The 139880-nt window shown below is 32.0% G+C and overlaps 19 protein-coding genes and 4 pseudogenes across 43 annotated transcripts in view; 13 read left to right on the top strand and 10 right to left on the bottom strand.

Annotated features, from left to right (window-relative positions):
- Positions 1 to 4637, top strand: part of LOC111308657 (UDP-Glycosyltransferase superfamily protein) — a 5462-nt gene extending 825 nt beyond the window's left edge. For 2 of the 11 annotated variants that reach the window (XM_022907161.2, XM_022907158.2), the window contains exons 5-16: positions 111 to 181; positions 593 to 674; positions 832 to 933; positions 1018 to 1073; positions 1490 to 1524; positions 1741 to 1954; positions 2234 to 2449; positions 2811 to 2870; positions 2989 to 3028; positions 3335 to 3556; positions 4105 to 4183; positions 4270 to 4637. In XM_022907161.2, the coding sequence (XP_022762896.2) occupies positions 111 to 181; positions 593 to 674; positions 832 to 933; positions 1018 to 1073; positions 1490 to 1524; positions 1741 to 1954; positions 2234 to 2449; positions 2811 to 2870; positions 2989 to 3028; positions 3335 to 3556; positions 4105 to 4161 (1155 nt within the window). In that variant the 3' untranslated portion in view covers positions 4162 to 4183; positions 4270 to 4637. Of the gene's footprint in view, positions 1 to 110; positions 182 to 592; positions 675 to 831; positions 934 to 1014; positions 1074 to 1489; positions 1525 to 1740; positions 1955 to 2233; positions 2450 to 2810; positions 2871 to 2988; positions 3029 to 3334; positions 3557 to 4104 lie in introns of all 11 variants that reach the window. The other 9 variants (XM_089744801.1, XM_022907159.2, XM_089744797.1 and 6 more) reach the window with 7 other exon arrangements.
- Positions 4638 to 5751: 1114 nt separating this feature from the next.
- On the top strand, positions 5752 to 6875 carry LOC111308191 (basic blue protein-like). The gene is made up of 2 exons (XM_022906510.2): positions 5752 to 5986; positions 6542 to 6875. The coding sequence occupies exons 1-2, from the start codon at positions 5815 to 5817 to the stop codon at positions 6739 to 6741; spliced, it is 372 nt and encodes a 123-aa protein (XP_022762245.1). The 5' UTR covers positions 5752 to 5814; the 3' UTR covers positions 6742 to 6875.
- Positions 6876 to 8198: 1323 nt separating this feature from the next.
- LOC111307989 (early nodulin-like protein 22) lies at positions 8199 to 8890 on the top strand. The gene is made up of 2 exons (XM_022906361.2): positions 8199 to 8473; positions 8673 to 8890. Exons 1-2 carry the CDS (start codon positions 8263 to 8265, stop codon positions 8888 to 8890), a joined length of 429 nt encoding a protein of 142 aa, XP_022762096.2. The 5' UTR covers positions 8199 to 8262.
- Positions 8891 to 12233: 3343 nt separating this feature from the next.
- Positions 12234 to 13670, bottom strand: LOC111307988 (uncharacterized). The gene has a single exon (XM_022906360.2). It carries the CDS (start codon positions 13668 to 13670, stop codon positions 12234 to 12236), a length of 1437 nt encoding a protein of 478 aa, XP_022762095.2.
- Positions 13671 to 14664: 994 nt separating this feature from the next.
- LOC111308190 (putative plastid-lipid-associated protein 4, chloroplastic) lies at positions 14665 to 17385 on the top strand. Its single transcript, XM_022906508.2, has 6 exons — positions 14665 to 15062; positions 15161 to 15274; positions 15395 to 15490; positions 15835 to 15909; positions 16700 to 16767; positions 17060 to 17385. Exons 1-6 carry the CDS (start codon positions 14742 to 14744, stop codon positions 17130 to 17132), a joined length of 747 nt encoding a protein of 248 aa, XP_022762243.2. The 5' UTR covers positions 14665 to 14741; the 3' UTR covers positions 17133 to 17385.
- Positions 17386 to 18302: 917 nt separating this feature from the next.
- LOC111308656 (uncharacterized) lies at positions 18303 to 24486 on the top strand (annotated as a pseudogene). The gene is made up of 11 exons (XR_016328302.1): positions 18303 to 18867; positions 19070 to 19298; positions 19448 to 19595; positions 20062 to 20169; positions 20380 to 20537; positions 20984 to 21149; positions 21592 to 21728; positions 22132 to 22819; positions 22978 to 23090; positions 23546 to 23801; positions 23941 to 24486. The product of XR_016328302.1 is annotated as an uncharacterized LOC111308656 (transcript).
- A 77-nt stretch (positions 24487 to 24563) lies between these two features.
- LOC111307987 (uncharacterized) lies at positions 24564 to 30053 on the bottom strand. The gene is made up of 10 exons (XM_089751071.1): positions 29987 to 30053; positions 29643 to 29782; positions 28658 to 28729; positions 27920 to 28003; positions 27511 to 27649; positions 27093 to 27136; positions 26801 to 26916; positions 26303 to 26483; positions 24886 to 25610; positions 24564 to 24770 (listed from the first exon to the last, which is right to left on the bottom strand). The coding sequence occupies exons 1-10, from the start codon at positions 30051 to 30053 to the stop codon at positions 24635 to 24637; spliced, it is 1704 nt and encodes a 567-aa protein (XP_089607197.1). The 3' UTR covers positions 24564 to 24634.
- Positions 29897 to 31168, bottom strand: LOC111308189 (uncharacterized). The gene has a single exon (XM_022906506.2). It carries the CDS (start codon positions 30953 to 30955, stop codon positions 30107 to 30109), a length of 849 nt encoding a protein of 282 aa, XP_022762241.2. The 5' UTR covers positions 30956 to 31168; the 3' UTR covers positions 29897 to 30106.
- A 4571-nt stretch (positions 31169 to 35739) lies between these two features.
- Positions 35740 to 40141, bottom strand: LOC111308655 (plant/protein, putative (DUF3411)). The gene is made up of 8 exons (XM_022907149.2): positions 39488 to 40141; positions 38063 to 38227; positions 37853 to 37945; positions 37651 to 37766; positions 37424 to 37522; positions 37027 to 37332; positions 36737 to 36901; positions 35740 to 36322 (listed from the first exon to the last, which is right to left on the bottom strand). Exons 1-8 carry the CDS (start codon positions 39836 to 39838, stop codon positions 36046 to 36048), a joined length of 1572 nt encoding a protein of 523 aa, XP_022762884.1. The 5' UTR covers positions 39839 to 40141; the 3' UTR covers positions 35740 to 36045.
- A 1791-nt stretch (positions 40142 to 41932) lies between these two features.
- On the top strand, positions 41933 to 44596 carry RBL10 (RHOMBOID-like protein 10). The gene is made up of 9 exons (XM_022907148.2): positions 41933 to 42237; positions 42352 to 42620; positions 42713 to 42767; positions 42877 to 42957; positions 43042 to 43138; positions 43224 to 43291; positions 43455 to 43553; positions 43862 to 43903; positions 44180 to 44596. Exons 1-9 carry the CDS (start codon positions 42055 to 42057, stop codon positions 44324 to 44326), a joined length of 1041 nt encoding a protein of 346 aa, XP_022762883.2. The 5' UTR covers positions 41933 to 42054; the 3' UTR covers positions 44327 to 44596.
- A 668-nt stretch (positions 44597 to 45264) lies between these two features.
- Positions 45265 to 49581, bottom strand: LOC111308653 (uncharacterized). Of its 3 annotated transcripts, XM_022907144.2 has the most exons (6): positions 49044 to 49581; positions 47879 to 47988; positions 47417 to 47788; positions 46182 to 46881; positions 46023 to 46076; positions 45265 to 45830 (listed from the first exon to the last, which is right to left on the bottom strand). In XM_022907144.2, exons 1-5 carry the CDS (start codon positions 49294 to 49296, stop codon positions 46039 to 46041), a joined length of 1473 nt encoding a protein of 490 aa, XP_022762879.2. In that variant the 5' UTR covers positions 49297 to 49581; the 3' UTR covers positions 45265 to 45830; positions 46023 to 46038. The 3 variants fall into 3 exon arrangements, with proteins under 3 accessions (XP_022762879.2, XP_022762877.2, XP_022762878.2); XM_022907142.2 differs by lacking the exon at positions 46023 to 46076 and having other exon boundaries at positions 49044 to 49575; XM_022907143.2 differs by lacking the exon at positions 46023 to 46076 and having other exon boundaries at positions 45265 to 45655; positions 49044 to 49571.
- An 8626-nt stretch (positions 49582 to 58207) lies between these two features.
- On the bottom strand, positions 58208 to 59118 carry LOC111307985 (histone-lysine N-methyltransferase, H3 lysine-9 specific SUVH5-like). The gene has a single exon (XM_089751067.1). It carries the CDS (start codon positions 59116 to 59118, stop codon positions 58432 to 58434), a length of 687 nt encoding a protein of 228 aa, XP_089607193.1. The 3' UTR covers positions 58208 to 58431.
- Positions 59119 to 71276: 12158 nt separating this feature from the next.
- Positions 71277 to 71795, top strand: LOC149519860 (F-box protein At1g10780 pseudogene; annotated as a pseudogene).
- Positions 71796 to 72628: 833 nt separating this feature from the next.
- LOC149519859 (histone-lysine N-methyltransferase, H3 lysine-9 specific SUVH5-like) lies at positions 72629 to 77815 on the bottom strand. The gene is made up of 3 exons (XM_089751063.1): positions 77552 to 77815; positions 76842 to 77001; positions 72629 to 73734 (listed from the first exon to the last, which is right to left on the bottom strand). The coding sequence occupies exons 1-3, from the start codon at positions 77813 to 77815 to the stop codon at positions 72779 to 72781; spliced, it is 1380 nt and encodes a 459-aa protein (XP_089607189.1). The 3' UTR covers positions 72629 to 72778.
- Positions 77816 to 81515: 3700 nt separating this feature from the next.
- On the top strand, positions 81516 to 82520 carry LOC111307984 (F-box protein At1g10780 pseudogene; annotated as a pseudogene).
- A 4519-nt stretch (positions 82521 to 87039) lies between these two features.
- LOC149519858 (zinc finger BED domain-containing protein RICESLEEPER 1-like) lies at positions 87040 to 91349 on the top strand. Its single transcript, XM_089751043.1, has 5 exons — positions 87040 to 87589; positions 87656 to 87820; positions 87874 to 87938; positions 88032 to 88101; positions 91249 to 91349. The coding sequence occupies exons 1-5, from the start codon at positions 87040 to 87042 to the stop codon at positions 91347 to 91349; spliced, it is 951 nt and encodes a 316-aa protein (XP_089607169.1).
- Positions 91350 to 110445: 19096 nt separating this feature from the next.
- Positions 110446 to 112285, bottom strand: LOC111308187 (YDG domain-containing protein At5g47160-like). Of its 3 annotated transcripts, none has more exons than XM_089744752.1 (2): positions 112149 to 112285; positions 110446 to 111746 (listed from the first exon to the last, which is right to left on the bottom strand). In XM_089744752.1, exons 1-2 carry the CDS (start codon positions 112177 to 112179, stop codon positions 110794 to 110796), a joined length of 984 nt encoding a protein of 327 aa, XP_089600878.1. In that variant the 5' UTR covers positions 112180 to 112285; the 3' UTR covers positions 110446 to 110793. The 3 variants fall into 3 exon arrangements, with proteins under 3 accessions (XP_089600878.1, XP_089600879.1, XP_089600881.1); XM_089744753.1 differs by having other exon boundaries at positions 110446 to 111760; positions 112149 to 112266; XM_089744755.1 differs by lacking the exon at positions 112149 to 112285 and adding an exon at positions 112048 to 112063.
- A 1038-nt stretch (positions 112286 to 113323) lies between these two features.
- Positions 113324 to 115137, top strand: LOC111308651 (F-box protein At1g10780-like; annotated as a pseudogene). The gene is made up of 3 exons (XR_016328288.1): positions 113324 to 114272; positions 114401 to 114680; positions 114780 to 115137. The product of XR_016328288.1 is annotated as an F-box protein At1g10780-like (transcript).
- A 297-nt stretch (positions 115138 to 115434) lies between these two features.
- LOC111308652 (transmembrane emp24 domain-containing protein p24delta3-like) lies at positions 115435 to 117619 on the bottom strand. The gene is made up of 4 exons (XM_022907139.2): positions 117233 to 117619; positions 116646 to 116858; positions 116028 to 116104; positions 115435 to 115935 (listed from the first exon to the last, which is right to left on the bottom strand). The coding sequence occupies exons 1-4, from the start codon at positions 117455 to 117457 to the stop codon at positions 115791 to 115793; spliced, it is 660 nt and encodes a 219-aa protein (XP_022762874.2). The 5' UTR covers positions 117458 to 117619; the 3' UTR covers positions 115435 to 115790.
- Positions 117620 to 118781: 1162 nt separating this feature from the next.
- On the top strand, positions 118782 to 119556 carry LOC111308186 (uncharacterized). Its single transcript, XM_022906504.2, has one exon. The coding sequence runs from the start codon at positions 118899 to 118901 to the stop codon at positions 119340 to 119342; it is 444 nt and encodes a 147-aa protein (XP_022762239.1). The 5' UTR covers positions 118782 to 118898; the 3' UTR covers positions 119343 to 119556.
- A 1534-nt stretch (positions 119557 to 121090) lies between these two features.
- Positions 121091 to 125036, top strand: LOC111308649 (uncharacterized protein At1g10890-like). 9 transcript variants are annotated; one of them, XM_089744738.1, is made up of 5 exons: positions 121091 to 121192; positions 121497 to 121679; positions 122654 to 122872; positions 123983 to 124202; positions 124672 to 125036. In XM_089744738.1, the coding sequence occupies exons 2-5, from the start codon at positions 121537 to 121539 to the stop codon at positions 124936 to 124938; spliced, it is 849 nt and encodes a 282-aa protein (XP_089600864.1). In that variant the 5' UTR covers positions 121091 to 121192; positions 121497 to 121536; the 3' UTR covers positions 124939 to 125036. The 9 variants fall into 9 exon arrangements, with proteins under 9 accessions (XP_089600864.1, XP_022762865.1, XP_022762870.1 ...); XM_022907130.2 differs by having other exon boundaries at positions 121091 to 121196; XM_022907135.2 differs by having other exon boundaries at positions 121091 to 121196; positions 121464 to 121679.
- An 8151-nt stretch (positions 125037 to 133187) lies between these two features.
- On the bottom strand, positions 133188 to 133972 carry LOC111308184 (uncharacterized). Its single transcript, XM_022906503.2, has 2 exons — positions 133814 to 133972; positions 133188 to 133657 (listed from the first exon to the last, which is right to left on the bottom strand). The coding sequence occupies exons 1-2, from the start codon at positions 133856 to 133858 to the stop codon at positions 133397 to 133399; spliced, it is 306 nt and encodes a 101-aa protein (XP_022762238.1). The 5' UTR covers positions 133859 to 133972; the 3' UTR covers positions 133188 to 133396.
- Positions 133973 to 137493: 3521 nt separating this feature from the next.
- Positions 137494 to 138968, top strand: LOC111308183 (BURP domain-containing protein BNM2A-like). The gene is made up of 3 exons (XM_022906502.2): positions 137494 to 137534; positions 137635 to 137730; positions 137840 to 138968. Exons 2-3 carry the CDS (start codon positions 137674 to 137676, stop codon positions 138641 to 138643), a joined length of 861 nt encoding a protein of 286 aa, XP_022762237.2. The 5' UTR covers positions 137494 to 137534; positions 137635 to 137673; the 3' UTR covers positions 138644 to 138968.
- The last annotated feature ends 912 nt before the right edge of the window (positions 138969 to 139880 follow it).

Here is a 139880-nt window from a genome sequence, read left to right as displayed (position 1 = left end):
AAATGAAATTTTGAAATTTACTGTTGAGATTTGATAGATTTATTGAAACTTAAGACTGTGAGTGTGATGATTCAATTTCTTTTTACGGTTGTCTTCTTGTGATTGTTCAGGAAGGGTGGAGCCTTGCAGAACTTTTTCGTGTGTGTTGTGTTGTTGTTGCTCCTTATGTTGTTCCATATAGGTAAAGGAATGAGTTTTACTAAGAACTGAGCTATGTTATCATTTCTCTGTTTTGAGGAAAAAGGCCAATCATATCTCACATGGAAATGTAGTTTACTTTGTGGGGTTTGTCCAATGTACTAGCAAAAGAAGAAGGGGAATCCTAGATGATTGTCAGGGTCTCAAAATTGAAGTTAATTGTATCTGTTTTTTCAGCAACTTATTTGACATACAAAGGTCTTAGTAGATAATTTAGTTGATGTTATGATTTGTCCAAATGCCTATTGGCTGGCCTGGGTATCTATCCATCTATCTGCAACAAATGTAATCTGTTTTATTTATTGCATAATGAAATAATGATGGTTCGATACTTTGAATGTATTTTAAAGTCATCTATTTATGATCTTAATTTTGTTTATTTGTTACCATATAGCGCACCTTCATATTTTGAGCGTCACTTCAGAAATGAACTTCCTCTTTTGTACAAATATCTCCAAGAAGCTCCTGCTGATAAGGTAGTTGAATCATATAAATTAACACTTCTGACAAATCAACTGATTTTCCCTTTGAAACTCTGATAGGATAATAATTTTTAGTTGTTATCATTTTTTATTTAAATAGGTTTTAAGCTTGCATCTTGCATATTAACTCCTTATTGTTTTATGAACACAGGCTTGTTGGAAAGATGTAATTCATTGGATGTGGCCACTTTTTAGTGAAAATTGGGAGTCATGGAGAAAAGAAGATTTGAATCTAAGTCCATATCCTTTTACAGTTAGTACTTCTCTCTTGGATTGACCTACTTATTGTGCAGTTTACAATTACCTAATTTATGATACTGTTTGATATTCTAAGCAGGACCCGGTAACAGGTCTTCCTACTTGGCATGATAGGCCACCATCTCCCTTACTATTGTAAGTCATGCCTTTTTCAAATAGGAAGTTTACAAATCAAATGACTTATTGTATGATTGAACAAATCAAGTGCAATAATGCATCCCTCTTTTTATCCAACCAAGTTGTGGTTAATGAGTTGTAGCACTGTATAGGGTTTAATCTTCCATTCTAAAGTTAGATAGAGAGTACTTTTTTAAAATCTTCGAATTTATGAAATAAGGTCCATAAGAGAACTCTTGTATCTGTGTAGCTACGAGAACTTGACATGATCTTAGAGGCTTTCTTATGATTTAATAGAAATTTTGAGACAAGTGGGAGGCTAACATGCAATCCATTCATCAATAATTTTTTGGGGGAATTTCGTCTTTGGAAAATGGTATTAAGATTAATATATGGGCATCCATCTCTGATTATTGAGTACTTTTATGTAACAGGTATGGGTTTAGCAAAGAAATTGTTGAGTGCCCTGGTAACTCCTAAGTTTCTGCACTTCTTGTTTCGGACTCCTTTTCTATGAAATATTTGACAATGTTTTATATGTGTTCAATTTTGTTGGAGTGGCTTTTGTGGTAAGGGTTTTTTGTAACTAGTTGGTTCTGCAAACCCATCAGTAACTGCACCCTCTTTTCTGTTTTGGTCCTTCTTCCTCATATTTGGATTGCTGATGGTATCAATGTGTTAACAGATTATTGGCCATCAAATGCTCGAGTTTGTGGCTTTTGGTTCCTCCCTATTGAATGGCAGTTTTCCTGCCAGGAATGTAGAGAAATTTCAACACTGCTTTCCTCAGGGCATCTAACCACAGATGAAATGTGTTCAGCTCATGCCGAGTTACAATATTTTCTAAAGACCCCTTTGTCAATGCCACCTATTTTTGTAGGGCTGAGTTCTATTGGAAGGTAGGTTCATAAGCTTTGTCTGATATCTTAGCTGTCTGTAGAGAGCCTTTTATCTTCCTCAACTATTGGGTTATCCCTGTATATTGGTGTTTGTGGACTTCATTTTTTAATCTAAAGGCACAACTTGGATTGATACAAATAAAATGTTGGAACCATGACGTGTATGATCCGATCATGAATCTGTGTGGATTATCTATTTTATGATTCATTGATGGATGATAGCTTTTGAGTGTCTTTTCTGTTTCTTTCCTGAACTAGGTGTTCTTTTTCTGTTTGCAGCATGGGGTTTATGAGGAATCCTCAAGCATTTGTACAGGTTCTCCAAAGTGTTCTAGGGATTACATGTTACAGATTTATCCTTTTTACAGCTGGCTATGAACCATTAGATGCAGCAATCCAGGAAATTGCCAATGAAGCATCTTCTATTTCCAACCAAAGACAGTTAATTCAAAATGGGATAACTCTTTCTGATGGCCGGCTCTTTTGCTTTTCAGGGTGAGTATTTCTAGTTTCATCTGGATACTAGAAAAAGATGAAGATTGCACATGAAGACTTGTTTGTTTGGAAAGTAATAAGAAGCTAATTGTGAGATTCATTAATCATAATTTCTTCAAGATCTTAATGATATAGATCTGAGTGTTTCTAGAAAGGTGTGAGAAATAAGCCTTTTGGATGTTTTTGAAACCTAACATGTTCCATAACTAATTTATGGAAAAAGACATCTTATAATATGACATTTTTGTAGTGTTCTCAACTTTGCCTCTTTTTTTTTTTTTTTTATGGAAAATGGAACATAATATAAATGCATTCTACATTTTATGTGGAAATTTACTTGTCTTCCTATCATGTAAATTAGTATGATACCATACACTTGGCTGTTCCCGAGATGTGCCGCCGCAATTCATCATGGAGGGAGGTGAGAGTTTTACCTCATATTTTATTTTCTTAACGAGGATATTTCATTTCAGTTAAAAGCATAGCAAAAATTAGTTTTGATTTATTAGTTGTGTTACGTTTCTTCAATGGAAAACCAGTGGATCCACTGCTGCGGCACTATATGCAGGTATCCCTCAGGTCAGTTGTATGGTAAACCCTTGTCGACTATATTCATCATTGCAGATCTCCATTATTGTTAGAATGGATTTTGTTTAGCATTTGATTTGTTACTTGTGATGTACATTAACATAAAAGATACTGGGCATCTAATATGGGATGCAACAGCAGATTCCATAACCTGAACATAGTTCATTGGAGTGTGCATGCATTCTTGTTATATAATTCTAGTTTTATATTTATATCTCTATGTGTGTGGTCTTGGTGTTTGTCATCATCTTGTTTCCCGATTGCTCTCTCTCAAAGTTAACACTCATTGCATGGCAGATTCTATGTCCGTTTATGCTAGATCAATTCTACTGGGCAGAGAAAATGTTTTGGCTTGGAGTTGCTCCAGAACCACTGAGAAGAAATCACCTGGTTCCAGAAAATACTATTGGCACAAGTATCAGGGTAGCTGCAAATGTACTATCACAAGCAATACATGATGCATTATCTCCTCGAGTTAGAGCACGAGCTTTAGAAATTTGTAAAAGGATTTCTCTTGAGGTAATGGCTGCCTATTGTGATACATTTTTACTGTCATCTTCTAATCAAAGCTCATAAATATTAGTAGATCAGTAATAATTATGAAGAACTATATGGTAAAAGAGTAGTGGCGCTAATCTCCATAAATGAATGCTAGCAGATTTATAGTTTAGTGATGCATCTCTCTCTTTTGAGATCAACTCTCTATGTAATCCACGGTTATCGTTGCCGTTGGTGCATTATGCATGTACATAGGTCTATCCCGCATATGCCTTAGCAGTGATAACTGTTGGTAGATAATGTTACACCATTTTCATAAAATTCCATTCGTTGCTAATCATTCCTGGTTGGATGGCAGATCAACATTTCAAAGAACTTTTATAACTTCATTTTGTAGGACTTGTTTGAGAGACATCAACTGCCCAATCCCCCAGTCCCCACCCATTCCAACCCCATTGTGGGGCAACTTCCTGCAGATTTACTCTCTTTTAATTTTTGGTTTAAAGTTTGTTAGCTGAGCATCATGTTAGGGTACGGAGATTAACAGAAACTTATTTCTTCATGTTCAGGATGGAGTTTCAGAGGCTGTGAAGATCCTCAAGGAAGAGATTGGCCGTACAATTTAAGATGAACTGAAGAGGATGGATGGTTAGTGGTTGTACTTCGACTTTAGACCCGTCGTTTAATGTCATGTTGCCCTTGGTAGATGGGATAATAAATTTCGAATGACGCAGGAAGAAAAGAGCCAAAGAGCAAATAGCAAAGTGAGAAAAGGCCTGAGACTTAAGAGTCAAGAGGAGAAAGCAATCCCGTACGGTGAAGTTAATGAACCACCAAATATCTCAAGCGGATAGAATCCTACCGGATCTAATGTGTCCTTGGACCGACATTCATTCTTACAGCATCCGCTAAAATTGTTTGTACCAAAGGTTATACCCTGAAGTGCTTTGCTTGAACGTAGGCTTTTGAACCGTTTTTGTAGGATAAATTTTAGGACAATAATTTTCACTAAAGCAAATACCATAATGTACACTTCAAAAACATTCGCAGTTGGGTTTTTTTTTTTTTTTTTGGGTTTATTAATGTATAGATTTATTTTATACATTGTGAATCAGGATGCCACCTTAATGAATAAAAATAATATTTTCTCTTAAAAATAATAATGCTAATACTCTATTAGGTTTTTGATAGACAATATTCCGAGGTGATATATGTTAGAACTTATTTAAAATTTGAATTATTATTAATCGGTGATTTTAAAATTTAATATAAATTTAGTTTTAATATCATTCATGGAAGATTAAATAATTTAATAGTAATTATTTATATATTGGTTTTGCACGTATTATTGGATCAATATTATTTGATAATTATGTAGATTTTTATCAAATAAGTTTTTTATAAAAATTATAAAAGATTTAGGGTTTCAATATAAATATTTGGTTGGTCATACCCAAGCTCTAACTTCTAACAAAGGGCACGGTAATAATGGAACCATAGAAGTTTACCTTTGTTGGTAGACTATTGACTTTGCAAGTTAAAATTTCATTTTTAAAGGAAAAACGAGAGCCGTGTGAGGCAAATGTAATGAGCTAGCTGACCTAAAAATACTTTATTTGGTCATATGCCTCTTTCTCCCAACTTTAAATAGGACAAGATTAATGCAAGGGCCATTTTTCAACCAGTAACTACCTAGAATTATGATCCCTGGGTTTTTTCCTAGCAGAAAATCTGCTTAGATTGTTGACTGGGTCTTGAAAGTTATCAACATTTGTTGTGGCGTTGGGTTGTTAGCTGACTCTAATTTATAATAATGGAGTTGAAATTTATATAGTAACGCTGGAACCATCCTTCAATTATCAGCTCTTCACCTTTATGGATGGATCAATTGAATCAGAACCAACCATCTGGCAAACGCTATCATCTGTTTCTATCACTATGAATAATTAGCACTGAGGACCGAGGTCTGAGGATGCTAATAACAGCTAGGAACAGGGAAAATTGAAAAAGAAAGGAGCACTCAAACAAATCTTTCCCCAAAGTCTCATTATGCATCAAGCCGAACCCACACAATGTTATCTTTATTACTAATTCAAACCGATTTTTATGGCACTGACATGACCCATTTATTTCGATTGACATGTTTAAAGAAAAATGGGTCCAACCCGCCAACTCCCCCATCCAACAACCCATTATAAAGGCCAACTTCCCTTAGCTAGCTCTTCACTCAATCTTCTAAAACTCACTGTAAACCCTACTTTCTTAGCTCTAGACAAATAATGGTTCAGGGAAGAGGCAGTGCAATGGCAGCCACAGTGCTGGTCTGCTTTTTGTTGCTCCACTTTGAGTTGGCTCAAGCAGCAACTTACACTGTTGGAGGAACCAGTGGCTGGACCTTCAACACTGCTGGTTGGCCTAAAGGCAAGAGCTTTAAGGCTGGTGACACACTTGGTAAGCATGTTCACTGTTTCAATCTTGCTTTCCTTAGTAGATTCAGAAGTATATATATAAATTGTTTAGCATCAATCATGTTGGACTCCAAGAACGTTAGTCGGTGTTGGCTACCAAAATGGTTGTCACCTTGGTGGATAATCATGCCTAGCTAGCCTCAAAATTATGTTGTGCCTGAAATTTTCCAAGGTAATAATGTTTGTGAACTCTCTCTTCCCACAAAATAACTACTTTGACTAGTAGATTTTACGTTCGGGGAATCGATTGTAGTGTCAATTTGTGGTTGAAATGAGAAAAATTGAAACTAAAAAAGTGTAAAAAAAGTTTCCTTTTTTAGATCATATGAGTACATGAATGTACTGCCATTAATGAATTAGTCATTAAAATTTAAGACCTGTCAACGACTTTCTGGAGACATTTAATATATTGAAATGAGTGAATGACACACATAAAAAAAGTAAAGACCTTGGCAGCACCTAAAATAGTAGGTAATTGCTGCATGATCATTTACTGGGGACTGACAATTTTAGCCCAATCTTGTGTTTGTTATTGCAGTATTCAATTACAACCCTTCAATCCACAATGTTGTAGTCGTCAACAGGGCCGGATATAATTCATGCTCGGCACCAAAAGGTGCTAAAGTTTACCAGTCAGGCAAGGATCAGATCAAGCTTGCAAAGGGCCAAAACTTTTTCATCTGCAATTATATTGGCCACTGTGAAGCTGGAATGAAAATAGCAGTCACTGCTGCCTAATCTGAGATCTAGCAAGGGCCAGGATAATCAGTTTGCTTTGTCAAACTTTAAGTATTAGTGTTGGATTTGGTGTCAAAAAGTTTGTGTCAAGACTCAAGGGTCATTGCATGTTAGCTTTGCTTTGTTTGAGTGGGTAGTTGGTGGTCCAAATATGAACTATAATGATAGTTACATGAAAATCTTGAGTAATACTTTGTGTCTAAAGGTTTACTTGTACTGTCTTTTCAATAAATACATAGTGCTATTTCTTTAGGAAAAGTTTCACCAAGCATATATTCCAACTCCCAAGGCATTTGAATGAGGGCATTTCATGGAACATGATCAGATCCATCCTTAAAATTTCATTTCCTCCTATACAGTTGAAGGTGCTAAAGGTGTTCCTTCAATCTTGAAAAACTGGACTCAAGGGAAGAATTTTTTGCCCGATGATGTTCTCAGTAAGTGTGAAACCATACCTATACAAGCTGTTTGCGAATTTTGACTGGAAGCACCAAGAGAAATTAAATCAAAATGATTAAATAAACCCATCAAATGGGAAACAAAAGAAAAAGAAAGAGACTGGTCTGTCTTCTAATCAATGTGAGCTTAGTAACCACTACCTGCACTGCATTTTTGGCAGATTTCAACAATGATCCAGCACTCCACAATGTGATATTTCAGTAGACCAAGTCCGCTATGATACATGCATGGTTGAATCTAATTTTAAGGCATACATATCTTTAAGCGCACGATCAGATTGTGCTTGCAAAAGGATGGATTTACTTCATTAGCAATATCATTACTGGAGTTGTAACAACAAAATCAAGATTCAAGTCAGTGTATGGCCTCTGTTAGAGTGATCTTAACTATTCATGGCTCTGAGTACCCAGGAAGTTCTCAAGCAAAATCTTGTCACCACCATTTCTAAAGGAACAAGCAATCACATTGATGAACACAGTGACAATTAATTTAGGAAATTTGTTTCAATTACTGGAAATTGGCCTAAAAGATAACCAATTTTGATAATCAATTAGTGATAATAAATTGGCTTAAATTGGCTTTTCTTGCTTTACTTTTTTATTTTCAGGGTTTAATTTCTTTCATTTTATTACTCTCCCTCTATATATATATGCATAAAAAAAAAATCAACAATTTAGTGTTAACATTATGTTTTCTGGGCATCAATCATCGAGACTTTTATTAATCATGAAGCAAAGGCACATTTACAAACTGAATATTTGTAGCATAGATTTCTTTTTTCTTTTTTGAACCAAGGCTAGCATTTATTTAAACAAAGTCAAATTCTGGATTCCATTTTGTAATTATCCAACATTTTATTATAATTAAGAATAGTGTTTATTGCCTCAAATATTTTTTGGGAATAAAGACTGGACAAATTATTTCTTCTTTTCTTTCCATTTGAGGCACAACCTTGTACACTATAAATATATGGTTTTTCCAAAAGAATGGCTATCAAATTTCATTGTTTTTTAATTCTTATTATTATATTATTTCATATATCGTAAAATTTTGTGTAGGAAAATGATGAGAAAGGCAATTAGACGCAGTTTAATGGTAGTCCCAGCAGCAATATTGCTATCTTTGATGCTGCTTCAATTTGAGGCCGTTCATTCCAGAATTATTGATTCAAAGCCAACCACCTACATGGTTGGAGATGACTCTGGCTGGGACTTGGTCATTGACATGCAAAGCTGGACTCGAGGGAAAAACTTCCATGCCGGTGATATTCTTGGTACACAATATTAATTGATTCTATTTTCACTATTTCATATTAATTTTGTGGTTACTATTTCATACACTAAAATATCATCACATATATTTTTTTTAAATAGATCGTAATGGGATATGTGATATTATTTTAATTTCATTGGTGAAATTTATAAATTTCATTGTAGATGTATGAAATAAAAATTTTATAATTGTTGGTATAGTTTTCAAGTACGACGAACAGTTCAATGTGGCGGTCGTAAATCAGACAGGGTATGATTCATGCACCGTGAACGACGGTGCCAAAGTGTATGATTCAGGGAATACGGAAATCCAACTTGCCTTCGGAGCTAATTATTTCATCGATAGTGCTGCTGATGTATGTGCTGCTGGAATGAAGATGTTCATCAACGCCACCGCACCACCCCCATCTATTTACTAGCTATCAAGTTTAATTTCTTATTTTATTGTTCAAAGAAATGACAGAGTTTAGTATTAATTTATATTTTGTTTATTATTAATATCTGTTTTACTATTAATCCCATACAAATAAGTTAATACAGTATTAATATATATTATTTTTTGTATTAAAAGTAGAAATTTTTATTACAATGAAATAACTTTATATATCACATAATATATGAGTAAAGAAATCAATTAAATAATCAACTAAATAAAAAATTATAAAAATTAGACTAAACTCTCCATGCAATGGGATTTTAACAAAAAAATCTAAAGATTTTAAGATTATCCTTGCCTCGTTGGCTAAGGCTTGCAATATTTGATCGTACCTTTTCTTTAAAAATTTTGGGCTTTTTGGATTGTTGGCCGGAATGACGGCCCAATATGAATTTTCAAAAATTTTCCTTTGTTTGTGGACTGTTCATTTGTAAATATTTGATATAAAAACTTTCTCAATTTTGTAAAGAATCGGAATTGGGAAGAAGAAATATTGTTGGTTTGGATTATCCAAGTAAAAATATAATTTGGTGAAGAAACATTGGTTTATGTACCAAATATGAAAGGCTCAAAAAAAATAAAAATTATCCATTGATCAAAACTTCAATATCAGTTTTGAATCATATAGATGTTCGACTCTGATTTGAAACTCAAGATTGTGAGACTGATTTTTTTTTCTTGGACTGGGAGAGAAAGGTTAAGTATATGAAGATGATTAAAGGTGTTGATAAGAGTGCCACTTTTGGCCTAGAGGGAACACAAGACAACAAGCTGGGCTTTCGATGTTCTTGTTCCTCAAAACATTTTTTTACTTTCTTATGTTTTTTCCCTTTTCTTTCTGCTTCTCCTTCTTCCAACCAAATCATAAGTATTAAATTCGATGTCGTCTGGTAATCATGTGCTATATGTTCGTGCTGAAAAAAAGGAGCTTTATTAGTCAAATTGGTAATTGAAATGCTTAAAATTACACAAATTCAACATTTGTTACTCATTAACCCGCGATGGAATGACTCTCACCACAATGCCTCGTGCTAGTTAATTTAATAAAAGTTTAATTTTATATATATATATATATATATCATGATCATTTTAACGAAATTGTTGAACAACTTTAATATTCATGATTTTTAAATCTTCAATGAGTAACAAGTGCAAAAAAAAAAAAAAAAAAGGGTACCGTGTAGAAAAGAAAAGAATTTCAAAGTTTCTACTGTGCTGTGTAGTAATAATTTTGATGATGGTGCAACCTCCACTAACAAAACACTACTTTCAGCATTAGTGGAAGTCAATGATTTATAACATTTCCAAGCATTTTGCCTCTGGGAATCCAAAGCCTCAGCAAAAATCCCAAAAAAATAAAAAAAAATACATACTGATAACCATTGACAGTGGACTGGAGCAAGTCTTCACTACAATCATGAACGATGCTTTAAACATGTGAAAGTCACCATCTCTTGCGGATGGTTGACTTGTAATAGCTAGGCAAAGGGCAGCTAAAAAAATTAGAGCAAATCGACAAAATTGAGTTAGATATTGTCAAAACTCAGAACTTCTCATCACGGGTTAGAAAATTCCAACCTCCAATCCTCACCAAAAATTGACAGGAAAAATTTTCCAGGTCTAAAGGAATAATAATCAATCTTGATAATGTTACGTTAGTTGTCCACATGAAAAAAAAAGGTTAAAATTATAAAGGAAATTAGAAACGGATATGAAGGATGGTGAATAGATGGCCATTGCCAATGACCAGCCAAAGCAAGTGATAAGCATTGCCTGCAAACTGGATTGCACAGAAAGCCATATAAATTGTAGAAATTAGTTTCTTATTGAAACAGTTTCTAGAGTTCCAGTGTTTAATGTCCTTAACTCAATTATATACGTATGCAAGACAAGCTAGATATTACCTTGTAGGAATTGTTCCATTTACAACATATATACTCATAAAGTATAGCCCTATCTGAAGAGCTTCGATACATGTCTTTCAAGGTGTTGCAGCAGCAAGAAAAGTTCAACTGATCAGAATTGAAAAAGATTAATCCTGGCCTTAGCCAACATCGAATAGTGAAGGGTATTTCATTAATTCCTCTTAGGTTTTCTCAGAGAGAAATTTACAGAACCTGTTTGACATACTGGCCGCCTCCACTCCAAGGAGCAATCAGTTAATAAGCTGGTTGGGAGAAGCATTAATGGAGGTGGACAGAATGCCAAATTGGCTCTGCAGCAAGGCCTCTGAGAACCCGCATAGATAAGACAAAAAAAGAAAGTGAAAGAGCGGTTAAGTTGGAACTTGAAGGGTAAAAGATAGGTTCCTCGTACTTAAAAGAAATTGAGGATTGGGAAATTGTTGGTCATTGGCCTTCGGAATAAGAATCGGATTTATATGTAGAAAGAGGGTGCATGAGAGAGCATGGTGCTGTACGACCTGATGTATACGGCGGGCGTTCCCCTCCCCAGCCCTTTTTTTAATGTTCTCTGATTTCTTTGTTGTATCTTGGAAACAAGGATGAACTTTTTTCTTTGACTATGGGGTTTCATGCGTCTCTTTTGGGCTTTCAAAATGCTTTTTGACTTGCTGCAAAAGGAGGATGCAGAATGGATTGCGTTTGTCTTCCACTCAGCCTGTAATCACATTGTCAACTCATTTATGAGTTCAAATTAACTTTCAAGTCTATGATTAGGATTTATAATTTTTCTTGATTGTGTATTTTGCAAATGATTAGTGTTTTTCTCAACAAATTAAGATATAGTCCTTTCCAAGATACTATTTAGTTGATCCTTCAAAGCCAGATTATTTATTCCTTTCCCATTTTCCTTTTGACAGGTTCTTTTTTCAGCAGATCATATTAAGAGCAATCAATTACAAATATGATGAAAAAAGTTTGAGAATTGTGAGTATTATTGGTATTATTCTTAATTAGCCTGGGCTGACCCTGTAGGAGGAACATATTTTTCTTCTTGAATGTGATAGTGTACTGTAGCAATTGCTATTATACAAAGAAACCTTGAATTATTTGGTTAAATAAGAAAGAGATTTGAAATTGAGGAATCAACATTATGCAGCTCTAGTTCAAGCATACTCGGGAAAATGGGCTTTATTTTTTAACAACTCCAAGCATTTACAAAATCAATGATCAAATATAGAAGGAAAAAAATTAAAAGGCAGAATTTCTAAACAGTGTAAAAAACTGAAAAACTATCAGTATGATGAAATTTAGCATAATGTATCTATAGATTATGACATAATTTCTTAAATATCCTAGGTAGTTCAAAAGAACCGAAGTTGAAAATTGAACCAAACAATGTAACTCACTTACCATTGCTAATTCCTAAAAAAAGGCTCCAGTCTTGATATTTGGTGAAAACCAATTCATGTAACTCCCCCTATCAGTTTTAATGCTAGGAAAAGAACGTTTAATGCTTCCATCATCAAGGTAGAAAATACCAGATTCACGAGAAAGCGGATAAACATCCTCAAGGCTATTAATATCATTTTCTTCTAAAAAGTAAATGCAATTCTTATCAAATTCATTGAAATTTCCTGCTAGCGAAACCCCGTCTCCAACGAATAATGATTGATCAGAGAGATTACTTAACCTGGTAGCCGTAAACGTCGTATCAGTGATTTGAATCTTCGATACTTCAAACCTAGCAGTTTGATGATAGGTTAATAGACGTTCGTTATCCTCATCCTCGTCCTCTTCATTTATGTCGTCATAATCCGAAGTCTCTATGATATCACAGATTTTAGTAACCATGAATAGCTGACCATTTGATTCCACCAATCTTACCATGATTGCACAGTCCTTGTAATACCAGCTTAACTCATCAACATCTGCTGCATAAGATGATGGATAAATTGGTGGACATATGAAAGGGATCAGCTTCAGATTCACATCGTGGCCTCCTAAAGTTACGGAATGGGTTGGAAAAGGACCCAGATTTGCCTGATCTTGTAAATTATTTGTCTTCGCAAAACAGGCATATAGTTCTCCGTTAAAAAAAAATATATCTAGATAACAATGGCCATCAGCTAATAGCCCGTCAACGATGGTCCACCTCTCATCCTGTGGTCTACAAAGGGCAAGAAAGTTATCATCATTAGCACAGAATGTTGCGGCAAGTATGCATTGGGATGCATCCGATGAAGATACTACAACTTGAGTAATTATGCAAGCAGCAGGATTCCATTTAGATTGCCGGATGGTGAAAGTTTTTCCAAATTCTGGTATGGTCGACAAGGGTGGAAGTGGAATTTGAACCCTTGAAATCGGATCAAACAGGAAAAATTGCAGATTATGAAATTCAGAGCCCTTGGCGAGGAAAAGCCAACCTTTGGAACATCCGCAAAACCACCCTCCTTGTGCCGATTTAGGGAGATTTAACTTATGAACTTTGCCCTCGGACATGTCAAAGAAGCTCAAATGTTGGGAATTTTCGTGGTAAGGGAGCATCAGCCACAGGAGTTGAGGAGTTTCGGTTGTATTTGTTCTCCACTGCTTACAAACCAGGTTGAAGCGAATACGATCCTTTAAATGTAAACGGTCAAAGATTAATTTCAGTATGTCCACGGGAAGTTTGTCCCAAGGAACTGGATCGACATCATCATCATCGTGCTTCTTCCCTGATATCTTGTTTATGGACTGCTCCGAGAGATGAGAAGGACAACACCTCTCCAGCCAAGGCTTGGAGAAAGAAGAGCAGCCTCTAAATAGATTAAACCCCACACTTTTATACGCAAGAAACAGATATGTTATCATCCTCATCGTGTACCAGATGAGCAAAACAAATAAAAAAAAAAAAAAAAAGGATGAAGCAGAAGTGCATTTGTGGCTAGTTATGTTTATTTGCTTGATATAAATATATATAAGATTGATTTGCCTACGAGTCGAAGTAGGACTCGTCTTTCCTAATTCTAAAGGAATTCGTTCTACTTGTACAAGGATTCCTAGTCTGTGTAGAAGTTTGGCAGATGTACCGCCTCCACGCGTCAGCCCATTTTTTTTTAATATTATATAATTTATTTTAAAATTATAAATATATATTTTAAAAATTTTTTATTTTTTATGGAAATTTACTTATATCAAATCTTTTTTTTTTCTTTTTATCATTTTTTACTGCTCTTAAATATATTTAATAACTATTTTTTAATTTTTTTGTGAGACTTGTTTGATATAAAAAATATGTCACCTATTTATTTAATTTTTTAGTTATATATTTAATAAATAATTTTTTATATTTTATTTTTTTTTTGTAAAACTCACTTAATATCAAAACTATGCCACATATCAAGTTATATAATTCTTTTCTTCACTTTTTTTTAAAAAATGTTTAATAAATATTTTTAAAAATTAAAAAACTTCATATATATGAAATTCATTGATATTTTTATTTAAAAAAAATATATATTTTTTAATTATTTTTTACTTTAATAATTTTTAAAGAAAATATTAGCAGGTGTTGATATCAAATGCAAGTTTTATTTTTTTTTCTTTTTTTGATCTTTTCTTTATTTAATCTTTTCTTAGTTTTTTAAAATCCATTATATAAATTTTTTTAAAAAGTTTATTATTATTAATAACGCTAGTTAAACCTTATCACTTAATGGCAAAACGTTATACCAACCCGGCAAAATTTCAAAACTGCCCAAACGAGTAACAAATCAAACTGAAGTAATAAGCCCAAAAATGGAACTGAAGCCCATAAAAAACAGTCGAAAGAAGACCCAAACGAGCAAAAATGCCCATGAAGCAGGACATCACCAATGCACGTGTCATGGAAAGCGTTAAGTTTCAACACTGTCTGAAGTCTCTGAAGCTTCTGTAGACTAGACAACCATGGCCTTATCTCCAAACTTCCATAAAATTTTTGCCACCTCTCAATCGTCTTCAAACTCTGCTGCATCTCCCAAGCTTCCCGCTTCTCACTCTTCTCTTAGCAGCTTTCACTTCCCAACCAAACCTGTCAAAAGCAACAGCTACAAGCTGTCAGGAACATCAGCGCCTGATGAAAAATGGAGGGTCAATATTTCTTTCTTCCCTGCTTTCTTAAACAAAGGCAAGGATGCTAAGGTCCTGAAGGAAGAGCTCCTTGTCGCCATTGCACCACTTGATCGAGGAGCTGATGCCACCCCTGAGGACCAGCAGAGGGTTGATCAGGTTGGGTTTTTTTCTCTTTTCTTATTCCCATGATTTTGTTCTTGAATTCGATGCCTAATGTCTCCATATTCATAACAGTTAGCTCTTGTTCTGAACAGTTAGCACGCAAACTTGAAGCAGTTAATCCCATAAAGGGGCCTTTGAAATCTGATTTATTAAATGGAAAATGGGAGCTTATTTACACCACGTCCGAATCTATTTTGCAGACTCAGGTGGAATTCGGCTACTTGTAGCCATATTCTATAATATATCAAATGTTAAACTCACTCTGGTTAATTCCATTTTCCATTGCTTATACAAGTTGAATTGTTTTAAAACTAATGCTTTGACAGAGACCTAAATTCCTAAGATCAACTACAAACTGCCAAGCAATTAATGTGGACACACTTAGGGCCCAAAATATGGAATCTTGGCCTTTCTTCAACCAGGTAAAACTATTCAAGTTTCTAGTTCCACCATTGGGTTTTCTTTTATCAATTTCTGCTTTCAAATTTTAGTCTTAGTAACAGCATTGAAACTTGGTTTTTAGGCTATTTATTTGCCTTTGCCAATCTTGAGTCAAGCTCAAGCCCCCTGTTCCAAATTTTGTGATTAATTTCAATTTCCTGTCTTTTCCTTTTGGCTACTCATATGTCACATATACCTTTTTTCTTTATTAAAATCAGTGTGTTTGTATATATATATATATATATATATATATATATATATATTAACTTTATTCTTGATTGTGTCTAATTGATCAAACTGTCAAATTGACTTTTATGTTTTATAGGTTACAGCAGATCTAACACCTCTGAATGCAAAAAAGGTGGCTGTAAAATTTGATACTTTCAAAATTGGAGGTCTGGTAAGTTGAAATGTTGAATCAACTGATAGTTTGATATCTAAGAATCTTCATGCTCTTTATAGTATAGTATCAACTTTTTCTTCTACTCCTGCAATTTTAACGTATAATATTTTTATTTGAAGTATGAATTCCTACACTGCAGTCCCAATTAAGAGTTCCCATGTCTACCATAACAAGATGGACTCTTGGGAATGGTCATGGACCCGCACATAAATGAAAAAGCTCCTCTTATGCATTGCAAACAATGTATAGAGTAAATAAATTGTAGGCAGTGGATTGTTATTGAAGGGATGTATGAAATTAAAATCTATATATACAGTTGATCTGTATAGGGAGTCATATGAAGGGGATGATTTTAGATCTAAGCAATTTGATGAATTACTGCTAAAAGTTCATATGAAAATAGTACTAGTTGATGTTTGTTTTCACATTAAAAGCCTCAAAAAGTATTTTTAAAATTGAAAATCAATAATTGGGATAGAGAATAATTCAAAAATTTCCCAAAGTTTTACACTTTGTTAGAAAGTCTCCATGACCTATTAAGAACCCCCTTTAACATGTAGTTTTAGTACCAGTAGTACCTTTTTAGGTTTCTTTCCTAGACAAAGCTATAGATAATGTAACTATTGAAGGCAGAATGAACAAGGATGCAAAGAGGGCATCTTCTTGCCTTAATTAGTTGGCCATTTGTTTCTTCATAAGGAATAAAGATAGAAAAGGTACTTGAGGTTGATACTATGAGTTATCTACATAATTCACTTGGATTTTTTATATTTTTCTTGATTTGCAGATACCTATTAAGGCACCTGGAAGAGCTCGTGGGGAACTAGAGATTACATATTTGGATGAAGAACTGAGGTGAGTTAAATTTCATTGCAACTGCTTTCCTTTCAAAAAGAAATTTGAGTAGGGAGGACTTGGGGTTGAAAGAACCCTGTCCTTGAGCCAACATAAATTTCAATGAAAAGGCAATGAAGATGATAAATCAATCTAAACAAAAGCTTTTCACAAATTTAGAACTTGCTTTTATTTTGCTTGTAATCTTAAATCTTTCAATGGCAGACAAAGCTCACAGAAATGAGTAACACATGGCATATGTGAAATTGGAAATTTCTTTCTTTAAAAGAGTTATTTGTTGGTATTTCTACAGGATATCTAGAGGTGATAAAGGAAACTTGTTCATCTTGAAAATGGTTGATCCATCTTACCGCATCCCTGTTTAATTGAACAGCAGCATCAGCACTTTTCTGCCATTAAGCGTTTACAAGGATGGATTGGCTCCTAATCTCCCACAAGCTTTACCGGCTACATTTTATCGTAGTACATGGTTTGTCATTTGTAAAAAAAAATTTCCTTGGTGAAATAGTTTCTCAAGGCAGCAGGCAAGTTTTGTTGTGAGGCATGTTGTTACTTGGCTTTTTTGGATAATTACCTTCTACCTCGTTGACAATTAGTACAAGAATCGATAATTTTGGATACGATACGATTACGTGATAAAGTGGTTAAAAAATATAAAAAAAGTATAATTTAAAATTTTAATTAAAAAAATAATAAATTTTGTTTAAAATAAAAAGTATATTTCATGTGTTTAGAAATGATAATTCATCAAGGTAAGATCAGTTTTAGCTTGTCCAAATTTCAAAACAACTCTCAAAAAAATTTATCCAAAATTGAATTATTATTTTTGATATACGGTTTCGATCCTTTATATATATATATATATATATATATATATATATATATATATATATTATAAAATGAATTGGATTTGAAATTAATTTAATGATTGTAATTTAATATTATATTTATAAAAATATATTTTTTTAATATAAATTATGTTTTAATTATATATAAATATAATATTCTTATTAAATTATTATTTTAAATTAAAAATATTAAATAATAATTTTGTTAATATATATAAATATAAAATTAAATAAATAATAAAATATGTTTTTATATATATCTGCTCGAGGTGAACTTTGATTCTCATTTGCCTGTGTTTCCAACTCTCAATGCGATTTTTTTTTTTTTATCTCTTTTGTCAAAATCTAATATTTATATATTAACATTAAAACATAAGATTGTAACTCAGAAGTCACCCCCAGATCTTCATTGGGGTAAAAAAAAAAGACAGATTTAAGATAAGTCGGTGAACCCAATGGTAAAGGACAAAAAGGTGGGATGACATTGGACGTTTCCAGTTAGGCTGTGACTTACTTTGATGGAAATAAATGATGAATATTTTGAGGAAAAATAAAAGGCAGGTGCTAAATGCTAGTAATGTAAGTGGTGGTCGTGTTTCCAAACGAAATTTTGGGTGTTTGATGGGTTTGGTCTCGTCGGCTAGCAAATGCAAAAATAAATCTTCCAGGTTTTTAGCACACCCCTTTGTTCGCAATTTGCCTAACGGAAAGCCATTCCAACACGTCACTCCTCTCTCTCTCTCTCTCTTCTTCGACTTCTTCTTCTCCTCCGTTTAATTCCCTGTTACCTTTCATTTCCCTCGTCTTTCCTTAGAAACCAGTCTCAAAGCTTGAATCTTGAACAAGAATCCTTGAAACCCAAACATACAAAGAAACTTGTTTGTTCACTAAATAGCTTAAATTTTAAAGTACTTCTCAATAAAAGAAACACCCTTTGACCTTATATTTATTATATTCTTTTGAAATTGTTTTTATCGACTTGCTTGATTAAGTCTACTCATGGACTCAATTCTTGAATCTTAAACCCCCACCCAAAAAAAAAAAAAAAGCAAAGAAAACAAAAAAATGGTTACAAAATTTGCGGTTACCCAGTTAAAAGCATCGAGTTTTGGGTTGAATTATTTGATTTCTGGCAATAAAGATGTTTCCAAGTTTGGTTATTTCTCGAGAAACCCTGCTTCACATCACAAGTTAAGGTTCAAGCTTGTGGCAGCTCAGAGGGATAGATGGAAGCTCAATTACATTGATACCAGTATGTTTACATTAATTTTTCTACTTTTTTTAGCAGCAGTTGACAGTTAATAGGATGATTCTCAATCCATTGAATTGAAAGTAATTTTAGCAAGTGTCGTTAGCAGAATCCCAAAATGCTTTTTATACTGTAACCGTGTAACAAGTGATTTTCCATTTTTGTTGATTCTTAGTTCTATAGTTGCACCTTTTTGTCTTGACAGATGCTGTGCAAGAAAGAATAAATTCATGGCTGTCAAAGACCCAGCATTTTTTTACTGAGGTAACTTTGCCACTAGTAAAAACTGGTCAGAGTGGAAAGCCTGATCCTGGAAATGAGGTTGGCACTCAAGGAATGGAGGACATTTTTTTGGGAGAACAAACTATTCGTAGTAGTATGCCTAATGGAAATCTATCATTAGCTGCTATTGTGTCTATTGAGCAGTTTAGCAGGTGAAATTATCCTTTACATGTTTCAAGAATTATGTGAATTATGGATTTTGTTGCATTATTATGTAATAATCTATCCAGATTTCTGCATAGAAAACGGAAGTGGTTTCCATATTGGATTGTGATTTGACTCTTGGAAGTTAAGTTTTCAGGATGAATGGATTGACTGGACAAAAGATGCAGAAGATATTTAAAGCTCTCGTTCCTAAACCTCTGTATGATGATGCTCGTAATCTGGTGGAGTATTGCTGTTTTAGGTTCTTGTCAAGGGATGCCTCTGATCTTCATCCCTGCCTCAAGGTCTGTAGAACAATTATTTTATGAACAATTTATATTTTTTTATTACTATTATTTTCATTTTCTTCATAAGATTGTATGGGCAGCTCAATGAAGGATCTAAGTGGATATGAGCTTATGACCCTTTTCTGTAATTTGTCACTTATTTCCTTGTGTTTCTTACTGGTTGCATGTGTGTCATCAGTGTATGACTTTAGCAACATTCACTTCCAGTTCTACACCTAAAATGAAAAAAAAAAAAAATTGTTTTGCTAATTAATATTTTCAATTTTTTTAAATAATGTATGATTGGCATTTCTATTACGTCTACCACTAATTTCATGAGTCTCATGATCAGTAGTTTCCCCCTCAGTTCCATTGGCTTGTATGCTTAAACCTCTCTCCCTGATTCAATGAAGATTTGTATATCTTGGGAATCATGAATTTCCTAATAAGCTGTTCCTTGGAACAAATTTTGTTATGTTTACAGGAGCTTGCATTCCAGAGACTAATTTTCATCACAATGCTTGCTTGGGAGAATCCTTACTGTGATATAAATGATTTGCATGCTCATGCATCGAGAAAAGCTTCTTTTGAGGTTCTTTTCTTTTATTACCTTTTGAAGCATTCTGAAATTATATTACCTTAGATTATGTTGTTATGTGAACTTTTGATCAAATCCAATTAAATTTGGGCAAAGCCCCCAAAGAAAAAAAAAGAGAGAGAAAGTGCCCTTGCATTTTGCATTCAACAGGGAGTTGCTAGATTATTAGCCATGAAATTAATTCTTTTTATGGTTGTATTGAAGGGAAAGCTTGTGGGAGAAGAGGCTTTCATCCGAATCACTCCTGCAATTTCTGGTGTGGCTGATCACCCTACAGTGCATCACCTTTTCAAAGCTCTTGCTGGTGATGAACAGGGCATCTCATTCAGAGTGTGGCTAACTTATATTGATGAACTTCTCAAGTATGCTTCTGATTCATACTACTACTAGTTTACATCAAAATTTCATGGTCATAAGGTGAATTGACCAGTAATCTTCTGATTCATGCTACTACTAGTTTACATAGGTTATAGGGTCATAGATAAACAATCAGAAATACCTCAACCTTCCCATGCTAAAAATATTACTGAAGAAGAGAGAAACCCTGCATGACTAACATGACTGTCTAGTCATTTCTAAGCATCTAAATGATATCTTTTTGTTTCTCTTTCATATTTCTTTTATATTTTTTCATTATTCAAAAACCTGCATATTTCATGAAATAGTGTTTAAAATTGGTATAGTGCTGGATGATTCCTTCCTTTTCCCTCCTTTTTAACGTGTCTTTTGTTAGTTAGTGCCCATTTCTGTTAACTAATTCTTTTTGAATTCATTCTGGTAAGCTGGATTCCTTATGGTTTTAGTGTAGAGTGCATGAAGGAAGGAGATCATATCAAATCCGCGAATATCCACGGCTCTCAGAGGAAAGAATCTTGTGCATTGGTTCTAGCAGGAAACGACCTGTTCTAAAATGGGAGAATAACATGGCATGGCCTGGAAAACTTACTCTAACAGATAAAGCGCTGTATTTTGAGGTTCTTATTTTCCATAATAACTTGTTTATCAATTTCATGTTATAGTCTATGATACCTTTTGCATTAGTGAGTTGACTGATGGCACTAACCGATAAGTGCATAGACATTGTCCTCTTTTAAAATTTTTTCTATTTTCCCTTTCCTGCAAATAACTGGTGGATCTTTAACATTCAAAGCACAATGGTGTGCGAGAATACTGTTGCTGATTTGGAAATTTAATTAATTGATGAGTGCATCCAAATATTGGCTTTAGTCATGAAAATGAGTAGAAAAGTTTGAAAATTTTTACAGGTTTGTGAGGAAATATAGAATGAACATATGATCTGTTGGACTGGTCCTTATATTTGATTTGCGGGTGGAACAGCTGAATCTTAGTATGGCACTGTTCCAATTCTTGGGCATAAAATTGCATTTGAGATTGCTGACTGTCATATTGTTGCAGGGAGTTAGATTTCAAGGGCAGAAAGATGCTATAAGACTTGATCTTACAGGGCATGGAGTGCAAGTGAAGAAAGTAAAAGTTGGACCTTTCAATTCAGGGCTTTTTGACTCTGGAGTAGCTGTTTCATCTGGTCTGGGGTAAGCTTCTCCGATCATGTTTTGGTTTCTACTTCTTTTATGTATTATATTTGAAGTTATGAGCCGAAAGTACTAAACTGATACAAACCACAAGTTTCCGGTATTATACATACATGGGTACCGGGTAAAAGTAGATGTCTGAACTTTGGAATTTGAAGCATTAGAGCCTTTACTCGTGCGGTTCTTTGTTGATAAGCTTACATCTGTCAATAATCTTTTCGGTGCCAGATGTTCTTGTAAACAATTAGGAGTAAGGGATCAAGAAATTTTCTGCATTCTAGCCATCCCACTGACGTGCTTCTGAGTTTTTTTTTTTTTTTTTTTCAGTCATGTAGTTGAATATCCTTTTTTTTACTGTTAGAGTTCCTGTTATATAAGTAAATAATTGAACTTCGCTATTCAGATCACAAACATGGGTGCTGGAGTTTGTTGACTTGGGAGGTGAATTGAGACGAGATGTTTGGCATGCATTTATCAATGAAATTATTACCCTACACAAGTTTCTTAGTGAGTATGGACCAGCTGATGATGATCAATCTCTATTTCAAGTATTCGGTTCTCACAAAGGGAAAGAAAAGGCTACAACAGGTGCCATTAATGGCATTGCTAGACTTCAAGCACTCCAGTTTATGCGAAAGTTGTTGGATGATCCAATAAAACTTGTTCAATTCTCTTTTTTGCAAAATGCACCCCATGGTGATGTTGTTTTCCAAACTCTAGCTGTAAATTATTGGGGTGGACCATTAGTTGCAAAAGTTACAGATGCAGGGTATCCACAAGCTTATGGAGTGAGCCCTTCTGAAGAGGTATTTGAATTCAGTGATCATGTATTTGACATAGATGGAAGTGTTTACTTGCGAAAGTGGATGAGATCTCCATCTTGGGGTTCTAGTGCTTCCATTAGTTTTTGGAAGCATTCTTCAATTAGACAAGCAGTAGTGTTAAATAAAAATCTTGTTGTGGCTGATGAGACCCTAGTAGAAAGGGCAGCAGCAATCTGCAAACAAAAATACCAGGCGGTAGAAAAAACTCAAGCCACAATTGACGCAGCGAAACTTCAAGGGATACCAAGTAATATTGACCTTTTCAAGGTTTGGCATCTATTTCTCTATGTTTTTTGTTTTTCCTCATATGCGTGGTTCTTGTTTCAGCAAGATTCTGATCACACCATCAGTGACTTGTTATCTTTGGAATATACATATAACCTTATGTCAATTGATTGAACTGATTTGACATTCTCTTTATGCAGGAACTTATTCTTCCTTTCATAATAACTGCTAGGAATTTTGAAAAGCTTAGACGCTGGGAGGAGCCACACCTGACTCTTTCTTTTCTTGCATTTGTATATACAATTATTTTCAGGTAGACACTTTGCATAAATTATTCTTATGCAAACAATGCTTGGTTTTACTCCTTACAAGCAATACTAACATTCTAAATGGCTAAAAAAATAAAATATAATCATTTGGAGCAAGGTGATGGTTAATTTGTGCATTAAGAACATAGATGTTTTAAAATTTCAACTTGTTAGTCTAACTTTTTCAATATGAATTCGTGAGTTGCCACATAAGCCATGCTTTATATTTAGGTCTTAACATTTAAAATTTGATAAACACTTACAAAATTGTTCCTCACTTTCAAGCTTTAGCTCTTGGGGAAAGGAATGGAAGATTTAAGACTTTTTTTTGTGATTGAAGATGTTTTTTTACCTAATAGCTCTTTGGCTTTTATTTAAATGACTTTTTGTTGCTTTTACTCTTATTACTCAATGTTAGCACTTAGCAACTAAGGTAATGTTTTGAACATTTATTTCCTAGAAATCTGCTGCAATATGTGTTTCCCATGGCATTGATTGTCTTAGCCACCGGCATGCTAACACTTAAAGGGCTCAAGGAGCAAGGTCGTCTTGGTAGATCTTTCGGAAAAGTCACTATCCGTGATCAGCCACCTTCAAATACAATTCAAAAGATTATAGCTGTAAAAGATGCCATGCGTGATGTGGAACACTATCTCCAGAATCTGAATGTTACTCTCCTCAAATTACGTACAATTCTCCTTGCAGGTCAGCCTCAGGTATGATGTCATGAGTTATGAAGGGACTAGAAATAGAGCAAATATAATAAGAACATTTTATTTTATAGTGCTTTGGAAATTTTAAATACTGTTTGGTGCTAATTTGAATTAAATTATACTTGTTTAAATGTTTGTACAGATAACAACTGAGGTTGCACTCATGTTACTATCATCTGCAACCATTCTTCTCATTGTCCCTTTCAAGTATGTTCTTGCCTTTTTTCTATGCGATATCTTCACTCGAGAGCTTGAATTCAGGAAGGAAATGGTTCAGAGATTCTTAAGTTTCCTGAAGGAACGGTGGCTCACTGTGCCCGCAGCCCCTGTGATTGTATTACCATTTGAGGACGAGGAGTCCAGATCTGTGAATCAAAGAAGCCAAACGGATAAAAAAGCAATCAGAAAGAAGGAAGAGCAGTCAGAGGCCTAGGTAGTTTGACATCCACATACACGGTAATTTTGTTGTGAAAAATCAGTTCCTGTAAGGTATACACGAAGGCAAAGTTACTTGAATCTCTTCAGTTTTGTATAGGTATTGCTGCACTGATATATGTGGCAATTTAATTTTTGCTGTTGCCATATAATTTACAGTAAGATGATTGTTTGAGTTTGTTGATGGGCAAACTCTTCTGCTCTAGCACGTTATTTGAATTTGACGGGATGGAAAAATTACATCATGTTTTGACACTGAAAATCACCATTTTTAACACTTTTCTTCCTCTTCGAGGTTTCCAGGGGTGGAAAAGAATCCAGACAAGAAAAGAAGAAAAACAAAGCTTAACATCCCTTTAGATTTCAAATTGATACAAATCGAAGCAGCTGTGCAGAGTTTGCTACAACAAAATTTCTAAAATGGAAGCCAATGGTAATGCCAGCATCAAACTCCAGCTTTGAAAGAATGCTTTGAATCCCTCTGATGTGCTAATGCAAACAAGCTTCTCATCATGATAGGTGCAAATTGTATTGTTCCTGGAATCAGCACCAACTCATAACTTCAGTGAGCAAAACAATAAAACCATGGCAAATACCCTTTTATCAATACTGTAGATTTATTTGTGCATTTTTTAAGGTTAGCTAGCTTTACCTTGTTGCACAAAATGCCACCATGTAATCTGATGCAGAGCAAGTTATAATACTAACACGATCATCGTAAGCATAGCTAGATGCTGCGGGGCATACTTGTTTGAAACTCTTGGAATAATTTGTTGGCAAACATGCAGCAGGATCTTCATACGCCCCACGACAACAATACTCATCGGTGTTGAAGGCATCACAAGCACTCCTGCAACCAACAACCGTCCCATTGCTCTGAACAGCTAGATTTGATGAGCAATTTTGCCTCAAGTCTCCATCACAACCCGCAGTGCTGCAATTTCCTTTACCATCACCAGGTTTAATCACAATAGGCAAATTAAAGCCATCTACAACACTAACATCATAGAAGTCGATATTATCACCAAGGGTGAATTGAGCTAAGGAAACAGGCAGGCTACCGGGGCTTGTACAATTTAAGGAAGTGCCACAGCTTCCTGTTTGGCATGTGCCATTGCCATTTTGATCGAAACTGCAACCTGTCCGACCCCATATGCGGCCACTCCACCCATCGGGGGCATTGTAGAAGGCAGTTTGGCTTGATTCCAATTTAAAGCCTTCACCATGGAAGTTGCCTCCACCTGTGATTATTGCAGGCCATATTGTTTCTTTGCACTGATTGACAAGGGTTAAATTTTTTGCATTTGCACACCTTGTTATACCTGCCCTAATATAAACGTAAGTGAATTTATATTCACGTTTACCACTATAAGTAGTTTACGTGTATAAACAGGTTGATTAGATATCAGCCATTAAACTTAAAAAGGAAATATTATGTCTGATTGTTTTATTCAACTACTAACAAACCAGACAAGAAAAAATTATCTTGAATTTGAAATTTAATTCAATTTAGTTGGTTTATACCATCACTCTTAAAAGGTAATATTTAATAAATTTAAAATTTATCACTTATAATTTTTTTATACTAAATTTGAGAGCTTATCTTTTACAATGATTGTAATATAATTAATCAATTACAATTCAAAATTACGATGATCAATCAAAATTTTATATAAAATACATATTTACAAGTGGTGAATCTTTACATAAATATTTATTTTATTTGGACAATTATAGCGTTATAATAAAAAAAATTGTAAGTGATATGATTTCTTTGAACTGCAGTTTTTTTTTTTTTTTAAATAATCTTTGAAATTGATACAATATAATTAAGATGTGTTTGTTGCATAAATTATATCAAGATAAGATAAGTTAACATTTTGAATAAAATTAAATTAAATCTAATCATAATCCTATCCACATGATGGGATACAAATATAGATATTTAAAAAAACCTGCAGTGAGTGAATATCCAATTAACCGTGTCCTCGGGTAAAAAAAAACTTGGAATTGGACAGACCCAAATGTAGAAATTTGATTACTTGGCTGTTTATGTAATTAAAATTTACCTGATGCAAGGATAACGAAGAAGCAGAAAAGTAGTAAACTAGAATTGTGAGGCAATGCCATCCTACAATCTGACAGACGCAGTCGGAGACAGCCATGGAAGACTGAGGATCCTTGTTTTTAAATGAGCATAACTTGGTAGATAAAGTGAAACTGGGAGAATACGTGTTGAAGTTAGTGAATCTACAAGCCCAAAAAGACTTCCTTGCTTACTTCCCTAACCAAATTGATTTATACCTTTGCCTCAATCGCATTACTTTGCACTGAAATTTCTGTATATTTTTTTGGCACTTTTTATTTTTCAATACTCTTGGATATATTCTCTCATTAAAAAAATAATAATAAAAGACAATCCAGCTTTTTAATGAAGGTATTCCGTAGCCAACTCCAGCCTGGATTATATATCCCCAGTATGTTTAGTTGCTAATGATGAGATAAGATTGCAAATTCCTTGATTCATCTGTGTGATTCTCTAGGCTCAGATTTAACAGAAAACTTACTTTAGACGACCATCCCTGAGATTGAGAAGCAAGATTTGCATCAGTTTCCTATAAGATATTACTTCAAACTTGATTTGGTGACTTAGAATATGATACATGATCTCAGTGTTTAAAACCTAAATATTAGTACCAGAACATTTGATTCAGTAGTGCAAAAGTTACTGCAAATTGAGTTCAAATTCCCCTTTTTCAAATCTAAAAAATAAAAGCCAGATACTAAGACATGGACACTGGGTGCAGCACATGTTTGGGTTTGGACGGTAGGGTACATTCTTCAATAAGTTATTTAAACCTTTTCATGGCTTTGGGTTTTTCTTTTTTTGGTCATTTTGAAGCCTATATCCATAAGTGAACCCAGTAAACATTATTACTAACTTTACCAGTAATAAATCTAGCTACTGTGGACTGTGGTCCCTAATTTCTAATTCTGACAGAAAGCAAACTCCATTTCTCCATTGAAGAAAAAAGCAAAAGACAGAAGCTGATCATTTTTAGTGGATCGACATTATTCCTAGATTGAATTGAATATATGTTCCCAAAAGATAAATAGACTGAACAATGAGTATGATCTTTACTTAATTTGTCAAACCATATAATCTAAGGATAAAGATATATATGGAATGTTTTTCAGTGTGTCCTTTGTCAGTAGAAAGCATTAGCTTCTGTGCTTCTAAAGTTTCCTAGTTAGCAAAATTCAATTCTATTCCCACATATATCAAGAATGATATTGATATTGCTAATTAGTTGTCTCCTCAATAATTGGTAGGGACATTCAATATCCAAATCCAGATAAAAGCCTTCAAAGTTAGGTGGTGGGCAAATAATAGTATTTAATAGGTGATAGTCATTCTTAAAAGATAATATTTAATAGATTTAAAATTCAAATATTAACATTTGTAATTCTCTTCTTGTCTTCAAATTAATTACTTGCTGCCGTTTTTTTTTTTTATATTAAAAAACCAATAAAATAGTTAGAGAATGGGAAAGTCAAACATTTCTCCATTGGTTTAAAGCAAAACTAATGAATCGCCATTACTGCTCGCAGTTGGCTACTAAAATTGAAACCGCTAGAAAAAAAAATCAACAAATCGAATCCACAACCGAAAGAATCTAATTAACAGCCAACAAATTGCTAAATACACCTGCAAAAAATGGTGTAGCAATTATTGAAACCACCCTCCTCTGCTCGGTGTAGCTATCAGGCTTTAATTCATAGTGTCGTTAATTAATTACAAAGGGTAGTTAGAGCATCGAGCCAGCGGAGTGGCTAATATTTAGCTAGCCAGGGAATTTCAACTTCAAGGGTTAAAATTTAAGTTTCCAAGTAATTAACATTTATCCAACTTATCCAATACCCATATATAGTTTTAATATCATATTTCAAATATATATAATTTAAAATTTAATTCAACTGATTTATATTATCATTTTTAAAAAATAATATTCAATAAATTTAAGATTCAAATCAAATAATAAAAATAAACCTCGATCAATTGAAATGGAGGGTAGTGTTAATAATCCAACTAATCATCTCTTGTTCTCAACATTTACTTAGGGTAAGAGCAGTTGTACTATTTATATTCACCAATCTGACTCTGAAATGTTAATAATTTGCGGTAAATGTATATAAAATGTATGTAAGTACTTCTTAAGTTATGCTTGGTTTGTCCCCTTTTCTTTTTCTTTTTCTTTCTCTTTCTTTTCATTTTCTTTTTCAATTAACACAACAAGAATGTGGTTCCATGAAAAAAAAGCCAAAAAATAATTTAATCCATTTAAAACATTTAAAATTTATATATATTGTTCACATTTATTAGAATTTAACACAAAATATTGCATATAGTTGTACGTCCATACCAAAACAATTGAAGAATGTGATAAACTTGGAAATTGAAGCATCAATGTTCCTTTGGACCTTGCAGTATAATTCTGGTGAAGCATGCTAGGGTGTATTTATGGAAATGAAGCACTAGCTGGTGGAAGTGTTGAAGATATTGACACTCAACTACCCATAGTTAAATTAGGAAAAAAAAAAAAAAAAAGCCAATTTTGTAATGAACAATTGAAGTTTTGATTTTATGGCTTTGCCAGGCATAAAGATGAAAAAAACTGTTTATCCAATTGTTAAATTTCAAAGTAGGAAATTGATTATGGAACTTAATTATTGAATTAAGAGTTTTTTTTTCATCTTTATCCAATTCCATTCCTTTTATAAATTTATAAAGAAAAAAATTATTTCATTAATGTTTGTCTGCTTTTTAATTTAATAAATTATTTAAGCACAATAGTAAATTCATAAGTCCTTTTTATACAACTCAAATTTCAACAAACTTTAATTTTAAGGTAAAATTAAAAACCAAAATGAATTTCATCTGTTAATTATATTAGACTACATATATATATATATATATATTATATTGACTAGAAAAAAATGAAATGAAATTTTAGTAGTTACTTATAAAAAAAAATGAAATTAAGATTATATGCACCTAAACATATCCGTATAATTGAATTTCTCACATCAACTTTTTTAGTCTAATGAAAAAATCATCTTATTCTTTTATTTTTTAAAAATATCATCACAATCCATAAAAAATGAAGTGTGATATGAATTCGCTAGTTAGGTAGCCGAAGATCAAGCTATTATTATATGTAAATGTCAATATATATATATATATATATATATATCAAAATTACTACTACTAAATATTGAGGAATCCTTGGGAAGTAAAATTCTATGACAATGACAAAAAAATACCTTAAATATGATACAATGATTTAAGGGGCAACTTTTTTCTTGAGGAAACGTGTACCTGACAAACTTATTTACTCACCTGCTTACCATATTTAATGTTGAGTGCAACACCAACGAAATTTCCAGCTTTTCTCGTCGGGTGGAGTATCTTGACAAATATCGATTTTCATTTTGCAATATTTTTTGGTTTCCTTTCATACATGAGCGTTGAATATGCATTTGCAGTACTGTTTAATCACATATATGGCTAAAACAAGAATAGCTTGTGATAATGAAAATGAACATGAACATGCAATGTTTAATCATGACTTAAAGCATATGATCTAATAATATTTCCCAAGTTTAATTAGTAATAATTAATAATATTCGAACACTTGAATTGAAATTAAGATACATCGTACCGAACAATTATTCAAAAGAAAGGAAGATACATGGTGAAGAATTAGGACAGTGCACCTTTGGCAATGTGCATATTTGTTTTATCTTGAACTGAATCATCACCCTCAAAGATTAAGTATAAAAATGGAAAAGAAATGGACACCCAAATTAATTTAGTTACCCTTGACCTTGGGAGAGTAACTCTTAGCGTGGAAGTCTGAGAACAAAAACAAAAGAGAAACGATGAAGACAGCATTGAAGCACCAACTCAAAATCCCAGAGCACCCAGACCCAGTGAAATGGTAGAAGACAAGCATAGCCATGATCAAAAAGCTTGCCCAGAACTGCAAAAGTTGGAAATCTGTAACCATTTTCTTCCATTTTGGGCGTATCCCCAGGGTGCACATCAAGTAGTAAGTATACATTACAACATGCACTATGCAGTTGGTAATCAGCACCACCGAGAAGGCAGATTGAACACTGTCTAAGCACAAGTAACACATGATCACGACCATAGAGTGATGGTATACGTGAAGAAACGATAGCCTTTTCATGGAGTTACCGAGGATGATCAAAAGGGTATCCATGAATTCAACAATCTTTGACAGGTAGAATATATAGGCCCAGAAAAAGAGAGGTCCCGATGGTGATGTGCGCTTAGGGAAGCAAACGAGGGTGTTGAAGTTAGGCACCTGTGAAAAGATTGAAACGAGGCATCCAAGGGCCATGGTGAAAGATAGGGTGAGGAGGAATATGTTGTGGACGGCTGAGATAGATTTCAGAACTGGACGTGCAAGGGAAGGTCGAGATACTTGGGAGAGAATGAACGTGAAGGATATGTAAGCGAATATAGTGAGGGTAACGAAGCGTTGCGAGGCGCCTGGAGTTTGGCCATTAATCCATGAAAACTCTAGGATTTTCGGATGATTCACTAGCCAATCCTCCAAGGTTGGGAAAAAGGGTTGTTTCACAACCAAGCTTTTAACAGTTGAGTAAAGGGCAGGGAAAAAGGGAAGTTCCATTTCTTTCCCTTGCAACTCTTCGAGGTGGTGGTGTCTGCCAAGCTTCAAGAGGGTGAGAGAATGGGGGGTTGGGAGAGAAATGGTGTGAGACAAACGCTAATGGCATTGGTTTTTTAAGCACTGAAAAGTTACTTAATGATTTGACGGATTTTTTTTTTATCTGGTTGTACGTGATCATATCTAGATGGAACATTGATCAATCAATTCCAATTGCATTATATTCCTGCACTAATAAATTCACCACCCCGACAATAATAGTTACTCTCTGTTTTCCTTTTATATATAAATTGGGTGTTACTTATGATTTTAGCACCTCCCTATCAGTCATAGGATTGCTATAACAGCAATATCACTATTTCATCTGTTATATCTCTTCCACATTAAATTGATTTCTATTCTTTTTTTTTTCTTGATCATTTCATATTTCATATCAAAGGAAAGAGATGTCAAATTAAAATCTCAATTGCCAAGAAAATTTAAATGATGTTTCTTAGTTCTAACGATGAATTCAATATCTAAATGGCTTTAAGCATCATAAGTAATGTGTGCATTTCGTTTCCTCTTGAAATCCTGCTAAAAACATGAAGATAACTTCAATTATCATAAATAATGTGTGCATTTCGTTTTCTCTTAAAATCTTGCTAAAAATATGGAATTAATTAGGTATATATGGATCAATAGAGAATGTATTTTGGTAGTATAAAACTAAATAATATCTTTGAAAAATTAAAATCTACAAAATTTCCTAATGAAAAAATGTATGATTTTACTTTTCACTGTATGAAAAAATAATCTTTATACTTTTAAGATAAATGTATGAAAAATGATGCAAACAGTAAGATAAAAACTATATTATAATTATTCGGACCATATGTAGTTGGCAATCCTTATCATTTTCCTAGAACCCAACAATAATCAAGCCAATCATCATACCTAACCGAAACCGACCTATCAATTTGATAAGCATTTCATAAATACATATATATATATATTTATATATAATATATTTTATCGATATGTTGTACCATATGATATAAATGGAAATGAATTTGTTTCGTATTTTTATAATATGTTTTATAATTTTTATATATTTAAAACGAGTATTAATCTATCTAAATAAAAACTTTAGATTCAAAGAAAAAAAAAGTTTAAGAGAAATGTTATATACACCTTTTGTCCCAATTAAAAGGTTACATTTTGATTTTTTTTATCAAATTTTTTAAACTTTGACCTCTTATTATTTTATATAATTTATTACTAATAAAAATATAAAAGTATATTTTGAAATTTTAAACGAAGTATTTCTAAATATATGCTTTTATAATATTTAATTGATTAAAATATTTAAAATAATAACAGACAAAGTTAAAGAAATTGATTAAAAAAAGTTATAAGAATAAACAAATTATTTACTAATATTTTATTCACTAATTGAAAGAGGAACAATCTTTCTAATAAGCATATTGTTAAGATTATCCTTTAATGTATTTGTAATTTAGAAATGTTATACTAAATTTTGTTAACGAATATATTAAAATATTTTTTAAATTATTATACTAAATAATATTTTCAATTAATAATTAAAAGTCATAATTAACTATAAATTATATATTTTGGTTAATACAAAAATATTATTAATAAAATCTTTTAAAATTTTTATTAAAAGTAATGAGTGTAAAAGCAATAAAAGCGGCATAGCGGCAGTGGATCAGGCGCGGTGAGAAAAATGGGTTGTCCTACTCACAATAAAATCATACCTAAATAAAGAGGACAGTTGCGGCAATAACTGTCACTGAATACGAAAGAGAGAAGTTACCACGTGTCCTGTCTGGAACTCCATGTGTGTCGGCTGTAATTCTATCTTCTGTCTCTTCCAGTTGCCTATATTATTTTAATTTTCATTTCCTCGTATTGTGATTTGGTTAACTATTTTTTTATATAAAAATGGTTTTGTTAATTAATGCTCTAAAAACATTCTTATGAAATAGTACTTATTCAATAATTACATTATAAAAAGTTAATTATTTATTATATATAACATGTATAAATTTATTAAAATAAATATTTATCATTTAATTTCATATGTGACGTGTAATTTATTATTGATGTTCAACATAGCATTTAATAAAATAATACTAATAATTTTAAAAAGAGTAAAATCCAATATAACCACCATATGCTCACTATTTGAGATTAATTATATTATTATTTATAATAGACGCTTTTAAACTTTATTAATGGAATTGAAGAGTTGAAATGTACTCTTTATGAAATATTTAAAAAAAAAATTAATTAATATAATAAAAAAAAAGACATAGATAATCTCTAGATATTACTTGTAAAATTTAAATTTTTCATTAATTAGTGTATGAAACAATTGATCATCAAAGAAATATGGATTGGATTTTGGAAAAACTCTCTCACTCTCATCTCATGCATGCATGCACTTTCTTTTTCATTTTCTACATATAAATATACAATTGATCATCAAGTCGGTTTCCCTTTTCTTACTTTATTTGCTAATTGCCAATATTTTAAATCAACCAAAAAAAAAATTAAGAGTCGAAAGTTGGAAGTTAATTGCAAGATAAACGTTTGTAGCATAATGAGTACATATTCTTAAAAAAGATTTTACACTTTAAAGTTCTTTCTTTTAGATAAAAGAAGATGTTTTAAATTAATGTACCAAAAAAAAAAAAAAGGATGTTTATACAACTTTATGAATCAAGTTAAAGGTGGAGTTAGAGTCGTAGTACTTTTTTCATGGATCATCATCATATGAATGGAATAATATTATGATAGCAATTATATTTATCTACGACTTATGGATATGAAAGAGGACAGAAGCAGTTAGCCAGGCAATGACTGAGCAGTGACCCATGGAGGAACTAAAACTGTAGGAAAAAACAGGAGAAACAGCAAAACAGCTAGCTGAGTTCTCCAACGATCAACATGAAGTTTATCATGGCCCCCTCAGTCAGATCCTACATGCTGATAAGCTCTGCTGAGTGCTGATCACAGATCTAGCTGGCTAGGATCCATCTTCTTTCAGTGGGCCAATTTTCTCCATGTTAAATCACTTCCTTAATTACTAATTATCTTTCTTGTAGATAAAGATACAAGCCCAGGTGTTGAAAATTTCAAGCATTTAAGATTCATTCACAAACTAAGTATTAAAATTCAAATCATTATTACTAGAAAAAATTTTAAGGAAAGTTTTGTTTAGTGACAATGCTAGCTGGATTTTGAAACCAAGTTCTCCTCTCAGAAACCAACCGGTCTTTTGAGGAGAACCAGAAATTCAGGTTACTTGGGCCAAAAGCCCGCAATTCCCTGATGATTTGGACTAACGGTATTTCTCAATGAGACTTGAAATGGATATCGGAAGTGTTAAGAACACTAATTTTTCATGGGATATTAGCAAGGTAGTGGTACTTCTATTTCGGCAATATCTCAATTGATTTTTGTTCATCTAGCTATGGGCAGCAGAGTAAGTTGAAGTAACAATAATGGACAAATCGAAATCATTAAAAACAAGTAAAAGATGTTACATTGTTACTAGGATAGTAGGATGAAAATGATCAATCAATTTGCCAAATCGTACAGAATCATGAGCCTTTATACTTACCAACAACCTTTTTGTTGGCATAACTCTTGCCATCAAAGTCAAGAAAGAGTGCCAAAAGAGAGGCATTGAAAACAGCATTGAAACACCGACCCCAGATTCCAGAACAACCTAATCTTGTAAACTGATGGTGAAGTATCAAAACAGAAACTAGAAAGCTGAACACGAGCTGCACAATCTGGCAGACCGGTCCCTTCCAACATCCCAATTGCGCATAATAAATAGCAAAAGTAACGAATAAGTGGTTGGTTCAATAGATTAAATTCGTCTTCATCGATGAAAATGTCTTAGATTCAAGTCTTGTCGGTAATCATTTATTAAAGTTATCTTGAATGCACGACTTACAGTTATTTATCTTAAATTGTTAAGTACGACACATCTTACTATAATATTAAGAATTAAACAATTTATCTACCTCAAATTTTTCTAAAAAAAAAAAAAAAGCAAAAGTACATTCTTACCTGTACGGTTAAATTGGAGACAAGTTCTTCGATTTGCCTAAGATAATCAAAAGGGTATCTATGAATTCAAGAATCTTGGAAAAATTGATGATGTTGGCCCAGAAAAAAGAGGGGCCGGGGAGGTGTGTTAGGAGGGAAGCAAATGATATGGTGCAATGGAGATGGATGAGATACGATGGAAAGGGTGCAGCCAATGGCCTTGATGAGCAAAAGAAGGAAGAGAGTGAGGGAGTGGAGGGCTGTGATGGGTTTGAGGATGTGGGTTCCACCGGAAGGGAGAGGGGCTCGGGAGAGGTAGGTGAAGATTGTCAGAGTGAGGAAGAGTGGAGTGGAGCCATAGCTTTGACCTTCAGTCCATCGAAAATGGAGGATTTTGGTGAACAAAAACACAGTGAGGTTCACGCATGAATTTCAAAGTGTAAAGTATTGAAACTGGGGATGACTGAAAAAGCTTAAGATAAATAAATTTGATCTAATTGGCATAAAAGTTAACAGTATCAACGCTCTTCAGGAGAACAAATTTTCATGGGGGACAAACTATATGGTTATAGCACCTGCCAAATGATTCAATTCAAATTAAGTTGGCAATACTTGAGAGGAAACAGTATATTTATGCCTTATATAACTTCATGTATAGAAACTAATTGAACAATTAACTGCACAACCCTCTATTGTAGTTCGTCTAAAGAACAAGTATCTGCCAAAAACATACCTTCCAATTTATTTCGGGTGCAAAAGAAATCAAACGACTCAACTTGCAGTGTAACACTTCATTGAATATAACAAATATTTAACAGCAAATCGAAATGAGAAGCAGTCAAGAACTCTTCACCAAAATAATCTTCATTTTACAGTTAGTGCTGGTGCCATGTGGATTTTCTTTAGACAGTAATCAGCACTTGACAGGAACCATAACAAATCCACACCTTGTTGTGGTTCTTTTGTATTGAATAATCTCTCAGTCAAGCAGCAAAATTGGACAGCAAAGGTCATTTGTCAACTATCTATGCAGATCTTGCAGTTACCTTCTTCCGGACAATCCTCTTTCTCCTGGCCTTTGGCCCATCTGCGGCAGATTCGACGTTTCCTTGTTTGATGCCAAGAAGTCCAAGACCAGAAACGATGGCATTCTTGGATATAAGCCACTTAGAAGATGACCTACTCCCACCCTCAGAAGGTGTGTTGTAAGCCTTCAAGAGGTTATCTGACTGAACCAGTGGATCCACCTCAACACCTAGCCAAGCCAGCCTTGATCTCTCTCCTAATTGAACATTCAAAACCCTGCATAGAACCAATCAGGTGAGGTACAGAATAACACAAACTCCACGGAAGTGACCAACAATGAGTTCACAGTGCAAAAAAAAAAAAAAAAAGAAATCAATTTAGTCATCTTCCAAATGATATAATGCTAGTGCCCGATGTTTTTGTTGATCTAGATAGTGAGATGAGTAACCATGACACAAGCAAGAGAGATGGGAAAGGAATTAGAGATCCCTTGATTAAGTAGGAAAATTTAGAGAAAAATATTAGAAAATAGAGATGCTAGGACTCTATTTTAGCAGTAAATATAGAGAAAAGGCATTGGGAAGATGACCGGAATTCCCAAGCAAAATTATCAGAAGTACTTAGCACAACAAAACGAGAGAAATAAAGAAGGGATTATGGTGAGGGGGTGAGCAAGAGAGAGATAAAGACCTTAAAGCTGTGCTGAAGAACAATGCTACACCAATGACATCAAAATGGTTGACCATTGCTTGATCAAACCCACACAAAAGCTGATATCTAAGGTTTGCATAGAGTCCGAGGAAAGCACCATAACCAAGTGCATTGGTACTCACGGATGGAATTGTCACAGAAAACCTGCCAATAGTACAAAAAGCCTACCATTAATATAGAAGTAAAGAAGCTTGCAAACAACAAGACAATTTTCTTTTTCAAAATAAATGGACTAAAAAGGTAATTGAAACATAGTGAAATCTACTTACTTTTCCTTCTTTTTGCTGGCCAAAAAATTTGACAAAGAACCTTGCACTGCCCCAGCAGTTAATCCAACAATACACAACTCTGCAGCCTTGTAGAAAAGAGAATGGATTCTCTTTTGCAAGTCAAATTCTCTCAGTGGGTAACTCCGTTCAAATATATTGTTCGGAAGCTTCTGCAACGTGTTTTGCAAGTCAAACCGGAAGGTGTTGCCATATGAACGACATGGAGCAAGAGACCAAACTACAAGAGCATTGCATGCTGCTACTGTAAGCACATTCATAAGTGCCAGATCCCATTCTTGCTTAATCCTGTAGATACAGTGAAGCAAGTCTTTATTAGTTTGATTTACTGAAATGGATCAACAAGCAAGCATATATCTTATCATTTAAGAAAAACCACCTATCCTTTCGATTCTTCAACTCCCACCAAACAGAAGAGCCAATAGCAGCAACCTCCTCTAAAAGAAGTCTGTATAAAAAGGCAGGATCTGCAAGCATCCTGAAGATAAAAATATTATACATAAGTATCGAGCAACAGATTCAACCATATGCTGTGATCAAATATTCATTTCATTCAGATTGCTGGAGACATCCTCAAAAGGTGCACAGGAGTATATCTTGGCTTACCTGCCAATAAATGCCCGTGACATTCCTTGAGGAAGTGTTCGAGAAATAAGTCTACTAGCAGTTGGTCTGGCATTAATTGCTAAGAATTTTACCATTTGCGCCGAACTGACCAATCCCTGAATGCAAAAAGTTTTAGTCAGCATCTGACCACAAAGCACAAAGTCCCAATGATGTGATAAAGTGATAAGAAAAGATACTATACCATTTCATAAGCTTGCCGGAAGCCAGCAGGCAGGTCCATCATCGTCTTGTGCCACTCATTCAATACGGCATCAACAAATTTTCGATCAAAAAGCTGGAAAAGAAAATGATGGAAAATCAATAATTCGAGTGAAAATTTATTCCTTACAAGTTTGACCAATATAAGTTGTTAAAACATGCATGATGTATCTGCTGGACCTTGATCTCTTACCTCTTCAAGAAACATCCGCCTTCTAAATAGTCCGCCCTCTTCTCCCTCCCCATCTTCATCAAAGTCATCAAAATAATCATCATCATCTCCATCATCATCACCTCCATCCCCACCTCCATGATTAATTTTCTTTCCAATATCTCCACCACCTCCCCCAGTTGCAAGCTGTAATTTCAAATGTATTAGCCGATCCTTCCCAAATTTTGGAAAACTTTTAAAGGAAAAAATGGTATAAACAACTCAAAGAAATAGCATCTGGTTTACAATAAAAACATTGAATCTCATGCTTCAACCACTAATAGCAAATTATTGTGGTTAATAGTACAGGAGCATTCAAAACCAAACCCTCACACCCAACCAACAGAAAATAGCATAAACATAAAGATATCCAAACAATAAGTCAGCATAAACCTGATGTATAAACAACTCCTAGACCCAGCCATACATTCATAACTTGTTACATAACCACCATTTTAACAAACCGACTACTGTATCCAAAACCATTTTAATAGTACAGGAGCATTCAAAACCAAACCCTCACACCCAACTAACAGAAAATAGCATAAACATAAAGATATCCAAACAATAAGTCAGCATAAACCTGATGTATAAACAACTCCTAGACCCAGCCATACATTCATAACTTGTTACATAACCACCATTTTAACAAACCGACTACTGTATTCAATTTTCGATATGTAAATCATGCATGCCAAATTACAAGGAGGTAGGGTATCTTAAAAAAAAAAATCCGAACAAAAAGAATAATGTTCCTCATTTAACACTGAAAACGTTTAAGTTTAAGAATTATACAGGAGGAATACTGAAACACATTTAATCATCATCATCATCATTGTAAGGTTTTGTTCCAATCTTCCACCAATGGAGAATATGATCATTGCAAGGATGGGATAGAAACAGTGATCTATAAAGCTAGTTTAACTCAAAAATCAATTAAGCTTCAGTATGGTATATGCCATGCTATGTTAGATAGAACCTCTAGTTAGAACATATCAGCAATCAGCGGTTCTAGAAGTCCTACAACTGATATTTAAAACCTCAGTTTCAAAATATACATTTAATCTTGCTCGATATTATGAAATAGAAACCTTTAAATTTTCACAAAAAGACAAGACTTTTCAGTAGGAAGTAACTCTTTTTTTTCCTTTAAGCTTAGAAATAAGCTAAATTTTCCGTTTGAATTCATTCACTACATAAAAATTCAACAAATTTCATGAAAGTATTTTCTATTGTTAATTAAATTCAAGAGAACCCCTTTTCTCCACATATTTAATCAAAATATAAAGTATTCATTAACTAAACCATTCCTTGCTCTAATTTCAAGAAAAAATGAAAAAAGAAAACTACTTGATACCTATTTCTCAAATTAAGCTTAGGCCAAAACTAAAAATTTTGGAAACTAACCTCAGGGCTAGACGGCGTGGACTGTTTCTGAGACAAATCAAGCTTCGCTTTCTCCAAGGTAACCGCACCAAACGCACCGTATTTTGCTCCTTTCCCGGGTCCCACTTTCATAACCGGTCCCACCTCAACCGAACCTGAAGAACCAGACTCCACTGGCGCCGGTGGTGCCGAGAAACAGCGCTCGAGAGCAGCAACGGAGGAATCTCCACCGTCGATTAAAGAAGAAGACGAACATCTCACTGTCAGAGTCTTCCTAAGCTTACAGGACAAAGAATGAGTCGGAGGCGGCAGACTCGGTTTTAAGAACAATGTTTTGGGAAGTGGAGAGATTTGGAACATTATATGAGACATTTTCTTGTTATGGTTTGTGTTTGGACTGAGAGAAAGCTTATGGTTTTATTTTCCTTCCGGAGAAAATTTTTTATAAAGGAAGTTCTTGTTTTATATTTTCTTTCTCTCAAGAGGAACAGAAAGCTAAGAGAAATGAGAAAGAAGGGATTGGGGGAATTTGATGGATAGCTTAGCCAACTACAAACAACACAACCGTCCAGTCCGATTCGCAAGAAGAAATTGAGTCGACTCAGGTGGGCATATCGTGAGTGGCATTAGCTGGCTCGGTGAGTTTGGGTCTTGTCATTTTCGAGTCGTGGGCTCATTTTCTTGGGCCAAACGAACAAAAGTTGAAACACTTTGTGGCCACCAAATTATATTGGGAGTGAATTGACAATTAAATCCTCTTTTTATTATTAATTGCAATTAATTTTTTTTTTTTAGTAATAACAGGGAAATGATGAAAATTCTTCAAAGAGAATTTTCCAAATAGGAAAATGTTTTCTCTTCTTGGATCCCCTGCTAAAGACAGGTTGGAATTCAACGTTGATTTTGATGTCATGCTCTCAAAAATGGAGTCAAAGGAAACTAATATTCTGGGAAAATGATCCTGGAAACTACTACGGGCTATGGCAGAGAGAAACGGGGCCTCAGACGAAGACTGCTAAATTACTAGCAGTAATGGCTGAACTCTCAAGAAACAAAAACCAGTACAACCGAGTTAACATCATTTCTCAATCATCCTTTGCTTTTCCTATATGATTAGACAAACTCAGAAAATTACAAACTGAAATCCAAGAGAAAAGGAATCCCTTGCTGTATATCCAGAAGGTATCCTTTTCTCTCTTTTTGTTCACAGAACTTTACTTATATAAGAAGCTTTGAATTCTTCTTCCTCAAATCTCCAATACGTTTTCTAAAAATAAAATCAATCCCATAGAAAAAACAGGTATGTATATATAGGTGTCTAAATCTATATACAATACTAAATTTCAAGATATACAGCATTGATGGAAAAATAAAAAGATGTTCAAGCCTTAACAGGTATTTTTCTTTTCTTTTATCTTCCATATCTGTTGCAAAAAACCCCAATTCATTTTAGCAAAAAATACATAAAATTTCATTAGAAGTTAAGTTGTTGTAAGATTTTGTTGTTATTGGTAATAAATTTTTTTTTTATTGAGTTCTTATGTATTTGCAGCTTCTTATCAGGTGAAGATAATATTATATGCTTTGAATTCAATGTTTAGTCACATAAATGGATGTTTATCTGCTAATTCCCTTCTTCCAGCTCTATGTAAATGTTTATGAAATTCCATCTTCCTGGTTCATTATGGTAAAGTCACATATTAAGATTCCAAGTGATGAAATTGATTACAATAAGATTAAAAATAATAATAAAATTTATTATCACTATAATTAAAAAAAAATCACTGTAATTATGATTAAAAAAAAATTATAAAAAATTTATATTAACATAATCTCATTGAAATTGATTTTTTAATTCAATTAAAGGTATGATAAACTTAATCGTATTGCACTAAAATGGGATCCAAACAACTACTAAATCTCTCATTAAAAGATTAAAACAAAAAAAAAAAATCAAATTCACTTTTATTGTTGTTGTTTCATTCATCCAAAATTTAAAAAAAAAAAAAAACAAATTCACTATTGTACAGAATATTTTCTTTGTTCTTTTCTTCATTATCACATTAAAAAAAATTAGCTTGGCTTGGTTTGTTACCCTTTTCTTATTGAAAAAAGTATTAAAGAATAAATTGCTTTTTTAAAGGCTGTCCAATAATGTTCATGTTGTTCCAAAATGCCAAAATTCAGAACTTTGTCTTCACGCATAAATTTTTTGTGAAAGTTCAACTTACTATATTATCCACATAAATTAAATCACATAATCTTTATTACTTCATTTTTTTTTTTCAAATAAAGAGCATTGTGTTTTGTACTTTATAGCCTATATTTATTTATTTTTCTATTTCAAATTTTCAATATTTATGGTTATATTATTAAAAAAAAAAATCAATGAAAACTGAAAAACAAAAAGATAAGAGAAAACGTTTCATTGGACAGCGCCACGTCAGTTGTAGAAGTACAGGATTTTGTACCTCCAAAATTACAAATGACAGGAGGCCAGGGCTTTTAGATTTCAGAACAGCAGTTCAGTTTCGGTAAGACACTGGTCTGGTCTGGTCTGGTCTTGGTCTGGGCGAGGAATTGGATTGATGGGATCAGCTGTGCCTCAGCCATTCCACTTCCAGTGGGATTTATGGGACCCATTACCATCATCATCATTCAGAGTTGGACCCACACCTATCCACGTCCTCGCCACAGCAACTTCTCTCCGCCTCGGCCACCTTCTCCGCCACCAGCTCCGCCTAGGGTTCCTCCTCCGCTCCTCCTTCAAGGTAAACCCTAAATTACTCCCTCTCTTTCCATTTCCCATCTGGGAAAATCCCATCAAACTAATCAGGAAAAAGAAGAGATAGAAAGATTGATTTTTAACTCTCTTGTTGAAACAGAAACTCTCTCATCTATGTAATGTGCCTAGACTGAAAGACGTCTGGTCTGAAACAACTTCCAACTTCACGGAAATTGACATTTTTCAGTTTACAAATGATGCTTTCACATCTTCATGTTCATCTTACTTATGTTTCTTCAATGGGGAAGAGAAAAGAAAGGAGCTTGGAAATGAGGGTAGTGATAATAGATCATCCAAAATGGAAACTTCCTGGAGAAATTCATTTAACAGAAGGAAATGGACTAACATCCTTATAGCAATTAATGTCTTGTAAGTCTTCCCTTGTCAAAACAATTACATGTTCATTCAACAAAATTGACTTGTCTGTATAAAACAAGATTTAATTGTACTGGTTTATGCAGAATTTATCTTGCACAACTGGCAACACAAGGGAAGCTGTTGCTTTGGGGAGCTAAGGTGAGATTGGGGGTCGATTCGTGAAGAAAAAAATGGAGTCTTTATCTGTTTTTTTCATTGTATTTTTGGAAACTGTGGGTTGGTATTTGATTATATGTTATGTATGCAGATCAATAGTCTTATTGACAAAGGACAGATTTGGAGGCTTGCCACATCTTCTCTTTTGCATGCAAATATAGGGCACCTTATGGTTTGGTTTGAATCAGATGGTTTCAAATTTCTCAATTAGGAATGTTTGTTTCTCTATTTGAATGGGAGGATTTGTTGTTTTCAGGTCAATTGTTATTCTTTGAATTCTATTGGCCCTACTGTGGAGCATATAAGTGGACCAAGGAGATTTCTTGCAGTTTACACTGCATCAGCTATTTCAAGTAACAACTCATAAACTCGTTATAGTAGGTTATAAATTTCTTACCTGCTAGTACTGTTTTGACTCAATCACTTGAAGAAAACTAGGTGCAGCTACGAGTTACTGGTTTTGCAAAGCACCTGCAGTTGGTGCATCAGGAGCAATCTTTGGATTAGTAAGTCATTTTGAACTTGTTCTTAAAATAAGATTAGATGTTCATAAGAACCTGTTCCAACTAACGGTGGTCTGCCTTGGAAAAACTTTTAAGTATTTTCAAGCTAATTGTTTGCTTTTTTATGTTCCTTCCTTATCTCATTGACATTCTTTTGTTTGTCTAGGTTGGTTCTGTTGCTGTGTTCGTCATGAGGCATAGAGGCATGATCAGAGATGCCAAAGATGATCTACAACACATAGCACAAGTTATTTTCATAAACATGGTATGATTCGAAGCTTTTGCAGCTCATTGTTTGAGAACACGGGGAACCATATAACGACCTATTGAAAAATCTGTCTCACACATACCAAATTAAGTTCCTTGACATGCCAGATTTTTCTCTGCGAGAGTTAGATGCCTGATTGAGTTTTGATTTATTCAAAGTTTTTGCTATGTTATTGGTGTGATACTATGACTGCCTTGAAAAGAATGTAGTATCCAGCGTGCTCCAGCCAACTATATATATAAACTCTTCACTCTTTTTTGCTCCCACTTTCATGAGCTCATTGGTAAAGAATGTTGATCATGCAGGTTATTGGGCTAATCTCCAAAGGCATCGATAATTGGGGACATGTAAGTCTAACTACCATGCCTTCTTACACAAGTGTGTACCATGCCTTCTTGCACAAGTGTGGTGGTTGGTTTAGGCATTGTTTAAATTCTGAGTATGGGTTTTGTATCCCAAGCAGCTGCTTGTGCTTTATCTTATCCAAAACGGTGCTTTATCATTAATTTTAAACTTTTTGAGATTTTCAAAATCTAATTGAACAAAGAAATCTAATATCAAGTGCTATTTGCCTTTATTTTGCTATCTCTTGTTTTATTTCCTGTGGTAATTTACAATTTCAGCTGGGAGGCTTTCTTGGTGGAGCAGCAATGTCCTGGCTTCTTGGACCTGCCTGGAAGTATGAATCTATGGCCAGTGATGGAAGAAGAATATTCTCAGACCGAGCACCTATTTTTTACCTTATTGACAGAAAACGAAAACCTCGATAGACCAGTTGAAGTATTGAAAATCGTCAATGTATTCTCATAAATTTTGCCGCTTAATTGCGAGGGCTCCGGTTTAAGTTAATTGTAGACGTACAGATGTTTGCATAGTTCTTTCCGTAAATTTGTATTCCCCACACCACCAACCCTTTTGTTTTCCGATTCAATATCATTTCTTTCTACCAGTTCCCTGAAAATGTTTCTTTTTGAGGTTTTCCATTTCTTGGCGGAAGGACTGTTAATAGAATGCAATCAAGAGTTACCTGTTGCCACTCAGTTTTTCTTTTAAGTTATTTTACAATACTTCGTCAATGCTGGGGAAGTAGATCGCCCAACTATGATGCATATCATCCAATCATGTTTGCTTAATATGCGGTTTGATTGGTAGAGCTTACAGGCATCGAGCTTTGGCCTTTTATGGTGGATTGAACAGAAGCTAGCATATCGTGGTGATTATCTGGTTATCGGTTATCCATTAAACAAGTAATAAATGACGATCTCGAAATGATAATGCTAACTCAGCATGCAATCTCAAGGGTGGGTCAAAAACAAAAACCTGCCGTTAGACCGGTTGGACTGCAAATCTAAATTGGCTCACGAAATGGGGACTGCAACCCACCGCACAACAACCATCATTCTTATTGGACATGAAGTTTCTTTTGTTTTTTCCAAAATTTTCTTCTTTATTCTTTCCTTTCGTTATCCCATCCAGTTGTCGGGTGCACCAAACACACCCAAAAAGAGCACGACACATCAGCAGAAATCCAGATGCCTACTTCATAGCAAAGTTGGATGAAATATGACAGAGACTAGCAGAAATTGCCTTCTCGTCGATGTGACATCACCATGAAACTAAGAATCAAACACCATCTTTTTACAAGAAGCCAGTCCTGATAACCTTCTTTCTGCCTATGATTCCATTCATTAGAGAAAGCTATTCAACATGCTGAAATCATAAAAATATATATGTACTCTTTTTTTATTTTTCCTTCAGTATCATAAGACACTAGTTTTTACATATTTCCACATGACGTTTTAGTTGCTCAAAAAGAACCAGCATATTCTTTACACTTGAATCAATATAAGAGAAGGTTCTTCTTGATACTAACGAGGTGATGCCTGCTTCTTAAGTAGTCACCCCATCTCTAGGAGTTCCCTTTGGAAAAACATCCTCTGTTTTTTGTCATAACATGGTAAACATTCGGAGTAAGATGAGTGGCCTGCCGACTTTCTGGCTTTGACCATCAGTTCATCTTCTATCTCAATTACATGTACATTGCTTGCCTGAAGGAAAAGGAAAAACCTGGAAACTTTTCACAGGTGCTTCTACCATCCCTGCCATATCAAAATTTGGAAATGAACATCATCTACCATAGTCGTTTGGATGTCTTGGAACTTTGGATGGTATGGCACAAAATGAATCAAGTCAATCATAAAAGGAGATGGCAGATCAAGACTCCTAAAAATCCCAATAACCAGAATTCCTTGGGAAGAACACTTACTGCTTTAGCTGCAAATGTACACAACAATCACACAAACAATCATTGCAATTAGCTATAATCTAAATAATGCAAAGAAAACTATAAATAAATGCATGTCCAACTACCATTTCTATTGTCTAAACCACCATTAAAAAAATATAGATAGATGGCAACCGGATGAATCTTAACAATACTTAAAAAGCATGATACAGCAATACTACCTTTGCACTTGAACATCTAGGTAAGAGAGCATTTTTTTGAATGAAGCTCTAATGCTATATAAAATGGAAAAAAAAAAAAGATAAGTAGAATCGTATAATTCTCTTTTTCTTTTTTGGGATAATGAGATTTGTATAATTCACTTAGCGTTAGATGCTTACATGATGGAGGTTGTGCTGATGGAGACTGAGCAAGTGGTGCAGAAACTGGGTCTTTCGTACTGTCCATACCCTGGCCTGGACGAGACCCATAAGACACTGAAGGTAATGGTGGTTGATCAGGGGACAACTGTGACTGGGGACTCATTACGGGTGGGTAGTTAGGAATTAGGTTAGAATGAGATCTTGGTGAAGAGCTTGGTGGAACTGCAGGACGAGAGTATGGACAGGGGAGAGGGGCTGCACTAGATGGTGCAGGAGAAATTGGAGGAGGAAAAGAAGGGTAGTGACCAATTCCAGGACCTGGTGAATGAAGGGGACTATGATCAGATGGAGAAGGAGCTTTGCACTTAGGGCAAGGTGGAAGATGAAAACTCTTGGGTGATGATGCTGGAGAGTGAGTTGGTGAAAAAGTAGGATATGGGGATATTGATGGCCCTGGAGATGGAGCCGGCGATGGAGTGGGAGGGGCAGCATGAAGTGTACCCTTCAGATAAGATGATAAGCTAATGCTTTTAACTTTACCAAAGACTGAGTTATTAAGACCAAGATTCTTTGCTGGAGACTCTGTGATGGTTTGAGCCAACTGCTTTAATCTCTGAGGCAGAAGGTCACCAAAATCAGATGACGTCACTGAGGCCTGAACTATGACTGGGGAGGATATTGTGGACCCATTTTCATTTGTTAATTGCAAAAACAAATTCTGCAATAAACAAATACAACATAATTATAAACAAGTAATACCAAAGAATAGGACTCAAACATTAGGGCATCAAAGGGTACAAAAATAAAAGGCAAATAAGCTCCTCTCTGCTCTTCCCCCAACCCCCAATGTCTGTTCCATTCCGATGAAGAAACCTCAAGGTTTTAATTTCCTAAACTTGGGTTAGGATGCAGTAACTAATACATGATTTGGGCATCTATAACCATATCCTAGGAGCTAATCAAGAGCCACAGATTCTTCAACAGTTGAAAATGCTAAAACAGTTAGTTAACACAGAACACTAAAGATGTAGTGTGTTTCTTCATCCTTTATGAGAATCAAGTTATTAATATTCACGAATTCAATTGATTTCGAATAATTTGAAAGCAAGAATTTTTCCTATTTCCACATCCAAACACTATTTGGTCAGATCTGGGGTCATAAGAATGGTAGTGTGAGGCTACCATAGATTAACCCAAAAACCAAACATTGGTGAAATTAAAATGTGTAACCGTTGCTTGAAACAGATTCATACCTCATAAGAGGTCAGAAGCAATCCATATTTCAGCTGATCCTTTAACTCAATGAAGTTTTCCTGTATTTCAGCTATTGAATTATTCAGAGTAAAATTAAATAGAATCTGGGTTATCTGCCAGATGAAAGCAGGTTGTGTAGGGATTACAGTGATGCCCCCAGGAAACTTCAAAATCTCAAAATCAGAAGGCTGCCCAAAAATTGAAGTAGTCAAAGTCAGATTGGATTGCTGAAGGAACAGCTCAATTAAAGATGATCTCAGCACGCTAAGGGATACTGGGTTTATTGGACTATTTATGGGATCAGAAAGAACACCAAACACCACATAAGTAGAGTTAGATGCACCCAACCGGTGCATGGATAAGATGGCCACCTGTTGAAAATGAGCAGCTTTTAGATCAACTTTTCACATAATATAGCAGTAAATATATGTAAAATATAATGGCAGAAGTTGAGCGTAAACCTTAGTGGCCGGCACACCTATTTCATCATAGATATCATATCTTAACTTTTCCATATGTTGAACGAGCTCTGAAACTGGTTTCTGAAGTGTAAAGTACGCATGAACTGAGGCTGCAAAGAATAAATTAATATATATATATATAAGCAACAAACAAGAAAAATTACTTATGGAACTACATCACTTGACTCAAAAGGTCATTAAGTGTGATGGAAATACAACCAACGAAAGGCCTTATTTCAATATGCATTTAAACGAAACCAGGAAAGGTCAATTCTAAATAAGAAACTGAATCCATTTATCTTAGTTCAATAGCTCACTTCAAGAAAGTCATAACATGTCAAGGAAGACCATTGTGTTTAATAGAGAATTGACTACTTATATAATGGCACATGATCTTGCAAAAGATCACAGGTTTCCGCATGATCAACTGATTATCAATTTAAGGTATGAAAAAAAATAAAACACAGCCCTTGTCTCATAAATTTGATACTTTTGTTTAAAAGAAAAAGAGGAGGAGAGCATTGAAACAAACCATTAATTGCTTGCCCCTATCGCTAAAAGGAGATATACTCTAAATATAGCAAAACAATCCCTTCCTATGATACAATTTTAATTGGAGCCACACTTTGATGAATTGATCATAAAACAGAAAAAAACATATTTCCCATTTGGAAATCAAAAAAGAACCTGCCCTCACAGAAATTCTAGAAGAAGCTGAAGTAAATGCAAGCACATTTCTCCAAAACATAAACAGAAACTAATGAAACAACAAGGTCAAATAACTACCATCCGCAAACCTGAAACATCAGTAACCTATGAGAGAACAACAAGGGAAAAACCACATCTTAGAATACCAAAATTCCAGATTTAAAATTCCAAATTAAAAGTCTATAAAAAGAAATACTATCAAGTAGCAATTTACAACAGGAGCCAGCCAAGAACCCTAATTGCAACACAGTTACAAGGTGAATGAGAAATCAATCAGGGAAATACCCATTAGCCCTCAACAATTGCGGATCCAAACTAAACAACAAAAATGCAATGAAAATCAACATACCACATTATCATAAAACCCTAATGAAACAGAAATACAAAATACCCACTTCAAAAATTAAACCCTAATCACACGAAGAATATGAGAAACTAAAATTAAAAGAAAAGTTACCACTGAGCTTAACAGCTTGCTTAGCATCAAACCCATAGTTTATAGAGCGAAAAGGAAGGATCCAGAAAATCCCAGGCAACGCAATCGACAAACTGAGAAACAAAACAAAAACACATCTGAAACTGAACTCATTCGAAAGCCTTGACAAAACCATCCAACATCTCCCACACAAGAATCCCGGATGCCCTTGATTGTTCCCTGATTCAAGACTCTGCTCCCTTTGCTGCAGATTTGGGTCCTCATTTTTCCCCATTGAAAGTGCATCTGGAAGAAAACAAATAAAATTCTCTCTTTCTCTCTCTACCTTCCTTGGCCTTGGGTCCTTTACTTCTTTTCACTTTCTCTGTCTAGAAAACTCACTCACTCTTACCACCACCACCACCACCACCACCAACAACAACAACAAAGAAGAGCTTTGCGAAGGGTTGTGAAAGAAGGGTGTAGATTGAGAGACAAGTGTTAATGGTGGGCATATGTCTCTCTCTCTCTCTGTCTCTCTCTCTGTATTAACTACTAAAATTTGACAACACCCGTTTTCTTTTTCTTCTTCTTTTTATTTCATATTCATAATTTAATTTTTCAATATTTTTATTTTTTTCCTTTAATTTTAATCTTGTTTTACTCTTTTTTTTTTTTAATTGCAACGTTTTTTGGAGTTTTTTTTATTATTATTTTATCTTCTATCTAAATTTCCAGTAAATTTGACGCACTGACTTTAGACATTGGACTCTTCTGAGTCAATTTTAAATTACTTTGTTATGGACTTAATTATGGGCTACCGAACGTTGTGGAGAAGCATAGGGTAAAGGGGAAAGGCAAAGTGAATGCGGGAGGGTATTTTTGGGATAAAATAAATTATGGGAAATTCAATTGTTTTTTAATAGTCATTGATGAGAATGGGATCTGATCTCATAATTTCTTTTTTTTTTTGTTTTTATTGTTTGTATTTTTTTTTGTTAATTTAAAAAATATATATTTATTTATAATTTTCTTTTATTATAATTTTATAATTAATCAATTACAACAAATAACATAAGGAACACTACTTTTAAATCTAGATTCAATATAAATTTTGGATAAATCTTATATAATTTTAAATTATAATTAACTAATTATAATATTATTTCAATGGAATTATAGGAGGATATGTTATTATTATCATTTAATTAATTTTCCATCCACTTATATCATCCTTTAAAAAGCCTTTGTGTTAATATACTAATCCAAAAAAAATATAAAATTTTATTAAATGTCTATAAAAGTGGAATTAATTGATGATAAACATCTTTGTTCCCTCATTAAGAAAAAGCAAGATAAAGTTTTTTTTTTTTCTTTTATCTTTGGTATATGTCTCTTTTGCCTTTTATCTTATTCTTATCCCACCTCCCAAACTTTCTTAATCTACTTCTAAAAAAACAAGGGTTTGGTGCCATTAGGAATTGAAATTCAAATTGTGGGTAAAGTGGCATAGACAAATAGGGGAAAAAATTGGTCACTTGCTTGAAAGAGAGACTGCATTTCTTTTTCTTTTTTTTTTTATGTAATTTGGGTTTCACTCAAAGGTAATGGGGGAGGGAACAAGTTGACCAATATGGGTCATGCACGTGGACCAATGATATGTCAAGGATCTCCTTTCTAATCAATTGGTTACCAACATTCGTTTAATCTTACTGGACAAGCCTTCCCTTCCTTTCTCTTCATATCTGATTTCCATTTTTTTTTTATGTTTTCTTTATCATCAAGTTGGAATATTGTAGGTGGAGACTTTTTCACAGCTTGAACCTGTTTTTCTTTTTTTCTTTTTTTGCAGGTAGGAAATTGGGATAATGAAGAGAAAATTATACTACAAATAGATAACTTTTTTAATAAAATACTCTTTTTTTTTAAATGAGAAATAAAGTTTAAACTGAATATTTTACTTAAGGTGATAGATCAATTTTTATAATTTTTATATTTTTGAACGAGCACAATTTTTTATTATCATACTTTTAATTTCATTCAAAAATAATTATATAAAATAATTTTTTAATTTTTCACAAAAAATTAAAATAGTAAAATAATAAATTTGTATCTATTTAAAGATACATTATAAAATTTGATTTATAATTTTAAATAGAATACTAGTAACAAATTTGGGTGTTACGTCATTTAATTTTCAGCAATGAAAAAGAAACTTGAACCTTAAATGTTGAACATTTCACATTCTCGTATAATCCTATCTAGATGGTGGCAGAAGCATCCTAATCAATCTTACTTTCTTTCATCTAGATTAGAAGAAATGTGCTTTTTTTTTTTTTTTTTTTTTGCTTTTGTTTATTATTCTTTGAGTATAAAGTTAGTTTGAAAAGCAAGGGATAGTAGCCCCAAATCAAGAATATTATTATATTAACACACGTCTATTCAAAATAGTGCTATAATTACGTACTCAAAGATTTCTTATCTAATTTTTTTTATCATATATGAAAGAGACGAGCATCCTAAATTTCAATATTAACTCAATTTAAAAAAAATTAACATTTTCTTTGAATAACGAAAAAAATATTTTTATTATGTTATTACATTATTTTATTATTTATAAAAATAATATATAAAAAATACAAATAAAAATTAAAACCGTAGGACGATAAAAAACTCTCGTCACATTAGATCCTTCTAATAAATAATTAAAAAAATTTTAAAAATGCTTTCTTTCAGATCCCTAGTAAATCGACTATTGCACGAGTAAATGGAAGGGGTTAATCAGGTTTCATCACTCAAAAATTCTATTGGTGAAAAGTTAATCAGGGTAATTATTTTTCGAATTTGCATGAGCATTTTTCCTAACCTTCTTTTCGTCATGTTTCTTTGGAGTCTCCAATTACAAGAGAGATGGCTTTCGATTTGGTTTGACTTTTTGTAACCTTCTTACTTTGCCAAAAGAAAAATAATATACAAGTAAAGAAATGTTTAAATTCCACATTCATTCGCAAGCAACGGCCGTTGCCCTCCATTTAAAATGAAAAATTTGAGAGCATCCAACCAAAAGCATGGAGAAACCCTCAAGCAATCAAGTTATTCTCTCAAGGCTGGTTGGTTTGAATCCGATGACCTACTTTTGACCCTAATTTGCTTGTACAAGTTTGGACCATTTTTGTCAAAGGAAAACCCCAATTGGGCCTTTCAACCCACAACATTTTTTTTGGAGTTTATTATCCAAAAATTTCACAAAAAATTGTCATTATCTTTGGTTCCGCCTATGTTATCTCATTAGACTATGGCAGAGGAAAGCAAAGGACCCACTGTTAGCAGCTTGGTCGCAATTGAAACAATCAATCCCTTGCTTTAAAAGCCCAACATCAAAGGCAAAACTTGTCTGGAAGTAAATCCAATTTTCTTTTCAATTAAAATTTTAATTTTAACTTTTTTTTTTCATTTTAAAAAAATAATTATTTTTGTTGTATTTTCTCTTTAAATAAATTTCTTAATTTTTATTTTTTTATTTCTAAAAATCAGCATTTTCCATGTATGATTACTCTTTAGCATCATGGTGCCATGCCCCATTAACATCTGTCGAGCTTGAGTTTCTATAAAAAAAATATCTTAATAAAAAATAAAATATTAATTTATAATAAATAGTAGATTTGGTTCAAATAAATTATATATTTAACTTTAAATTGAGTATTTAGCTTATAAATTTTGTACACAATCAATGAATTAATATTGTTAGTAAATTTAGAAAAAAAATTAAATTTTTATATATTTTTATTAAAAGTTTATACAAAAGTTATTTATAATCATTAATGAAATAATATTGGCTGATTCATTAATAATATGTAAAATTTATAAATTAATATTGTTGACATTGCATCAAATAAAATTTCATTATTATTTGTTGCCTTTTTTTTTTATGGAGGAAAGACTTGGTTAATTGTGTTCGTTTAGAGGGAAATGTTTATGTTCCTTAGTTCATGATATTATAAATTCTCATATTTTCTTTATTATTTTTCAATGGAAAATAGTCTAATGAAAAAGAATAATCTAATTTAAGTCATTCAAAAATTTTATTAGCATTGGGGTTAATTGACTGCCACTGTATATCATGAAACAAAGCATAAAGTAATTTCAAATGTTAATTCGTTCAAAAATTTTAATATTTTAATATTAAATACATTAAAATCAAATTTTTTAAAATTCCTATTAAAATTAATACCGTCTATATTTTCCTTTCAAGTACTTGGTTTAATAATTAATGTTGCGGAAGGTTTTTTTTTTTTTTTTTTTTGATGACCAAAGGAGAAAATTTTTTATAATAAACTAATAAATAAATAAAATTTTTTATAATTAAATATTTAATTAAAATAAATAACTACATAAATAATAAAATAAATAAACATGCAATTTTTTTTTCATATAAATTTTTTTTTTCACTATAATTTATCTCATAGTATTACTATTTTTACATCAAATCATATATTCTATAACTAATTTTAATTTTACTGTTACAACATCTAATTTTATTTATACCGTTGTTTTCAATTTTGCACTCCATCCATATAGACATTTTATCTATCAAACATGCTTTTGATTGTTAAAAAGAATCCGTAACCGAAGAAAAGAAGGATCAGCCGCAGTATCTACCTACACCTCCACAAGGACATTCCTCTTTATTGGAACCCATCATTCTTCAAACTCTATAGTTCAACTGTTCAATTATTTTGGTCTAAGATTTGCTAAAACTTGTACCCTTGAGATTTACTAGGAACCAAATTAAGGCAATGATCGGGCAAAAAATTACAATCACTTTCAAGTACATATAAAAAATTAATTAATCAAAAAATTACAAACCAACTAAACTGGATAATTCAACATCAAATTAAAACAAACTCACATATAATAAGATATAAACTTGAGATCTCAAAATTTCAAAATCTTTTCTTTGTTGATAAATCAAGCTTTCATTGGCAACAATCCCCAAATACTTAAATCTCAATGTGTTGTCAATCTTATTATTTTCTCCTTTCAACTTTCCTGTTTCTCATCATAAAATTGAGAAATTTTAATCAGAAAATCCAAAATATAGTGCCCGCCCAGCATCCAAAAGGATTGTAAGCACATTCATTTGATAAAGTTTCATAGTCTACTATAGTTCATAGAAATTGCAAAATTGTCAAGAAAAGAACCATTTTGCTCAACACTATACTGTTGTCAAATGTCAAACATAAAATCTAGAGCCAACCCATCTATTACTTTCAACTAGTGTACTCGAGTCTAGAGCCATTATGCTCAACAAATGATTCCAAACTATTAGTAGTCGCAGCGGTTATCCTTTGGTTCCCGACTTTGGATTTAAAATCGGAGCAAGGAAAACTACAGAATGCAACAGAAACAACATTCACTCTCAACTCTCAACCCATCAGGCAAGTATGCACAATCGAAAAGATACAATTTTCATTTAGACCACAGCATACACCAGAGAACCTGTACCTAAACAATAAAGACAAGAAACACCAAATTATTTTCACTGTTCTATTGTTTTATTTGCATGAATTAGAGCGTACATATATCAGGGAATTCTTTAGCTATTCAGTGGCTGCGTGCAAAAGCTTCCGACCATCTGCTAGCTCGTAGATCACAACTTGCAAAACCTGGGCTAAACTATTTATTGGCCACATTTTCACGCGGCTGACTGATTTGGTGCAACCATCCTGGGTTACATTGTTAGCAGTTCCTTCTAAGTTGGGCATTATAATTTGATTGCAGGAACATTGATACATCTGGTTGGTAAGGACAGTTATGACAAAACCTTCTTCCTTTTTTTTTTTTTTTCCTGTTAAAGCTTTCTGGGTTTTCAATTTGAAGAGGGTGGAAGGTGCCTGTTTTTCCTCCCAGACTCGGAACAGAGATTGGGATGGAAATATGAAGAAAATAGAACTCTCCAGTTTCTTCAATCAAATTTGCCTCAACTTTTGGGCCTTGTCTACAATTTTTATTTGGGATTAAAAATTGATGGAAATTGAAATTTTGGGCTGAACTTCATGATTTTTAATCCATATAGTAATTTGGGCTTTATTCCATGGTTTGGAATTTTGGGTTTAAAAGTGTAATTTATGTACATGCATACATTTTAGTTTATCAGTACCTATATTTAATTAGTTGTTTAGTACATAAAAATTTAGATGAGGGAAGGTTACTTTATTCCAAGATCAGGACATGTCATAGGCCTAAGTGATGGTGCATATTAAACTTACAGATTATCTATAAAAAAGAACTGCTAATAGAATCAAACCTACATCTTATAAACTAAGTATTATATCATTATTAATTCAATCAAATTCCGTTGGCATATTTAATTAGTTTTAACTTTAATTGATTAAATAATATGAAGTGTATATATATATATATATATGTTTCATCGCCAAATTCAAGCTTAATAATTAAATATTAATTCTATTAAAACTAAATTCAATTGAGTTGAAAATAATATTAATTGTTTGTTTGTTAAAAACAAATGATATAGTACATATAACTAAAAAAAATAGTTTGTGTTCGCTAAATTATTAAGAATTTTAATTTGATATTTTCAATATGTTTGATAATTTATTTTTACAAATCACTTAATAAAAGATTTTCATTATAAAATTTTAATTAAAATTTTACATCTTTTTTACCGAAAATTCAATAAAAAAATAAACACAACATTTAATTCTAATTAATAGAGACCAAATAATCATAAATTAACACTTATATTTTTCAAAAATAAAAATTCTATATTTAAATTTTTTAATATAAAAATTTTTTGTCAGTTTTATCAAACAGTACTTTTTTTTGAAAGAATCAGTGGGGAATCGATTGGGAATAGGTTAAGTTTTGTCATTTTCATGAGGTCTCAGGTTTATAGCTCAATGAAAGCAATTAGGTTTATAGCATATGAATAGATTATACATAGAATTTCAATAACTAGGTCAATAAACAAATTTTTTTAATGAAAGAAGTTATAATTTTAAATAAAAAATATAAATATTTAAATTTATTAAATATTATATCTTAAAATTAATTAAATTAAATTTAAAAAAAATTTTGATAAAAATTTTAATTTAAATTTCAAGATAATTATAAAAGTGAAGTTCTCTTTCTAAAAGGTGAAAAGACTACCTTACTTTATTAAAACTTCTTATTTCAGAAGGTGAATCTATCAAATTTGATCAATCATTAACAAGTAATTTTAATTTGGGTGGATTAGTTTCGTTTGGTTGCTGTTACGTTTTAAGATTTATTGATTGAAATTAATCCTATTTAGATTTCACTTATTTCGATTTAATTTCGATATAATACTAATTTGTACAATAATAGCATAAATATCTATTTATACTATTACATTTATATTATTACATAGATATTTATACTATTACTATATAGTATAGTAGAATACTATACAAATCCAAAGCAAGTAAAACTTTTTTGTTTTCACTAATCACACAATATTCACAATTTTTTTTATCTCTTTTGTTCGATTCAGGATATAATAACCGATTCCATAGATCTATGTAGTTCCAAAAAATAATTTATTTATCTTATTATTAATCAATAGTTTTGTATATAGCTAGAATGACCCTCACAAATTACGACTACTAATTTATTAAGAATTAATCGAATTGAAGCTATAGCATCATCATTTGCTAGAATCGAAAGATCTGCGAGATCGAGATCACAATTTGTGTCGATTAAACAAATTGTTGGAATTCCCAAAGTTTTTAAGGATCAATTTTTCTACAGATTTAATGACTTCCGTTCCTACAGCGAAATCTTACCAATAATTTTTCTTTTGGGCACAAAATCTTTCATATACTTGAAATCGGAGAAAAGTGTATTTTCATTTGAAAAGAAATTTTTTTAATTTAATTTAAAATCATGGTTGGAGATGGAACAACCACTAATTGCTTTCATTTTCAATATAACTCTTTATTATTAAAAAAAAAAAAAAGAAACCCTAGCAGTTTAAAAAGTAAGATTCAAACTCTTTTCGGAATTTAAAAAAAAAAATTAACATTGGGATTTATGATATCATGTAAAAATGAATTATATTCGAATCATTAATTTATAAAAAAAATCAATAAACGGTGATAATTTTTTAAATTATTTTTTAATAAATCATTCACTGTTTAGAGTTCATCATTTTTTTCTTTGTTGAAAAGAGATTTAACTTGCATTTATCATAATATCCTAATATCCTATCTATGTCTATTTTGTGAAAGCGTTACCAGTGAAGACGGATTTTTGAATAAAAATTCATTAAATCTTGATCGTCTGATGATTTTATTTTTAATTCTATCCATCCAAACAAAGGAAAGTCAATTAATGCTTACATTTATAATTAAAAATAATCCGCATAAGCATATCTATCACCCTGGATTCTGTTGAGATTCACGTGTTTGATATTAGTTTTATTAAGTAAAACGGAAATATTGTAAAGTGACAGCTTGCTTTCATAACTATTATATCTGATTAAGCTTGATTCACTCTTAAAATATAACAAAATATTAAAATTTTCCAATAACGTTTTTCTTAGTTCTCTTATTACCATCCACCCCAATATGATTGATCATCAACAAAAGGTTGTCTAGCATCAACAAAAGCTTCAGCTTTCTCCTTCTTTTTTTTTTTTTTCTTTTTTTAAGAAATTTTTAACTTTTTAAATTTCTTTTTTAATTTTGAAGAGTAAAAGAGCAGACAAGTGCCAACCGCCACCAAAATCTCTTGACCAATTTAAAATTTTCAGAAGAATTATTATGCAATGCTCAAACCGGTGCTCCCCGCAACCCTGAATTTTTCCCATTTTTCCTTACCAATGACCACATCCATCCACATTCAATTTAAGCATTAGAAAGAGGAGTCCGACCAATTTATCTCGTGCTTTGTGCTAACAGTATATATTTTCTCAAGAGCAGTCCAAATTTCACGAGCACAGTGCTTTGATGAAAGTAGCACCATTGAATGGCCATTTAAAGGCATTGCTTCGCTTTGGAATCTCGATAAATCCATGGTTTACTCTACGTGCGTGCCTGAACTCAATTGCTCAAAGATTAGATATGGCTATCGTTGGTACTGAGTAGATAAAATTGCTAAGGTAACTCATGACACGTTAAAATGATGAATTATATACAATGAAACACCTTAAAAGACAAGTTCAAAGGGGATTTAACTTAACCAAAATAGAATGATAAAAAAAAGAGCATAATTAACTTTCTTTTGATGATCAATTCCTATATTACAAAAATTAACAAAATTCTCCTGCATGAGCATATATGCTTTCTTCTCCTCTCAATTTTATGTTGCAATGTCCATTAGACCGTTGCGAACTTCACAAAAACTATTGCCTGCAGTAACAAGGTCTGTCTTTCTCCTTCCATTGCTAGACGCTGCCAACAGAAACATTAATTCTCCGCTTTGTTCTATTTCCCCAAGTCAAGTTCAGGCTTGGCTGCCCCTCAATTTTTCTAAGTGAGAACTTGTAAACGTATTTACCAAATTTCCCTTTTTCTTTCCAAAACTCAGTCACACGGTACAATCCGTCATAAACAAATATGTAGCCACAGTAATTATTGTTAAACCTACGAATCACCCTGACAGGCATTTTATCATCCATACTGTTCTTCAATGCAAGGTTTCCACCTACAAGCTTTTGATCATTTGGTTTCTTACGTCCACCAATGTCAGGATTTTCACCTTCGCCACAGTAAATCAACTTGTCAGAAGTAATCCCCACAGCATTCTCATATCGACCAGAATCAACAATGCTGGTAGCCATGATTTTATCGTTAATCAATTTCATACAGTCAATCCCTCTCTGAAAACCATGGTGAAGCCCAACAATACTCAACTCACCCCTCCAAAGGAATTCATCACCAACTTCAATTCCTGAAACATGTCCTATTTGCTTGCTGGTGTTAACCGATTTCCCTAAACTCTCAAGAACCCTGGCTGCTCTCATATGAACACTTAAGCCCCAATATTGCTGTATTTGTGGGCTCTTTTTTTGTTCTTGGGTGAACTTGGCTAATAACTTCCTGTTGGCGATTAAGTCTCTGTAAAAACTCATAGCTTCCCTGATTTTTTGACGATTCCCATACCATTCTGCACTGAAAGGCTTCTCTTTGCAATCAAGAACAATTGCTTGTGAAAGACCCTTATCAGACAGGACTTTTTTCCAACTTTTTTTGCTCGCTTAGACTTTGATAAAGACCCAGTACTATTTCTTGGTTTTGGCCGCACTGCAACCATGAATAATCCTGGTATACACCAAAAAAAAATTTATGTAAAACAAACTTATAGAGTTGAGACAAACGAAACATATGAAATTGAAGATTGCAAGAGCAAGACAGAAGAAAAACAGCCAGAAAAGAAAATCTCACATACACATTAAGAAAAGAAACAAGAAAAAACAAACTTTGAACTTTTCTTTTTGTTGAATACCCAGAAAAGAAAATAGAAGGACGGGAGTTCACACAGAAGCAATCAAAAGATAAAAAAAAATTTTAGGGTTTTGTTAACAACTGTCTTAAATATTGTTTGAGGTTAGTAAATTTATTATTTATAGTAATAATTTTATATTAAATATATTAAATAATTTTATAATTAAACATATAATAATTCGTAATTTTATTAATGTTTTTTTATTTAACAAATTTAGATATAATAACACACCAAAATGATAAAAAATATATATGAAAGTAATTCAATTTAAAATTTTGATAAAAATTAGATATAAATTTGATAAAAAATAAAAATATATTTTATATTAAAAGTGTTAATATAAATTATGATACAATAATTTTTAGATCATATCATATAATTATTATATTACAACACAAATAGACATTTGATAATATTTAACACATGTAACATTTATGTGAACAACTTTATATGACAAGTAAGATAGTTTGTTTAAAGAGTATAGCTTCTTTTAATTACAAATTAGATAATCTTGAATTTATTTAAATATAAAAATTTTTCAAATTCTAATTACAAATCAAATTAATTTAGAGATATATTTTTTTAAATTAAAAATTAAAAATATGAATTTTATTTGAATGATTTTAATTTTTTACTAGATATCCTATTTTATGTTAGAGATTTTCTAAATAAAATATAGGAAATAATCCCACATTGAAAAATAGAAAATGAAGATAGACAGTTAAGTTTGTACAAAATAGATAGATAAATTTGTTCAAAATGAATAATTTTAACTATTCAAAAATAGATAATTTCTGTTTATTTAAAATAGACAGTTATGTCTGTAGGAAGGAACATTTATCTGTTTATAAAAGAGTCATATAGTTTTTTAAAAAATATATAAAAATAATTCTTGAAACTCTTTTTCTTTATTCAAACTTCAGATTTTTTTATAAAAGTTTTGTTGCAAAAAACTTTTATAAAAGTTCAGTGATTTATAATATGTTGATGAATATTCGGTGGACTGATTTCATCAAAGCAAAATGTAGTTAGTCACTAGACTTCATTGTATTTTCAAGATTTATTGCCTACAATCTTTTTACACACTTACTAAGTAAATAATACGGTGGAGGTAAATAAAACTTTAAGAAAAGTAGCACTATTATACGCCTTAGAGTCTTTTTTTAAAATTTCAAATTTATCAGAACTAGTAATTTCCAATTTTTTATGTTTGTACTAAAAATCTTAAGATTTTATTTGATTCAACAATGGTTATTGAAACAACGCTTGAGGAATTGGCTTCTAGTTTTGTCAAATTGGATCGTTTTGATGGTGACAATTTTTGAATATAGTAGAAGAAGATATATTTCTTGCTTTCAATCTTAAAGATTGCATATGTTTTGACTATTCTCAGACGAGAAGAAACTGAAGTAGAAGAATCTATTACTGCAACAAAAAAAGACAAAAATGCAATAATATAGACTACATGTGTACATGTTATATTCTAAACGGTCTATCTGATAACCTATTTGATATGTACCAAAATAAGACGACTGCAAAGGAGTTATAAGATAAATTAAATATCAATTATATGATCGAGGATGCAACAAGTAAGAAATTTCTTGTTAGTTGTTTCAATAATTATAATATGGTTGATGGGCGTTTTGTGTTTGAACAACTGTGTGAAATTGAAAGAATAATTAATTAGTTTAAACAATATAATATGAGTATGGATGAAATAATTGTTGTATCTTCTGTAATAGACAAACTTCTTCCATCATGGAATAATTTTAAAAAAAGTTTGCAACATAAAAAAGAGAAAATCACTCTTAAGGCTTTAGCTATTCATCTTCGAATTAAACAAGAATACAAAAAGTAAAAACAGAATTTTAGTTTTGGTGATGTCATAGTTAATGTTTTGGAGGAAAGACAAACTATAGAGCTTGACAAAAAGAAGTTTAAATTCAAACAGATTGCTAATGGGCCTAAATTAAAAAAAAAATTAAAAAAGACAAAAAGGCTCATGTTACTATTGTGGTAAGCCAAGACATTTTAAGAAAAAATATCAGTTGTTACAGAAGAAAAATGATTCCTTAAAGGTTGATACTTCTAAAAATTTTGTTGCCATGATTTTCAACATCAACATGCTTGAAAATGATGAATTTTGGTGGGTTGATTCTAGAGCCATAAAACATATGTGCAAGGACAAAAGCATGTTCACAACATTCAAACCAAGTGAATCTGGTAGTGTCATTTATATAGAAAATTCTTTTACGGCAATAACAAAAAGCAAAAGGACTATTGACCTTTAATTCACTTTTAGAAAAAAACTCTAACTTTGAATTATGTTTATTATGTACCAAAAGTTAGGAAGAATTTAATGTTTGGAAATATGTTGAACAAGTGATTTTAAACTTGTATTTAAGGTAGATAAATTTATTCTGTCTAAAGAAATAATTTTTGTTGAAAAAGATATATATATATATATATATATATATAGGAATGTTCAAACTCAATATTATTAATAAGAATAAGAATATTGTTTATGCTTACATAATTGAATCTTTATATTTATGGCATTATAGATTAAGTAATTTAAATTACAAAAATTGCATGATATGAGTAAACTTCTATTAATTCCTTAATTTAATAAATATATTAATAAATGTAATACATACACGTTAACTAAGATTACTAGAAAAAAATTTTCTAAGGTTAAAATAAATATAAAGTTACTTGAATTAATTAATGGTGATGTTTGTAATGTTCATAGCACTCCCATATTAACTGAAAAGAAATATTTTGTCACATTTATAGAAGATTGTATTAGATATTGTTATGTCTATTTGTTATATTCTAAAAATGAATTACTTGATAAGTTTAAATATATAAATCCGAAGTTAAACTTCAGTGTGAATCTTTTATTAAGTATTTGAGGTCAGATAAGGTGAAGAATATTATAGTCAAAGTTACTTTGAATCCACCAGAATAATCCACCAAGTTACAGCTCTTTAGACACCACAACAGAATAGTGTAATTGAAAAGAATAACATGGTCTTAACAAAGATGGTAAATGCAATGTTATCATATTCTGGTCTTGGACAAGGATTTTGTAGTGAAGGTTTATTAACAGCTTCTCATATTCTAAATAGAACTCTTAACAAAAAAATACTAATAATCCCATATGAGCAATGAAAGAAAATAAAATAAAATCTTAATTATTTAAAGGTTTTGGGATGTAAAGCTGTAGTTAAAATTTTAAAACTCAAAATAAAAAATTGGTGAAAGAAGAATAGAATGCACATTTATGGGATATGCATAAAACAATAAAGCATATAGTTTCATAGTTATTGAACTGAATGATTCAATTTTAGTTAACACTATTATTGAATCAAAAGATGCAATTTTTTATAAATAGATTTAAATCTATTTCGAAACAACTACAACCATTATAAGCAATTTATCTTACAAGTGAAAAAAAATTCCAAATCCATTAGAACAAATTGAAATTAATGATGAATCTTGTCAAGAAATAAGGACAAGCAAAAAAGTTAAAAAGGCAAAAGATTTTGGATCAGATTTTTTATGTTCATTGTAGAAAGGATTGGTGAAAGCAAAACAATAAAATTCCTTATTATTTAATACAGAGTCCTATCTTGTTACATGTAAAGAGGCAATGAAGTCTCAAGGTTTTGCTGTTTTGAGAGAAGTAATAAATGATGAAATAGATTCAATAATGGAAAATAACATTTAAATTTTGGTTACCTTCCACCATATTCTAATCCAATAGGTTGTAAATGGATTTTCAAAAAGAAAATAAAGGTGGATGAAATGTAGATAAATTTAAAGTAAGATTGGTAGCTAAGAGCTTTACACAAAAGTAGGGAATAAAATAATTTGATACTTATACTCTAGTAGCTTGAATTATTACAATTAGGATTCTAATTTCACTTCACTTGATTTATAATTTAATGTTTATAATTTGATTATACATCAATGGATGTAAAAACAACATTTTTAAATGGTGAATTAGAAAATGAAGTATATATGGAATAATTAGAAGGATTTATCATTCCAGGTAAAAAACATAAGATTTGTAAGCTTATAAAGTCCTTGTATGGACTTAAGCAAGCACCAAAATAATTTCACCAAAAGTTTGATGAAATCGTTCTTGCTAATGGTTTTAGAATTAATAAGTCAGATAAGTGTATGTATAGCAAATTTGAAAATGGTAAAGGAGTCAAAATTTGTTTATATGTGGATGATATGCTAATATTTGACACTGATTCAGAATAAGTTAAGGAAACAAAGAAATTTTTATTAAATAACTTTTCAATAAAAGATATTGGTGTAGCGAATATTATTCTTGGAATTAGAATAATTTGGAATGATAGTGGCATAACATTGTCACAATCGAAAAAGTTTTTAAAAAGTTTGATCCTTTTTGTTGTATTTCAATATTTATAACCATGGATTCTCAACTAAAATTAGTATTTAATACTGGTAGAATAATTGATCAATTGTAATATGTAAGAGTAATTGGTTGTCTGATGTATGCAATGACTTGTACAAGATCAGACATAGCATTTGCTATTAGAAAGTTGAGTAAGTACACAAATAATCCAACTAACTTACATTGGCAAGCAATTAAAAGAGTGTTTTGATATTGAGTCAGATAAGTGTATGTATAGCAAATTTGAAAATGGTAAAGGAGTCAAATTTTGTTTATATGTGGATGATATGCTAATATTTGACACTGATTCAGAATAAGTTAAGGAAAAAAAAATTTTTATTAAATAACTTTTCAATAAAAGATATTGGTGTAGCGGATATTATTCTTGGAATTAGAATAATTTGGAATGATAGTGGCATAACATTGTCACAATCGAAAAAGTTCTTAAAAAGTTTGATCCTTTTTGTTGTATTTCAATATTTATAACCATGGATTCTCAACTAAAATTAGTATTTAATACTGGTAAAATAATTGATCAATTGTAATATGTAAGAGTAATTCGTTGTCTGATGTATGCAATGACTTGTACAAGATCAGACATAGCATTTGCTATTAGAAAGTTGAGTAAGTACACAAGTAATCTAAGTAACTTACATTGGCAAGCAATTAAAAGAGTGTTTTGATATTTGAAGAAAATAATCAATTATAGATTGTGTTATAATAGATATCCTTAAGTATAAAAGGATATTCTGATGTTAGTTGGATTATTAATATAGAAGATTATGCTTCTACAAGCGAATGGATATTTTGTACTTGTAATATGCATAACAGATTCCACCATTGCAACTAAGTTTATTGCATTAACCACAACAGTTAAAGAAGTTGAATGGCTAAGAAATTTATTACATAAAGTACCTTTATAGCTTAAACCAATTTCTCTAATTTTTATCTGATGTGATAATGAAGCAACTCTAACAAAGGCATATAACCAAGTATATAATGGAAAGTATAGATATATTGGATTAAGATAAAGCTATGTTAAATAATTAATTTCAGATGGAATGATCATTATAAATTATGTAAGGTCAAGTGAAAACCTAGGGGATCATTTAACCAAAAGTCTTGTTAAAGACTTGGTAAAAAAAACCTAAATAGGGACAGAACTCAAGTTCATGAAATAAAGTTACCTATGATGGAAACTTGACTCAACATTTGGTATAACATCAAGTCTTGAGTTTAATGAGACAAAATACATCATCTGTATGTGACTGCTAACATTATAGTAATATTTAATACCATTTCAAGTAAAGTGTTAAGTACCCGTAATAGTAAAGGAATGATGAGCATTATACTTTGAATAGATCCATAGCATAAATATGTTAGAGTGTTATAGTTACAAAAAATACTCTTGATAAGGGCTGTCTATGTGAGTGTAAAGTGTGGCCGCTTCAAGGGTTTAAGAGCTCGGCTCTAATAGTATTCATGAAAAAAAAGATGTAGACAAATGGCCATAAATGTGTCACCGGATACTAAGCATTCATTGGATGTTGAAATCATTGAGTGAGACAAATTTAGTGAACCAAATAGAATAGTTAGTTCAAAGCATAGTTTACCATGCAAATTCAGTTAACTTTAATTTATTTCAGTAAATGAAGGTTCAAATCAGATGATACCTCATTTATGCAATTGATTTCCAATGTCATTATAAAACTGGATAATTTTTAAAATGATGAGGGATTGTTGAAGATTTTCAAAATAAAATATAAAAAATAATCCTATATTAAAAAAAAAATTACAGTTAAAGAAAGTTGTACCATTACACACCTTAAAGCCTTTCCTCAAATTTTTAAATTTATCAAAAGTAGTAATTTCAAATTTTTAGTATTTGTTCTAACATTTTATAAATTATTTAATTATGAAAATCTTTCAGCATATTTTAAAATTATAAAGATTAAATTGGTCCAAATATTTCAAAAACTCATTATCTTCTTTTATTTTAATTTGTATGAAACAAAAATTATCTTTTCAAAAATTTAAATAAAACATTAAAAATTCAAATAGTATTTTGATATTAAATATCTAAATAATATGATTTATATCCATCTCAACTCTAACTATCAATTTTATATTTTAAAATAAGCAAAAATTTTGATTTAATTTTTATCAATTGTTATAACCTTTTAATTTTGTTTAAATATCAATTTGAAAATTATCTATTCAATCTTAAATGTCAACCACTAGTTATTCTACAAATTAAAAACTATAAATGTAATGTGTTATATCTTTTTTTATTTTCTAGTTTGTAGTTTTTTGAAATTCTATTGTTATGACAATTTTTTTTTGTTTGCATCTTTCTTTTTTCAAGTATATTCTCTTATTATTGCAAGTTTGTTATTTTAAAATTAATTTTTTTAATTTATTTTTTTCATACATCTTATAAAAATTTTCATATTTTGTATAGTAATTTAAATAAAATTACAAAAGTGAAAGTATAACTATACTTTTTATTATTATTTAATTCCTCATTTAATAATATATATATTTGTTTTTTAAGAAAGACATGTAATTTTTTTTATTTGATATAAATTTTAAGTGTATAAATATTATTGCAAATAAATATGGTGTAAAGTAAAGACATATAATTTTTTTCTTACTTTTTTAAAAAAATTATTTTTTTATGATAAATTAATCAAATAAATATGCTGTAAAGTGAAGACATATAATTTTTGTCTTACTTTTTTTTAAAAAAATTACTTTTTTATGATAAGTTAATCAAATATAAAATTTTATATATGTTATAAATTTTAAAATTTTGAATATAATTTAAAAAAGAACACTAATTTATATATATACACGTAAAATAAATAAAATTATTTTATGTATTACACATATCACAATCTAATCATATATATTTAATATAAAACAAATATAATACAAATATATAAATGATCAAACCTATAATTTCATAAACGAAGTAATTTTAATTTGAAAAAAATGTATTTAAGGCACTGATTAAAGAATCCAAAAATAATAATAATAATAAAGAATGAAAACAGAATAATAAGAAAAAAAATTTCCTGTACAACTTTTTGCAAGAGAATCGTTTTTTTTTTGTGATTTTAAAAATTGGTTATACTCGACCAAGGAAAAATTAATGTGGGATTTAGTTCATCTCTTATCACCAACGTTGAGGTATCAGATCCAAGTGGTTTTACCTTTAATTTAAAAAATGAACGGTGATGATTTGTTCAAATACATTGACTATTGTCTGGATAAAAATGTAGACAATAGTTTCTGTTTGACACCTGATGGGATGTCCACCGACAGTAACGTTTTGTGTTGGTCGGCGCCTGCGGTGTGATGCTGTCAACTTTAAGATGGAAAAATATTAATGTATATTTTATTAAATTTGAGAGATTAAATTATTAACATAATTTATTTAGAAGTAATTTACAAAAAAAAAAAACAATTTACATGAAAATTATATTAAAATAATATCACAAAAATAATTTTTTTAAGATCATAAAATCAAATTATAAATAATGACTAATCAAATACCGATTAATATATATTCTTAAAGTCTAAATTAAATATTAAAATTATATCATTAAAACAAAACGAATGAGAGTGCACTTGTCAAAGCTGTACTGCATTAGTTTCTAGCGTAATTTACAGACCAAAACAGTACCCAAAAAAAATGAAGGCAACTAGAATCTTACAGAACGAAATTCTGTAACATGAGTATATAGTCTGTCATAAACAAATTACTTGTAGTCATAGTGAGAGATTCGACAAACAAATTACTTTTGTAGTTTAGACTCTCACATAGTACAAGACCTAATAGTTAGGTGGCCTGAATTTTTCATTTTGAAGGCTATGGACTGGGCAGATGTATTTGTGGGCTCCTATTCAAACCCATATTTGTGGGCTCCTATTCAAACTCGTGGTTTTCAACTCAGCCGACTACATTGGTTCACCACGTGCAAGGTACAAGAAATAACTTGGACTATAAACCTCGAAAAATTAGCAAATTGATTCGCCAATTAGAAGGTTAGTGATTAAGCTTTGACGACGCATTAGCCGATTGACCAAACTTGCATTCCTTACCTTTTACAAAAACACAATTCTCAGCTTTGACAATAAGTTCACAACTCTATATGCAGCTGTAAACAAATGTTTTAATAAAGAAAGTTGAGAAAATCATCAAGAACAGAACTTTCTATTCCGACACCACATCAGCAGCTACAGTGTTTGGACGATCAATCCGACCGCTCAAAATCGAAAACTATGAGTACTCTATCTGCTGTCAAAAAATCAATCTGATCAGACCATGCATGGATGATCTCCTGTCGACGACTTCCCATTTGAAATGCCTAGCCTTGGAAGTTGGAACGAACGAATATGAAACATGGATCAAAATAGGCAATAGATTGCACAGGAAAAAAAGAGCCCTGGGGAACCCCTGGGTTGAAGGGAATAATGAAAGAGAACATTGCTATATCTTTTATTGACAAAACCAAATGAACTTTATCAAAAACTAGTAATTAAACAATATTATTACTGAAAAAAATGCAAAACGCATTTTCTCAAAACTTAAATACAGAAAAAAAAAAAAAAGCAGAGAGATAATCGTATATATACAGAAGTCCTTAATTTCTACACGTTTTATTAAGCTTTCTCCCGTCTCACTGTAATTCGGTAATCGCCGTCTTGTCCGGAAAAAGTGACTGTAGCCCCGATATTGAGTCTAACAAAACGTTCCCACTCTAAACCTCTGAAGCAGAACCAATCACCTTCTCTCCTGCACTCAAAGTTCCACGAGTCAGAGCCGTGCGTAAACGGCAAAACATCTGGGAGTGTGCCACCATAACGAAACCTCAATCTTGCTACGTGGTGTCGTTCAAGAATCTCTTCTACGATGTTGGCCATTTGTGCTGCTCCCTAGATAGAACGTTTCACAAAATTTTCATGCATATCTGGTGCTGTTCCCAAACTGCATGATAAGGACGTCAAACGGAAGCCACGTCATCCAATTTGTTGTTTTTATTACTAGATGTATGCTTCTGTCGTATTCCCCTACCATCTAACGTTCTCGTCCAAGCGTAATTTTCATGCAAGCTTTTGTCTTAAAAACCTGATTGCGATACTAAAAAGTAGTCTTATTTTTAGACGGAACTTAGGCTGGGTTAAGTTCCGTCTAAAAAATTTCATAAAAACTAAAACGCCATTCACTTTAGAGATTTCAAAGCGTAAAAATGTTGTCATTATTTTGTCTAATAGTTTTGAATTAAGTAAAATAATCATTTTTTATCAATTTTATCCCAATTAATTTATTTAATCTTTATAATTGTAAGAAAAATTAAATATAATAATTTTCCTTTTTCTTTTTCTCTCAAAATATTTTTGTAATTTTGCTCTAGGTTATATAAAATATTCACCATTTAATTCAATAATTAATGCATGATCTTTCTTTCCAAAGAATTAGATTCAAATTCATTTTTTTAAATAAAAAATAATAACATATAATAAATACTATTAGTACTTTTTGTAATTAACTTTTAAAAATAAAACACCAAGTGATTCAATCAACTATATTATATTTTATAATAATTTCAACCAAACTGTGATTTTTCTTTTTGAAAATTACGATTAAATTTTGTTACTTGCTATATATTTAGTCTTAATCCTATCAGTGGTAAATTTAATCACAATTGAGAAAAAAAAAATTGATACCATTAAGGGTAGCACAATTTTATTGGATGTATAGTTTAATCATATAACATTGTAAGGAGATACACAATTTTACCATTTTTTTTTAACTTTGTAACTTACATAAACACAATGTATAAATGTAAAGAAAGATAGAAAATCTTGATTAAGTAAAATATATAATATATGTAAATAATTTAAAAAATACTACTATTATTTTCTTATTTTAATGCTTGAGTTTAGCATTACATTTTTTTCACCAACCACCCTATTAAAATCATATTTACTTTATTCGTTGCCTGAGGGAGTGTGGGTCTTGTGGGACCATAAATTTAAAAAGTTATGAAAGATGTTTTATTTTTATTTATTACCATCTGTCACGTGGTATCGTTACGAAAAATGTCTAGATTCATTGCATGATATATATGTTAACCAAAAGAAAAAAAAAAGGCGTCAATTAATTTAGATATTGGGTTAAACAAAAATGAGTTTGATTGTTATTATTTTCTATTTTTTAAAATTAAAAGTAAAATTTTTGAAAATTTTGAAAATGATTGAAAAGAAAAAAAAAATAGTGTTTTCAAAACTTTTGAAACAATTTCGATATAGTCCCAATCAAACCTCTCCCTTTTAAGATTTCAAAACTTTATCTCTTACGTATTCAAAAGATATTATCCATATTTTATTTAAATCTATTATAACTAATAAATTTATTATCTAAATTCATTAATTATTAATTTATAACTATCTATATTTAACAGAAATTATTAGAATAATAACCAACATCCATTTGCTTACCATCTATTTGCCATCCCTAATAAAAAGATGATAGTTTCTATTCACCCTCGTATCTCTACATCACCACGTCACGACTTTCATCCCTGAAAAAAAGTCGTGTATCCACCTCAACAACTCCACCAGTAACTTCAAAATTTTCACAAACAAATGTACGGTTTCCTCATTCAAATTGAACATTCGGATTCATAGAAAAAAAGAGTTGAATTTTATGTCGTTCGCCAACGATGGTTGTTAGAAACAGTTACAATACGTCAGTTTGCAATAGATTTAGCGATTTAAAATCGATGCAGTGATATTACATAAGAATAATATTAAAAAATATAAAAAATTATTTTTATACTTTATTTTTTAAAATTTAATAATATAAAAAATAAAAAATGAAACCGACTTTACAATTTAATTTGGGTTTAGAATTGACTTGAATTTTTTTTTTGGGTCTTGAAGCTCACATAATCTAACTTGAATTGGGCTTTTAGGTGCAAGGAATTGGATTGAGCTTTAATTTTCGTAATGATCCAAAAATGATTAAAAAGTTTGAACTAATTTAATCTAGTTAAAACGTTTAAGTGGACTTTGTTCAAATTGAGCATAAAAATAGAACAAACTTAAATTGTTTCGAATAAAATTAAGTATTTATATATTCATGAATTGTTCAAATTTGATTGTAAATTTGAATCTTTTTTCTGTCCTAATTTGTGAATTTCATAATGGGTTTCAATCATTTGCATGGTTACTTCAAGTTCAGTTTCTTGAAGATTTTATTTTTAGTATTGTCTATTCAATCTCGGTATCTGTCATGAATTTTGATTTAGCTGTTAGCAAAACTTAAAAATTATTCTCAGAGAATGGATTCTCTTCCAGATGCCATTGTTCAGTACATTTTGTCACACTTGAACAATGCTCGCGATGTTTTAGTTTGTAGTTGTGTATCCAAGAGATGGAACGACTCCTTGCCTACCTCTGAAGTCTCTACTTTCATCGCAACTCCTTTGATAGCCACTCTGGCAGTGATAGCCCGGACAATATTGTCTGGAAAATGCTTTGGACAATTGCATGTTTAGAGGAGCTTGTTGTTTAATACTACTGATTATCAGGCATGTGTTGATAGCCCTTCCAATTTGGACTATATGAGTGCAGCTAAGAATTTGGAGTGTTTGAAGCTCAGGGATGTGCTAATGGCTAATCCCCCAAAGTGGGGTATTTCTAAAAACCTCCAAAGCCTTGAAATGGTTGGAGCAAGATTGGAGGATCCTGCATTGTCTGCTGCACTTAGGGCATGCCCTAATTTGACTAACTTGGTGTTGCTTTGTTGTGAAGGGGTTAGATCGGTTTCAATTGAGTTGCCGTACTTAGCGCAGTGTTAGCTGGACTTCTATGGATTGGGGAATTTTTCACATTCTCTCACTTGTCCGAAAATTGAACTCCTTGAGGTGCAAGGTTGTAGTTGGATTAAATTTTAATAAAAAATATTAAAATAATATAAAAAATATAAAAATGATATGAATTAAAATTTTAATAAAAATTATTTATGAATTTAATAAAAATAAAAAAATATATTTTATATTTTCATATTAACACAAATTATAATACATAATTTTTATTTAAAATATGATATAAATATATAAATTATTAATATTTTATATTATATAAATACATAAATTACAATATTATCTAATTTGCTACGTTATAAGGCCTAGGACTATCACATTGGGGCCGAAGACATTAGTCTTCGGTTAAGGGATGAGCCTAATAGATTGGTTTGAATTTGGTTTGATTGTTTAGAGGCCATAGATTGGGCAGTTATATCATTACCCATCTGACCCATATTTTGTGAGCTGATATTTTGGGCTAATATGTTATTACTCATCAAACGAGGTCCCAACCGTGCCGTGCTCCCCATTTGGGTGGTCAGAGGTGTTGGTGAGATTACGTTAATATCTTCATTATCAAAATGCGTATAAAACACCGTCGTATTTGTCTTCATTACCCATAAACAGAGTTGGGGTAAAAGAAGCAGCAAGTACCATCTTTAGAAATTGCAAAACAAAATTCTCCTCCATGAGCATTTGAGTGAAAGCATTTTCAACTCTATACAGCATTACTTTCTAGTTTTACTTACAGACCAAAACATTCAAAACAAAGAAGGCAACTAGCATCTTACAAATACAAAATTCTCCCCTATGACCATTTCAGTAAGCATTCTCAACGCTGTGCTGCAATTACTTTCTACTTTCTTGGTAAATTTTTTTACAGAACAAAGCAATAAAAAAAGGGCAAAAAAAGAAGGCGCCTAGCTTCTTACATGAACAAAATTCTCCAGTATGAGCATCTGAACTTGCTTCTCCTCTCAGTTTGATGATCCAATACCAATTTGTCCACTGCGAGCTTCACCAAAACGACTCCCTCCAGTAATAATGTCTTTCTCTTTCAACTCATAGACGCTGCCAACAGAAATATTCACCACTTTGTTTCGTTTCCCCAAGTCAAGTTCAGGCTGCCCCACAATTTTTCTAAGCAAGAACTTGTAAACGTATTTATCAAATTTCCCTCTTTCTTTCCAAAATTCAGTCACACGGTACAATCCCTCATAAACAAACTTGTAGCCACGGTCATTGTTGTTAAACCTACGAATCACCCTGACAGGCATTTTATCATCCATACTGTTCTTCAATGCAAGGTTTCCACCTACAAGCTTTTGATCTTTTGGTTTCGTACGTCCACCAATGTCAGGATTTTCACCTTCGCAACAGTAAATCAACTTGTCAGAAGTAATCCCCACAGCATTCTCATATCGACCAGAATCAACAATGCTGGTAGCCATGATTTTATCGTTAATCAATTTCATACAATCTATCCCTCTCTGAAAATCATGGTGAATCCCAACAATACTCAACTCACCACTCCAAAGGAATTCATCACCAACTTTAATTCCTGAAACATGTCCTATTGGCTTGCTGGTGTTAACCGATTTCCCTAAACTCTCAAGAACCCTGTCTGCTCTCATATGAACACTTAAGCCCCAATATTGCTGTACTTGTGGGCTTTTTTCACGTTCTTGTGTGAACTTGGCTAATAACTTCCTGTTGGCGATTATGTCCCTGCAAAAACTCAGAGCTTCCCTGATTTTTCGACGACTCCCATGCCATTCTGGACCGAAAGGCTTCTCTTTGTAATCAAGAACAATTGCTTGTGAAACACCCTTATCAGACAGGACTTTTTTTCCAACTTTTTTTGCTTGCTTAGACTTTGATAAAGACCCAGTACTATTTCTTGGTTTTGGACGCACTACAACCATGAATAATCCTGGTATACAGCAAAATAAATTATGTAAAACAAATTTATAGAGTTGAGACAAACGAAACGTATGAAATTGAAGATTGCAAGAGCAAGACAGAAGAAAAAAAGCCAGAAAAGAAAATCCCACGTACACAGTAAGAACAGAAACAAGAAAAAACAAACGTTGAACTTTTCTTTTGGTTGAATACGCAGAAAAGAATATAGAAGGACGGGTGTTTACACAGAAGCAATCAAAAGATAAACAAAAATTTAGGGTTTTGTTAACCACTGTCTTAAATATTATTTGAGGTTAGTAAATTTATTTTTTGTAGCAATAATTTTATATTAAATATATAATTAATTTAAAAAAAAAATATAAAAGCAATTCAATTTAAAATTTTGATAAAAATCAAATATAAAATTGATAAAAAATAAAAATATATTATATTTAACGTATTAATATAAATTATTATATAATAATTTTCAGATCATATCATATAATTATTATATTACAACAAATATAGACATTTAAAAAGATTTAACATATGAGCATTTATAAGAACAACTTCTTTAGAAGACATGTAGGATAGTTTATTTAAAGAGTATAGCTTATTTTAATTACAAATTAGATAATTTTAAATTTATTCAAATATCAAAATTATTCAAATTATAATTGCAAATCAAATTAATTTAGATATATATTTTTTTAAAATTAAAAATTAAAAATATGAATTTTATTTGAATAATTTTAATTTTTTACCAAATAACCTATTTTATAAATTATTTAATTATGAAAATATTTCAACATGTTTTAAAACTATAAAAATTAAGTTTATATAAATATTTCAAAAAATAATTATATTCTTTTATTTTAATTTGTATCAAACAAAAATTATTTTTACAAAAATTTACATAAAGCATTAAAAATTCAAATAGTCTTTTCATTTTAAATCTCTAAATAATATGATTTATATTCATCTCAACTCTAACTATCAATTTTATATTAAAAAATAAGCAAAAAATTTGATTTAATTTTTATCAATTGTTATATCTTTTTAATTTTGTTTAAATATTAATTTAAAAAATATCTATTCAATCCTAAATGTTAACAAGAATGATTCTACAAATTAAAACTATAAATATAATGTGTTATACCATTTTTTTTTATTTTTTGGTTTGAAGTTTTTTGAAACTCTATTGCTATTGCAATTTATTTTTTGGTTTGCATCTTTCTTTTTCCACGTATTTTTTTTACTATTGCAAGTTTGATATTATAAAATTAATATTTTTTTCAATTTCTTTTTTCACAGATCTTATAAATTTTTTCTATATTTTATAAAATAATTTGAATAAGATTACAAAAGTGAAAATATGTCTATAATTTTTTTATTATTTAATTCATTATTTGATAATATATATACACGTAATTTATTTTTACTTAATATAAAATTTAAGTGTATAAATATTATTACAAATAAATATGGTGTAAAGTGAAGACATATAAATTTCTTTTTAAAACATTTTATCTTTTTATAATAAGTCAATCAAATATAAAATTTTATATATGTTATAAATTTTAAATTTTTGAATATAATTAAAAAACTAATTTTTATATATACACACAAAGAATAAATAAAATTATTTTATGTATTGCATATGTCATAGTCTAATTATATATATTTAATATAAAATAAATAAAATACAAATACATAAATTATCAAACCTACAATTTTATACACAATGTAATTTTAATTTGGAAAAATGTATTTAAGGTACTCATTAAAGCATCCAAAAAAATAAATGAAGAAGGAAACAGAATAATAAGAAAAAAAAATTACCTGCAGAACTTTTTCCAAGAGAATAGTTTTTTTGTGATAGTAAAGATTGGTTATACTCGACCAAGGAAAAATTAATGTTGGATTTACTTCATCTCTTACCACCAACGTTGATGTTTTATATCGAAATGCTTTTACTTTTAATTTAAAATGGACTGTGACGATTTGTTCAAATGCATTGATTACTGTTTTAATAAAAATGTAGAGAGTAGTTTCCGTTTGACACTTGGCGGGATGTCCATGACATTAACTTTTCTGCGTTAAGGTCTTAAATCTCCACAAGGCCCTGATAACTCTCATTGACAGACCAAAACCGGGGAAAGAAGAGGGGACATTGGCCCCCAAATTTTTTATAATTTTTTAATATTTATGTTATGATAAAATTAAATGATTCCTTCAAAAAAATAATTAATTTATTTATTTTTATATAATTTCGTAATTTTGTTTTATTGATTAAAAGTAAGATGCATTAAAATTACATTATTATTTATCTATTTATTTATCAACAAATCATTATTTATAAAATTTTAAAACTAAGAAATTTATCCCATAAATTAAATCACAATAATATAAATTTAATAAAATTCAAATTAATTTTTTATTTTCTCAAATAAGATTAAAGGTCTCCAAGTATCAATATATTTTTTTATGCTTTTTAATTGATTACAATTTCACTTTTTCATATAATTCTTCACTTTTTAATTCTATGTTATATTCATTTTTCTCTATCATGCAATTTTTTTTAACACAAAAGTCAAACCTAAACCACTTTATTTATATGAGCATTTGAAATTGCTTCTCTGAAATTGACAGTGCATCTCCTATCCCTTGAGAGACTGGTTTTGAAGAGTGCATTTGGAATGCTTTGGTAAAAAAGACCGAAAAAAAAAAAAGGGGGTGGAGAGAGGGAAAAAGAGGGTTTTGACATAGGGAATCTCCAGCTCTTCCCCCATCCCCCTTGAATAAGACGTTTGCCCTCCTGAGAACTAAAAAAAAAAATCTCCAGAAAGAGAAGTGGCATTCAATAAAGTGTTAAATTCTCTCTCTCACCCACCTCTTTCTTTTGCAGTTGTATAGTTGTTGATCAATAATGCTTGGTTTTTAGGTTCTTCTCCATTATTTCAATTTTCTTGTTCTTTATCATGTGTTCACATGCGTCCGATTGCCAAGGATGCTAATTACGTTGTCTGAAAGATTTCCTACTAACTTTTGGCTATATTCTTTTTGTTGATTTTAATATGTTCCATTTGATATAATAAGAGATTGTGCTCTGACTCTAGAGCACAACGAGGGAATTACCTATCTTGACCCATACAAACGGATAAGTATTGGGAAGGTTGTTGAATGTAAAGATGAACAAACATGCAATAAGGGATGGAGAAGTTTCTGCAACCGAAACAAAGTGGATCAACAGGAGACACTTGTATTTGTGAATTTCTGCTTGAAATGGAAGAAGAAACTGAAAAGCGAAAAAACCGAACTTAACTATGATATCACAAGAGCACAAAAAATAACATATTTTCAATAAGCACAGATCAACCCTAAAAACAATCACATCAAAGAAGAAAAGCTACAGGGCTTAGAAGTCCACTCCACAACATCGCTATTATCAATTTAAAATAAAAACACAATTCTCAACTTTAACTAAAAGTTCACAACTCTATTTTCATCTGTAAACAAATGATTCGAATAAACAAAGAGAGAAAGTTGAGAAAATCTTCAAGAACGGAAATTTCTATTCGGACACCACATCAGCAGTTACAATGTTTGGACGACCAATCAGACCGTTCAAAATGGGAAACTAAGAGTACTCAACCTGTCGCCAAAACTAAGAGCCCCAGGGTTTCAAGGCAATGAAAGCATATACACTTTATATTCTTAAAAAATGCGAAAAGCATTTTCCCAAAACTTAAAAAAAAAAAAAAAAAAAGCAATCCGGAGAGATAATTCATATGTATAGCACACCCTTACAGAAGGCTTTCTTAATTTCTTGACGTTTATCAAGCTACCTGCCTTCTCACTGTAATTCGGTATTCGCCGTTTTGTTTGGAAAAAGTGACTGTAGCCCCAATATTGGGCACAGCAAAACGTTTCCACTCTGAACCTTGGAAGCGGAAAGAACCATCTTGACTCCTGCACTCAAAGTCCCACGAGTCAGATCCGTCCGTAAAAGTCAAAACATTAGTACCATCTGGGAGTGTATTGCCACCATAAGAAGACCTCAAGCTTGCTTCATGGTGTTTTTCAAGAGTCACTTCTAGGATGGTCGCCATTATAGAACGCTTCACAAACTTTTAACCCTTAGAAGATTGTAATCTATTGCACTTAATTATCGAGCTCTCTGTGATGGTGATAGTTTTCATAAGAAAGTGAAAGAAATATGGGAAAGACAACAGAATATATAGACAAAAAAAAAAAGAAAAAGCAAGAAATCAGGCCTGCTAACCTACAACGGGAGAAATTCGTCTCATTGTTCCTCGTTTTGTCGCCATATGTTAATTGATGGGCATGTGGCTCGTTACATAATAAAAGAAAAAGAAGAAAATAAATTGTCCGTAGAACTGTTCCAAGAGTTTAGTTATTTGTAACAGTAAAAGAGAGTAGAGAAATGGTCACTATTTTCATTTTCGTTCAAGGGCAACCGTTCTTAAAATCAGTTACAATCAACCAAGGAAAATTTGTGTGGGATTTAGTTAATCTCTTATCATCAATGTTGATGTTTTAGATCGGAGTAGTTTTACATTAAATTTAAAATGGACGGTGATGATTTATATATAACCTTCTTTAATCAATTCCAATATTAGAATAAACGGCAAAGCATGGTTTACAAGCTGTGTTTTGGGTAGCAAAGCATGGTTGTTTTAATTGTTGACCAGAGGAAGCCTCCTAATAATTCAAAAGTGCACATAAATTTCAGGCATCAAGGCCCTCATAGACTATCATTGACAGACCAAAATAGAGTTGAGGGGAAAAGATGCAATTGCCATCTTTAGTATATGAAACAAAATTAACTTCCACAAAAACAAATTTCACTTTCATGAGCATTTGAGTATGCATTTGTCAACTCTATACTGTATTCTTATTGATGTGTACTCCGTGAAGCTCATATATGTCTGCTATCTATTATGCAGAAATGATTGTGGTGGAAGAGCTTTACAAGGAAGCTGTACTGAATACCACCAGAAAACTTATTCAATGGAGAACTTGATCGTATCTGATCTGGGTGTATACTTGGTGAATCTTAAATTGTTCTTGCTAATTTTGAATTCAATTTCATCTACATAATCGTTTCACTCATTTAGGTTTCAAATGACAGTTTCTTGATGCCCTCCTATTGTCACCCTGTGAATTAGTCTTTAAGATCTCTAGCTGGGTTTTTGAGAAAATTAATGAGTTCATGTTTTATTTACTTCTAAAAATAAAGAAAAATCTATCCTATACTAATAGAATTTTCATCTGCATTCTATCATCTTGTTGTAGTGGTAGACAGTTGAAATATTATAAATAGTTGTCCTTAACTGGGCTAAGATTATCCACCTTTCTTCTACCCTAAACTGGCAGCACTTACCAACACCCTCCTGCCATGATGGAGACCGTATATTACATAATTTAATTTGCATGCCGCTTGAGGATTCCATGCATACTAATGCGGCAAGCATAATTAATCACCCCTCTGCCAGTTATTGCGACCAGACCAGTCTCTATTACTACATATATCTATCCGTTATAGCATGATGTGAATATGACAGTGAAACATCCTACCCATAGCCCATAGCCACTGAATGTTAAATAAATCAAATTCTTTTGTGCCAGTAGAAACAGTTAAAAATCCTCATTTTGGCAAGTAAGAGCAGCCTCCTCTAACTTCCTTAACTACTAGTAATTAATAAACATCAATCATTTAGAAAGTCGCTAGTAAAGAGACCATTTTCTACCCCATTTAAAGTTAAGGGATCCACAATAAAAAAGAGGCTGGAAAAATCCGGGTTGTTGCAGGGCCTGGCCAGGATCACCTCCCCCCTTTAATGGAGCTCTGCAACCGCCTTTCCACCAATCTACCCTCATTATTCCCTCTTCTCTCTCCACTTTCCATCCCTTACCAATCTACCCTCATCATTTCCTCTTCTCTCTCCACTTTCCATCCCTACCGTAAAAATAGTTCCTTGGGAGTACTCTCTAGTCAATAATATTTTTTTTTTCTTTTTTTCTTTTCCAAATAGAGGAATTGCTAACTAACTTGACCTCAAAACCTTTGAGCAAGTACTTGTAGGAAGCACTGTGCTGGACCTTCCATACTCCCCGGACCTGTCCGTGCACATAATAAAATTAGAACATGTTCCTTGCATTTGTTGTACGTTTACCTTATCGCAGACATTGTGTCTAGCAGTAGTGGATTTGATATTTAATTTTGAGGAAGTCAAAATAATATTTTATAATAATTTTTTAAAAATATATTAAATTTATTAATAATAAAAAATAAATGTAAACATATAATAATAAAATTTATAATTATAAATATATATATATATAATAACATGGATATATTAAACAATTGGTCTCTTGATTTTTAATTGTAAACCATTAATAATATTTTTTTATAAAAATAAAATCATTATATATTTTTTTACAATACTAATACATTATTTTACCATCTTTAATATTTAAAATATTAAAGTAAAAAAATCACAAAAATATTTTTTTATATAAAAAATTAAAATTTAAAAAATAAAGTATAGATTTTGATACAATAAATAGAAACCTTTTAATTTTTTATGTTGTATTTTTATAATATGAAAAATGACAAAAATTTTAAATTAATCATATTAATTATTTTAACATGTAATAATTTTCAAATAAAATGAGCATGCATATAGTAAAAAAATTGGTTGAAAAAAAATCACAATTGAATATTTGTCAAGTTGATTTTAGTTATTATAATATTTACATATATATTAAACTTAAATTTACATGTTTGTGAAAATATAGTGTTAGACAAATTTATTCATTTTAAATTAAAAATCATTTATAATAAGTAAACACAAATTAAACATTTGTAATTTTATTTTGAAATTAAGAGTTGTAATATTTATATACAAATAATTTTTGTAACTATATAGTCAATATAAATAAATAAAGTAAAGAATAATATATAGCAACACAATAAACTTAAGTTTGAAGGGGCCAAACTAATTTTTTTATTAAAAAAATTTATAATTATTATGAAAATCACATGTATATAAAAAAACTCAAAAATTTTTAAGGGCCATGCTCCTTAGAGCATCTATCGTTGTATAAATATAAATTTAATAAACATATATAACATATTATTAATTAGTCCCCTCAAATTTATATATTAAGATTCGTCATTGAATGATAGGGATATTTTTGTTCCTACACTATATCCTTAAGGGTTAAAAAGAATATAAAAAAAAGAACACAGGTAATGTCGGAAAATTAAAAAAAAATTATTTTTAAAAAATTCTTAATTTACTCTTAAACTCTTTTATCCTATTATTTACTTAGTTAAAGAAAACATTACAGATGTAAATTTACTTTTAAACTCTTTTATCGTATTATTTACCAAGCACGTATATCTGTAAGGCTCTACTTTTTCTTCCCATTTAATATCTTTTGTTTACCCTTATCTCAAATGTTCAAATTTGATTGTAAATTTGAATCTTTTTTGGTCCTAATTTGTGAATTTCATAATGGGTTTATCATGAAATGTTCTTATCTTATCTGCGTTGTTTTCGAATTTCATGCTGTTGAGTTGAGTTGTATGAAATGCAAATCCCTTTTTTTATTTTTAATGTTTCTGGGTTTACTCACTGGTAAAGTTTCGTTCATTTGCATGGTGACTTCGACTTCAATTTCTTGAAGATTTTATTTTATTAGTATTGTCTATTAATCTCGGTATATGTCATGAATTTTTATTTTTATCTGCTAGCAAAACTTAACAATTATTCTCAGAGAATGGATTCTCTTCCTGATGCCATTGTTCAGTACATTTTGTCACACTTGAACAATGTTCAGGATGTTGCAGTTTGTAGTTGTGTATCCAAGAGATGGAACAACTTATTGCCTACCTTCGAAGTCTCTACTTTCCTCGCAACTCCTTTGATAGCCACTCTGGCAGTGATAGCCAGGACACTATTGTCTGGAAAATGCTTTGGACAATTGCATGTTTAGAGGAGCTTGCTGTTTACGGTTCATTCACCATCGCAGGCCTTTCTTCATGGCTATTGCTGGTGCATTCATCACTCAAGAATCTTGAGCTCAGAATGGATAATATTACTGATTATCAGGCATGTGTTGATAGCCCTTCCAAATTGGACTGCATTAGTGCAGCTAAGAATTTGGAGTGTTTGAAGCTTACGGGTGTGCTAATGGCTAATCCACCAAAGTGGGGTATTTTTAAAAAACTTCAAAGCCTTGAAATGGTTGGAGCAAGATTGGAGGATCCTGCATTGTCTGCTGCACTTAGGGCACGCCCTAATTTGACTAACTTGGTATTGCTTGGTTGTGAAGGCGTCAGATCAATCTCAATTGAGTTGCCGTACTTAGAGCAGTGTAAGCTGGACTTTTATGGCTTGGGGAATTGTTCCCTTTCTCTCACTTGTCCGAAAATTGAACTCCTTAAGGTGCAAGGTTGTAGTTGGATTAGAGTTCGTGACAATGAGACTACATGCTTGAGGAAACTTTCAATTGCGAACAATGCTGGTAATTATTCTGCCTATAATTCTACTATGCTGTCCTGTTTTGTGTTGGATTTCTTTTGGCAGATGAAGAAAGAGAACAACAATTAGAATTGGAATTTTAATTCTCATATGCGTTCTGATGCTTTTCGGTAAAGTATACATGGTAGACTTTGGGAAGTTCTCAGCCCTTGAATTCTTGTCCATGAGGGGGGGTTCAATGTTGTTGGGAGGCTCAGAGCTTCCCTTATTTTTGGACGACTCCCATACCATTCTGTACTGAAAGGCTTCTTTTTGTAATCAAGAACAATTGCTTGTGAAAGACCCTTATCAGACGGGACTTTTTTACCAACTTCTTTTGCTTGCTTAGACTTTGATAAAGACCCAGTACTATTTCTTGGTCATGGACGTACTGCAACCATGAATAATCCTGGTATACGCCAAAATAAATTATGTAAAACAAATTTATAGAGTTGAGACAAACGAAACAGATGAAATTGAAGATTGCAAGAGCAAGACAGAAGAAAAAAAAAGCAAGAAAAGAATTTCGTACATACACAATAAGAAAAAAACAAGTAAAAACAAACGTATAGCTTTTCTTTTGGCTGAATACTATTGGACATGAAGCAATAAACACATCAACGTAGAAGCAATATATCGCAATAAATCATAACAATAGATAACAATCAACAATCAACAACGCAAGAAAAATAAAGCACACTAAGATTTATGTGAAAAACTCTCCAGTGTAGAGGAAAAAATCATGAACCACTAAAAAAATCTCTATTATCAAATAATGAATATACAAAGTTCTTCTCTAGTTAAAACTAGAGCTAATCAACAACTAGAGAGACAATTGAAAAAATCTCACTAAATAGGTGACTCAACAAATACATCCTAGATTTGTTCATAGAGAGCTTCAAACTCGATCTTCACCGTTCAGAATGTAGAACTCTTAATTATAAACCTGCTGATAAAATTTCAGCTCAATTAGACTACGGATCGACTTTCGTTCAATCAACTCTCCTTTCTCTCTTTTCTCTCTATCTTTTTGGCTTTTTTTCTTTCTCTTCTTAGTTTTTGATACCACATTAAAACAATCTCACCTCTTTTTATTAAGTAGCTAGGGTTCTGTATAAAAAGAAATATTAAAGGCCATAACCTTTGCTTGGTCCAAAACTAATTACATGGGGCTAGATTTCATTTTCCTAACAATCTCCCCCTCTAGCCCCATTAGGAAGAGATTCATCACCATAGCAGTTTCATTTAGAACTTACCTTGACTAAGAAACTCATTTCAGTCAAGTTACTGCAGAGCTCAAGCTTTTTCTTGAAAAGTATTTTAGTCAACATATCTACTACATTCTTTAACAGCATATGTTGTTCCTCAATCATTAAATGTAACCAGTGATATCTAACATCAATGTGCTTCGTTCTAGTATGGTACATGGCATTCTTACTTAAATTTAATGCACTTTGGCTTTCACAAAATACCACATAATTTTTTTGATTCAAAACTAATTCAAGAAGAAAACATTTCATTCAAAGCATTTCTTTACCTGCTTTGGTTGCTGCAATATACTTAGCCTCTATAGTTTACAAAACAACATACTTCTGTAACTTAGACTGTCAAGACTAGGAGTGTAAATGATACATTAGTATTCGCAAGCTATTCGGATTCGATTTGAAGAAAACTCGAATTCGATTCGATTATTATCGAGTCGAGCTCGAGCTTGAGTAGCTCGACTTATCGATCGAGCCGGATTTGAGTATTCTTATATCCGGCTCGAGTAGCTCGCGACCCTAATCGAGCTTTTCTATTATATATTTATTTTTATTATTTTATTTATAAAATTACTTTTTTACCCTTAGCTTAAAAAACCCTAAAATTTTATTTTCTTTCTTTCTCTCTTCTCCTTCAGTCTTTTTCCCCGTCTCTCTCACTCACTAACAGCCTTACTTGCAGCGCCTTTTCTTCCCGAATCCCATTCCATTGTCTTCCAAGCTTGTTCCATCCTTTCGAAAGCCCTTTCTCCTCTATCCAAAAAGCTTGAACAGAATCGGATCTTGAACAGAACCCATTCGACGTTTGCAGCAGCTTCAACAGAACCCATTCGATGTTTGCAGTAGCTTCAACAGAACTTGATCTTGAACAAAACCCGATCCCTCAACGAAGCCCTGCTCGTTCCACCCATTCGACATTTGCAGCAGCTTCAACAGAACCCGATCCTTCAATGAAACCCTGTTCGTTCCACCCATTCGACGTTTGCAGCGGCTTCAACAGAACCCGATCTTGAACAGAACCCGATCCTTCAATGAAGCCCTGCTCGTTTCACCCATTTGACGTTTGTAGTAGCATCCATTCGACGTTTGCAGCAGCTTCAACAAAACTCGATCCCTCAACGAAGCCCTGCTCGTTCCACCCATTCAACGTTTGCAGTAGCTTGAACAGAACCCGATCTTGAACAGAACCTGATCCCTCAACGAAGCCCTGCTCGTTCCACCTATTCGACATTTGCAGTAGCTTGAACAGAACCTGATCTTGAACAGAATCCGATCCCTCAACGTAGCCCTTTTTCCTCTCTCTAAAAGCTAAGCTTGTTCCACCCATTCGACGTTTGCAGTAGCTTGAACAGAACCCGATCCCTCAACGTAGCCTTTTCTCCATGACATACTTTTTGAGTGCCATTTTTTTATTAAATGTTTTTATGTTAGGCTTTCAATTCATGCTAAAAGGTGGTTTAAATAAGAATGCCTTAATTAAATACCTTTATGAATGCCTAAATTAAATACCCTTATGAATATTGTGGGGATGCAGATCGAGAACAACAATGAAATGGGGAAGGTGTTATAGCTATTTGTTAGTATTGATATTCTCAATTCTGATTTGTTTGTCAAACACTATCATATTATACTTTTATTTTTGTTGCAAACTTGTGAAAAGCAGTATGTTCTTTGTGAAGTTGCATTTAAATATTGAATTTTGTAAACCAAAAGTCTCTATATTATTAGCAAGAAAGTAATTGAATTTGGGCCACTTCAAGACTTGCACAATACGCTTTATCAGTAGAAAAACTTTTGGATGGTTCATATTATTTAACAAAAAAAAAAGGTCATTGGCTCTATTGTTTTTAGTCATAATCATAATTTGAGCTTCCATATAGTTCATCACTAATTTATTGGGGACTGTTTAATGTGAATACTTTTCTTCTTTATGCATATTAGATTTGTTAGAATATAACCTGACACTTATTTCTAATGAGATTGAGTTAATGTTATATAAATACTAAATAGGCATGTATAATTGTAAAAATTAATAAGAAATATTCATTTTAAGAAATTGATTTTAGAAATTGAAATTATTATCGAAGTAGGTAATCTTAAATTTATTAAAATTCCTGCAATATTAGTATATTTTCCCAAAGAATAAAATTTTATACTCTTCCAATAATTTGTTCTCGCAACTTATTTAGCATGTTTCTGGCAATAAAATTTACCGCACATGTTTCTAACAACTTGTTTGCATTATTGTTTGATCCTAAAATTATATTATTGTTTTGATTTGTCTTTTTTTTTTTTTTTTGCTATAGGGAACTAAACATGTCATCAACCACACCGGATATCTCTTCTATACCAGTTCAGCCGACAATAAATTCTTTTACTAGTCGAATTGTGTCAGATGATGGTAATGATTCAATGAATGAAGCTTTAGATGCCACTAATGGTAACACAGATAAAACACCAGTCATTGATGCCAATGATAGAGAATGTGATAATGCTGACCTTGAAGAGTGTGAAGAAAGTAATGAGAAAAAGAGGCAAAAGACATCTGCTGTTTGGTTAGAGTTCAAAGAAGTCACTCTTTCTGATGGTTCCAAAAAAAGAGAGTGTGTCCATTGCAAGAAGAAGCTAGCAATAAATACAAGTAAAAGTACAACTCAATTTAAGAGGCATTTGATAACTTGTGTTAAGAGAAAATTTTTTTAGAATCAACAATAAATGATCAATTTTCAGCCAGTAAACACATGTGGTGATGTACAGATACTACATGCTCTCACAGATGGCAAGTTTGATATGGTAAAGATGAGAGAAGCAGCTGCACATTGGATACTTATGCACGAGCATCCTTTTTCGATTATAGAAGAGGAAGATTTTAACATGATGCAAAAACGTGGGATGCCTGAATGGGGAAAGGTATCACATAATACTATTAAAAAGGATTGCATGCAAGTTTATGAAGTAAAAAAAAAGAAATTAAAGGCATTGTTGAAGACTGTCAGCAAGATTATTTTGACAATAGATTTGTGGAAATCAAGTAATCAAAAGATTGAGTACATGGTTCTTACAGCACACTTTGTAGATTCTAATTGGAGATTGCAAAAATGTGTTATTAGCTTTGTTCACATACCTCCTCCTCGTCGCAGTGTTGAGATTGCTGATTGTATTTTTAAGTGTCTAAAGGAATGGGGAATTGAAAACAAGGTGTTTACACTTTCTGTGGACAATGCTTCAAGCAATGATGTAGTGATTAGAATTCTTAAAGACACTTTTTCAAAAAATAGGATGTTGCTTTGTGGAGGAAAATTATTTCATGTTCGGTGTTGTGCACATATCTTAAATCTCATGGTTCAAGATGACCTTTCTGAGATTAAGAATGTGATTGGTGATGTTCATGAAAGTGTCAATTTTATTAATCAAAATGAGGCAAGACTTAACTCATTTTTTGATATAGTACAGCAGTTATAGTTACCTGATAGAAAACTCATTCTCGATTGTAAAACACGTTAGAATTCGACATTCGAGATGTTGTCGATTGCAATCAAATTCAAAGAAGTGTTTTCGAGACTCAAAGAGCGAGAATCTCATTATGAATGTTGTCTAAGTCATGAAGATTGGGAAAAGGTGGAGAAAGTTTGTGAGATTTTAGAAGTTTTTAATTCAGCCACTAAAATCATCTCTGGAAGTGATTATCCAACTTCAAACCTATTTTTGAATGAAGTTTATCGTGTGAAAGTGTTGTTGGATAAAATGATGAATGATGAAAATGAATTTGTTCAAGCAATGGTTCGTAAGATGAAGAGTAAATTTGAAAAGTATTGGGGAGAATGTAATTTGTTGATGTCTATAGCAGCAATCTTGGATCCAAGGTGCAAAATGAGGGCGATTGAGTTTTGCTTTCCTCGAATGTACCCTGATAGAGAAGCAAAAGAAAATATTGCTAAAGTTCGAGATGCCCTTTATGAGATTTATGATGAATATGCTCGTGAGTATCAATTTGGCAATAAGCATAGTGCTGAAACTCAAGTGCATGATAATGGTATTAGTGGTATGAATATAGAAGCTTCTTCTTCTGGTTGGTTTAAATTTGCAAATTATGTAAAATCAGTTGAAACTGCTCAATCACAATAATCTGATTTAGATGTCTACCTAGCTGAGGGCTGTTTTATCTGTGAAGGAGATTCCACTAAGTTTCATGTTTTGGAATGGTGGAAAGCGAGCACTTTGAAGTATCGTATTTTATCCAAGATGGCTCGAGATATATTTGCTATTCCTATCACTACAGTGACTTCAGAAGCTACCTTTAGTGCAGAGGTAGAGTTATTGATACTGATCGTGCTTCTTTATCTCCTGACACAGTGCAAGCATTACTTTGTGGAGGAGATTGGTGTCGGAATCTTCATGGAGTGAAGAAGAAGAACAAAGTGAGTTTTTTTTATTATTATTTTGTTATTAGGTGACTATCATTGCTTTAATCTAATTTTTAACTATTATTTTCCTTTACTTTATCTATGTAGAAGAGAAGAAATCAATTGAGATTGCACTCAAAATCCCCTAAAGTGAGGATATCTAATGTCTTCTATACAGGTATGAAATATTATTATTAAATACTTTTAATTTGTCACAACATTACTAAAGAAAAATAGGTAGTAGCTAGTCTAGATTGAGCTTTTTGCATTATAATTTACGAACCATAGGTTAATTAATTGTAGACACCCAATTTGGTCCAGGTCCGGATCAATTGGGCCTGGCCCAAATAGGTAGGTATATGTTTTTTATTTTATTTTATTTTTGTTTTTATTTTATTTTATTTTATTTTTATTTTAGCTATTTACTTATTAATAAGTATATATCTTTATTATTATTTTTTCTTTCTGTTAATATTTTTTGTATATCAGATTATGTATTTAATTTTAATTATCTGTTAAGTTTCCTGGTTTATCTGATTTATTTTCTTTTGATTTTTTTTCTTTTTTGATTTATCTGACTTGGATTGGGATTCAATCAATTAGAGTCTAGATTGGACTCAAAGATTGAATCCCCGTCCAAAGAAAAATTGGGATTGATCAGAAACTCCTAATAAATTCCTATAAAAGGGACCTCTTGGAACAGAAGCAACACAGAAAAAAATAGTGAGCAAAGCTACTGATTTGAGAGAAAAAGAGGCGTATAGAAAGCTAGAAAAAGGTTTAGGAGTGTTCTGGGAGTTAACAGAATTTTTTGAAGATTTTTTGGGCGATTTTTTTTTGGAAATTTTTGGAAAATTCCAGATTTAGGTTGAATTTTTCGACGAAGTTTAAATTTTTCGACGAAGATTTCGACCAAATTTGAAGTTTCCAACGAGCTGCCCAGTTTCCGACGAAGGATTCCAAAAACCGATAACCTTTCGACCAACTTTTGGTGAAATTTTCCAGATTCCGGTGACATTTTTCAGAATCCGACGAAATTCAACCGGAGTTCTTCAGCCTTTAGAGAGAAGGAAGAGAAAGAGGGAAGAAGAGAGAGAGAGGGGAGGAGCTTTCTACCGAAAAACATAGGGAAAGACCTTATATACCCTTTCAAAATGACGTCGTTTTGGCCTTAAGTGACTCAGAGGATCCGCGCGTTTTGTCGAAACCCGACTCGACCCGAGCGTCGACCCGCTTCCTGACCCGCGCGTGCCTGCCCCCCTCCGAGCCAAGCCGAGCCGAGCTTCCCAAGCAGCCCCAGAGCCGTTTCTCTTCTTTAAGTCGAGTCGAGCCGAGCCGATAGCCGAGCCACTCCAGGTTTTTTTTATTTTTAGATTTTTTTATTTTTTTATTAGATTAAAATTATTTAATATTTTTTATCTTTATCTTATTTTTATTTTTGTTTTACTTTTCTTTATTTTTTTATCTTTATTTATTTTCACTTTTATTTTGTTCTATTTTCTTTAAATAAAAATCAAAAAATATTTTGGGGAAAAAGTTGTAAGTATCAATTTTTCTTAAAAATAAATTTTTAAAAAATATTTTTGGGGAAAAGTTGAAAGTATCAATTTTTCTTAAAAATAAATTTTCAAAAAAAAAAAAGGATTTTTGAGGAAAAGTTGAAAGTATCAATTTTCCTTGGAAATCAAAGTTTCAAAAAAAAATATTTTTGAGGAAAAGTTGGAAGTATTAATTTTTCTTAAAAATAAATTTTTAAAAAATATTTTTGAGGAAAAGTTGGAAGTATCAATTTTTCTTAAAAATAAATTTCCAAAAAAGTATTTTTGGGGAAAAGTTGAAAGTATCAATTTTCCCTACACAAGAACAATCATTCTTTCCTTCCTTTCTATTTTGATTTTGATTTTGATTTTTCTTTAACTAATCCGACGAAGGAGCTTCTGCAAGTGAAACAGTAGTTTTTCTTGCATACTCTTGAGGTGAGGGAATTTTCTCAATTTTCTGCTAAAAGTATTAGAGTCAATTGAGAAAAAAATTTCTAATAATTAATTACTTGATAAAATTTTAAGGCTTTTGGATAACACAAATTTAAGCTGGTACAATCTCTTGATGGGCTTTGTAAGGGTGTTATAACCTTTCTCACACGTAATTGAACTCTCGAACCCTGTTCTGGTTTGTAGACCTGAACCTATTCTTTTAGGGGTCCTTAAACTTAGGCGTTCCCTAAAAAGACAGATTCCTTAGGTGGCCAATCGCACCTAGATAAAAAGATTGGTGGCGACTCCCTTAAGTCAATGTCTAGCGATAGATCCCCGGATCTAGACGTTATGACAGCTTGGCGACTCCGCTGGAGACTTGAGAGTCAGGCCAGCAAATAATATGTGTTATCCAAAAGCCTAATAAAATTGAACCATTTTTTTTGTATATATGTTACTATTCATGTTTTATTTACCTTGCTAATTATGTCATTCATGTTCATAAGCATAACTGAGCTCTATACCCGAGCTCCGTCCTTCTAGGAGGGAGTAAAGTACCTATTACTTTCGTGAGGTCTAATGCCTCCGCAGTGGCTGGCGAAATACTCTCACTCAAATTGAACATTTTCTGCTTGTAGCCTGTAATGGGTGAGGATTAAGGTGCCTTACTAGTCTGTGATGGACAAGGATGTAAGGCACAATTTGAGGACCTTTAGACTTTGACCTTAAAATCGCATATAGTGAACCTTAAGAATGCCTAAACCTAGGATAGAGCCATTTCTACTCAATGATAGATATACCCTGAAATTAAGACACAAAAGGGTGTTTATCTAATCATTTTGATTGTTTAACTTTGTGTATCATTTTCATTATCATATGTAACATTATGCATTAGCATCACTTTCATTTCATCTATTGAACTAACTATGTTGTTTGTCTAATTGTATGCATCTGCATTATTTTTCATGATCATGTTTTAACACAATCATTTGCATCCATTTCATACTAGATTTCATTCAAAAAAATTTACATTTCATTCGTGCATCAAAGCATCATACACAAAGCATAGCATAACATTTCTAATCATAAGTATGGTACTCAAGGTCCAAGGATAGCTCTGTCTAGCGAGAACCCTGTCCATCGATACAACACAAGATCTAGAACAAGACAAATGGAGCAGGATAATTTTTATAGATTTGAAAACATAGAAAAAGCACAAGAGAAGATTGAAAGTGAGCTGAGCAAGATTCTGGAGGCTCTTAATAACATGAATAAAGGAAAATGAGTTGAAGAAAATGCAAGCCAACAAGTTCCCTCGCTGTAAAAAGTGGTTGACCCTTTATACCCTTCAGGTTTTAACCCACCCCAAGCCCAGTCTGTTCAAGAGGTCCCGCCACAACATTTCGCATATCCAACTTATCCTGGAATGCCACCGGCTGTTAACCCAGGGTAGTATAACAGCTATGTAAATCCTATCTTCACCAAAAAAGCCACAGAACTAATTCTTGATCTAGATGATTTAAAAGAGAAAGAGAAAGAAAAGATGAGAGTTGAGGTTGAGGAAAGTTCCAAGATTAGCATGCTAGAGCAAAGGCTAAGGGTCGTGAAAGGATTTAGCTTTTATGGGTCGGTTGATGCTGCTGGGCTCTGCCTAGTTCCTGATGTGGTTATCCCCCATAAGTTCAAAATACCAAAATTTAAAAAATATGATGGTACAAAATGCCTCAAAACCCACATCACCATGTATTGTAGGAAGATGACAGCTCATGCACATGATGAAAAACTCTTGATGCATATTTTTCAGGACAGTCTTACTGGCTCTACGACCAGATGGTATGTTCAGTTGGATAGGACTCGCATTCGCTCTTGGAGCGATATGGCACATGACTTTATCAGTCAATATCGACATATCATCGATTTGGCCCCTGATCGTTTATCTTTATAGAATCTGAAAAAAAAGGTAAACGAGTCTTTTAAAGAGTATGCCCAGAGGTGGAGAGATGTTGCTTCTCAAGTACAACCTCTTTTGACTGAGAAAGAAACTACAGTGTTATTTGTCAGCACTTTGAAGTCTCCCTATTATGAAAAGATGATAGGGAATGCAACAAAAAATTTCGCTGACATGGTAATCTCTGGAAAAATTATTGAAAGTGTCATAAAAAATGGCAAGTTAAAAGGAGGAGAAACTAAGAAGACATCAGAAAAGAAAGAAGCTGAAGCTCAAGCTGTGAGCTTTGATAGACAACAATTCAGGGGTTATCAACCCTATCCATCCTAAGGTTACTCTCCATACTATCCTACTGTGAATAATGCCTCATCCTACCTATACCAGCTAGCTCCACAACCACCTTATTCATCCACGCACCAATCAATTTTTAACCCCCAAGATCTTACATACAGCCTTAACATTCAAGCTCCTACAAGAACCCAAATTCTCCATATTAACCAAGCAAGTGGTTCACGAGAACAACGAACTACTCGAGAAAAACTTGTATTTGATCCAATCCCTATGACTTATACAGAGTTATATCGAGAACTTTATAATAGCCATTTGATTGCCCCCAGCCATGTGGAGCCGCTTAAATCACCCTACCAAAAGTGGTATGATCTTATAGCCCACTGCGACTATCACTATGAAATTACTGGCCATTCTACTGAAAATTGCACTGCTTTAAAGCATAAGGTGCAATGGTTGATTAATGATGGAATGGTAAGTTTTGATCAAGGGAAAGCAACAACACCTAATGTTAGCATTCTGAGTGAAAGTCAAGAACAAAAAGGGTCCGAAGAGTCACAATGAATTGAGGGGCAAGATGTCAATAGAGATTCTTCACCTGATCATATAGGGGGATAATTTTTAAGAATGGAGATAAGGCTGGTTGAAGGTTTCTTTTGTCATGTTAGGATTTCTTTTCGAGTGATTGTCGGATTTCTTTTTGCAATATGATTTCACTTGTTATCATCTTAATAAGGGCAAGTTAATGCATTTCATTACATTTTCTCTTTCACTTGACCATTACTCCATGCTCTGTTACCTTTCATAACTTTATACTCTCATTTTTAAATTTCAGATGATGAATATTTAGACAATGATAACAATAATTCTGAGATTTAATTTTGAAAACTCATCCACATTAATATGAGGAGATGGTTTGAGCAAAAAAAAAAAGGTAAGCCATTACCAGAGGTGAAAAAGATATGTCTTGAAGATATGTAATCTTTTATACAGGATCATGAGCTTTGTTCAATAGATGATGTTCAAGAAAAGTATTCACAATTGAGATGAAAAATGGCAATCTTTCTTTTACCATTTGAAAAATCATTTATTGCTACCTCTTTGAGCCTATTATGATTTCTTTTTCGGAGAAACCCCAATCAAGGATCATCTTCTACACTGGGGGGTAATTTTTGAAAAAAATCACAAAAGGTCTCAAAAAAAAAGGAAAAGAAAAAGAAAAAATAAACGCCACACATGACTTGGGGTAAAATAATGAGAATCCTTTATGTGAGAAAAAAAAATAGTGAAACGATGTAGGGCAAAATGCCAAATTACATCAAATGATCCTTCGGTCTTGAACCTTTTTAATATATGTTTTCAGCCTATTATATCCATTTCTTTTATGACCCTTCACCTTGGCCTACATTACAACCTTGAAAAGCTCATTTGGATCAAGTGTGAATGCTTAACTTGAATGATCATATGTTGAGCGAAGGTATGCTCATGATGAAGCAATGGAATCATGCTACATTGCTCTAAAGTTGGATGTATGAAAGATATTAACAATGGATGAAAAATGAGCAAAAAGTAAAAAGATGATGAAAAAAAAAAAGAAGAAAAAAATGAGAAAATGAAAAAAAGAGATTCAAATTGAAAACCTGAAAGTGTGATTTTGGTAGAAAAAAAAAGATCCAGGTCAAATGGCACACATAAATGGAAGATCAAAGACATCTGAAGATCCTTCAAAGACTGGGGTAAAGTTTGCCAAACTCCATATTACTTCAATTGTAAATGGAATGAGTTTTTGAAAAAGAATCCTAGATTAATGTTGAGAATTGTTTGAATATTCATCATTTGGACATACCATCCATCCCAATGACATGTATCCAATTCATTTCCTTTCCCATTTGCTTTGTACCAAAATAGATCTTTATTGATTATCTTTACCATAATTCACCATGGTTCTCTTATTGTTACACCCCTAGATTGAATTGAGAAAATGCTTGATTGCATTATATTTGTCAAGATTTGAAATGATAATGAATGAATGAATATGTACTTAAAAGAGTCTTGCATTCATTTGAAAAGAAATCTAAGGTGATAAATAAATGGTAGAAACCCAAAATAGATGATTTGGAAGGATATGTGATGTGATCAAATGGAGAATCTAATGGGGCAAATCTTGAAAAGTGATATAACCAAATGATGAGTACAAGGATGAATTGGTCGATATGACTTACAAGTTATGATTGAATGATGAGAACAATCAATGGACAAAGTTTGTTTTGGAATGGTTAATGCTGAGACACCTATGAGTAATGACCCAGTGATGACGGATGAAACTTGTTTTGAAATTTATTAGTGCTGAGAAATTCATTGAATGATGGTCCAGTGATGATCGATTGATAAAGCTTATTCCAAAGTTTTGAGAAACTGAACAAGAAAGAATCTGAGTGGAAAAGACAATTAAAAAGCTACACTGGCTCGATCTTAGAAGAGCAGTGTAATCGGATCTCTGAAGAATCAAAGGGCTTGATGCCTAAGAAAAGAGCTTGAGAAAATTGAGTACCATACATTGAATAGGAATTAATTGGCCAACATTTGCATAGCATGCATTGAAATTCATATGCATTGCATAGTATACACTACTTTCAGAAAAGTATAGTGTATAAATTCAGAAGCTGGGGTGTTTCAACATCCCACATAGAGAAGATAGATATGAAGATATTTTGCAAGTTTGAGAAGAAACTTGTCAGGTAAGTTCCTAATCCTTGAAATAGGATGTCTTTTGGTATCAGGGTTGATTTATAAGACCTTTGGGCATGATCTCCTGAAATTCCTTCAAACACAACTTTCAACTCCTTTAGACATGATTGTCAAGGAGTAATTTACTTTTCAAAGTCGTGGTGCCTCTGTTTAGAGGAGTAATTTACTTTCCAAAGTCATGGTGCCTCTGTTTAGAGGAGCAATTTACTTTCCAAAGTCGTGGTGCCTCTGTTTAGAGGAGCAATTTACTTTTCAAAGTCGTGGTGGCTCTATTTAGAAGAGCAATTTATTTTTCAAAGTTGTTGAGCCTCTGTTTAGAGGAGCTTTGGTAAAAATAAATAAATAAAAACAAAAACAAACAAAAAATATAAAAAAAATAAAAATATTGAGTTGAATCTTGATTGGGTGTCACGTCTTTGCGTAATTTCTGTTTTACAGAAAATGTGCAAAGAGGGGCAGCTGTAGACACCCAATTTGGTCCAGGTCCGGATCAATTGGGCCTGACCCAAATAGGTAGGTATATGTTTTTTATTTTATTTTATTTTTATTATTATTATTATATTTTTTTTCTTTCTTCTTTTTTTATTTTAGCTATTTACTTATTAATATGTATATATCTTTATTATTTTTTTTCTTTCTGTTAATATTTTTTGTATGTCAGATTATGTATTTAATTATAATTATCTATTAAGTTTCTTGATTTATCTGATTTATTTTCTTTTAATTTTTTTTCTTTTTTGATTTATCTGACTTGGATTAGGATTCAATCAATTAGAGTCCAGATTGGACTCAAAGATTGAATCCCCGTCCAAAGAGAAATTGAGATTGATCAGAAACTCCTAATCAATCCCTATAAAAGGGACCTCTTGGAACAGAAGCAACACAGAAAAAAATAGTGAGCAAAGCTACTGATTTGAGAGAAAATGAGGCGTATAGAAAGCTAAGAAAAGGTTTAGGAGTGTTCTGAGAGTTAGAAGAATTTTTTGAAGATTTTTTGGGTGATTTTTTTTTGGGAATTTCTGGAAAATTCGAGATTCCGGTTGAATTTTTTAGCGAAGTTTGAATTTTTCGACGAAGATTCTGACCAAATTTGAAGTTTTCGGTGAGCTGCCCAGTTTTCGACGAAGGATTCCAGAAACCGACAACCTTCCGACCAACTTCCGGTGAAATTTTCCAGATTTCGATTATATTTTTCAGAATCTGACGAAATTCAACCGGAGTTCTTTAGCCTTTAGAGAGAAGGGAGAGAAAAAGGGAAGAAGAGAGAGAGAGGGGAGGAGCTTTCTGCCGAAAAATAGAGGGAAAGACCTTATATACCCTTTCAAAACGACGTCGTTTTGGCATTAAGTGACCTAGAGGATCCGCGCGTTTTGTCGAGACCCGACCTGACCCGAGCGTCGACCCGCTTCCTGACCCGCGCGTGCCTGTCCCCCACCAAGCCAAGTCGAGCCGAGCTTCCCAAGTCGCCCCCCGAGCCGTTTCTCTTCTTTAAGCCGAGCCGCTCCAGGTTTTTTTTTTTATATATATATTTTTTTAATTTTTTATTAGATTAGATTTATTTAATATTTTTTTATCTTTATCTTATTTTTATTTTTGTTTTACTTTTCTTTATTTTTTTATCTTTATTTATTTTCACTTTTATTTTGTTCTATTTTCTTTAAATAAAAATCAAAAAATATTTTGGCGGAAAAGTTGTAAATATCAATTTTCCTTAAAAATAAATTTTCAAAAAATATTTTTGGGGAAAAGTTAAAAGTATCAATTTTCCTTAAAAATAAATTTTCCAAAAAAAAAAGATTTTTGAGGAAAAATTGAAAGTATCAATTTTCCTTGGAAATCAAAGTTTCAAAAAAAAATATTTTTGAGGAAAAGTTGGAAGTATCAATTTTCCTTAAAAATAAATTTTCAAAAAAGTATTTTTGGGGAAAAGTTGAAAGTATCAATTTTTCCTACACAAGAACAATCATTCTTTCCTTCCTTTCTATTTTGATTTTGATTTTGATTTTTCTTTAACTAATCCGACGACGGAGCTTCTGCAAGTGAAACAGTAGTTTTTCTTGCATACTCTTGAGATGAGGGAATTTTTTCAATTTTCTGCTAAAAGTATTAGAGTCAATTGAGAAAAAAATTTCCAATAATTAATTACTTGGTAAAATTTTAAGGCTTTTGGATAACACAAATTTAAGCAGGTACCATCTTTTGATGGGCGTTGTGAGGGTGCTATAACCTTCCTCACACGTAATTGAACTCCCAAACTTTGTTCTAGTTAGTAGACCTGAACCTATTCTTTTAGGGGTCCTTAAACTTAGGCGTTCCCTAAAAGGACAGATTCCTTAGGTGGCCAATCGCACCTAGATAAAAAAAAAAGATTGGTGGCGACTCCCTAAAGTCAATGTCTAGCGATAGATCTCCGGATCTAGACGTTATGACACTAATGATAGAAACTCATGTTAAGGTAATTGACAAGATACTGTTTATATTTTTTTGCTCTGATTATAAGACAACTGACAAGATAAAATCCATGTTGATGCTAATGTTAAAAATTTAAAGTTATTGATCATTGTAATAATATTACAATCTTTTTCTTGCATGGGTACTTTTATCGTTATTCTTATTGTTAATTATAATTTCTTTGTTTTGTAATTATTCTTTTGTATAGGTTTATTGAAAAGCAATATGAGCCCAATGTTCATTTGAAGACATAATATTGTGAAGGCAACATATGTATTGTTGTTGGTTTGTTGTAACTTATTTGTGAACTTATTTGCTTGGATATTTAATATCTTTCAATTAGGATTTTAATTTCTAAGTTTCATTATGTCTTATATTTGTGTGTTGTATTTGAATCATTTAATGAGACTTTTATTTGCTTAAATTTGGTTGTTGTGTAAGTTATTATTATTATTATTATTGTTGTTGTTGTTATCTTGAAAATATCATATTTATTAGGTTTGATAAAAATTAGTTGTAAAAGATCTCGAGCTCGAATAATCAAGTTTTTTTCAAGTATAAAAATCGAGCTTTTTTTTTATATATTAATCGAGCTTAATCGAACGAACTCGAATAGCTCGAATTCGATCACGAATCGAGTTCGAGCTTGAAAAATGAAACTCGATCGAGCTCGAGCCGAGTATCGAGCCTCGAGTTGTGAGTCGAGCTCGAGCTTGAGCTTCTCATTATTCGGCTCGGCTCGGCTCGTTTACAGCCCTAGTTAAGACACAGCTTCTCTTGTAAAAGTGAACAAATACCTTAAAGTAAATTTTCTGTCATCAAGATCACCTTTAATATCAGCATCAGTAAACTTTTCTAGAATTTGTGGTGAAACTTTATAACTTAAACACATTTTTGAGGTGCCCCTCAAATATCTGAAAATTCATTTCACTACTTTTCAGTAAACCTTTCTCAGATTATAAAAAAATTTGCTCATTATACAAACTACATGAGCAATGTTAGGTCATGTACAAATCATGAGATATATTAAAGAACTGACTGTAGAAGAATAAGGAAGACTAGACATAGGTAGTTGCTCTTTTTTAAACATCGGACAAGATTTTTTACTCAAATAAAAATGGTTGGCAAGTAGACTACTAACTGATTTAGTATGTTGTATATTGAATCTACTAAGTACCCGTTCAACATACTTTTCCTATGACAACCACAACTTTCTAGCTTTCTTATCCTGGATAATGTTTATACCGAGAATTTGTTTAGCTGGACCTAAATTCTTCATGTCAAAAGACTTAGACAATTGTTCTTTTAACTTACAAATCATACCAGCATTTTATCCTACAATCAATATATCATCAATATATAATAAGAGAATAATGAAGTTACTATTAAAATTTTTTGACATACACATAAGGATCTGCTGCCATTCTTTTATAGTTGTGACTCATCATAAAAGATCAAACTTCTTGTACTACTATCGCAGAGCTTATTTTAAGCTATACAAACTTTTTTTCAATTTGCAAACTAAGTGCTTTTTTTTCTTTCACTTCAAAACCCTCATATTGATTCATATAAATGTCCTTCTGCAAGTCACCATGCAAGAATGCAATTTTAACATCAAATTACTCAAGCTCAAGATTCAAACTAGCTACTAATCCTAATATCACTCGAATGGAACTCTTCTTCACAACTGAAGCAAAGATCTCATTAAAATTGATACCTGATTTTTGAGAAAAATCTTTCACCACCAATCGAGCTTTGTACCTCACTAACTTGTTACCATATTTTTTCAACTTAAACACCCATTTATTTTTTAACAACCTCTTTCCTTTTGAAAGTTTAACAAGATCATAATTACTATTATTTTACAATGACTTTATCTTTTCTTTTATTGTTTTTAACAAGTATTTTTTATTTAGAGTAGTCTGCACATCTTAGAAGCTTTCTGGCTTTTCTTTACTAGTAACTAAAATAAAATTTGAACTTGGATACCTGATAAATGACTTGTACTTTCTAGTAGATCTCTTAGGCTAAAACTCTATATCACCTAATGTCGAAGGTAGCTCTTCTTGCTTAACACTTTCAGGTAGAGAGTATTGCTCTCTCTACTCAAAACTAATTGCATCTGGCTCATCATTAACTGTGGTTGGCTCATTCATATCTCTAAGTTCTGTTTTTTGCTCATTTTCACCATTGATGGCTCTTTTCTGTGAAACCCTTATCGGTGTTGAAACATCACACTCAACAGTAACCTATGTAGTCTTCTCATTTTTTTCAGGTGTGCTATGATTTTTTTTCATGAAATACTACATCTTTACTTCTAACTGTCTTTTCTTTTCATTGGATCTCATACCCTGTAGCTAAATTCCTTATCATCATACAAATACACACTATGTAGCTTTACTATCAAGCTTTGATCTCTACTTTTTTGGCACATGCATGAATGTTTTACACTTGAAAACTTTGAAATGAGAGTATAAAGTATCTTTTTTTGTCTACACTCTTTCTGAAATGTCAAAGCCCAAAAAAATTGATAGTGATCTGTTAAGTAAATAACAAGCTACGTTGATTGCTTCACCTCAGAATGGCTTTGATAATTTTATCATCCTCAACATACATTTGATTTTTTTCTACAATGATACGATTCATCTTTTCAGTTACACCATTATACTACGGTGTTTCAGGTTTTGTTATCTCATGCATGATTCCATGCTTAGAACAATACTCTTTAAAGTCATTGGATATGTATTCCTTACCATTATTAGTTTGAATACACTTCAAGGGCAACCCTGTCATCCTTTCTACTATGGCATGAAATTTTTAAAAATATTACAGTACCTGACTTTTGTATTTCAACATATACACTCAAGTCTTACGTGAAGCATCATTAATAAAAGTAATAAAATACATACTACCACCTAATGATACAACCTTAATGAGATCACATACATCAAAATATATCAATTTCAATCTATTTTTTTCTCTGAGAACTCTTATGAAAAGAAACTTTACTATGCTTACCAAATAAATAATGATTATATGAATCGAGATACACACATTTAGTCAAGGGAATGAGAAACTGCTTTGCTAAAATCTGTAACTCCTTCTCACTCATGTGTGCCAACTTTTTGTGCCATAAGTTTATTGAAGCATCATCCTCAATGATATTTATCTGGTTACCATTTAATTGTATCCATGTCTTATACATTATGCAGCATAATTTTCTCCTTGCAACTACTATAGATCTTTTGATAAGCTTTCATTACCCATTCTTTTATCGATTTTCATATCTCTTCTTATCAAGGATATTAATAGCAAGCAAGTTTATTCTCATATTCAAAATGTATCTAACATCATTCAAAGTCAACATACAGCTGTACTAGTTTGTACAACAATACCATAAATCTTAAAAATTTATGATACACTCTTATTTCTCATATTGGTGCAACTAAAGTCTCTTACTTTATAAGTTGTAAACAACTCTCTCTTAGAAACACAATGATATGTCGCTCCTGTGTCAATTATCAACTAAATGTCGGGATCACAACATGATTACAATCACTATGTATACAAATCAAAGTAATTGAATAACTATTTGAATTCACTGCTGCAACATTGTCATTATCTGAACTCTTGCCTTTCTCATTTTTTTGCTCTTGCTTCAAGATTTTACAATGTCGTTTTATATGACCTGTTTTACAATAATGAAAATACTTCACTTTATTTTTGAACTTGGATTTGCGTTTAGACTTACTACGACCTTTTGAGTTTTGATCTCTGTCGATGTTTTTACCCATGTTCTTTGTGACCAAAGTTTAATTCTCAGGATTTATATCTTTTCAGCGTGTTTTTTCATTAAGTATACTGTTATTTACCATCTCCAATGTCACTTTATAATCAAGAGTTGAATTAAGAACAGTCATAACTAGAGTAGTTTAGCTGTTTGGCAATGAACCCAAAAGAAATAATGCTTTTTATTTCATCATCAATCTTAAACTTCATAGTAGTCATCTGATTAAATATGTTTTGAAAATCACTCAAGTGCTTTGTAATCAATTATTTATCCCTGTACTGTAAAGTTGCTAACTTTTTAACAAACATAATTTTATTCATACATATTTTTCTCTCATACAATGCTGTTAATTTTTTTCAAATAATGTGAGCATTTGTCTCTTGCTTTAAATGATGAAACAACTGATATCAACCCATTTTTTTATTGTAACCAGCATCTTTTTATCTAATTTCTTTCAGCTTTTATCTTTTATATCTGTTGGTTTAGTCGAATCACTTAATACTGACTCATACAAATCTTTGTAGTATAGATGATCCTCCATTATGGGCTTCTAAATTGAATAATTTAATGTTATTAATTTTATCATGGAACCTGTATCACCTTTCATGATCTTAAATAGAATTTACTTATGTCTTGGGCTACTTTTGTATTGATGTCTCAAAATTATCCTCACTCTGATACCACTTGTTGGGCCTGAAGTAATAAACACAATAATGCAAAAGTAATATATCACAATAAACCCACAACAATAGACAACAATCAATAATCAACAACACAGAAAAAATAAAACACACCAAGATTTATGTGAAAAATCCTTCAGTGTAGAGAAAAAAATCACAGATCACTAAAAAAATCTTCACTATCAAATAATGGATATAAAAAGTTCTTCTTTATTTAAAACTAGAGCTAATCAACAACTTTAGCTAGAGCTAATCAATAACTAGAGAGACAATTGAAAAAATTTTATCTAATAGATGACTCAACAAATACACAATGGCTTTTTTTCTAGAGAGTTTCAAACCTGATTTTTATAGTCCAGAATGTAAAACTCTGAATCATAAATTTACTGACAAAATTTCAGCTCAATCAGACTACGGATCAACTTCCTTTCAACTAACTCTCCCTTCTTCCTTTTTTCTCTATCTTTCTGGCTTTTCTTCTTTCTCTTCTTGGTTTTTGACACCATCTTAAAACAGACCTACCTCCTTTGAGTAGAAAAAAAAAACTAAGGCCTATAACCTTTGCTTGGTCCAAAACTAATTACATGAGGCTGGACGTCATTTCCTAACAAATACCTAAAAAAGAATATAAATTAAAGGACAAGAGTTTACACATAATCAAACAAAAGATAAAAATTTTATAGGGTTTTGTTAACCACTATCTTAAATATTACTTAAGGTTACTAAATTTATTATTTATAGTAATAGTTTTATATTAACTATATAATTAATTTTTTAATTACATATATAATAATTCGTAATGTTATTCATGATTTTTTTGGATTTAACCAATTTAAATACAATAACATGAAATATGAAATAATATATAAAAGTGATTCAATTTAAAATTTTAATAAAAATCAAATATGAATTTGACAAGAAACAAAATCCTACACAATATGAAAAGAAACAAGTAAAAATGAAGGTATAAAGAAAGTTTAAATGGAACCATAGAGTACTGTAGAAGATTTTGAAGTTGAAAATGTTGGTAGTTTAAAATATTTTACATCCCATATTGGATAAAAAACTTAATTATTGATGAATAAATTTAATTTTTATATTAATTTTATTTATATTATGAATAACTATGTTTAAATAAAAATAATTAATGTATGAAAAATGATCATAACTATTTGAATATTAATAATTAATTTTCATATAAGTCATAATTGTACAAATGGTCACCATTTGAATAAAAATTTAAATTTGTTTATTTATTATAAATACATCTTTTAGTATAACTATTTTTATTATTTTTAATTAAAAAATTTTAAAATTTTATTATATTCTAAAAATATAATTACTTTTAAAAAGGTATATTACATGCCTCAAAATCAAATTCTTTTTTTAGTATTTCTATTATTTTATTTATTTCTAATAGAATACTAAAAAACAAACAAAAGAGAATAAAAATAAAGAGAGGAAAATGGAAACATGAGAAATAGATTACCTGGACAAATGCAATGAGTTTTATATATATTTCAATCATAAGAAATTATGGAAGCGACGCCGCTAAACAGTTTAAAGTCAATTATACTTGACCAACCATACACCATGGAGATTATCTTATTTCGTATCATCACCGTTGATGTTTTGTGATCAGAGTGCATTAATTATATAATTGAAATAAACGGTGATGATCTATTCATGTGATTTAGGTAACATATAGTAGAACATTAACATTGATGATCATTTAAAAAGACGTGGGTTGACATGTTGTCCAATGCATAAAATTTCTTTATTTCTATTGTTTCTTGGTCGCATACGCTATTAATTTTGGAAATAACGAGTATTTTTTATTTTTATTTTTAAAACGAAAAATAATTAAGTTTCTTGCTTTCTTTGAACATTTTATATCTTTTGGTTGTTTCGTTAAGCACTTGGATTGTACATCTTAAAAAGGCTGAAACTTTACCATTTTTTGGTTCATGGGTCAAATATATAGTAGCTATTATCAGTTTGATTTTTCTCTCTTTTATTATATTTAAGCTTGAGGTGAATCTGATCGCCATTTTGGCTGGTAGGATTGAGATTAAAAGGCATCTTTTTGCAGTTCTTTTGTTTATAGAGAATCTGCTTTGATCGATTTGGAGTTGGTACGTTCAAAATCGGAAACTATGAGTACTCTGCCTGCTTTCTTTTCTCTCAATTTGTTTTTGGATGGTCTGCAGTGGAAATTGGCCACTGATATGCATCGCAACGTGTTCCAGGGATCAGAACATGTCCACTTCCCATTTGAAATGCCTAACCTTGGATGTTGGAACGACAGAATGAAACATGGATCAACAGAGGCAATAGAATGCACCGCAAAAAAAAAAAAAAAAAGGAGCCCTAGGGATCCCTAGGGTTTTAAGAGAATGAAAGAGAACATTGCTAAATCTTTTATTGACAGAAGCAAATGCACATTATCAAAAACTAGTAGTTAAACAGTACTATTATTGGAAAAATGCAAAAAGAATTTTTCCAATACTTAAAAAAGAAAAAAGCAAAGCAGAGAGATAATTCATATATATAGCACACCTTTACGAAGGCTTTCTTAATTTCTAGAGTGTTTTTCATTCTTAGTTTGTAATTATCATAATTTCAATTAAATTACACATCATAATATATTAGATCCTCTAATTTTTAAAAAAATTTATCTAAAAGATTGACGATATAATTAAGATGATATTTCAAATCTCATATATAAGTTATTGAACATATTAATTTTATGTATCTTATTCCGTATCTTTATATTTAAGAATCAATAAATTCAATTTCGATTTGTTTATAAAATATAGGACCTGTCTTTATTTATAATTATTCCATAATTTTCACAAGTACAAATTTCATGACAAAATCAAACGTACTTTATCAAAAACTAGTAATTAAACAGTACTATTATTGAAAAAATGCAAAAAGCATTTTCCCAAAACTTAAATACAGAAAAAAAAAAAAAAGACAAAGCGAAGAGATAATTCGTATATATAGCACACCCTTACAGAAGTCCTTAATATCTAGACGTTTTATCAAGCTTGCTGCCCTCTCACTGTAATTAGATATTCGCCGTTTTGTTTGGAAAAAGTGACTGTAGCCCTAATATTGGGTACAGCAAAACGTTTCCACTCTGAACCTTTGAAGCTGAAAGAATCTCCTTGACTCCAGCACTCAAAGTTCCACGAGTCAGATCCGTCCGTAAACGGCAAAATATTATCACCATCTGGGAGTGTATTGCCACCATAAGAAGACCACAAACTTACTGCATGGTGGTTTTGAAGAGTCACTTCCAGGATGGTCGCCATTTGTGCAGCTCGCAAATAGAACGCTTCACAAACTTTTAGCCCTTAGAAGATTGTAGTCTATTGCACTTAATTATCAAGCTCTCTGTGTGGTGATGGTTTATATAGACGCTATCAGCTTTTACTTGAGCTGTCCAGCATACAAATAAAAAAAAATTTTAAATGATATTTCCGGGAGAAAGAGATTTCCCCTTTTTTTTTTTTTTGGTTATTTGTGATTTTTGCAAGAAAACTCGAAGCAACAACCATAAACTTTCATGCGTATCTGGTGCAATGCCCTATGGTGTGCATGCCAAACTAGGACGTCAAGCGGCAGCGACGTCATCAAATTCGTTGTCCTTATTAGTACTTATATCCTTTTGAAATCTTTCACTAGCATCCAAGACTTAAGCTTCTTGCATTGTCAAAAGGTAAGAATGTAAGCTTCTTGCGTTGTGAATAGATAAAATGTTAATTCGGTTAATTTAATTTATTTTGAATTAAATTATTTAAAATTAAATTAAATTAAATTAATTATTTTATTTTTGTTAATCAAATTTATTAATTTTAAAAATTAATCGATCAAATGAGATTTAGTTGGTTCGATTAATTTTTTTATTAATTAAATAATAAATATATTTAAGTTAAATTATATTTGAAACTCTTAATTTCTCATATTTTAAATAAATTAAATAAAATTATTCAAAAAACTATTTAAATTTCAAAATATTATATTAAAAATTTTTGTAACTTATGATATAAAATTATCCATTTCATATATTTTTTATTTTATATTTAGATTATATTAATTTTTGTTTAAAATTTTGGTTAATTTAATTTTTGAATTGAATTAATCAAAAATTAAATTTTTTTTAAAATTATTTTCGTTAATCAATTGAAATTAATTCGATTGTCAATTGATTAATTAAAATAAATCAATTCAATTGATTAATTCGATTAAAACTAAATTATGAATACTCTTATTTAAAGAGTAATTTTATGCACGTTTTTATAGTTAAGAATTATAACAATAATCCATTAATTATTTTGAATAGTTAAGAGATCACGCAAGATAATTTGACCCACATATTTGATAAACAAGCAACATCTAGTTAAATATAAGCAAACGTCATTGAATGCATATATGTTATAGAAAGTTAAATGTATATAGAGTATATTTTATTTCTTATTTTCTATGCCACAGTAATTAATATCTCAGATATGATAGTTAACAACCCAAATCTTTGTCACATAATAAATTACCTATGTTGACGAAGTCTTCGAAACATTTTTCTTAATCTAACGACTAAGATTGTTGGTACGTTACATGAATTCATGTACTGGACACGGCAACGACATGCGACAAGACAGACAATCAAAAGACTAACAACAGCAGCACTTTTCATTGCCCTTCAACAATTGACTTTTCAGTCTTTATTTTTTTATAACTTAAAACTTAAAATCGAATACTCAGATAAATTATTATTATTATTTTTATTCTGCGAGCCTAGTCTATTGTCGATTCCCAAGCCAAGTCCCGTCTAAAAAATTTCATATAAACTAAAACGCCCTTCACTCTATTATATTAGAGGTTTCAAATCATAAAAAAGTTGTCATTATTTTTTCTATTAGTTTTGAATTAAGCAAAATAATCGTTTTTTATCATTTTTTTTTTTTTTAACTTTGCAACTTACACAAACACAATGTATAAATGTAAAGAAAGATAGAAAATCCTGATTATGTAAAATACATAATTTATGTAAATAACTAAAAAAAATCAAATGTAATTTGCATGTTGCGTGAGGTAGTGTGGGTCTTGTGAGACCATGAATTTAAAAAGTTATGAAAGATGTTTTATTTTTCGTTACGAAAAATGTTTAGATTCGTTGAGCAAAATATATGTCTAGCAAAAAAAATAAAATAAAGCGACATTAAAATATATTTAAAAAAAAAAAACACGAGATGAACAAGGATAAAATTTTTTATAAGCAATAAGTAATTACAAAATATAATACCACAAGCAATAAGCAATAAGTTTTAAAGTTGACAACAATTAGAATAAGACTATGAAGTTTATCTCTTTGAATTCGACAATTAATCTATCCAAAAAAAAAAAAAAATTGACTTATTCGTACCTTTTGCTTTCTCTTTAAGCAAGAAAACCAACCCACCTTAATTTACCTTTGGTCCGGCTGCTACCTTCACCAAATCAAATTGCTGTCATTTTCTTTTTCCAGCTATCCGCTTACCACGTTGCCAAGAACCAATTCACCCGATGTTGTATTCGAGTTGGTCTATGCATTTATTTATTTGCCTCTAATAGGTTGCTGTATGCATATAGCGATTAGAATTTTGTTTTGTCTCTAAAGCAGATAATTGACATTTTGAGACTAATATATATATGCCCTTATAAGTGTTATGTATTGTAGCATGCTAAGGTTTCAAACTTTTTTATAAATCTAAAATTTTATATATTTTATATATTTAAAACTTAAATAGATTCGTATATTAAATACCTAAAAAATATTAATCATATTTATTCAAATTCATTATAAATAACAAATTTATTTTTTAAATTCATTAATTATTCTTTTATAACTATTCATATTTGACATAAATGAATTGGATAGTAATCTACATCCATTTATTTACTATTTATTATCATCCCTAAAAAAAAAAATGATAGCTTCTATTCACACTCATATCTCAACATCAACACAACTTTCATCCCTAAGAAAAAATTGTATCATCCACCTCAACAACTCCGTCGGTGATTTTTTTTTTTTTTTTTTTAACAAATAGAAGTACGGTTTCTTCAATCAAATTGCAGAGTCCGATTCATAGAAAAATAAGGTTGAGTTTTATATGCCAGTCACTAATGATTTGACTGTTAGAAACAGTAGTGAGTTGACCATTTGCAATAGATTTAACGATTTAAAACCGATGCAATAATATTATATAAAAATAATATAAATTAAAATTTTAATAAAAATAAAATATAGTTTATATATATTTTTTATATAAACATAAACTATAATACATAATTTTTATATAAAATATAATATAAATATAGTTTTCAACTCAAAGGACTAATTGGTTCATTGCGTGCAAGCAGAAGATTTTTATCATTGGCCGAACCTAAATCCTACACACTAAAATTTTGACAAATTCAATCAAAATTAAATTTAAGATTACATTTGATAATTTTATAAATAATATAATGATGAGATATAAAAAATAATATAATTTAAAATTTTAGAAAAGATAATTTATAAGTTTAACAAAAATAAAAAATATATTTTACATTGGATATACTAATACAAATTATGATATAATAATTTTTATATTTTATGAAAATATTTCATGTACAGAATAATGAATAAGATAGGATAATAAGCATCATATATTAAATTTGGTTTGTATCTAAAGAAAATAATATAATTATAAATATGATTAATTATTTTCTTGTTATAAGATGATTTCATCTTTTTAAAGTAGAGAGAATTTTTTTTAATTTATGAGATTGAACTTTCATATTTTATTATACCTTTAAAAATTATATAAATAATTTAAATTGTATAAAATTTGAGAAAGAATAATTTTAACCAATAAAAAAATTATTCTCTTTTGATCTTTACACATATTAAATATATAATAAAATGATATTATTTAATCTTATCTTATTATAATTTTATTATCAAAATATTTTTATATTTATTTGATATGAAATAAATATGATATAAATTATTAAATTATTAAATATATTTGAAATTAAAAAGTTAAAGATTGATTTAGAGTGTTTCTCTTGCTTCGACTATAATATATATATATATATATATATAGAGAGAGAGAGAGAGAGAGAGAGAAATAAAATGTACACTTTTTTTTTTGTAATATATGATCATAAATAAATTTTTATTTAATGTCTGCTCGAAAAATTATATAGTAAACAATAAATGTTGTCGTTAGTAATATTAAGAAGAATCGTGAATTGTGAAAGCGCCCAAAGTGTGGATGAAAAAGGAGCAGACTGATTTAACCATGAAAGCTATATTTCTGGGCCTAGATTTTTCACGAATTTGAAGCTAAAGCTACTATAAGGCTATAGCCGTTTTTTAATTCTTTGGTTGTGATTCTGTAAAGCATCCATCAATCAAAATCGTGGCCACTTTTTAAATTCGTTATGTTTGTTTATCTCAATTTGATTTTAGAATACATATGAACGAATAGTAAAATTAATTTAGATAAAAATAAAATAAAATAATTATTTTAATAATAAAATTAATTATTATTATGATAAAATTAAAATTAATGATGAAATATATATATTTAGATGTAAAAATAACATAAAGATATAATAAGTTATAATGATAACAAAATTATCATTAAAAATTGGATATAATAAAATTTTTAAAAATTTGAATATAATAATTTCTATAATTAATGTGCTTAATGACCACTAGATTAAAATAATTTTTACTCATTAAATTAAAAATTAATAATATTTATTTACTATATTATTGATATAATTATTTATTTTAATTAATTACTCAATTGTTAAAATATTTGTTTATTTATTACATTGAATTAATAAATTATTTAAAAATTTTGAATACAAATGAAAAATAAAAAAAATAAAAAAAGATCGAGTCGTAGGGACATTTTTGTCCCTGTATCCTTAAGGGTAGAAAAGTACAAAAAAGAAAAAGAACATGGGTAACGTTGGAAAGCATGGCTGCGGTATAGAAAATCATGTGATTTCATTTGGATTATAAAGCTGACTCTTTGATTGTCAAATGAGCCTTTAATTTATTTAATCAACTCAATTTTTTATAAATTTATTGCAATATTATACTGGTGATTATACTAAGTTTTTTTTGTTTTTGGCTAAATTAATTCCATTGGATATAATGATTAGATTAAGTACTATAATAAATTCGTGGTTCGGAGATTTGTCAAAATAATAATAAAAATTAAATCAAAGTTACAATAGCATTTATTAGGGCTGATATCTTGGGGCCGAAGACACTAGACTTTATTTTCCAGTGGCCTAGGACTATCTCATTGGGGCCTAAGACACTAGTCTTCAGGAAAGGCATGAGCCTAATAGATTGATTTAAATTTGGTTGGAGAGTTTAGAGGCCATGGATTGGGTTGTTATATCATTACTCATCGAACCCATATTTTGTGAGCTGATATTTTGGGCTGGTATATCAAACGAGAGGTCCCAACCGTGCCATGCCTCCCCATTTGTGTGGTCAGAGGTGTTGGTGAGATTACATTAATGTCTTCACTGTCAAAAGGGCATAAAGCACCATCGTATTTGTCTTCATTACCCGGAAACAGAGTTGGGGTAAAGGAAGCAGCAACTACCATATTTAGAAATTCTAAAACAAAATTCTCCTACATGAGCATTTGAGTGAAAGCATTTTCAACTCTATACAGCATTACTTTCTAGTGTTACTTACAGACCAAGACAGTCAAAAAAAAGAAGGCAACTAGCATCTTACAAATACAAAATTCCCCTCTATGACCATTTCAGTAAGCATTCTCAACGCTGTGCTGCAATTACTTTCTACTTTCTTGGTAAAATTTTTTACAGAACAAAGCAGTAACAAAAGGGCAAAAGAAGATGGCGCCTACCTTCTTACATGAACAAAATTCTTCAGTATGAGCATTTGAGCTTGTTTCTCCTCTCAATTTGATGATCCGATGCCAATTTGTCCATTGCGAGCTTCACCAAAACGACTGCCTGCAGTAATAACGTCTCTCTCCTTCCACTGATATACGCCGCCAACAGAACCATTCACCACTTTGTTCCGTTTCCCCAAGTCAAGTTCAGGCTGCCCCTCAATTTTTCTAAGTGAGAACTTGTAAACGTATTTACCAAATTTCCCTCTTTCTTTCCAAAATTCAGTCACACGGTACAATCCGTCATAAACAAACTTGTAGCCACGATCATTGTTGTTAAACCTACGGATCACCCTGACAGGCATTTTATCATCCATACTGTTCTTCAATGCAAGGTTTCCACCTACAAGCTTTTGATCTTTTGGTTTCTTACCTCCACCAATGTCAGGATTTTCACCTTCCCCACAGTAAATCAACTTGTCACAAGTAATCCCCACAGCATTCTCATATCGACCAGAATCAACAATGCTTGTAGCCACGGTTTTACCATTAATCAATTTCATACAATCTATCCCTTTCTGAAACTCATAGTGAAGCCCCACGATAACCAATTCACCTCTCCAAAGGAAATAATCACCAACTTTAATTCCCGAAACATGTCCTATTTGCTTGCTGGTGTTAACCCATTTCCCTAAACTCTCAAGAACACTGGCTACTCTCATATGAACTCTTAGGCCCGAATTTTGCCATCTTTCTGGGCTCTTTCCACATTCTTGTGAGAGCTCGTCTAATAACTTTCTGTTGACGAGTAACTTTCTGTAAAAGCTTAGAGCTTCCTTGATTCTTCGGCTGCTGGCATACCATTCTGCAGTAAAAGGCCTCTCTTTGTCAGGAGGAGAAGTTGTTCGGGAATGACCCTTATCAGACAGCACTCTTTTGCCAACTTCTTTTGCTTGCTTAATCTTCAATGAAGACCCTACATTTCCTGGTTCTGGACGCACTGCTACCATAATTAATCCTGGTTTCATAACCCTAAAAAAAGTTTAGAAATTTGAGAGAACTTACACCGAAAAAGAGCAAGAATTCCATGGCAATACCAAGAAAAAAGAAGTACTTAGTAAATAGAACATGGAAAGCAAGTGATTATTTAGAAAGAAAGCAAGAAATCTGAAAACAAAGTGAAGAGTTGAGACACAAGTAAGAGATGAAAATGAAGATTGCAAGACAGGAAAATAATAAGGCAAGAAACAAGATCCTACACAATATGAAGAGAAACAAGTAAAATTGAAGGTATAAAGAAAGCTTAAATGGTAGCATACAGTCAGTCCTGCAGCAAACCTTGAACTTGAATAAACAACCACAGAGGAATTTACCCAGAAACAAACAAAAAAGAAACGAAGTAAAGAGAGAAATAGATTACCTGGACAAATGGAGTGAGTTTCATTTTTCATTCATAAGAAATTATAGAGGTAAAGCCTCGGAACCGTTTAAAGGCGGTTATTCTCGACCAATGATACACCAAGGGGATGATCTTATTTCGTATCATCACCGTTGATATTTTGCATCATACTCGGTTGATTACAAATAAGCGGTGATGATCTATTCATGTGTTATGGGTAAAATATAGTGGAACAGTTTGTGTTTCAACAGTGATGGGTCATTTCACAAGACGTAGGTTGACAGGCTGTCAAATGCGGGAAAATTTTCCTATTTCTATTGTTTCTTGACGCATACGCTATTAATTTTAGGAAATTAAGCAATAAATTTTGTCCTGATCCGTTTTTTTATTTTTAAAATAAAAAAAAAACCAGTACTTTTTTTATAATATGATAATAAATATTTTTTATTGAAAATTATAAAAAGGGCCAGACTGATTTAGCCGTGAAAGCCATAAGGCTGCGAAGCTGTTTCTGAATTCTGAATTGATTCCTAAGGCTCCAATCAAACGAAGACGGTTTCCAAATAAATTTGTGGTTTTAAGAATTGTCAAAATAATTATAACAAAAATTAAATCAAAGTTTTTTAGTTTTATTATTATTAGTTTTTTGGGCTTGAATTGGGCTCTTGGAATGCTGTTGAACGGTCCAAAAAATTCGAAAAATTTAAAACCAAGGGCAGGATGCTGGCTACGGAAGTTTCCGAGCTTTTTAGCCAATTCCGTTTTTAATAAAAAACGAAAAAAGAAAATCCCTCTGTAATTTTTTTTTAAATTAAAAAAAAACCCTTTACCCACGCGCGCCACTCTCTCCCTCTCTCTATACTTTCGTTTCCAATTTCCTTTTCTTTTATTTATCTTTCTCATTTTATCTTCTCTGTGTTTCAGCGTAGATATTTTTTCACATAAACGCAAAAGCTTAGATCTGTAAGGCTCCATTCTTTCTTCTCATTTAATTTATTTTTTCATTTCATTGATACCCATGTCTGAAATGTTCAAATTTGATTGTAAATGTGAATCTTCTTTGGTCCTAATTCGTGAATGTCATATGGTTTTATCTTGAAATGTTCATATCTTATCTAGGTTCGTCGCATTTCATGCTTTTGAGTTGAGTTGTATGCAATGCTAATCTTTTTTTTTTTTTTGGTTTCTCGTTCAACTCTCAAGAAAAGTTTCATTGATCTGCATTGTGACTTTGAGTTTCATTTCAAAATTAAAAAAATATCGACAAAACAAAGGATAAATCAAAATCTTGTTGCCCATTTAGTACTTAGTTCATGGATTATGCTTTGACTGGTTATATGTTTATCGTATTAGCTTCTGCAATAGTTGTTGACGGTTACCTGTTTGATCACTATTCTCAGGGAATGGATTCTATTCCCGATGCCATTGTTCAGTACATTTTGTCACACTTGATCAATGCTCGGGATGTTGCAGTTTGTAGTTGTGTATCCAAGAGATGGAACGAGTCATTGCTTTACCTTCGAAGTCTCTACTTTCCTCGCAACTTCTTCTATAGCCACTCTGGCAGTGATAGCCCGGACACTATTGTCTTTAAAATGCTTTGGACAACTGCATGTTTAGAGGAGCTTGTAGTTTACAGTCCATTCACCAGTGCAGGCCTTGCTTCGTGGCTATTGCTGGTGCATTCATCACTCAAGAATCTTGAGCTCCGAATGGATAATATTACTGATTATCAGGCATGTGTTGATAGCCCTTCCAAATTGGATTGCATTGGTGCAGCTACGAATTTGGAATCTTTGAAGCTCTGGGGTGTGCTAATGGCTAATCCACCCAAGTGGGATGTTTTTAAAAACCTTCAAAGCCTTGAAATCGTTGGAGCAAGATTGGGGGATACTGCATTGTCTGCTGCACTTAGGGCATGCCCTAATTTGACTAACTTGGTATTGCTTGGTTGTGAAGGGGTTAGGTCAGTTTCAATTGACTTGCCGTACTTAGAGCAGTGTAAGCTGGACTTTTATGGCTTGGGGAATTGTTCCCTTTCTCTCACTTGTCCGAAAATTGAACTCCTTGAGGTGCATGGTTGTAGTTGGATTAGAGTTCGTGAGGCTACATGCTTGAGGAACCTTTCGATTGCCAACAATGCTGGTATTATTCTGCCTATAATTGTATTATTGCTGTCCTGTTTTTGTGTTGGATATCTTTTAGCAGATAAAGACAGAGGACAACAATTTGAACTTGGATTTTAATTTTCATATGCCTTCTGCTCCTTTTAGGTAGAGTATACGTGGTAGACTTTGGGAAGCTTTCAGCCCTTGAATTCTTGTCCATAAGGGGGGTTCAATGGTGTTGGGATGCAATTAGAAAAATGCTAGAATGGTGTCGTGAGGTGAAGCATCTCTACATGAAGGTTGAATTCACGGGAGATTTGGAATCACTCTTACCCTTTCCCGAAGTTGACTTTGTTGAATTTTTAATAGCCATCCCAAGCTGCAAAAGTTTGATATACATGGTGCCATGTTCGCTGCTCTTTGCCAGAGAAACAGCCTGAAAAATGTAAGTTGATAACACAGCAGTATTATAGTTGATTCTTTGGCCTAATTTGACCTTCAAGCTTGCATGTGTTTACTCACAAAAGAATATCTGTGTTTGCAGGTGGAACCAGGCTTCATGATTCCATGCCTAGAGGAAGTTGTTGTCCAAGTGAGATCACCATTAAACGCTGAACAGAAAATGAGCACACTGGAGTCCATTTTGAAGTATGGGAAAAACTTGAAGACAATGGTAATAAGGATTCTTCAAATGAAGAGCAGCCATAGCAGCACAGATGATTTCTTTGATGAGATTTGCAGGCTTAGGTTTATGAACCGCAAAATAGTTCAAATAGAATAAAGCTGACAAGGGGCACCTTCTTCTCTTTAATCTTCTTTTTTTTTTTTCAGCTTTGAAGTGAACAGTTTTGCCTACTAATCAAGAATAGTTCATATAGATGATTGCTTCATGATGGTTCTCATGGAGAAACTTTCAAGTTTTTAGTTTCATCTCTAATGTGGTTGTGTATTTTGATCTACCAATTCTATGTTAACTTTGGCATTTGAAGTTTTTGCATTTGATATTCAGTGGGTACTTTACCAATCGACTGAACAAACGGCTGTGATACATGATTGGCCCGTAGTACTGCACGCCCAAAGGCAAAAGCAAAAGCAAAGGGCAAAACAGCTGACGGTTGAATCGGAAGTGCAAAACAGTTTCTTTATTAATATAAATCTGGTTAAAACAAATTACAGTGACTGTGCCGTAAAGCAGACTATGCCAATAAAAAAAATCAGTGTATTTTGCACTTCCACAGTTCCACTTTACATCAAAGAACATGCCGATTATATGACTTGATGCACACACCCACCATCAAATCAAACTATGAGCTGCGTTCCATTGGTATGAATATCAGAAGAAACCGATTCTAGAAAAATAAGGTTGGGTGTAAAATGTAGTGTATGCATTAGTCCTGTCTGTTAAGGATGAAAACTAAATCATTTCTCTTTATGATAACTAAATGTTAATAATACTCTTTTAATGGTATCAAAATTTCCCTTGTGCAACATTGAGAAGAAAAGTAACGAGAAAAGAAAACTGAATTTTTGAATTTCCCCAGCTACCAATCAACGTTCAGATAAGCTTCTTCTTCAGGAAGAATCGCTTCAAGTACCACACTTGCAGGCCTGAAACAGTGATGCAGATACCCAAAGACATGATACTAAACCATGCAACTCTACCGTTTGTGGTCTCACTCACAGTCCTCATTTCTGCTTCTCTGTTATCCAATAAGGATGAGATGAACAGATGATGTAAGCTTACTTCAAAGAAAAGCTCAAACTTTGAACCAGAAGAAACGTTAACAGTTACCTGCTTTTCAGATAAAGTAAATTCTCATGAATGGCCTCAACTGCACCTTCGAGTTTCCTCAGCTCGAGCTCAACACCCTATATGTAAATAAGCATGATGAAACACACAAATACATACAGAAAAGAAGCACACAGAAACAGGTATATGAGAGAAAGTATGATTGCAATGTAAATATACTATACTAATCAGGAAGTCCAATTCATTTCTTTCTCAAACCAACAAAACTTCTCAAAAGAATCCCAAGGTCATTCAAAATGCTCGACTCAACAATATAATCCAAGCTTTGGATGTGCATAAAATCATTTTCTCAGTATCACCTCCCAAATTCCACAAAGTAAACAGATGAAATCGACAATTACTATATTAGTAGCTCTTTTTGAGCAAAAGTTGGTTGGTAAATTTTGTGGCCTTGGAGAAACGGAAGCTTAGCAATAAAATAGTTTTATTATGAACTTGATACTAGCACAAATAAAAATCCATAAGTCTGTAAGTATGATCATCTAAAAAACCATCGAGAACCTACATTTAGTCTACACTAGGAGCAGGACCTCCCGAGGTTTCCTTCCTAAATCCGGACATGATTAAAGGCGAAACAAGGAAATTAAAAAAAAGGCTCACCTCAATTTTCTCCTTTCTGGCAACTGACTCCCAGTCTTTAGCTGCAATCCCAGTTTTCCAGTCAATGTTGACACTAACTTCTCCACCTCCATGAGCATGGCTTTCTGACCAGAAACATGCTAGGTAATTACCAGCCTCCTGTGTTGTGAATGCAAATTGACCATGCGTCACATTCTCCCTGTGATGAAGATTGTTCCCATATGGAGATGTCACCTATACAGTACAAGCTGTGAGTTAGAAATCTGCAGCAAGTCAATTATGCTTCAGGATGTATCACCATTGGGCTTTACAGTTCCCTTTCCGCAGATTGAAAATATATTGAAACGATTAACAATATAACAAATCTATCTGATTTGTTGATATGAACATATAAGTCAAACTTTGAATCCTTATTTCATTTAAATTTACAAATCAAGCAGCAAAGTTTAAAACTCGATTGATTTTTTTCTCACTAAATTTAGTTTTATCCGTATTTAATTGTTTAATCATCAAAAATAAAATATAAATGAATAAAGCGTGTCCAAATCCTATTAATCTGTCCTAACAGATCGAGAGGGGGAAAAAGTGGGGCAAAAGACGAATTCAACCTTGACGGAAATGGTAGGGTGGTGACCGTGATCATCGGCAACGACGACATAGTCAGCCAAAACGACGACGTTGCTCTGGATTTCCTCGGAGACGCACTTGGTGCCGGTGGAAGGAAGATTCAACCATACGGCGTCACCCACCGTAGCATTACTCAAAGCCCACAGTAATATCAGGAACAAGGATGGGAACATCACCGAGCTGCGAACGTCAGCATTCCACGTCATCTCTCTATCTCTGAACGAATTTCTTTTCAGTTTCTAAAAGTTTAAGTTCTGAGGGGTGAGATCGGAAAATTTTTTAAGAAGGCACCCTCTCTGACAACAATTACTTTGGATCTGCTTTTGGAGTACCAACGAGGCAACGGCCACCTCCGCTTCGGTTTCCTTGCTTTCTTTATTGTTTTCACGTTGATTTTTAAAATTATTAAATCAAAATCTTATTTTTTTAGTATTTAAAAAAAACAAACCCCGTTTGCAGGAAACTTTGGAATGAGATTGCGGACCAGATCACCTGCCCAAGCCCAACCCAGAAGCTCAGACGCAGGCTTCATTTGGGTGGGTTTTGTCGAGAACCAGACAGCATCAGTTTGGGGCCAATGACAGGCCCAGTTTCATTTTGGTGTTAGAATATCGGAGTGAAACATAAAACAAGGAATTAAATAAAAGTACTGTAAAAAATGATGGGTAATCTTAGTATTCTTTTTTAATAGGATTAAGAAAGCTAAAGTTTTGATTTTTGAACTTGGTAAGGACATTGTGTACTTGCTAAAGGCCAATGGATTTACTCTCAACGGTCATCCATAGTCCCCATCAGCATTCTGTGAGCTGTCAGAGGTTTTCCAAATTCATGACCTTAAATTTACATTATTGGTCTGGTAGCATTGAAAAACTTTACCTTTGTTTCCCCTTAGAATTAAAAAAAAAAAAAAAAAGACAACATATTTCCAATGTCAAGTGGGCATGGCCCTACCTTTCACTGTGTTTATGATTCCCATCCTTGATTGAGATAAGGAAAGCCATCCACATCTCCCAAAAAATTAATTTAATGAAATATTTTATTATGATTATAATAATTAAAAAAAACTAAAGAATTTATCCCAAAAAATTAATTTAATGAAAAGGGTATTCCAACGGTCCAATGACTCACTCTTTAGCCCTTCAAAGCTAAAAAATTTTAGGTAATATGCATCTAACCACTAAAAGAATGGGATGACTAGGGAATACTGTTAATTTAATTGGTAAATAGAGAAATTTTTTTATTAATTATAATTCATGAGAAATATTTCAAAAATAAAATTTTGAATGTACTAGATTAAAGTAAGCAAATGCATCATTAAAATTACCCTGATGATTGTGTTATAAAAAAAGAATAATATTGTTTTGTTCATGATTAATTTTCTTTTAAGAACAAAAAAAAGTTTTAAATTTCATTCATTGATTCATGAAATGAAATCATATTCCTAATGTCTTCGTAAACGGTCACTGTAATTTTTATTATATTAGGACCAACATTTAATCCTGTTATCACTAGTATTTTAGTTGACAAATGGGACCAAAGTAGCCATCCTTTATATTATTCTCCACCCACTAAACTTTTTCTCATTGCATTGCAGCATTATTCACTAGCTAGATAGATCTGAGCTTGAATTCACACCAACATCTAAACATGGAAGCCCTTCTCTCCCAGTTCACTTTCCTCTCGGATCAAGCTTTACAAGACAAGAACTTCGATCCATCGACAATCGAAGACCTAATGAAGCTTTTTGAGATTGAATCTTACAAGGCATGGGCAGCTATGGAACTTGAGCAGGAAAAAGAAGTGAAAGAAGCTGAAATAACTATGCAGCAAGCTGAGGATTATCTTGATTCTGTCATGGAAAATGCAATGGATGAGTTTAGGTGGTTTGAGGAGGATATGGAACGCATGTCAAAGGCTGAACTGAATGGTCTGGAAGAGACGGCTGAGAAGGCTAGAAAAATGGGTAACTTAATGGAAAAAGCTGCAACTATTGCCTCAAAAAAGTATGTTGAGGCTGCAGTGAATTCTGCTACTGCTTCCATGAAATCTGCTTGGAAAGGACTTTCCTCTAACAAGGTTCATCCTTCATGAAAGCAAAATTTCTTTTGTTATTTACATATATAATTGAAAGAGCCTATATATGGGGTTTCTTTCCTGTGACTGTTTGTTACTTTGCATATTTCTTTTAAGTAGAAAATTAGGTAAAAGTAATTGAAATCCATGAACTGGGTTTCAAAAACTTGGTAAACAATGTTCCAGGAATAAGAAAATTGGTTAGATCAGGCAGACAATTTTCCTTCATATATATTTTTATATATTTTTTTTGTGTTTTTGTCTTGAATGTCATCATGAACTAGCCTAATATCAAAGATTCTTCCCTCCGCCCCCAATTCAACAGGGTTGGCTATAGTAAAATGTTCCTATATAAATTTTTTGTTAGGCCTGATTCCTACGCAAATTCTTCAGTTTCTATGGCATGCAATCTAATTTCTCCATTCCCTGATTTCTCCATTACTATCTTCTGTTTCTTCAATAGTCAGATTAGATGTGTTGAATTGACAATATTCCCAATGGATGTTTTTAGGGAATGATCCTGTCAAAGCAGCAGTATCAGTTAATTTCTGTGGTTATGGATGCTTATTTGCAGTAGTTTTCTAGCTAGCAACAAACAAATACCTATTCAGGAATTCATGGATCTGTTCTTGGTTTATTTTCTTTTCACAAAACTGAGAACTGAGATGCCAAGAGTTGAAAACGAGCTGAGATTTTATCCTAGTAATAGAGCATGTTGCAGATAAATCACATCTTCAGTTGCATTTAACAAGCGAAGGCCAGAAATCAGAATTATCCGACTCTCACCATGAAGTCCAAATATAGTATCTGATTGATGAATTAAACAATGGCTTTCCCAGAAAAGCAGAAACTGTAATCCTACATCTCTTTGATAACTTAATACTAACGCAGCAAATTCTGATTAGTCCAATTCCATTGTGTCAACGAGTTATTGTCCCATTGATGATCAGGAGGCCTTGGTTCCAGGTTAAAGTTCCCATCATACGTGGATTTAATCTAATTTTATATTGGTTTGTTTATTGATTTAAAGTTCCCACCATCAGTATATTATCTGATATACATTGAAAGTTATACGACGTGATTGTAATATGCATCATCAACATCATGAATTGAAAATTTATTTTAATTTATTTATACAATTAATTATAAAAATGATATCATTATACGTTTAAAATTTAAATTTTAACACTTATAACTCTTTTTGTTATATCAAAATACGATATCATTTATATTAAAAAAATTAAATACAATTGTTTGATGTTTGTATCCATTGAAAAAAAATTTAAAGAGATCAAATAAATTTTAAGTTATTTAGATGTTATTTATTCATAATTTTATATGTAAAATTTCCACCAATATTTGATTAATTTCACTTTAATCCACACTCCCAAAATTATGAATTTCCTTTTTTTAAGATGGTTAACCGAAAAGGAAATTTTATGATATGCATACATTATAGCAGTATTTGTTTGTTTTTATTAATTTTAAATTTTGATTAACTCATAATTTAAAACATAAGACTATTTTTTAAATAAAAATTATAGTAAATTCTAATTGTAAATATTTTTTTCTGTATTAATTCAAAAAATAAAAATAATTTCATTCACAATATTTTTCAATGTCCATTGCCACGGTCGCATTCCTCCACTAAGATCTTTCCACGTCAACATGAGACGTGCCCTGATAATATTTCGCGTTTCCGATAAATAAATAAATAAAATGAAAAAGAAAATTATATTAATTTCTTTAATTTGTCTAATTTCTCCAATTTAGGGTTCGCTTCTGATTTGGTCTATGTTTTAGGGTTTTCTGTATTGAGTTTCAATTTCATGCGAAGCTCGACTTTGTCAGATCTTTGATATTCGTCCGCAGGTGCTTTTGCTCTAGGGTTTCTTCGATTTGATTAAATTTAGCTGCTTTCGCTTCCTTTTGTTTGTTTTACTAGAAAATCTGAGAAATTTTTATAGAACACGAAAGGAATCTTGAAAAACGAAATCTTATCTATTTCAGTTAAGCAGTATTGAATTTTCAGCTCAATTTGATTATGGATTAATCCAGTTTTGCTTTTTGTTTTTTTTTAATTCCTTCGAATAGTTTACTGTGTTGACATAGCAAATAAATATTTTTATTTTGCAGCAGAAAAGCTTGATATATTTACTGTGATTTGCACAGACGGATTTATCATAACGTTGAGGTGATTAACTAATAGCAAATGCCTCGAGACTTGTCAAGATCCCGATCTCGTTCGCCCTCCTATCGGCGTAGACATTCGCCGTCTGCTGTAGGGCATAGGTATGGAAGGAGGAGCCGAAGGGACAGAAGCCGGTCGCCATATTCATCTTATTCTTATAGCAGGTGATCCCGTTTATATTCATGCTATTCATGTTAATATTGTTAACATACAAGAAACTGTAAGGAATATTGTAAGAAAGATTGGGAACTCTGGAATTTGTCTTGTGGATTGGAAATACAAATTCTTGAAGTTTAATTGTACGCAGTTTATAGTTATTTGTAAATCGTTTGGTGCTCCATCGACTTTATTGGAAAGACTACGTAGTTTTCTTGCTGTTTACAATTATGATTCCTGTTTTAGAATCGGATCCTAGCCAAGAATCTGGTGAGGAGTGGCAATTAGATTAGTCGATTGTGCCAAATTGGAGGTGCTGCTGCAGTTGAAGATGTGGTGGTGGCATTTTGTAAACCGGTTCTTTCAGTTTCACTTTTACATTGCAGTTGAATCTTTTGGTTGTCTGCATTTTGGTGCGTGTGATACTTTTCCATTCAGATGGCATCACTGCCTGACTTCCTTGAGCACCTTCAGGATTATAGATTTATGTTTATTGACCACCGTTCTGGCTATGAAGTGTTGTCGAATATTCCAATAAAGTTTTGTGGTGCTTTACTCTGTCATCTTCTGTGAAATTATCAACTATTCAGTAGGCAACTGACATATGAGGAACTTTCCTTTGCTTGGAAAAATGGAAATATGCTAAATACAAATACATTTGGAGCAAAATATAGAGAGTTCTATGAGACTGATAGGAAGCATGCTCTTTCTTAGAACATTAAATATGGTTTCTTCCCATCGCCTGAGATGGGTAGTGAGCAGGTGATGAGTGCCAATGGGTTCCTTTTGTTGCTCGATTGTGCATTATCTTCTTCATGTCATAAAAGATGGAGCTCAATGCTTATCTTAACAATGTATGAGGTAACTGTATATGCTTTTATATTTATTTCACTAGATGGTGAGCTGTCATCATTCTTAGTTTGTGTAGCTACTGATGCTCAAATTCTATAGCTGTTGCTCAATAATTTGTGTTGCTATACAGAAGAAAGAGTTGTTCTATTAGTCCACTACGCCGCAAAAGTCGTTCTCCAACTACAAGACGTCATAAAAGTCGTTCTCCGACTCTAAAGCGTTATAAGAGGCAAAGAAGTAGGAGTTCTTCATTGTCTCCTACTCATAAATCATCTAGCTCAAGTCTTGGGTCAATAGAGCGCAAAAATGCTAGTGAGAAATTGAAAAAAGAAGAGGAAGAGAGGAAAAGGTATATAAAATATTCTCATCTCTATGTGGACTATATTAATTTTCTTTTCACTGTTCTTTTAAATCTTCTTGAATTGTATCCAGTCTACTTAATTTTTTCTACATTTCCAAGTTTATTGATTTTATTGATGATATTTGGGTAGTTATGACGCTTTTGCTTTAGTGGAAGCTGAAAGTTCATTGGATAGTTTTTGTCATAACGATATGATATTTGGTTTACCGGGAAGATATAGCCACAACTCATATGATAAGACATGAAGGCCAGGATCCCATGTGGGTTGTAAGGTCTTGTAAAAATCAAAACTCATTTTTTGGCTTTAATTTGTCTTGATGGTCAAAGAGTATTCAGTTGCATGTACACAAAGTCCTTTTCCTTACCTCCCTCCTTAGTTGTTTTGCATTTTACCTATCTGAGTTGATGTCCTATTTTTTACAGCTCATGCAATCTTGCATCCACAGAAATATACAAATAAAAGGACTAGAGAGGTTATTTATGTGCTTACCATTGTAGAACACAAAAGGAGAAATGTCTGCACTGTCCAAGCTTCTTAATTTTGTTGGTTTGTTTTTTATGGTGATGGCCATTTTGACTAAATTGTTTGAATTGAACCATTATTATTCACCATCCATAAAAATATGGTGATGTCTATAAAAAGACAAACTCTTCTTGTGAAAAATGTATTGTGATGCAAGGGTTGAAGTATTATGGTGATTAGTTATAAAATTGTGGCAAGTTACTTGACATTCTTCTCCACAGGATTTTCTGAAGGATGATACTGCTATAATTCAACTTGTTATATTTGATGATCTGATTGGATGCACGTTTATCTACTGTTCACCAGTTTTGAAACTCTTTTGTTTGGATCAGGTTTGATTAGAGGTATGCCTTAAAAGCTTAGAATATATTAGTGCCTTTGTCATCATGAAGGTTAGTTTTGCCCATTTATTATAGTTACATAGAGAATGGAGAAAGATGGTGACAGAAAAAAAAGAAGACTTGTCAGTTGCTTTTTTATGTACTGTTGTCTGGTTTGGGTAATGGAAGGTTGCAGCATATTTTGCTAAATGGATCTGTGTCATTTTTCTGCTTGACAATTTTCTTCTTTTCCAGGCGTCAACAAGAAGCTGAATTGAAACTGATAGAAGAAGAGACTGCTAAGAGAGTGGAAGAAGCAATACAGAAAAGAGTTGAAGAGATCTTGAACTCTGAGGTAATCAAGCAGGAAATTCTGAAGCGATTAGAGGAGGGACGGAGAAGACTTAATGATGAAGTTGCAGCTCAACTTGAAAAAGAAAAGGAAGCTGCTCTTCTTGAGGCTAGGCAAAAAGAGGTAAATATCTAAGAGAAAAGTCCTGTGAATGCTTGTCTGTTGGTGTTTGTTTCAATTATTCCTTCTTATGCTATGGGGAATGCACATAGATATTGAATATTTGATACATCACAAAGCAAAAATTGTGCCAGATGGGATGAAGCTCTAGTCTAAAGAACAACCTGATCTTCAACTCGTCATTTCATACCTATTACAATTTTCACGTTTTACTGAAGTTGTCTGATCAATAAACCCTTAGTTCTCCCATAGAATTCTGGTTGTAGCAGAAACTATGGGTCATACATGAGAGAGAGAGAGAGAACACAATACACTTTTGATTTTCCTTGCATCATTTTTCAATAAATGATGATGTGTCTGTTGGTCCTCTCTCTCACTCTCTAGCTTGTGGTTGTGACTTGATGATGTAGCCAGCATTGTGTGTGTTTCCTGCCATTTTATAATCAACCTTGACTGGTTTTATTATATACAGGAGAAAGCACGAAAAGAGAAAGAAGAGCTGGAAATGATGCTTGAAGAGAACCGGAAGAGGGTGGAAGAAGCTCAGAGAAGGGAAGCACTGGAACAGCAACGGAGAGAGGAGGAACGTTATCGGGAATTAGAGGAGCTTCAAAGACAAAAGGAAGAGGCCATGAAAAGGAAGAAGCAACAGGAGGAGGAAGAGCGTTTAAATCAGATGAAATTATTGGGAAAGAACAAATTGCGACCAAAGCTATCCTTTGGGCTTGGCTCAAAATGATTGATTGGAAAAGTTAGTCTAAGTTATAATATTTGTGCTGAACATTTGTAATTTGAGGATATTCGTACTATATTGTCATTGCAGTTTTGAAGTTGAAACCTTTTCGCTTGCTTCCGAACTTGAAGGCTGTAAACGCGACACAGCTCAACTAGAGTTAAGCTATGAACCAGTTAACATAAAAGGTCCAAGCCCAAGCCCATCTAAACTGGGCTCCCGTAGCCGATTAGCACACTCAGGTGCCAAAATTTCAGTTTTATAATCAAAATATGTAAATAGTTGTGAAGAGAGAAAGATTCAAATTTCATTTCATAAAGAAGGTAGAAGTAGATCGGAAAATAATAAATAAATAAAAAAAAAGAGAAAGATTCATTAAATGGAGTGGGACCCCAAATGTAAATAGACACTGACAGATAGAATGACTTGAAATTACCAAACAGAGTTTGGCGGGAAATATGCAAACCACCAAACAACGAGTAGGGTGATTCATCGAACATTCCATGAGAAATTTTTTTTATCGAAGAAAAATACAACTCTTTGAGTCAACTCAACGATTCAAAGACATAAATGTAGCTGGTGACACTGTCTAATCTGACTGACACGTCTATATCATTAACGCATAATTGCCCCAGCCAAGAGGTGGAGGAGGGTGTGGGGTCCTCTACGACAAGAGTCTGCGAATGTTGGGACTCCACGTGTCATTGTGTCAGCTTCTCCGGACACCAACGTGGTCTTGTCTTCTCCTTGGTGGTGGCCCACACCAGAAAAAACTAAAACGAAATATTAATTAATAACATTTTAAAATAAATTAAAATAACGGTGACTGTACGTGGGGTGCATTTAATACAGGCACGTGGAAGGAGTTAGATTGCCCTCAGCGTACGATGTGGGCGCATCTCAGCCGTCCATCTCTTCCCGCTTTCCCACACAAAAGACAGCTTTTTTTTTCCCTCGTGTTTTCTTCGAGTTGGGCCTTTCATCTTATTAATTTCTTCCCACCATCTCACGCGCCCTTCCCATTTATATTTTCATATTTATGATTTTGTTTTAATTTATTGTATAAATTTTGTTTCATAAATTATTGAAAGATTTTAATTATTAAAATTAATAATAATATATTGGTCTAATATTTTTTGAAATATTTTATTTAACACTTATCTATTAGTTGAACAGGTAAAGAACAAATTAAAGTGAAATTGAAGTATATAATTTTTTATACAAAAAATTAGTTTGTGAATAATAAAAGTTATAGATAATGTAATTTAGATTTCAGATATTATAATATTTATTTTAAAAAATAATTGCATTAATCAACATATTTAAGCTTTAAAATTATTTTAATATATAATCATAATATTTTTATCTCCCAAAAAGAAAAAAGAAAATAAATACTGCTGCATCACGCGCCAATGAGAGAAAGTAATGTGGGAGAGAATAGAAATGGCTTGAAGCGTCGACGTCGGCGATTAAATTCTGTTCCTCGTTTCTCGGGCTATTTCTTTCCCATTGCTCACGCTGACACCTACGCCCATTACTCGTAAACGGTCAAATCTACCTTTTCTGTCTTTTTTTTATTTAATTTTCTCTCAAAATTTGTTTTGTCATTTTTTTTTCCTTCAATTTCATGCTAATGGTACTGGCCATAGTAAAAAAATTCCAGACTTCTACTTTAAAAAAAGAAAGAAATTACTACAAACAAGGGTTTTCATTGAAAAATTCATTTCAATTTTTGTGAAAAAGAAAAAAAAAATTGGAAGGATTATATTGTTTAATCTCCTTGACAATTTTGAGGAGCTAACCGTTGACGGGAGAAATGAATGTGGAGATGGAAAAATCAGTAACTCATGGGAGTAATAAAAAGTAGGTTTTTGATTGTTTCTCTTTTGAAAGTCCAATAATAAGGTAATGATGAAGCAATGGAAATAAATTGCATTGGATTGGACTACACTTTCAAGACCCTATCAGCTATCCTCTATGTATGACTCTGCCACAATAGCATTAGGGTTTTGAGTTCTATTTTCAAACTTCAAATTTTAACTCATATTTTTAGATTTTTTTAATTGTAAAAGAGAGAGTTGAACATAAAGAATTATGAACTAATTAATAAATCAATGTACGAATATAAAATTTTTTAATTTAATGCAATATTTTCATCAAATTTAAATATTAATTCTAGATATTTCTTTTTAAATAAACATCATAACATGCAATAATAAACGGCAAACATAATGGACAAATGCATTCCCACAAGATTTTCAGTCAAATGTTTTGGTTGCAAAAACATGTCATGCCATTCCACACAAATGTTGTCCCCCCACCTAGTGATCATCCACATGTTAATATTTAATCTTAACCAACTTTTGTTTAATTAGAAACAAAAATATTTTAACTACTTGTTCAATAAAGAATCCAAACTCCGATGGTTTATTAATTCCTACACAAATTAAGAAAGAAGAAAAGAAAGTCGCAGTTCTTTTAAGCATATGTACTTACAACTTCAAGTGAAACCCTAGCTGCTAGCTATGCTTTCTACATTGATCCGTCGGACATTAAATTAGATTATTCTTAGAAATTTAAATTTTTAGTGACAAGAATAATATAAACATATTCCGCTGCCTGACTACTCATCTATTACTTTCATACCATATGCTACAAGACAAAGAGCTAACAACGATAATATTTTTATTTATTTACTTTTTAATTAAAAAAAAAAGACTGTAACTTTAAAATTAAAAAAAAAGATATCGGTAATGAAATTTAAATTTTAAATAATATTTTAAAAAGTCACCTACCATTCCATTGCCGGCCTTGAAAAGGGAATGTTGCTGCCATCATTATTTACGACGCTTAAAGTGATGCCAAGATCCATACAAATGCATTTGTGAGTAATAACAGAATATGTTTAGTGACCATTTAAGCACAAACATGTACTTATCAGGCTAAGATTCATTATTAGTCGATTAGTACAAAAAAAAGCTGTTTATAAAAGTAATTTTGGAATGGAATATATAGGCAGCACGCAAATTGATAGGTGGAACAATTACGGGGTAGGTAAAAAGTAGAGGGTGAGGTAGTAAAACAGCAAAAAAAAAAAAAAAAAACTTGTTTCTTTTTAACTTCTATGCCTTGTACGATGATGCTTACGGTTTAAGTTAAAAGAAAATAATAGTAATATAAAATTATGAAAAATGGGGCTGGATATGGTTACAAATTTGAACATTTTTATTATGTAAAGAAAGGATTGATTTATAAGTGGCAACTAATCATGTGATGGTGTTACATTGGAAAGAGCAGTGCTATATGTTTTAAGAATCTCAATGCTCCAAACAGCCTGTGACAGACAACATAACATTAAATTATTGATTGTTTTTGTTTGTTTCTTTTCGTAACATCAAGAATTAAAAGATCCTAAATCAAATGTTTAGGTTTTTTACTGCTCGATCTTGTCACTGACCTAACCCCAACAAACTCTTATGAAATCGTATATTATATATATATATATATATATATATATACTTATATAGTCACAGGCCTGATCAAGTATTTGACCACACCCATCCTCTCAAATTCCAAAGAGAAATTTATTATTCAAATAATTAATGAAAAAATCATTTTGTCTTTTTTACCCTGGTCTCCATGAGAGCGTGGAGATACGCGCTATAGGATAAGTGTGAGCTTATTTTCAAGTGTTTGAATGATAGATCTCATCAAAGGAGATGATAAGCCTTTCTCTTTATAAATCCAAGTAGGTTAGGGTTTTTTCAAGGTGAAAACAAAAAATGGGCTTTGGGTTTTTTTCTTTTTTCTTCTCACTTTCTTTGATATGGGGGATCTTGTTTGTTGAAGAAGTGTTTTAGGGTTTGTGTTTTTGAAGCAAAGAAAGTTGATGGAAATGGGTTGTCTTTGAGAGGAATGTTGGCTGGCTCGATGCGGGGGCTTTGAACTTTGAAGTCATCAAAGTGATGGTGTCGGACCAGGCTTCATTCCCCTCAAACAATTTCATTTTACGGTTCTAAGGATAATTATTAGGCTTTTGAGAAAGTGATAAGAAGAAACGGTTGATGGGAATGTTGTTTGGCTCGAGGTCGTATAGGTTGATCTTTATATTTCCCTGAAATTTTCTTGAATTTACTCTTTCCGGGAAGGTTTCTGGCTACATATATAGCCTTGTATGATCTCGGACCAGGCTTCATTCCCGTCAACCAAACACTTCCTCTGATTCTGATCTGTTTCTGTCCCAGTTATGAGCGATTGTTGTTCAGTTCAGGGCTTCAGGCAATGTTTTTGGCAAAATTGGTAGTAAGAATTAATTTCTCTCTGTTGCGCCTCGAGTTTCTCTTCTTCTCTGAGCTTTGAGCTTTGCATGGAATCCTTTTGACCCACTTGTCAAAAAAGCTAACAAACAAAGATAAGATGATGCCATTGACTTAATTATTTTAATTTGCTCCCCTTTTTTTGTGTTGACCATATGTCTGTTTTCCATTTTTTGTGATATATTCTCTCTCCCAGTCCCAGTTCCACACAAAACGCACACAAATCCATGGTCTTTATAGCCCTTAATCAATAATAATTTCTCTTTCCCAATTGGACTAGTTTTTTCTTTTTGAATGGATATCAAATGGTTTTGTAGCAAGAGACAAGCTAAAAGGGGTACTGTCAACACATCAGTCTATGGTTTTAAGGCATCTACAAATGTTGAACATCATCCATCCATCCACCCTATGGCTTGTAGCACATCTGTCCAAAACTTCACCCTCATATATGTATATATGTACGCATGCATGTTTATGTATGTATGCTATTTTTGTTATATACATATATTTACATGTTATATCCATGTAACATGTGTGTCACTTTAATTATATATATAATCAAGGCTGAAATCTAGTGAAATTTCATTGAATACTTGATGTTGGGTCTGGGTTCTATATATACATATAAGATGATAAAATAATGTTAATGAGGTAGTACATTTTCTTTTTCTTTATCTGATATTCTAATTAATAACCCTTCAATCTCTTTTTTGGCCCCCTTTCTCCACTATACAGTGCAACTGCCGGTATACTGATGGTGAACTGAGCACGAAAATGTAACTGATGCATTTATAAATTCGTTGGGTAGGAATGCATACTGAAGCCAAGATACTGAAAGCTGGTGTAAAAACAAAGATGGTGGAGAACTGAATCATGTATATTTTGGCATGTAGAATTTGCAAGTCAACAATAGCATATGTTTCCTCTTTTCTCCACTTTTCGTTTCCCTTCTTCCTATTCCTATATATATTTTAGGGCTTGAGAGCTGAGGCTTGAATAGTTAAGATGGAAGATTAATTCAGCATTATCCTCCTGGCATTCATGTATGAGAAGAAGAGAGGAGACTAGACAACATATATATTTAATATGTTGCTAATTAAGTATATAAATGCCAATTTCCAAAAGTTTGAGTCAATAGATTAGCATGCCCCATTTTTCTATCAAGCATTGGGTCAGTGGTTGATTTGTACCTTCATTAATTAAAGAGGAATATAGTCTAAAGCTTTATTTAATTAATGTTTTTTATTTTTTTTGTTTTTTGCCTTTTGATTTCTATTCATTTTTTTATGAAAAATTAAGCAAAAAAGCTTATAGCTAGTAAAAGTATCAATGAAACAAACTCTTTGATATTTAAGTAGTAACAATTACTTCTCTTATAAAGTGGTAGGATGCATGTGAAAATAGAAACTATTACTTTTTATGAATTTGGATTGCTCTCAATATCAAAGAAAATATGTTAATGGAATTGATTGAATTGGTAAGAAGTGAATAATTCGCTTGTAAAATTTAAGTTTGATTTTTCCTATAGATCATTTTTTAATGATGTATAAATCTAATATAAATCTTCATTAAAATTTGTCATATGACTTGACCCTACAATGAAATAACATTCCCTCATCTAAACTTGTCAATACTATCTATAAAAAAGATTTGACCTTCAACCATTTATCTAAGGCTATTTAGAATTAACTTTTGAGAAGCAAGAGTTGCCAAAGGATTACATGATACTTTCCATGTATAATTGTAATAGGCAAACCTTCTTTTATGAAGTTAAATGATCCTTTCCTTACAACATCGATCATTGTCGTCCTTGCGAGTACGCAATGATACACTTTTTTTTTTCAATTTATCGAGAATCTACACACATCTAACAAATCTATTGTATTGATCACACATGTTTGTCGGTTCAATCTAAACTACCTTTCAATAATTTAAGCATTGATGTGTTAAGAATTTATTGTCCAAGATTATAGACCAGTTTAATCAAAATTATTTATGTTTTAAAATGATCACTAAATTATTGAAAAATTTAATTTAGTAACTTAAATTTAAGTAATTTTTTTTTATCACTTAACCATTAATCTTTGACGATGCATTAAAGTAACAATATCATGTCAACTATCAAGTGTCACATATCATTGTCACGTCAATAAAATTATTTTTTTTTCAAAATTTATAATATCACAAGCTATATTACATGACATGACAATATTACACAACACCTAACAATTAACATGATATTATCATATTAACACGTTGTTAAAAACTAACAACTAAATGAAATAAAAACACACTTACTTAAATTTTAGTGATTGAAATGAAAATTTTTATAATTAGTTATTAATTTTAAAATATGATCTTAGATAAGTAATTAATAGTATATTTTACCCCTTAATAATTTGAGTACCTATTTTTCCTTTGTTGGAAATCTAAAGAGAAATATCGAACATGTTGTATGGGCATGTTTGTCGGTCCAAATAAAACTATCTATGAATAATTAGAATTATTATAGCATGGCAGGTTCTACAACTGGAGAGAGAAATTTGACACAAAATTTACATTGAATATTAAAATGTGAGTCAGTTCAATCAACATTATTTATTTTCTTAAATAATTTGAATAATAGTTAGAATCATGTCAATTTATTTTGCATTTTGAAATAAAATCCGACACAAAAGTTACATTGAGTGTGCATTGCATTAATCTACAATTTGGGAATAAAATTTCACGTTAATGTTTAGAATTAGATGCAACATATGTATTTAAGATGATGAGAAGTTCTAAAGATTTTACATGATGAGCTACTATAGTACTTTAAGGAGATTGTCCCTTGCTCATTCTAGATTCTTGCAGTTCTATAATTTAATTTTGTTAGATTCGATTATAAAATCACTTTGAAAAAATAATATTTATTATATTTAAATTTTAGCATATAAAATCTTTTATCTTATTTATAATCTCTTGGTAAAAATTTTTTCAATTTTTGCAATTTTTAATTTTATTTACGACCTTTTTGTAAAAATTCAAAAAAAAATAGAATTCTCTAAGGGCTGCATTATCAAGCAAATTGCATGCACTCGGGAATGCAATCAAGGTAGGTCGTACGTAAATGCAACAAAATAAAAGCTTAGTACGACTGTCACAGTTATGGAAAGCTACCAAAGCATCAGAGATAATAATTAAAATAAAATTTTCATAATTTTTGTACATGCATTTGAACAAACATTAACCATAGAAATATCAGAAAAAAAAAAACTTTATTTCACCAATTAGATATGCTCAACATCACTATCCAACCAGTACACATGAGGGATGAGGTGCAGATGGTGATTAGAATGAATGACTGTAAAAAGACATTAAATATTTTACAAAGAAAGGCTTAATTAATAAATTCTCAAATTAATAAACTAAATCTGAACCAAATTAATATGTGTACTTAGCAAGTTAAAGACTCAAAAGGAATCTTCTCCTTTTGCATGGTAGAATAAAGAAAGTTTTGTGCTAATACGATTTAAACATTGAATAAATCTTTATTATCAAATAAATTTTTTAATTAAATTAAACTTCTTAACTTATTTAAAAAATAAAACATTTTCTTATAAATTGGATTTTTTTTTTTTTTGAAAATAGTCCAAAGCTTCATTACTAATTATATCAATGGAAGAGTATCAAGATTACAAAAAGACCTCTACAACAGTTTTATAAAAAAGGATGAATTTTATTAATAAATGCACTTAATGAAAGTCTTTCAATGAAACTAAACTTCTTACGATAAATTAGATAAATTTTATTAATAATAAAATATTTACAATAACAATTTAGAAATATAATGAATATTATATTTGTTTTTTTCAGTTCAAAAAATTTGCCACATCAATATTTTATATATTATAAATATAGAGATTAATTACTATTATTTGTGTTATAAGAAAGAAAAAGTTAGCAAACCTTTAATTTCTCTATTTTAAAAAATAAGATAAAAATGAAAATTTATTACATTATTTTCAACCATTCTAATGTTCCTTTTAAGCTAAAATTACATTATTTTAAAATCACATTTTTCTAAGTACTATCACAAGCAAGGACAATACTAGCTACATGCATCATACAAATTATCTGAAAAGTCTCCATTAACTCAGGCTTTCTGTCTAGTTCTTTTTATCAGATTTACGTTGTTTCTGATTCTTCAAGTCCTTGACATGTGTCTTATCTTCTTCTTTGTACTCAGGATTGCTGTGGTATATTATAAAGCTATGTTTGCTATCGAAATCCTTGACGAAGTGCTTCATTTTCTCAGAATCCAAACCTGAAGCTGGATCTTGATGTAAAAGGGCTTTGATTGCTTCTGGCATAGGTTGATCCTTCATTACACTTTTCCATTCATTTGTTGCATGGTTGAGGTTTGCAAACTGTACAAGAAAAGATCAAAGCGTATGAGCAAATGTATATGTACTGATGAAAAATAAACATAACTGAATGAAAACTGAGATTAAGGATATGAATTATTGGTTTTTCTTTAAACTTTTGATTGACTGCACTAAGATTACATGTGAAATAATGCTTACCAGGAGAAGAAAACAGAAAATGAAAAAAGCAAAGTAAGTCTTCATGTCTTAGGCAGCCTGTTGAAACAAGTTTAGATTTTGCTATTCTGTATTAGTAAGCTACTCAAGACTGAGTATTGGTAAGCTACTCAAGACTGACTAACCATTTATAGGCCACTTGCAAAGGACAAGAAAGTGATTATTTTATTTTATTGTTTTACTGAAGAAACAATTAAACAAATAGTATGCTTAACTTAAATTAACCTCCGCATAATATAATATTATTAAAATTTGCTATGGTCGTTGGTCAATCTTCCTTGACAAGGGTCATCTAGATGCTAGGGAGCCACAAGTTTCAGAGTCCAATGGCAACTTTTTCATGAGTTCTCCACTCCTTGACATTAAAAAACCATGAGATTGAATCAGCTTTGACTTCATGATATTGAGATAATTAAATGGTTTTCCAATTTCTGTCACTTTTGGTGGTAGACAATTGCCACACTTTTTAATGGCACCATAGTCGAACATTTTTAAACAATGTATCATTGTTTATATGGTGGGAGAACTGATAAAACTATAGAAAAAACAGACTTTTTGACATCTTTTATTATGTAATATAACCTCTTGGAGGTGTGTAAAACACAGACAAGCTGATGAGATTTCTCCAATCCTATAAGATTTGTAGTAAATCTCCTCATCATTAGCAGAAGGAAGAAAAAAACCAATACTAGAATTGGATTCTCATTTATCACCATTTGTACTTATATTTTCAAGCCTGTTGATTAAATTAAGTAATCTGTAGTCTGTACTACTTACAAAGTACTGAATATATGCTTTAACAACAAACAAGCTTTGCTCACTTTATGGCATTAGATAGAATTTAGAAATGGTTTTTTGGTGGAACATTAAGCTATCATGCTTCAATCACTTTTTCTGGTGCCACATTTAGAGGGTGATGATGTACCAAACACTAATTTAGGGAAGTTATCAAGGAGCAGAAATCTTTTAGTGTTTCGTTGACTTAATTAATGGCCTTGGCTCAACTAAATTAATCATTTCTTCAACATTTTATGGCTAATGCTTGGCGCTAAAGTTCGGTTTCTGATGAACGTTTGATGTAAGGTTCTTGTCAAACACACACTATCTAGCAACAACTTAAGTCGTTTTCATCATTATCAGTTGTTTGATGTGAGAAATGCAAGAGAACAGAACATCATATATTGATCGGTAATCTATAGAAAACTAGAGAGGGAGAAGAAAATCATGTTGGCTTGATGGAATGCATAGTCATGCTTACCTACCATGAAAAAGTTCTAAACTAAAAAAATTTTCTGTTGAAAGTTGACCTCTCATTATAAAAGAAATGTTGGATTACAACCCAATCATAAAATTGACTAACACTACCTTTATCCATTAATACCAATCAAAATGTCAAACTTAGCCCACCAGTACATTTTAACAGTATTATCCTAATATATTCATTTAGTTTGGTAAGATATAATATAAAAGTGTTGAAATTCAAAGATCTGTATCTTTATTAGTGATTTGTGCTGTTATTTTAATCTTGAAGATGGGTCTATATACTTTTGCATGATCCTATTGTTGATTATCAGCTGACCAACAACAAAGACTAAACAATGAAGTTAAGTGCAGTGGGAAGTGGCTGAGACTACGAGTAAAAGACTGAAAATAGAAAAATTTTGAAAGAGGTTAGATAGACTCTGAGATCCCCATAAGGCTACAACAACTATACGTTGGCTCTTTCCAGGCCTGAAGTCAACTTGACACACAATTGTCCATTTTGTACTTATCAAAGAGAAATTGTCTGGTTATGCTTTTCTTGTTTCTGTTGGTTCGTGCCCTGCATCGTTCTTTTTCTCATATGGTTTTGGTATAATCTTTACATTTTTAATATGGTTCTTCTGCTGTGATTTGCTGGGCACATGATTACTGCCTTGACCTGATGTGCCAAAGTCAACTTCATTTGCGTATCAAACACATGTAAGCCTAGTTGTAGCCTTTGAATTTCATCTTTTCTTTCTTTCTATTTGGCTTAATTGATGGGAAAAAAAAACCCATTTTAATTAATTTGATGCCTAAACTTTGAACCTGATACCTTGATCATCTTCATGGCAGGAGATACAGCAAGTTATAGAACTACTGGCATGAAGTTCTTGGCAGTTATAATTAACTTTCTCTTAATGAAAACACTATAGAATCATTAAATCTTAATCCTAACGGTTAAGCAAAAATTTCTTCTTTCAATTGATTCACCATCAAGGAAAGAATTAACTAAAGCATAAGGTTATGACCTTAATGAGGAAGAGTTCATAAGCCCTCCTGTTTTCATAAATTTCCTTAATTCCGTAAGTCAGAGATCAATTGTTTGCTTTATCTATCAAGCAATTGATTTTGTTCCTTGAAAGCATGTCGATGGCCTTGTTGGTGGTGTAAGATCACTTTCGTTAGTCCTATAGAAAGGTTAATCATTCACATATTGTCAACTCTAGGCAAAGAAAAAAAAAAGGTCTGCTCTCCACTTTATGTATGTTGATGATGATATTGTGTAATGTGCATATCTGTGTAGTAGATTCAATGAATGGTTGCAAGGTTTAGCCGTTTAAGTGCCTGGTGGAGTAGGAAACATTTTGTGATGTAATCTCTTCTGAAAAGATATGTTTAATCTTTGTTGACAATTAGTGAAAAAGATTTCTGGAAGTTGATATTCTTCTATATAGTTATCAGACAGAAAGCACCAATAAAAACAAAACAAAGAAGAAAGAGTAAGCAATTTGTTTATCATAAACAATTGCTCTATAAAAAAAGGCAACAATTTTCCCATGTGCAAAGGAGTAGGACCAAATGCAAAGAGAGTAGAAACTTATGATATTGCAAAAATTAGTTAGGCTTAGACATGAGCTGATATGTTCATGAAGGATTATTGTATTGTCAAAGATCAAAGAAAAGTTTAGCTCCTCCTTAAGAATTTCAATGGACCAGTTAGCATTCTCTATCAAAAGCAATAGTCTACAAGATTGTTTAAGAAAGATTGCAGCCTGCCCTTCTGGCCTGTTAGTTGGATCTTTGATGATAGTTGACATATGCCACCTTTGTAAAACAACCGCATGTTGCCAGCTTTTGATGTTACCTTAATCATTTAAATGAAGAAATCAAGAAGATCTCAGTGCTATATGACATTGCTGCAATTTCGTTGAAACATGCATAGGTTCATTGAGTACCTGAAAGGGTACGTTCAGCACTAGGACACCAGGGTCATAGTCAACTCTTCTGCAGAATTTCCATCCCACTACCACCACATACCTCATCTTTTCTGTTTTGTGGGACAGTTCACAGTCCACCCCTACAGGAAAATGTTTATATTCTTTGCACTTGTTCATTTACTATTACATGTGATTCCTGCCAAGATGAAATGAACCTAGGAACATGATTGAATTTATTGTAATTTAATAAGCATACAGCCCCTACTTTTATGATAAGCTACACGCACTTTTTTACTTGGTGAAACGGAAGTGATTTTCGAAGGCACAGTTTATTTGGTGTAGACATAGATCCACTAAGACTAAGCCAAACAAAGCCTAATGACATCACAATTTGACCAAAACCTGACAATAATGATGAAACTTGTTCTAGTCTATCAGCAAAAGCGGTTGCCATACAGTATATTAATTTCTCAAACTTGATATATTGATGCTATCTGGGGGACGTATTATATTGGTTACAAGTACATTATTACACAATATATAATTCATTGCATTAAAATACTGTATTTGCTCAGCCAAAGTCTTCAATTGATTTAGTTGACTACTGTTTCTTTATTTCAGAAGTAGAAGAAAAAGAAAGTAGAGTTCCAAAGCAAAGACATGGGTTCTGATTTTGCTTCTTGGTGCATTTCCTCTTCAGTTCTTCTTGCTTTGATGGTAAGAATCAACATAAGCTTGTTTGATTTATACTGTAAATTCCCACTTCTGTTTTAGTTTCAGCATTAAACTTTGCTTTGAAACTTTTTGGGATCAATTTTAATTACAGTGCGCACAAGTCAGTTATGCTCGCATGCAACATATCGAAGAAGGTCCGAGCACAAATTATCAGCAGCAACCTTCCAGTACCATGGATGGCAGTACTCATGAATTAGCCCACATGGACCATATGGACCCTTCAGTAAATATTTTCTTCAAGATAGATGACCTTAAGTTTGGCAAAACAATGGCCATCTACCTCCCCACTAAAGACCTTTCTGTCTCTCCTCATCTACTATCCAGTGAGGAAGCCAAATCTATTCCTTTCTCATCGACACAACTCCCAAAGCTTCTTGATTTCTTCTCATTCTTTAGAGACTCTCGCCAAGCTAAAGCGATGGAATATACACTAAAACAATGTGAACTCGAACCCCCCAAAGGTGAGATAAGGTTTTGTGCCACTTCCCTGGAATCAATGCTTGACTTTGCCCGTTCTGTCTTTGGCTCCGATGCACAGCTTCAAGTTTTAACCACTACCTTTCTCAAAAAGCCAACTGTCTCTCTACAAAACTATACCATTTTGAGGGTTCCTAAACAAGTCCCTACTTCCAGAATTGTTGCATGTCATACTTTGCCATATCCTTATGCAGTATTCTACTGCCACAGCCAAAAGAGTGAAACCAGGTTATTTCAGGTTTTATTAGGTGCTGAGAATGGAGACAGAGTGCAAGCTTCAGCTGCTTGTCACATGGATACCTCTCAATGGGACCGTGATCATGTATCTTTTCGTTTGCTCAAAATCAAGCCTAGATCATCACCAGTGTGTCATTTCTTCCCTCCAGATAATCTAGTGTGGGTGCCTTTGCCTGCTTGAATGTCCTTGTCCGGTTATAACATTGCCTGTACGTATGCAGCAACATCCATTTGAGAATCATGTGGAGTAATGTTAATGTCTGATGTGAATGTTGTCTAACACCATGCAATAACTTGGTTTGATGTTTAGTGTGCTGCTGTGTTCCTTTCTTTTTATTTGATCCCTCTCTGGAAGGCAGAAGATTTTACGTTCATTGTCACACTAACATACATTAAATTGTTTTAGAACATAAATCAAAGATTCTATGTAGTCTAAAGTTATTACAAATTCCGACGTATCAAAGACATGGATGATCCTTTCGTGCGATTTTAAGAGTGCATTTCTTCTCTCGTATTAGAACGCTCCATTTAAAATTTTATTTCCATTTTCCAAGAAGATACAACAAGAAATATCTCATCCCATGGTGACGACATGTAATGATGTAACCTTATTAATTTGTTTACATCCAAAAAAAAAAAAAGAAAAAAAAAAAAGGCTCGAGAGACAGTGTAACAGCCTCAGCTAGGTGATGATGATTCAAGGTGAGACCAAACCTAGGCCTGCAGAATCAAGCCCAGTCTGACCATGATGGGTATCAAGTATGGACTCTTAAGGTGAACTCTTACAAATCGAAATAACTATAACTGGGCTCAATGGGAAGTCACCCTAGACCTTGGAAAATTAACCTTTTTTGCCCTTTTGAATCAGTTAAAGTGGATCAGTCGACAAAACTAGAAAGGACTAAGAACTCAAAAATATCTTCATATATATTTGAACTTGTGATTAATTATTGGCAACATTGACACCCCACAATAAAAGTAATGTCAATTTCCTTCGCTTCACGTTCTTTTCCCAATCAATAACTTAAAAAAAAATTATTTAAATAGTGTCTTTTCACTCATTCGAATTATTGAAGCCATTGCTGAAGCAGTGGAGGGATGAATACCTGCTACAAATGGAATGGCTGCTTTAATCTTCAGAATTTTCGAGGGCCCGAGCTTGCATACAGATAAATCAAACAAAACAATGAATAAGATCAGTGGGGTAAACTGTCGGTTATCGTTTAGATCAAATGATATTTAAAAGTTAGGGATTTGATAAAAGTTAAAAGCTTAAAAAGTGTAAAAGATAAAAAGGTTTAGAAGTAAATTAAATATTGAAAAAAAAAAAAAGGAGTGGGGTAAACTAGTCACCACATATGGGTATGTCGGTCTAGAGCCGAAGCTACCGAAAAAGCCTAAACAAATGGCCTAAAATA

This window comes from Durio zibethinus, chromosome 2 (assembly GCF_047325235.1).
Source record: "Durio zibethinus cultivar Kanyao isolate XHJ-2024 chromosome 2, ASM4732523v1, whole genome shotgun sequence".
Classification (NCBI taxonomy): Eukaryota; Viridiplantae; Streptophyta; class Magnoliopsida; order Malvales; family Malvaceae; genus Durio; species Durio zibethinus.
This window is presented reverse-complemented; position numbering and strand designations above follow the sequence as displayed.

Coding starts and splice junctions, on each gene's coding strand:
- LOC111308191 (XM_022906510.2), top strand. CDS start 5,815: ATGGTTCAGGGAAGAGGCAGTGCAATGGCAGCCACAGTGCTGGTCTGC. Junction 5,987..6,541: donor TAAGGCTGGTGACACACTTG/GTAAGCATGTTC, acceptor TTGTTATTGCAG/TATTCAATTACAACCCTTCA.
- LOC111307989 (XM_022906361.2), top strand. CDS start 8,263: ATGATGAGAAAGGCAATTAGACGCAGTTTAATGGTAGTCCCAGCAGCA. Junction 8,474..8,672: donor CCATGCCGGTGATATTCTTG/GTACACAATATT, acceptor TTGTTGGTATAG/TTTTCAAGTACGACGAACAG.
- LOC111307988 (XM_022906360.2), bottom strand. CDS start 13,670: ATGAGGATGATAACATATCTGTTTCTTGCGTATAAAAGTGTGGGGTTT.
- LOC111308190 (XM_022906508.2), top strand. CDS start 14,742: ATGGCCTTATCTCCAAACTTCCATAAAATTTTTGCCACCTCTCAATCG. Junction 15,275..15,394: donor AATCTATTTTGCAGACTCAG/GTGGAATTCGGC, acceptor ATGCTTTGACAG/AGACCTAAATTCCTAAGATC. Junction 15,491..15,834: donor CTTGGCCTTTCTTCAACCAG/GTAAAACTATTC, acceptor TATGTTTTATAG/GTTACAGCAGATCTAACACC.
- LOC111307987 (XM_089751071.1), bottom strand. CDS start 30,053: ATGATTCAGTTCAAGATAAAACAAATATGCACATTGCCAAAGGTGCAC. Junction 29,783..29,986: donor CTGTCCTAATTCTTCACCAT/GTATCTTCCTTT, acceptor GTGATTAAACAG/TACTGCAAATGCATATTCAA. Junction 26,484..26,800: donor CTCAGGGATGGTCGTCTAAA/GTAAGTTTTCTG, acceptor TTGGGCTTGTAG/ATTCACTAACTTCAACACGT.
- LOC111308189 (XM_022906506.2), bottom strand. CDS start 30,955: ATGGAACTTCCCTTTTTCCCTGCCCTTTACTCAACTGTTAAAAGCTTG.
- LOC111308655 (XM_022907149.2), bottom strand. CDS start 39,838: ATGTCTCATATAATGTTCCAAATCTCTCCACTTCCCAAAACATTGTTC. Junction 38,228..39,487: donor CCACGCCGTCTAGCCCTGAG/GTTAGTTTCCAA, acceptor TTGAAATTACAG/CTTGCAACTGGGGGAGGTGG. Junction 37,333..37,423: donor TTGAAGAATCGAAAGGATAG/GTGGTTTTTCTT, acceptor CTGTATCTACAG/GATTAAGCAAGAATGGGATC.
- RBL10 (XM_022907148.2), top strand. CDS start 42,055: ATGGGATCAGCTGTGCCTCAGCCATTCCACTTCCAGTGGGATTTATGG. Junction 42,621..42,712: donor CTTATAGCAATTAATGTCTT/GTAAGTCTTCCC, acceptor TGGTTTATGCAG/AATTTATCTTGCACAACTGG. Junction 42,958..43,041: donor CAAATATAGGGCACCTTATG/GTTTGGTTTGAA, acceptor TGTTGTTTTCAG/GTCAATTGTTATTCTTTGAA.
- LOC111308653 (XM_022907142.2), bottom strand. CDS start 49,296: ATGGGGAAAAATGAGGACCCAAATCTGCAGCAAAGGGAGCAGAGTCTT. Junction 47,789..47,878: donor TAGGTGTGCCGGCCACTAAG/GTTTACGCTCAA, acceptor CATTTTCAACAG/GTGGCCATCTTATCCATGCA. Junction 45,831..46,181: donor ATCAGCACAACCTCCATCAT/GTAAGCATCTAA, acceptor GTACATTTGCAG/CTAAAGCAGTAAGTGTTCTT.
- LOC111307985 (XM_089751067.1), bottom strand. CDS start 59,118: ATGAGTTTTTACAGAGACTTAATCGCCAACAGGAAGTTATTAGCCAAG.
- LOC149519859 (XM_089751063.1), bottom strand. CDS start 77,815: ATGGCGACCATCCTAGAAGTGACTCTTGAAAAACACCATGAAGCAAGC. Junction 77,002..77,551: donor GAATTACAGTGAGAAGGCAG/GTAGCTTGATAA, acceptor TTCGCTTTTCAG/TTTCTTCTTCCATTTCAAGC. Junction 73,735..76,841: donor GTTTGTATGGGTCAAGATAG/GTAATTCCCTCG, acceptor GCTGTATACCAG/GATTATTCATGGTTGTAGTG.
- LOC149519858 (XM_089751043.1), top strand. CDS start 87,040: ATGTTGTCGATTGCAATCAAATTCAAAGAAGTGTTTTCGAGACTCAAA. Junction 87,939..88,031: donor GAGTGAAGAAGAAGAACAAA/GTGAGTTTTTTT, acceptor TTATCTATGTAG/AAGAGAAGAAATCAATTGAG. Junction 88,102..91,248: donor ATCTAATGTCTTCTATACAG/GTATGAAATATT, acceptor TATACCCTTCAG/GTTTTAACCCACCCCAAGCC.
- LOC111308187 (XM_089744752.1), bottom strand. CDS start 112,179: ATGAAAAATGAAACTCACTCCATTTGTCCAG. Junction 111,747..112,148: donor AACTCACTCCATTTGTCCAG/GTAATCTATTTC, acceptor TTATGAAACCAG/GATTAATTATGGTAGCAGTG.
- LOC111308652 (XM_022907139.2), bottom strand. CDS start 117,457: ATGACGTGGAATGCTGACGTTCGCAGCTCGGTGATGTTCCCATCCTTG. Junction 116,105..116,645: donor CCAGAAAGGAGAAAATTGAG/GTGAGCCTTTTT, acceptor ATTTACATATAG/GGTGTTGAGCTCGAGCTGAG. Junction 115,936..116,027: donor TTACTTTATCTGAAAAGCAG/GTAACTGTTAAC, acceptor ATTGGATAACAG/AGAAGCAGAAATGAGGACTG.
- LOC111308186 (XM_022906504.2), top strand. CDS start 118,899: ATGGAAGCCCTTCTCTCCCAGTTCACTTTCCTCTCGGATCAAGCTTTA.
- LOC111308649 (XM_089744738.1), top strand. CDS start 121,537: ATGCCTCGAGACTTGTCAAGATCCCGATCTCGTTCGCCCTCCTATCGG. Junction 122,873..123,982: donor GAAGAGGAAGAGAGGAAAAG/GTATATAAAATA, acceptor CTTCTTTTCCAG/GCGTCAACAAGAAGCTGAAT. Junction 124,203..124,671: donor TTGAGGCTAGGCAAAAAGAG/GTAAATATCTAA, acceptor TATTATATACAG/GAGAAAGCACGAAAAGAGAA.
- LOC111308184 (XM_022906503.2), bottom strand. CDS start 133,858: ATGAAGACTTACTTTGCTTTTTTCATTTTCTGTTTTCTTCTCCTG. Junction 133,658..133,813: donor TTTTCTGTTTTCTTCTCCTG/GTAAGCATTATT, acceptor TTTCTTGTACAG/TTTGCAAACCTCAACCATGC.
- LOC111308183 (XM_022906502.2), top strand. CDS start 137,674: ATGGGTTCTGATTTTGCTTCTTGGTGCATTTCCTCTTCAGTTCTTCTT. Junction 137,731..137,839: donor CAGTTCTTCTTGCTTTGATG/GTAAGAATCAAC, acceptor TTTTAATTACAG/TGCGCACAAGTCAGTTATGC.